This window comes from Mytilus trossulus, chromosome 2 (genome assembly GCF_036588685.1).
Source record: "Mytilus trossulus isolate FHL-02 chromosome 2, PNRI_Mtr1.1.1.hap1, whole genome shotgun sequence".
Taxonomy (NCBI): Eukaryota; Metazoa; Mollusca; class Bivalvia; order Mytilida; family Mytilidae; genus Mytilus; species Mytilus trossulus.
Window position 1 is genome coordinate 36,491,211 of NC_086374.1, and position 121,896 is coordinate 36,613,106.

Consider the following 121,896-nt stretch of genomic DNA (forward strand, 5'->3'; position numbering starts at 1 on the left):
CGGTGGCTAAAATTTTATGTTTGTTACAGATTTCGTTTTCTGAAAATGGAGTCAGTTGGAATGTTGGTGAATTGGTGATTTCCTTTTTCAGAACCTCAATGTAAAATTTACGTCAAACAATAATAATATTATTAGCAGCTTTATCGGACGGGACAAAAACAAATTCCTTGGCTAGTTCTTTTAGTTTATGTTTGATACGAGAAATAGGTTTATTTTGGTTATTGTTAATAGTAAAATGTTCATTCAAATGTTGAATACGTATATCAACTATCTTCATTACTGAATTAAAAAAAGAGTCCAAAGATTTTTTGTCAGCTTTTTCCCGTTTTATCCATTTCATACAGTAAGTTATACACTTCTGTTATTCTAATTCAATTGTTAAACAGTTTATGTAATTACCCTTTTGGCATATACGTCAAATATTTCTAGAAAACTAAAGAAGGCCATAGTGGAAATAAAAAGGAAATTAATTTCTCTTAAATTTGACGATAAATCTTATAATATGTACATTTTCTTTCTTTTCATTTATTTCTGGTTGGTACAAACTTATCTAAATACTTATACAATCCATCAAAATGACATGTGATTGATTGATAATTATTAGACTAATGAATAAGTCACCGTTTTTGCAATAAACTATTGTATTTATTATGTCAAAGTAGATAATCTATAGTATCATAGCATAGTACTTCAATGTATTTAATTATCAGGGTCTACCTTTTTGTACCAATTTTAATCAGTTCGTTTCTTTTGTTCTGAATAAGGTCAACGACCGTGTTTGTCCAATAGTAATAGTAATTGAATGACATTTAACGTTACATACTTCACACCTTCAGATGCACATTTTGACAAATAATATCTGTTTATTGCATTTTTAATATATGAAAAATAAAATGATTGATAATGAATACGTTGTAGCAAATATATAACCGCCCAAGTCCGAAAGTTAAGATATTCCAAGACAAGGAATCATATCTTACTAAACGGAGATGCATTCCTTATTTGAAACGATTTCCCATATTCATCACAAGGAATTTCAAAAATAGATACGTATTAACATGCAGAAACGATTTACTGAGATATCATCTGGAACGTACAGCTGTCATCTAGTAGAGACAAGTGTTTATATCAATACAATAGACGGTATAATTGTTACGCCATCAGATGCACATACAAACAAATATCGTATATTCAGTGAAGTCCATTTCCAGTTTATGTCCAAACCTGATAATAAAATCAAAAAAGATTTAAATAGTTATCAAAGGTAGCAGGATTATAATACGTCAAACTCGCATTTCGTTTACATAAGACTCATCAGTGACGCTCAGATTGAAATAGTTTTAAAACCAAACAAGTATAAAGTTGAAGAGCATTCAAGACCCAAAATTCCAAACAGTTATGCCAAATACACTAAGGTAATCTATTCCCGGGATAAGAAAATCTTTAGTTTTTCGAAAATTCATAGTTTTGTAAGCAGGTAAATTCTATAAGTTGTTTTCCTCTTATAGCTGATGTGTTTCTCTGGGTTGAAGTTTGCAACCCGGACTTGTTTTCTCTCAATCGAATAAATTCCTTATTTTGAAAGATTTGTAATGTTTTATCACTGCAAATTTCATTAAAACAAACTACGTTCGTTGTTGCATTTATCAAAGTAATGGACTGCAATGCTGATGATATCATCGAAGACTTACTGGGCATAATACTTTATAAATAACGGGCGTCCAAATTGTTTTCTTGTTTTTCCTAAACCAGGTACATGTAAGCTCAAACATCAATATTTAAACACGAGTGATGTATGAATACGAAGAAACGTTATGATCGGGTTATATGACAAAATAATACTTGGCTTAGTAAATTAAGGTAAACTTTTGTCAGTGAGTTATAATTTTAGTTTCTAAATCACTTCTTAATTAATCAGAGAGTACTAAAAATAGTTGTAATCATTCATTAGTGTCAAAGAAATGACTGCTCAGCTGATAACAACCGTAATGAGTGCTCTCAATCAAGTGTTAATAAATGAAAATAAAACCGTATAATTTTGGTTCGTCCGAAGCCCTTTCATTAACCTTCACCAGGAAATTTCAAACCTAAACTGTCCACAAGCAGCGATATCAACGAATGGTATTTATTTCATTTAAGGACTTCAGTTTTCTACTTCAGATGCTAATTTAGATAAATCTCTTCAATGGTGAGTGAGGAAATTTATATGAAAACAGCTGATTTAACCGAAAAGGAACAAGGTTTAGCCAAACCAGATATGAAACCAAAGACAACATGAAAGAGACAATACTTTGAAATTATTTTAGTTTCTGCATCCTCTGCTCTGTTTCACCAACAAACCACCAGTTTTCCGATGACGATTCATGTATTGATTAGAAATAATAATTTACAATGAAACAATAATAATTTCTAAAATGAAATTCGCAATTCTACACTGGATCAACTCAATTATCAGAGACAGAGTATAATCTCATGAAACAAATGTACAATATAGAATCTTGCAATAACAAAGATAAAAACAGTTTGTGAATAAGTAGGGTTGCAAGAATAAACATTCTGAAAAATACACCAAAGAAAATAAATATGGAAAAATACAATTACGAAAATATGGATAAAATATTAATTTCCCATAAGAAGAAGCCATGCAACAAACCATATGACCATAGCAATATAAGATGAATATATATGAGAAGACTGCAAACATTGGCGATAAAACAACTAAAGCTATAACATAAAAAAGACACATTAATTATGTTGGTCTAATCAGAGTTGTACAGAACTACACATTGTTTGTTATTTTGTAGTGTTAAAAGGGTTAACACTCCACTAGAATAAACTTATGTTGGACATCTATCGTAGTTGTATAGTTGGTAAGAAAATGCCTAAACAGGCATGCAAAGCCAAAAATCTTATTTAAAGAAGAATGACAAGGGAAAATCCAACACATGTTAGATTAAATGATTGTTTAAGTATTTGTAAAAAATATTCATAGACCAATACAGTACGAACTAAAGAAAAAAAGGCAAGACAAATAAAGGCAACAGCAGTATACCGCTGTTCAAAACTCATATATCCATGGACAAAAAACCAAAAACGGGGTAACAAACTTAAACCGAGGGAAACGCATTAGATATAAGAGGAGAACAATGACACAACACTGAAATGTAACACACACAGAAACGGACCAAGCATCAGACAAAATCCCACGAGGATAACAAATATAACATCAAAACCAAATACATGAATTTGGGATAGACAAGTACCGTGACACGTCTTATTGCAATGTGCATTTACACTCAAAATAAGAGAAAACATACGACGCAACTTTAAAATGTAATACACACAGAAACAAAAATTGGTAAAACGTGCACAGTGTTCAAAGGGGAATAATTCATATAATATTACTATTTTTATGGACACTATCTTTAAAATAATTCACACATTGATAGAAAAAAAGAATGGCTATTATAAAGCTTTTTATAACTGTAAACACTAATTGTAATCGTAAACGTATTCTGACAGAAGTCTAATGATTACTAGCCTTTTGTAAGACTATATACATGGCTTTTCTTGCTTGCTGTACAAGGTGTGCTTTAGCTGAATTAGCGTCATTAAAATTACCGTTACATGAAAATATAATACGAATTTAAAATTTGTAAAAATATTTAGGCTTTCACCACTATATTTAAAGTTCATATTATCTGTGTTTAGTCTAATTATGAAAATTTTACAATTTTTGTATAAAATATATTTACTTGCATTTTCCAGGTTTGACTATACAAGTACATGGCATTTAATGGGGCTTGTAACTCTGCTGCAGAATCGGCTAAAACTATCCTCTGCATACAATAACAAATTTAAACGCAAATATACAGCGACTTCATCAGTATAAAGAAGACGTGCTGCAATACTCAAATAAACTAAACCATTATATGAATGTGACAGATTTTCTCCTTGGCGTATACCAACATTGGATTTTAAAAAATTTGAACAAGAGTTACCTTGTCTCACACAAGACTTTGCATTGTTATACATACTGTTTATAATCTTAAACATTTGCCATCAATGGTACATTTTAACAGTTTTTGCCATAAATATACTCTTCTGACAGAGTCAAAAGTTTTTCAATAGTCAACAAATACATCATACAATTTTCGACCTCTATGTAAGACCCCCCATGTAAGTATAAATCAATCAAGCATTTCAAATTAAAAATATGATCTGTCGTTCTATATCCTTTACTGAACCCTGATTGTTCTTCATACAATAAACCAGAATTTTCTGAACATGTATGAAGCCTATTATTCGAAATGCAAGTAAATAGTTTACCATAACTACTTAAAATAGTAATACCACGATCATTTGGATTACCTTCATTTCTAAATATTGGACATATATAACCTTCTGACCAACTATCAGATAGAATACCACTGTGAAATACAATATTAAATATTCTTACAAAAACAGGCATTAACCTTACTGTAGCATATTTCAAAAATTCATTCAGTATAGGATCACCGCCACATACTTTATTATTTTTCAATGATTTGACAGTATACAATACTTCGACTTAATGTAAATTGTTTATCCTCTAATGTAATTTGAATTGTCCCCCTTCATTCATAGATCCAATATTACAAAATAGAACATTTATGATTATAGTTGCATGGCCTTTGGTTGAATGTAATATAAGTTCATAGAATCAAAACATAAAACACCAAGCACGATAATACATGCTCCTCTACAATAAATCGATTAACCAGCTTTAGAAAATAATGACTGAAAGCAGATAAAGTAAAAGTAATTTCAATATGCACGACATCGGTACTCGACGTGTCTTCCTAGAGTGTCTGTAATATGAGTAATAATTATTGAGCCAGTTTTTTTGTTCACAGAACGTCTCGTCCTTTTTCTACAAAAGATCAACAGAAACTACCGAGACGTAATAGATAGATAGTCAGTGTCTACTACACAAATAATTTAAAATGGTAATGAGTTATAGATTCCGGGTGCTGTGCATTTATGTTATGTTAAGTTATGCGCATTTTTATTTGCTTTATATTTTCATTTACATATGACTTAATGCTATTGTTTTTCGTTTGGGTTTATGATATCTTACTTGCTATTTTGGCATGCCCTATCAGGTTTTTTTTTTTATTTTGACATCCTTATTCTGGTTGGTCATGAGGAGAAATTCAAATGTCTGAGGTTGTTTTTTTCAACAATGTAGTTCTTATTTTGTTTACTCTTTTATTTGTATTTTACTGAGTTTGTACGTTATCAAAGTTGTGTGCTATCATAGATGTATATATATGGTGCTATCAACTACTAAAACTTTTTGTAAGTGTCTTTGTAAAATTTATTATCAACTCCATTGTCTGTTCTTGGTGTCTTTGTTGGATTTATTTGGTGTTTTGTTTTATTTGGTTTAGTCAATTATATTGATTTTTTACACAACTCCGTCTACTGGATCCAAATCATTGTCAAATTTGCGTAATTTAGGTAAAGTAAGTCTTTAATGAATTATTTAAGGTACATTATGGTCATAAAGCTCTTCAACTGATTAGGTTCTTATTTATTCTTGGCTGAATACTCAGAGTAAATCCAGAACTGTGACACAAAATTTATAAAGAGTTGTTTTAAATTTTCAACATGGCAGCTTTATTTATATTTCTTCCTAACGTATCTTGTGCATTTTTTAAACACTGACAGCATGGAATATGAAGATGAAGACACATCTATAGTATAGTCCACAGTAGATGATAAACTATTGAAGTTAAAATAAAAAGACCCCGAAAATAAAGAAGGGGAAAGACCTATTGCTGACTTTACTAACGTCCTGAAGTTGATCTATCAATGTTCATCAGATCTAACATTGCCTTGTAATCAAATAAAGATTCAAATCTATCAAGCACAGCTGACCTTAGACATTTTTGCCTTTTCTATTTATGCACTTATGTTCTTCAATGTTTTGTGTGTCTGGCTTTACAACTTTTTTTGTCTCAAGTGTATATAATAAAGGGATATCAAATGAACCAACTTTATTCTTTTATATAATTTTTAATTAAAATGTTTACGACTTACGTTGTTTTAATGTTATAAAAGTCACGTTTTGGGAAGCTTTTATGTGAAAATTCAAATGTGTGGTGACAATGCAGTTGTCTAAAACTAAATGTATACTGACTCATAGTGTGCTTTTTTACTTGTTTATGAGGGAGTTAGAATTAAAAAAGCTCCAGTAAAATTGTGTATTTTTCATTATACTATTTTGGAATAGGGTTTTTTCACATCAGATGATCTTTGAATCTTCATTTTTTGTATGTTGGCGGGTGTTTTTGTTCTAGTTCGGTGTTTCCGTTTGATCCGTTGCTTTTCTTTTAAAATTGAGGGGATTCCCAAGTTTCAGTCTGTAACCAGGATTTGTTTTCGCCTAGTAATGCATTTATAGCTATTTAACAGAGGTTTACTACTAGCTGTTGCCTTTATTTAGTTGTTGTTAGGGATTGTGGCATTTGTTTGTATAAAGGATGATAAACTCATCATATATACCAGGGTCTAAATTATGTACGTCACACACTCGTTTTGTCCACAAAATACTCATCAATGACGATCGAATAAAAACAGTTAAAAAGGCCAAATAAAGTACGATATGTTGAAGAATCGGAAAGCATGTTGTGTTGAAATCAGAAAATTTTTACAACGTCCGTTTTTGAAGACGCTTTATAACCTGTAAAATTAATGTAATTGTTTTATAATGGGATTTATTGAACATATTCTCGATAACAATAACAGAAATAAGAAGATTTGCAAACAGTTGAAATGATTTGAGGTTTTTAAGTTTCTTTAAATTCGCAGTACAAAAAACTGCTCGTTGATTATCGTTTACGAACCCACTACTTCTAACCATTCTCTAAATATTTATTATTATGATTTTGATTTCTTTAAATTTTGCTTTAATTAATATTATGATTTTAATTTACAGAATATTTTTGCGTTTGTTATTATTATGATTTTGTTTCAATGAATGTTTTTGCGTTAGTTATATGTGGTAAATGGAAAGGTGAAGTAAACCCTATAACGTTTATGGTGTTTACTTATATGCCTCATTTACAATGAAAATACACGACATTTTGACAAGCTTGACGTGAAATAAACAGTTGATTGACTTTTGCTACAGATGTCTTATAACTGTTTATTTTAGATCAAAGGTTTACTTATCTTATTATTGAAACACACTTCTGTGTTCGTTGTCATTAAATCACTATTTCCTTAAAAAATAACGGAATAAAACATTATTACAAATGCACGTTTGAACGTTAAATCAATAAAGTTGTAATGATGTTGGTATTTTTTCAGTGCATGAACTCTACCATATATTAATTTTTTTTCATTGTTAGTTTGCATTTCAGTTACAACTAATTAACTTGCTAGCCCAAGATAAAATTAATGTAGGGTGGGGAGTAAGCACACTGAACACTTATGAATCAATGCAACCACTTTTCTTAAATATGCAAACTTTCAGTTACGACTCTTGTGCAGTGTTGTCTTAGAGGCAATCATACCACATCTTCTTTTTGTATATACTACATATCTCATTGTTTTTCATATTCAGAGAAAACTGGCTACTTTTGGCTGCCAACACGCATATTAAAGTCGATTACCGGTCATGAGGAACTGTAAACATAAACTATAACAACAAATTAACTAAATAACTAATCATTCTTACATATTAAGGCATTAGTGGTAAAACAAATTTCCAATCGTCATATCGATCGGTATAGACAATGTATATCTTATATGTAAAAGAAGGTAGCAAGTCTGTCAAATAATATACGTAAGCATCTTTGTGTCATATAATGACATATTTGTAATCAAAATGTGCATTTACAAACAAAACAGCTATATACAAAACAAATAACAGTTGACGTTAACTGACAGTTGACAGTTGTTAGTTGGGATCGTGTTGCTTATTCTTAAGATTTCTATGTTGTGTCTTCTGTATTATTATTTGTCTGTTTGTCTTTTATTTTAGGCCATGGCGTTGTCAATTTATTTTCAATCAAGTTTGACTGTTCCTCTGGTATCTTTTGTCACTCTTTTACTGCATTTATGAGCGTCACTGATGAGTCTTATGTAGACGAAACGCGCGTCTGGCGTACTATATTATAATCCTGGTACCTTTGATAACTATTTACACCACTGGGACGATGCCACTGCTGGTGGACGTTTCGTCCCCGAGGGTATCACCGGCCCATTAGTCAACACTTCGGTGTTGACATGAATATCAATAATGTGGTCATTTTTATAAATTTCCTGTTTACAAAACTTTGATTTTTTCGAAAAACTGAGAATTTTCTTATCCCAGGCACAGATTACCTTAGCCGTATTTGGCACAACTTTTAGGAATTTCGGATCCTCATTGCTCTTCAACTTTGTACTTGTTTGGCTTTATAAATATCTTGGTATTGTTATGATATTGTAATTATTATGTTTATTTATGTTGGCCTAATTTGTGTTGTATGGCCTGATAGTTGTTTACCAAATAATCTTATAACTGTGCAGTTTAGAAATCACTGGAACAATCACAGATACTTATGGAATGATTGGAACTTTCTATTTGACGATTCTAGAATGATCCTTATAAAAGATGCGTAATTTAAACTTCTACGTTATTCCAGAAACTTCCGTTGTAACTTTCCAGGATTTTCCACAATGTTCCGTTCTAGCGTGTTCTAGAATAATCCGTCACAACTATATATATACAGACACTAAAGTTAAACTCTCATAATTAAACTTGGACATAGACAGTGATAGACATTAGTATTCACAGCACTTGGATTGACACTTTTATTCTACAAACAACATCATACTAGATTGTGACCTTAGTAGTGAACATAATATTCAGATTGGATTCCGAAATATTTCCGGATACAGATAAAAGATTGGACTCATATATTGACAGTTAAGTTAACAGTAATATTTGTATAATACCTTTTGTAAACTTTTGTATAATAAATATTGAATTTTACTATTGATTTGTGTCTTTTGTTGGCTACAATTTAAAGGCGATTTCTGGCCGTAACAGAAATTGGGGGCTCGTCAGGGATATCTTAAAAATATTTTAATCAAAATTTGTTTAATATTTTTATTATAACTAGCCAACAAAATTCTACAAAATGGCATTTGATGCCGGTAAATTTTTGAAGACGCCAGACCTGGAGAGTTTTGATAATTTAAAGAAAGAGGAACTAGTGTTGCTTGCTAAACAATTGAAATTAGTTTTTAAAGTATCTATGAGAAAACAAATTATAAAAAATTTGGTTATGGACAAATTAGTTGACGAAGAAATTTTAGGTGAAGAGGCTCTTGATCTTAAGGTTGAAAATGTTGACGCCTTTAAGTTAAAACAGCTTGAATTAGAACATGAACTTAAATTAAAAGAAATGGAAATGAAGGAGATGGAGAAAAGAAAAGAAGATGAATTTAAATTAAAACAGGCAGAACTGGAAATGAAGGAAAGGTTAGAAATGGAAAGAAAAGAAAAAGAAGATGAATTTAAATTAAAAGAACTTGAAATGAGAAAAAGGCTAGAGATGGAAAAACTGAAAATTGAAATGGTCAAAGAAGAAAGCAACACTAAAGTCCAGTCAAAATCAGATTATTTTGATGCAGCAAAAAACATACGTTTGGTTCCGAAATTTTGTGAAAAACAGTTGATAAATATTTTCCACAGTTTGAGAAAATTGCTAACAATTTGAAATGGCCAATGCCGTATTGGACTACGATGCTGCAAATTTTTTTTTAGGGGAAGGCCGCTGAAATATACTCTGCACTTCCATCAGAAAAAAAGTTCCGATTATGACACGGTAAAACAGGAAGTTTTGAAAGCTTATGAGCTAGTACCAGAAGCATATAGATAGAAATTTAGATCATATAGAAAGTTTGATTCACAAACCTATGTGGAATTTGCTCGGAAAAAAGAAGATCTATTTGATAAATGGCTTACTTCAAAGAAAACAGATAACAATTTTGATAACCTAAGACAATTGATGTTATTAGAAGAGTTCAAACAATGTGTTCATTTAGAATTAAAAACACATTTAGACGACAAAACTGTTGAGTCAATACATGATGCAGCTGTTATTTCAGATAATTATACTCTTTCACATAAAAGAAGTTTCAAGGGTCAAAATGTTAATACTTCCAGTGGAAATTACAAAAATCAAAGCACTGATCATACTGATAGTAAGCCTTATCCACAGAATAAGAGTCAGTCCAGTTATAATATGTCTAGTCCAAAATTTGATACTTTTGAGAAGAAGTCACTGACTTGTGCTTATTGTAAGAAGACTGGTCACCTGATGGCTGACTGTTTTAAACTCCAGAAGAAGAATGAACGAGATAATAAGCCAAAAACCAGTGCTTGTACGACACCTTATATTACCAGTACATTGGAATGTCCTGCGCGTCAGGCTTTTAAGTCCAGTTTTTGTGATTATATGGAGGAATATAAACCCTTCATGTCTGATGGGTTTGTTGCTATTGTTGATGATACCACTCTTCAGCCTATTAAGATTTTACGGGACACTGGAGCTTCTCTGTCTTTATTGTTAGAAGGTGTGTTGCCTTTGTCTGAGAAGACTTCTGTTGGTGCCTCCGTTTTGTTACAAGGTGTAGAGTTGGGTTGTATAGATGTTCCTCTTCATCGTATTTATCTGAAGTCAGATTTGATAACTGGACCAGTTGTTGTAGGTGTTCGTCCTAATCTCCCTGTTGAGGGTGTTACATTATTGCTAGGAAATGATCTAGCTAGGAACAAAGTGGTTGCTGAACCAATTGTTACCAGTGAACCGGTGGTGGATGTTAAATCACCTGAAGATGATGCTGAATTGTATCCAGCTTGTGTTGTTATTAGGGCGATGGCTAGAAAACAACAATATGAGAATTTGCAAGAAGACAAATTTGATTACATGGACCTTTCTGACACTTTTATAGCTGACATTGAAGGTCCTGGTAGCTCAGAAAAGGCCAGTACAAAACCACCTAGTGTTAACAAGAATGTTATTATGCCATGGCCAGACGTTAACAGCCATTCATTAGACCGAGAAAATTTATCCGAAGAACAACATAAAGACCCTGAGGTTCTTCAGCTCAGCCAGAGAGCTCAACCACAGGAGGAAGCAGACAAAGTGGCCGAATGCTATTACCATCAGGACGGCATTTTAATGAGAAAGTGGAGGCCTCCTGATGCTACCCCAGAGGAGGAATGGAGAGTGGTGTACCAAGTGGTGGTGCCGAAAGTTTATAGGCAAGAAATTATTGGTTTTGCCCATGACACCCCCTTGGCTGGACACTTAGGTATAAGGAAGACTTGCCTAAAAATATTGCAACATTTCTACTGGCCCAGACTTAGAAACGATGTTGCAGAATACTGCAAATCATGCCATATATGCCAGGTTGTTGGTAAGCCTAACCAGAAAATACCACCAGCACCTCTTCTACCTATTCCAGCCGTTGACGAACCTTTCAGCAGAGTTCTAATTGACTGCGTTGGACCTTTACCAAAGACCAAGACTGGAAATGCGTATTTATTGACAATCATGTGTACATCTACTCGCTTTCCTGAGGCTATTCCGCTCAGAAATATCAAGACACCTACTATCGTCAAAGCTTTGATCAAATTTTTCACATTAGTAGGACTTCCTAAATCTATACAGTCCGACCAGGGATTAAATTTCATGTCAGGTTTATTTCAGCAAGTCGTATACCAGTTAGGGATTGCTCAGTACAGATCAAGTGCTTATCATCCAGAATCTCAAGGTGCCTTAGAACGTTTTCATCAAACATTGAAGAACATGATTAGAACTTTTTGTCTTCAATTTGACAGAGACTGGGATGATGGAGTTCACTTTCTACTTTTTGCAGCCCGAGAGGCTGTTCAAGAATCCCTTGGATTTAGTCCATTTGAGTTGGTATTTGGTCATACTGTAAGGGGACCGTTAAAATTGATTAAGGAAAAGTGGCTTACTGAAAATACTGACTTGAATCTTTTAGACTATGTATCAAGATTTAAAGAAAAATTGTATACTGCTTGTCAAATTGCTCAGAAAAACTTAAAAAATGTACAGAACAAGATGAAAATATGGTATGATAAAGATGCCAGGGACAGAGTTTTTGAGCCTGGTGATAAGGTACTTGTATTTCTGCCAGTCCCTGGACATCCTTTACAGGCTAAATATTGTGGTCCTTATACAATAGAGAGTAAAATTAATGATTTGAATTATATTGTAAAAACTCCAGGTCGGCGCAAACAAAATAGAGTGTGTCATATTAATATGTTAAAACCATATTTTGAGCGTACTAATGTACTATGTGATAGTAAACCAGTTGCCACTTTAGGCATGGTTAAATTTGAGAACAATCATGACAAACCAGATGTAATTGAACCAACTTTTAGTTGTAAAACTATGGAAGAGACAGTTAGATTGAAAAATTTAGAAATTTTGTCAAATTTAGATTCAAAACTTGCACATCTGTCTTTTGATCATAGGAAGAAATAAAAACTTTTCAAAATCTTTTTCCAGATGTGCCAAACAAAACCACTGCTGTTTGTCATGATGCTGATGTCGGAGATGCTTCTCCAATTAAGCAACATCCTTACAGGCTCAATCCACTCAAACTTGAAGTTATGAGAAAAGAAATTAAATATATGCTTGACAATGATATTATTGAGCCGAGTAACAGTGAATGGAGCTCTCCTTGTCTCCTTGTGCCAAAACCAGATAAAACTTTTCGTTTCGTGACTGATTTCAGAAAAGTAAATTCAGTCTCAAAATCTGATTCCTATCCGATTCCAAGAATAGACGATTGTATTGACAATATTGGTCAAGCAAAATTTGTGAGCAAATTTGATTAATTGAAAGGTTATTGGCAAGTTCCATTGACACAGAGAGCTCGTGAAATATCAGCTTTTGTTACACCAGATGGCTTATTTCAATATACTGTAAGGCCATTTGGCATGAAAAGTGCTCCAGCTACATTTCAAAGAATGATCAATAATGTTATAAAAGATTTAGACTGTTGTTATGCTTATATTGATGATCTTATTGTATGTAGTGATAGCTGGGAACAGCATTTAAAACATTTGTATGATACTTTTGATAGATTGTCAAAATCAAATTTGACTGTTAATCTTGGTAAAAGTGAATTTTGTCAGGCCACTGTTGATTATTTAGGGCATACAGTTGGTCAAGGTCAAGTAAAACCTATTATGGCTAAAGTGGAAGCTATTTCCAAATTTCCACCTCCTACAAATAGAAAACAACTTATGAGATATTGAGGCATGATTGGATTTTACAGAAAATTTTGTTCAAATTTTGCTACTGTTGTTCAACCATTGACTCATCTTTTACGGAAAGATTCTAAATTTATCTGGAGCGAAAATTGTCAAAAAGCTTTTGAAAATAGCAAATCACTTTTAATTAATAGTCCAGTTCTGATTACTCCAGACTTTGAAAAACAATTTAAACTTGCCGTTGATGCAAGCGATGTAGGAATAGGAGCTGTTTTATATCAAGAGACAGATGATAATGTTGAAAAACCTATATCATATTTTTCTAAGAAATTAGATAAACATCAGAAAAATTATTCAACTATTGAAAAAGAGTGTTTTGCAATGTTGTCAGCACTTCAACATTTTGATGTATATTTGAATCCCACTGTATATCCTATTCTTGTTTATACTGATCATAATCCTCTCACCTTCATGCATAAAATGAGAAACAAGAATCAGAGGTTGACTAGGTGGAGTTTATTGTTACAGGAATATGATGTAATTGTAAAACATATTAAGGGTAAAGATAATGTAATAGCTGATGCTTTATCTAGAGCTTATTAAATCACTTTGTATATATTATGTATTTTTGTTCATATTATTCATGATAAGTTTTTGTTACACTAAAACTTCTTTTAAGGGGGGAGGTGTTATGATATTGTAATTATTATGTTTATTTATGTTGGCCTAATTTGTGTTGTATGGCCTGATAGTTGTTTACCAAATAATCTTATAACTGTGCAGTTTAGAAATCACTGGAACAATCACAGATACTTATGGAATGATTGGAACTTTCTATTTGACGATTCTAGAATGATCCTTATAAAAGATGCGTAATTTAAACTTCTACGTTATTCCAGAAACTTCCGTTGTAACTTTCCAGGATTTTCCACAATGTTCCGTTCTAGCGTGTTCTAGAATAATCCGTCACAACTATATATATACAGACACTAAAGTTAAACTCTCATAATTAAACTTGGACATAGACAGTGATAGACATTAGTATTCACAGCACTTGGATTGACACTTTTATTCTACAAACAACATCATACTAGATTGTGACCTTAGTAGTGAACATAATATTCAGATTGGATTCCGAAAGATTTCCGGATACAGATAAAAGATTGGACTCATATATTGACAGTTAAGTTAACAGTAATATTTGTATAATACCTTTTGTAAACTTTTGTATAATAAATATTGTTAAATTTTACTATTGATTTGTGTCTTTTGTTGGCTACAATTTAAAGGCGATTTCTGGCCGTAACAGTATGAGCGTCACTGATGAGTCTTATTTAGACGAAACGCGCGTCTGGCGTACTAAATTATAATCCTGGTACCATTGATAACCAATAAAAGCCAGTATGGAGCGATGTGTGCTAAATATGAATTGTTCCAGCTAGGCGAAGTTTGTCTTTACAAATCTTGTACAAGTAGAAGTATGCTATATGCAAAGCTAGTACACGCAAGGTTCATAACCACATTTAAAATAAACGGTAATGCTTACATTTTGTACTATATGACCAACAACACAAAACAATGACAAAAATCACGTAACATTCCTCTGTATGACAACGTTTCTATCAGTTACGAATAAAACAACTATTCTTTTTACACATAGGTGAAAGAAGCGTAAATTAAATGCAAAATTCATAATAAAATGCTTGATTGGTTTTTCAAAATATGTGTTCATAACAACTGCACATTGTTGTTGAATTAAGTATTTATTCAATATTCAAAACATAATTATTGTAAAAGATTTCAATGACAATCGGGATAAAAATGAAAAAGACAATTTATAGGAGGGGAAACAGTTTCATTGTTTGAAATAATAATGGACACCAATGTATTCACTTTGTCGTGATTTCTTCCGAATTGTCTATTGTGTCATTAATTTGCAACTGATCAGGAATGTTAACCTCTTATTAAACGATCACATATGCAACTACAAAGTATTGCTTTGGTCGTTGTCGAAGGCCGTAGAATTACCTGTAGTTGTTTACATCGTCTGTTTGGTCTCATTTAGGAATTATATCACATCTTTTATTTTATTTGGATATTGACTTCTTTCTTGTTAGATGTCCTGATACTGTCTCAATTACGATTTTGCATATTTTAAATTCATTTTCGATAGAGCTTTTTTTTCTTTTTCTTTTTTTTTTGCTTCAGGATACTTTTTAACCTAATAATTGAAGCATCAAAAGATAATATTCGTTGTACGTAATAACAATTGACACACACTCTTTTATATAACGCCATAGCTGTGAGTTATTTCAATTGTTATAAATATTTATGAAAATGTTAAGGTCGAAGTATGGAATGAATTATAATTTACTTCAAAGGCTTTTGTTTTGACATATACAATATAAGTTAGTTGAATATATCGAGCACCATGCACGTGTAAGAATCATGTTAATATATATACATAACGGTTTTGTTCATGTGTAGACAGATCCTGAGACAAACATTGTAATTGGGTTTTGCATTTACCTATTTGAGAATTCCGAACATACCGACTTTGCTATTACATTCTGTTGTCCTATCGCTGCTTTCATCAGACAAAATTACAAATCTTAGATTAAAACAAAAGTGATATTTAAATAGCATCACATTAGCCACGCTCTTGTTATCAGATTTTTTTCGCACAAAAAACCTCTCAGCAGGATGTTCATAGTTATCAAAGGTTAAATTACACACATATACAACAAGTAAAAAAAATACTTTGAGCAAAAGTCAAATTTTTCTTTGGAAAAAAGATGAAAGAAAAAGTAATTCTTCCTATAATAGTCATTGCTAAATCATTTTTGTAAGTAAATACATAAATATGTACAAAGAGACCTTGAAAGTGAGAAGAAACAATGTCATATTGATTAAGATAGTCTTTGAGTACAGATTATCATACTTGATAAGATCAAAAACAATTCACGTACGTATTTTCGTTTTCGTATTCTCATTTTATTTACATTGTCTTATCTCTTGAATACATAAAAAAAACCTTGGAAATCTTAATTTAGAATCAATGGTCGAGATATTGGTAAATGCCTTAAATAACTACTATGCAAACAAAAAGCAAACTTTAAAAGCATTTTAGGACGATAGAGCTTGCTGAGGTGAAATAAATATTACCTTGCTTTGAACTAGAACAACACACAGAGTCGGATTATAACCCCAAGTTAAAATTACTGAACTCCGAGAAAAGTTCAAAAAGGAAAGTCCGTAATCAAATTGCAAAATCAAAAGCCCAAACACTTCAATAGAATGGATAACAACTGTCATATTCCTGACTTGATATAAGCATTTTCTTATGCCGTAAAGGTACTCTGCTATGCTATTGCACCTAAATTCATTTGTAAAAGTTTCCTTAACCTATAGCTTGTTATTGATTCTTTGGACAAACCATAAAGTTCAGTATATTTTATATTCTCTTATCACAAAATTACTAGTAGAAGCAATACAAAATAACCCAAAATAAAGAAGATTGAAAAATGAAACATTTTCAAGTTGAAATAATTATCTTTTTGTTTTTTGTTTTGGTTTTATCAAGCTTGATTGATAAACGTTTATCCGACTAACTTCTCTGAAAGCTCAACAAAAATCACAAATTCAGTTGAATTCTTCCAAAAAAAACATGCCCTTCAGCTTCCTACCATATGTCAATATTTATTGACACTGCACCTTTATGGTAGATGTCAGGATAACCCCTGACAAGTAATATGAAACGCTCACATGATCCATATTATATGCAAACAGACCATTAGGGGAAGAGATGAGGAAAGGCTACTAAAATAGTTTAATCTATGCATGTATGGGAAATCTTTTAAAATACCATGGATGTTTTGAAAAAGTATAGTATAGTCATAAATAAAAAAATACAAATAATGGAATAGTATCATAGCAAAACAAAAGGCATATAAAAATGCTCTGGTAGAAAAATTGACATTTTATGAAATATGTTTTGAACATCTTGACACAATACTTCGTCGTCATAGAACTTAAAGTCCACCATGATCATTGTCATAAGCGGTAGACACGACCCTCTGTTTCATTGAGAAAAGTGTACATTTATTAGTTGTTATTGGCGTTGAACTAGCTGTCAGTTAACTGCGAGAACTATCAGATCTGTTCCTAGTGTCTTTTTGTTGTTTGAATGTACCAAGTCACGTCAACTGGTATTTTTGTCCATCTGATGAGTTAAGCTTTTTCCGACTGATTTTTATAGTTCGTTCTTATTTTATACTGTAATACCACTGTCCAAGGATAGGGGAGGGTTGGGATCCCGCTAACATGTTTAACCCCGCAATATTATGTATGTGTGTGCCTGTCCCAAGTCAGGAGCCTATAATTCAGTGGTTTTCGTATGTTTATATGTTTCATATTTGTTTTTCGTTCATTTTTTTATATCAATAAGGCCGTTTGTTTTCTCGTTTAAATTGTTTTACATTGTCATTTCTGGGCCTTTCGTAGCTGACAATGCGGTAATGGCTTTGCTCATTGGTGAAGGCCATACAATGACCTATAGTTGTTATGTCATTTTGGTCCCTTTTGGAGAGTTGTCTTATTTGGCAATCATACCACATCTTCGTTGTTTATATTTAAGAAACGAGCTGCTCATTTTTCAAAGAAAGAAAGATAAAATAGGAAACTACATTGCTAAAACAACATAAATGTTAGATTACAGGGAATACATGACTGATTTGTTGGATAAAAAAGGTGTTATTCGTATCTGCCACTTGCGAACTTTTTACTTTCCCGACTGTTTATTTTTATTCGAAACTAACATGGTTTTTACATTTCAGATAAAAATGTCTTTCTTCCTTTCAGTTGATTGTGATTCTTTTTAATTGATAAAAATACGATAACTATTGGAGACAGAATATCAATATAAAGCTTTCATTTTGCCCTAACGTTTAATTTATTTATTTTTAATTTTGATTTGTCTTCATTGTATTTTTTATCTGTTATATATTTTACCAGAATGAAAACAGTTATCTAATTTTTAATACATTCTTCAAAAGAATTGGGCCAATTGAGACAATCTTGGCCTGAATCATTTTTTAAGGTTTATGACAAACTTCAGTAGGGGTTTTTTTTTCCTTGTCTAACCATTGTGACTGTTATTTTTAAAACTAGAAATACAACAAAGACCACATAAACCAAAATAAGTCAAATAAATCCCATATCATTTCATATTTCATATTTCAACACGGTTGCAAATTAATACATGAAACATCCTGTAAAGGTAAATCAGACTTAATCAGAGTAATGCATTTATTACCCCTGAAAAATGACAGTCATTAAAAACTATCATGCAGGAAATACAATTTCTTAAAAATAATCTAGAAAAAAAAATGAAAATGAATAAGAAGCCAGTTCGATTCATAGCAGCTAGCCCCGTTAATCAAGAGGTGTTATTAAGCAATCAATGCAAGATGGGTGTACCTGATTCTTTGAAACATAATAATGAATTGTGTTTTATTATTTTATTACACAAACACCAAACTGATTTATCAAACAGGGTAGGAATTCATTGTCTGAGATTGACTGGTACCAACGATCGTTGTGATTGCCCCCATCGTTGTCTCCATGGTTGTAAGCTACCAGTTCTTTGATTCGATAAGGGCCGTCGTCGTCTTAAATTTGGATTTTGTCTCCTTCTTTTCCCTCGTGTTTCACCGATTGGAATCGTCCGTGATCTACTAACTAGTAATGGAACCATCCCTGGTGATCTTTGTGCAGCCCTTATTGGTGCTGCAAGCAAAGCTCTTACTAATGGTTTAAATCGTTGTGTGAAGTTAAACTGTTTGCGAGATTTTGTTTCTGTCACTGTATCTACTAGTTGGCCATGCATATTCAAAAACGATGCTGTTTCCTTAATATTTTTTTCTGTTAGCTTATTAAGAGATAATGAAGGAAGCAGTATATTACTCACCCAGGGAAGTAGAGCGTTTGATTGAACTGAGTTTGGTCGATTTATTCTAGGAATTGAAATAGCAGGTAACTGTACCCTAGAATTCTTTGAATTTTTTGCTTTAACTATTGCAACCGGCAAATAATGTGCCGTTAGCTCCAGAGTTGGAAGACTACTTATGTCAATCGGAAACTTATCTTGTAAAAGTGGGCCTTGTGTAACTGTGTTTTTACTTGAAATGACCCCAGGATAATCCCTACCATCAAAATATGTTTGACGAATTGGTTTAGGTAATTGAATTGGAGGTGAAATAAAATCACTAGAAACAGTTTCTTTTGGTTTACTTTCAAATGATATTAAGCCATGATTGTTATTTCCAATTTCTGAACCAGTGAAGTAGTCCAGAATGTTATGATGGTTGTTTATGCCATGCCGAAGTCCAAATTTATCAGACGATTTTGAAGGGAAAGTAAGTGATGTTTGGGGGGACGCAATATTATCTGTAGAAAACATGTGGAATATTGGTTCCTTTATTTTAGTCGGTAAGTAGTCCGTTGCTGGAAGTTTGTTTACAAACTGTTTGTAATCCTGTAGTAATCCATATTCGTTTTTACTTTGAGAGCCATAATTATTTGATGAACCATAATCACTATGTATGGTTTGCACTCCTGCGCTCGGTCTCAAGTCATTCATTGTTTTAAGGAAATTGCTAGCAGAAGAAGAGAGATAATGTGAACCAACAGGTCTTTTCAAATCAGTGTTAAAAAGACTAAAATCCAACGACTCAGGTTTAGAATATGCTTGAAGAGAATGTAAACCCCGTACTTCACTTATTGATTCTTCACCTGTTGCCTTTTGTGTTCTTTGTTTTGTTTCGTCCATTATCATTTCCTGCAATGGGTGTAACCCTTGTGTGATCATATCTATAATTTGTTTTTCTTGCGCGGCTCTGTCAATTTTCTTAGTCTCCATAAAAGGCTTCTTATTAATTTGTTGAACAAGCTCTTGTGAAGGTGAAAGTCCAAATGGAGTTTTCGTCTGTTTCTCCTGAAATTCTATTTGTTTTTTTCTCGCCTCTTGTAATTCTTGAATCCATTTTCGTTTTTCAAAGCTTTCTCTCCAGTTGTTTTTTCTATTAGGATTTAAATCGCTATTATATAATGTGTTATCCAATGGTTGCATCAATTCGTTATTTCTCTCGGACTGAATTGCTGGAAAGTTGTGCTTTGTGTTATCGGCTAGGTTGAAAAGATTATCAATCATACTAACTTCCGGTAATCCAAACTTTTTCACATTTTGAGGATCAATTCTTGGCTTAGATCGTGTATTAGTGGAAAATTCCTCCGAATGAACTACTTTAGATTCAACTTGTCCTATTGTTGATTTTAATTCTGTTGTATGAGTTGTTATTGTATTCTTCTCATGTGCAATTAACCTGGCTGGTCGTATAAAGGCTGCAACACCAGGGGCATATATAACCTGGTCATCACTGTCCTCGTCATTGCCAAACAAATCATATATAGTATGGGCGTAGTCATCACTTACTTTGTTACTTTGATGCTGTTTTGGAGGTTGGAAAACGTCGGGAAGTTCAAATAATACATGTTGTCCATTTGAGTCTCCGAATAAATTATGTTCTATCTGTCCATTTGCATTGAAGATTAACAATAGAATGACATGTGCAAATATTAACTTCATTTCTTCCTATTCTGAAATAATTATAACATATATAAGAAATCATCTTAACGATCATTTGAAAATAATTCTGCTGCTAAGCGATCGGAAATGTATTTTAAAAGATAATTTAATAATTAACAAATTTAAATGTAAAATATTTCACGAACACAATTATATATTGTATGTATAATGTAATGGTTAGAGCTTTCAGTAGCGGATTAAAGAAATGAATTAAAAACATATGTTCAAATCTAAATGCGTTTAAATCAACGTAAATAAACTCATCATAGATACCATGACTAAATTTTGTACATACGCCAGACGCGCGTTTCGTCTACAAAAGACTCATCAGTGACGCTCGAATAGAAAAAAGTTAAAAGGCCAAATAAAGTACGAAGTTGAAGAGCATTGAGGCCAAAATTCCTAAAAGTTATGCCAAATACAGCTAATGTAATCTATGCCTGAGGTAGAAAAGCCTTAGTATTTCAAAAATTAAATTATACTGCTGTAATTTCTTCAACTAAAGTTTAAACCAAATAAAAATTAAAAATAAAGATCAAAAGTGCACTTGTGTGTTGAATGATTGTTTAGTCAGGAAACACACTGCTTAATTACTAGTAAATTGGGTTTTGAACTAGCTTTTAGCAAATGCAGACACTCTTAGGTCAGTAGATTGAGTCTTATTTGGCTGTAACTTTATACAAATGTAAAGAGACCATACCTTTCCAGTTTTTTTTAATACACTTTTGTGTAAGATCACTGCCCCAGGTTAGCCCTTACAAACGTGTTTGATCCTTCAACATTCTGTGTGTGCCTGTAACAAACAAATAATTAGAAAGAAACAAAAAAAAACAGCAGATTAGATAACACCGGGAATTTAAGATTTAGAACCATGAATATTAAACAAAGGTTACAGGTGAGTCCTTTATAATGTTAGAATGAATATTAAAAAAATGTCAGAACTTAAAAGCAGAGATACATATTTAACTAACACATATGGCAGGAAAAAAATGTGTGGTGCATACTACCATTGGAAACCCATGTCTTATGCTATAATTTGCAGTTAAAAAAAAAATTATAATTGTGTTCTAAAATTGTATACAGCGTAATTTCATATAAAAACATGTACAACAAAACGACTATTTACTTTAGGAACAATAGCCTTGGTAAACAAACAAAAAATATAAAAAGAGGAAGATGCAGTATAATTGTTAATAAGACCACTCTCCACGAGAAACCAAATGACACATAAATTAACAAATACGTGTCACCGTACGACCTTCAACGATGAGCAAACACTTTGCCGCAAAGTGAGCTATAAAAGGCTCCGAAATGACAAATATAACACAATTCAATCTAGAAAAATAACGACCTAATTTATGAACAAAAACATATTTTACGAAAAACAAATACAGCAACAAACGACAATAACTGAGTGCACAACAACTGAATGACATGATTCCGGCTAGGGACAGTCACATACAGAATGTGACTGCATGCTCCTGGCTTGGGACAGGCAAAAACAGAATGTGACTGCATGCTCCTGGCTTGGGACAGGTACATACAGAATGGGTTACATTCATTTGAATGCGCCTCCTTAAGCTAAGACAGTGGTGTAACAGTACGATATAAGAATAATAAACTATAAAAAGGCTTAAATCGTCAGAACAAATGCATTTTTCAGCTTGCTATTTTAGTTCTGTATGACTTTATTTTATTTATATTTTGTCAAATAATACAGAGAGAATGCAAAACGAAAATTCTTTATAATTAAAATGCAAGGATATTCGTCTATTGTATAAAAAAATGAGATTCACTTAATATGTAAAAACTTTAAAACTGTAGAATACTATCAAAGAAAAAACAATATGTTTGATAGATAACTAACGCCATAAACAATCGAACCAATACAAATAAAAATAAATATTGACTTACTTTCCTAAATATAAGTGTTTTTAAAAACCACAACCATATAACTATTTTGAACATTACTTTTATTTTTTTTCAACAGTGTCAGAACTTTACGAGTATAGAAACGGTTATGTAATGTGGGTGTCACTGAATAAACGTCAGTGTTTGTGTATATAACTGTTTTACTACCAGTTAAAGTCAATACATACTACGAAAACACGTCCAAACGTGTATGTTATTACAAATACTGCTTTAAATAAATTAATTTGTTTGTATAACTGTCACGCCAGTTGCATGAACTGCTTTTCAAAAATGTCTGGATCAAAAGGGCGATAATCGGTGGTCTAAAAGCTCAAAAACATATCATTAAAACATCAACCATATTTAAATGAATGTATGTTCAATACGTCATTAAGACCTTACAAGAAAAAAACACCATTAATTATAGGTAGTGCTATAATCGGACTAAAATAAATATCCGATTAATTGATGAAATTGTTCTTAGTTAATATTTAAAGAAAATGACAAAAACTGTAACTGTGGGCGTTTCTTTTCTGATATTAAAACACGGAAGTGCAAAACCGTAATTGTCTTACCTGTTTAGTGTAAAAGACCAAAACCTGCTTGCAGCCTTCATGACAGTGAGCTAGGTGACATTGCTGTCATGTGTTACTAACAATTTTTACATTTAACATTTAGTGTTTATTTGATCGATCGTTTCAAATGAAATATCATAATTATGATTATTATTTACAATGTTAACAAATTTATTACTCACTCGTATGATTTTTGTGTATTGAAATTAGAAATACCTTTCTGTTGTTTTTTTTTTTTTATCTAAATAGTTCGCTTTGTTCAGCTTGAAATGATTTTCGTTTGTTTGGAGGGAGATGATGTGCTCGGTTAATATGAACAACTTCAAAATTATAATCACTTGATGAACTGTACGTATTTACTACGATTGTTTGGTGCAACCGGGCACCCAATGGATAGACGCATATCACATCCGTATCCCTGTTTAAATATTATGATTCGTCATTTTATTTCCATTTATACAGCTTTAAAATCTTAGATAAACAGTTAAGGGAATACATATTTTTTTTAAATCTAAAGATAGAATTACACAAGTTTTTTTTTAATTTGATATCCTCTATGATTTATGAAATTGGGGAATAAGTTTGTGTTTTATATTTCTTGATGTGTTTAATTGTTTATGTAATTAAAATGTGGATTTGGCGTTTCATTATGTCAATAAAATCTGGCTTACCTCTTTGATTATAGTTATAATGGTGGAACTAAATAAACTCATCTTAGATACCAGGACTAAGAGGCACACAAAATAAGAAAACATGTTTACTACCCAAAAATAATGTATAAGTTACTTGTTTTGATAAATAATTTTAACAAACACATTGTTACAACATCCAATAAAACTTACAATAAGAACCGGAAGTGGTAGATATTTCAAAAATATGTATAAATAATGTGTTTTCCTGGAACGTGGTTGATATAAAATTTTAAATATCACAATGGTTTGTGAAGAGAATTTGAATTCAAATAATGATGAGTTTTCGGATTTTGTCAAGAAAACCTAGGTGTAGGTATCGGGCGTTGTAAAAAATCATAAGTTTATTGTTCATAAATCAGACAATTACATTCGACGAACTGTATTTGTAATAATTAAACTATAATGATAGACATGACAGCAATGTAAATGAATTATGCTAATAATTCGTTTAATGTTTGATTTGCTAATGAATATGATTAATATTTTATAAGTTAAGTAGTGCATCTGTAGATACTATAAGGAAAACATGCGTATTTGTAAATACTTTGTGAAGGATCAAATATATAATTTATTGAATTTAAGCTGATAATTATGGTCGGTAATTTTATTCATTCATTTGGGATTTATTTTGGTACAGTATTTCGTTTTTCACAATTCATTCCTTGTTTTTTTATAATTTTTCTTATTTAATTTGTAACATCTGCAATGGTAAAAGTCATATTAGTCGTTGTCTTAAATAAAGGATTGATTGATTGCTCTTATATATTTTTTTCTTTTTAGTGAATTTTAGGTCTTTAATTTTCATATTTATGCAACCGAAAAAATTAAGGCAATAAATTAGAAAAACGTTTCAGGGCAAAACCGATCAAATGTAAAAGAAAAACTTGAATATGATCAGAATTCTCAAGAATGATACCGATGATTACATGAATTACGCATATACTTATATGTTAAGTAATAAATTATACACTGACAAAAAATTTAAGTTAAGATTTTGCTACTCTGCAATAAAGTTATGGTCTTGTAACCTGTCAATACGCATAATTTTGCATTGCATAAACTATGCTTTTTCATGAATGATTATAAAGTATTTGCAATAATGCTATATGAAGTTTACTAACTGTCATTTTTGTCGTAAAACACATTTAAAATTATGCATTGAACTAGCTTTCAGTAACTGCTAGCCATCGTTGATCGTTGGTACGTGTCTTTTGTCATTTTGTTATGTGTTTTTGTGCTTAATGGAGATCGTATAAGAGGTATGTCTAGCTCTTTTGATCTAATTTTAAAGTATGTGTTGATGTTATACGGTTAAACCAATGTCACAGGTTAAGGGAGGGTAAAGCGATTGTAAGCATATTCAACTCGCCACATATTTTATGTATCTGTCACAGCTTTATTTCTTAAGTCTTGTGGTTGACTGCTTTCTGTAAGCCATACCTGTCTTTTGTTAATATATATTTTCCACTGTATACACAGCTGTATAATAATCTACAGTGGTTGATTTGACACTGAAGGATGGTATATTTTTATGTTAGCAGGTTACAGCATTTGAGTTTGCTATTGATAACTGCAAGTATTCTTCTGGAACGATGATATTGATATTGTTGTACTTCTTTTTTTATGTCTATTGTCCCGGTATATAGATTTCAATTTATTTATTGTTAATGATTTTTGTATCTTATTCGTGTATGTGCATTGGGATACCCCACTGATAGACTAAAATATGAATATCAAAACCTGCCTTAGTTTTTTGGTTTTTTGCAATAGCATAGTAATCAAACGGCAGAAATAATCTAGGCATTGCAAAAGATCAAATATTTTTTTTATAAAGGTGTGTGACACCTGCTCAGATGTAAAGCCTTCAATATTTCATTGTTGTTCGACATGACTTCAAATAAAATATGTAATATACTTTGAGCTTGCTTTAGTAACGTTTCAGTATTCTTTGATACAGCCTGGATTTCATTACTGTTGATGCATGCATAGCAGATGACGCTTCTTTTCGAGGACATCAATAAACTACTACTGTAGCTTTGTATATGCTAGATTCTCCACTGAGAAAGTTAAAAGGGGAGAGTTGTGTTTCCAAAAACATTTTCACCACTCCACATGTGCATATAAATAAAGGAGATTTTGTATAGTGTACATGTTGCCTTGGGAAGATCATTTATATGTTTCCGATCGGATATGGTTATTTTTAAATGTTCAATTTGCTTATTTCCTATATTCTTGGTGATTTAAAGCTTGTCTTATCGTATAAATACTTATATATTTTTAAAGAACCTCAAGTTGTCTTTCACTTCTTTTTTTTGTCGTTTGGTTGCTATATTAAGGCAACAGTATCATACCGCTGTTCGAGAGTCATAAATCGATTGAGAGAAAACATACCTGGGTTACAACCTAAAACCGAGGGAAACAAATCATCTATAGGAGGAAAACAACGAAACAACAGGAACACTGAAGAACTATATCTTTTTTTAAACGGGTTAAGTAGACATATGTTAATAAATTATATTTTATTTCTATTACAACCACATTTAGCAAATTCAAATACTAGCGATTCTATAAATTACTTGACGAATCCTTTTATATACTTAGTAATAAAAGATGAAAAGGACTACCTGGTATTATATCTTAATGTGGACATTTCAATATGAACAGATATGGCTACTTTACAAAGGCAGTGAGAGGGTTGAATCTATGGTATGACGGAAATCTCTTTTGCTTCCTATAATACATCCACAAAGGACTTCTGTAAAAACCAGACCTTGGTGGTAGTGTTCTCTTTTTTGACTGGGTTTGTCCATAAATGTTTAAATGTTTTGTCTTCTGCTGTCTTGGACGAAACATCGGTGTATCAATTTTCCGTTTTTTCAAGTTTAGCATTTTTCTGAGTGCTGAAGGTACCGAATCTGACGTTGATCGTTTCATAAATCTTTGTTTATTTCCTGTGTATTTTTGTTTGTTTATAGAATCTTGTACGTAGACACTATTTGTATTAAACATTTTCGATTTACGCTTATCTTCTTCCTTTAATTTATGATCTGAAGTAAGGATGATTACTTCTCCTAACTTTCCATCAATGTTTGACTGTCCATTATATCTTATTCTTCTTAAAACAGTTGATAAACTATTGACCTCTGATAACAGAAGACCAGACTTTAGATCCAAATACGGTTTAGATTTGAACCTTATAGGCCACGAAGATTCCATTAATAGTTTGTTCAATGCATTGTCATCAAGGGCCTCTAATAAATGTTGTTGGCTCTTATATATAATACTATAAAAAATAATGCAGATGTACAGTACCATGGCTCCGACCTGAAAAAATAAATATTATTCAAACTTTAACTATTCGATAATAATACACATTCCCCTTATATATGACCTTAAATACTTATAGCTAGTCAAATGAAAATTATATCACCTGTAAGGTTGTAATAAGAAAGATTATAGGAAATATAAACTAGAGGCTCTAAAGAGCCTGTGTCGCTCACCTAGGTCTATGTGAATATTAAACAATGGACACAGATAGATTCATGACAAAATTGTGTTTTGGTGATGGTGATGTGTTTGTAGATCTTACTTTATTCTTGCTGCTAACAATTACCCTATCTATAACAGTAGTTTCTGTGGAAAATATTAGTGAAAATCTACAAATTTTATGAAAATTGTTAAAAATTGACTATGAAGGGCAATAACTCCTTAGGGGGTCAATTGACCATTTTGATCATGTTGACTTATTTTTAGGTCTTACTTTGCTGTACATTATTGCTGTGTACAGTTTATCTCTATCTATAATAATATTCAAGATAATGACCAAAAAAAAGCAAAATTTCCTTAAAATTACCAATTCAGGTGCAGCAACCCAACAACGAAATGTCTGATTCATCTGAAAATTCCAGGGCAGATAGATCTTGACCTGATCAACAATTTTACCTCCTGTAAAACTTGCACTTTATGCTTTGGTTTTTGAGTTATAAGCCAAAAACTGCATTTTACCCCTATGTTCTATTTTTAGCCGTGGCGGCCATCTTGGTTTGTAAGCCAAGTTACCGAACACATTTTTTAAACTAGATACCCTTATGATGATTATGGTCAAGTTTGGTTTAATTTGGCCCAGTAGTTTCAGAGAAGAAGATTTTTCTAAAAGATTACTAAGATTTACGAAAAATGGTTAAAAATTGACTATAAAGGGCAATTACTCCTAAAGAGGTCATCTGACCATTTTGGTCATGTATACTTATTTGTAGATCTTACTTTGCTGAACATTATTGATGCTTACAGTTTATCTCTATCTATAATAATATTCAAGATAATGACCAAAAACAGCAAAATTTCCTTAAAATTACCAATTCAGGTGCAGCAACCTAACAACGAAATGTCTGATTCATCTGAAAATTTCAGGGCAGATAGATCTTGACCTGATAAACAATTGTACTCCTGTCAGATTTGCTCTAAATGCTTTTGTTTTTGAGTTATAAGCCAAAAACCGCATTTTACCCCTATGTTCTATTTTTAGCCGTGGCGGCCATCTTGGTTGGTTAGCCGGGTCACCGCACACACTTTTTAAACTAGATACCCCAATGATTATTGTGACTAAGTTTGGTGAAATTTGGCCCAGTAGTTTCAGAGGAGAAGATTTTTGTAAAAGTTAACGCAGGACGACGACGGACGCCGACGGACGACGCCGGATGCCGGACGCCAAGTGATGGGAAAAGCTCACTTGGCCCTTCGGGCCAGGTGAGCTAAAAAAGGGGATATGTTGTATCGATTCAAGTTTTACAATCCCATAATGAACTTGACACAATGCAAAGTGTTGTTTTAATTAGTGTTCTTTAATACAAAGCCTTCAGCATGGATTACTATTTGGATTGTTTAGTGGGGTGTTTACGTGCAAATGTCCTATCGGTGAAAATTTGAAACGAATTTGCCATATAAATTTTATGCACTGATGTAAGATTCTGTTTATCATGTAAAACATAATTGGTGCCTGAGACAAAAATAATAAGCCAGGTTTATGTCAAAAGAACGCCTCGTCCCTTTTTCTACACAAAATTATCATCAAGACAGTACCAAAACCTGTTTCAATATATCAAGTTCAGTATCAACTGAATTAAAGATTCGATGTTCTGATGTTATGTTTCATTCTATTTACTTAGCACATTTCACTTTTCATTACATGTCCACGGGTGTCATTCGGTTTAACTAGAAAAATGATCGTGAAAGAATATCTAACGGGGTCAAGTATTGCGAGACGATCGTGAAAGCTCTGGTAACGGATCGTGAAAGATTTTAGTTCCGAATCTGTGAAAAAATAGCTTAATTTTTAAAACGCGGAACAAATCCGAACAAACAAATATATGTCAAAATGGTTCAACTTCCCTAACCTTACTGTGCAATAAGATAAAGAAAATATGCAGTACTTTATGAAAAAATGAACGAATGACACCCGTGATTTCAATGTTCTGTTCTACGTCTTTGTTTCATTTAATAATTTTTCAGTGGGTAGGGTATGTTATCAAATTTTGGCTAATAGATCATAATTATTGTCACATTAACCATTTATGTCTGTTTGGTTGGCACTAACCTTGTCAATATATTGGAACTATAAACATATGGTATACAAGTTAGATGCTAAATAAGTTATTTAACCAGTTTAAATACAGTATTTGTTTCTTAAATGCCTAAACTTAGTAAGGAATAAGGCAGATGTTTGCAAGTCGTTCCGATGAATGATATAGTGAAGCGCTCGTCTTTTTTGATTTGTTTTATGAAATTAGTTCCTTTTAGTTTTCACCTTGGAGTTATATATTTTTGTAACATACACTATTAATAGCATCAAAATTACAAACGGCTAAAACAGGACAGTCTCAATCATCTTATATTAAAACTTTGACAGGGATAAGAATACAACGAAGTGATTTTATTTTTTTTCAATCACAGGGTCAAAATTTAAAGGTTGTCAAATTTTACTAAAATTTAAATATTAATTGTCGATATGATATACATAAAACCTTGTCTACTGTAGCAGTTTATATATCTCATTAAAATAAAAAAAAATGTCGGCCCTTCCGTTCAGGAAAATCACTAATTTGTCGAATGAAGTGTCAAGCTGTGTGAAGAAATATCCTACAACCTCAGAACAAACCTACTGCGTGTCCATGGACATTTACTGATAGTTCATTGTTATCGAGACAATATTATTCAATCCCTTATACTGAATGTTATTGATCGACAAATGGTAATGGTACATTAGGACAATGCCGAGTCAATACAGCTAGAGTAAATATAGTTATCCTTACTCAGAACAACATTGTTAATCGCCGTGACCTTAAAAGTCTGGATTAGAACCAGATAGAACATTTTTGAAGAACTTGATAACTCAAATCCAGCACCAGCTCAATCAAACCCTGCATCATTAATGGCAAAATATATTAAATCACAGGTTCGAAGACAAATTAGATTCGATCCTTGTAAAGGATATTTAGAATAGTGCGTAGACGCTCGTCATATTCACAAAAGAAACTAACTTTGACCCCACCGGAAATTGGATGCCCAAATTTATTCAAGTATAAAACATGACAAATAATGTAAATAAAACATATGGAAAAATATTTCTTAAATAGAGTTGCGGAAATATGAGTGCGAATACAACTATTTAATATATAAGTCATAGTGATACACAACGAAATTAAATATAATTCATATTACTTACAAATTCGACAAAATATGTAAAACCATTGATTTGAAACAATGATTCATATATATTTTGACAAATCATCTTCTACGTGCTAATGTATTGACAGTGGTTGTAACTTGTAAACTTCCCTAAATAACGTAATATTAAATATTTTCTTAATTAACAAATAACAAGTGATCATAGACTGTAAAACTTCTGTAAAACTTAAATCGTGTATGATATAGTATAGATATGTTGGTTTAAAGTTAAGGAAATTTATTAAGAATGCCCGACTTAAGTGATCCTAACGTAATATATGACCAAAAAAAAGTAGTAATAGTATAAAACAAAAGTCACGTGTAGGTATGACTTTTTTCATGGTGTTGGCATCACTGACAACATGTGTGAGAGTTATTTTTATACAAACTTCACCATAATCAAATAAAACCTAATATAGGAGGAACGGTAATACTTTGTGAACCGTGGTGACAATTACACAATTGTTCGACTCTTTAAACAAAAACTTTAAACCTAACTTCACACACTTTTGTATTCATAAATATGTATACATATATATGATTATGCATGACGACCGTTATTGGATACTATATAGTGTTTTACTGTCTCTTTCAATGCAGTTAATACATCTTTCTCAAAATATCTCTTAACATTTTCACCTATTTATAAAAATATTATATACATTTTATTTAACTATACCATATTCATCCTTTAACCTTTATATATCTGTTCAGTAAATGTTATATACCACCCTCCTCATCATAGTGTTTATATTGGCTCGGGTAAGGTAGATGGGCAACTTAATTTCTGAAAGTGAATAGTTAGTATCTGGTCCTTTTATGACCAGTTAACTAGCTTAATCATATATGCATATGTGCATTTTTTACTCTTAGTCACAATTGCTTACTTTTTAAATCCTTGCTTAGTTTTTAAATCCATAAATCTCCTTTCAAGAAAAGAGTTCGTATCTACAATATTTTTATATACACTTTATGTTTTCATAATATGTTATATAAGCTCAAAACTTATGTCCATGTTTTCTTCAAGCAACACAACTAGATACAATGAGGTTCGATATACACGTCTTTTGATTAATTTGATTTGTCATATCATGATCCTTTTACTTTCTCTGCGATATTTAACTCATGCTGTTTAAAATTTAGGAAATCCTGCCTAAAATGACCACTCTGATAACAATAAAAAAAAAATTAAATAAACAACAATGTAAACAACTTACCTTTCGAATATTTTAGTTTAAAAGGTAAATGTGCATTGCTTAATTAACCAGAACTGTTCAATTAATCTTCATCTGTTAATAACGTGAGGTAAAACGTACATTTATGTCACGGTTTTTGGGGGGTTGGTTTCTTTTCAATTGTTTTCTGACGTAGTTAAACAGCGTAAGCATCTGTCCGCATCAAGAACTTGTGATAAACGTTTGCATACGAGCAATGCATGTTTTCTTTGTAATTGCTTTTCAGTAAATATGTTCAATTAGGTGATTGAAATAACCCTGTTTTTGACAACAATGGTATAATTCTCTTTCCATATAAAAATACCGAGATGTGGTTTGACTGCAAATGAGCCACTTAACCCGAAACATCCAAAGTACGAGGGTGTTAACACTGTTGTTCACAGAAATTACTTCAATAATGAGTAAAACTCAAACAATTTTTTTAAGTCAAAAAAGGCTCAGAAACACTAATTGTGAACCAATTCAAAAGGGAAGACCTACCTCAGATGTGATTTGCAAAACCTTCGGAATGGTTGCTTTAACCTACTCTTAATCTTCGTACTTTATCTAGCCTTTCAACTTTTGTTATTCGGCTCTACTGATGAGTCTTTTTTAAAAGAAACAAAAGAAACGCGCGTCTTGCGAACTTAATTTTGAGACTAATATCTCTGCTAAGTTTATTTACAACCTTTTGATCCATGTCACTGCTAGTAAAGGTTTCATCCTCTAGAGTATCATAACCCTATCAATTGGCACGTCTGTTTATCATTTCTATGGTCATTATTAGAAAGTAACATTTTACAACACAGGTTTTCTACTCAAGGAAAAAATTATTTGTCCAATAATATTGGCATTTTGGCTTCTCCGTGATCTTCAACTTCGCAACTTTTTACCTTATTAGCTTTATCTATTCGACTTTACGGATGAGTCTTTTGTAGGCCAAATGTGTGTCTTGCACACCAAATTTTTCGCCTTGTATCTAACGACATTATATACAACAACTCTCTATCCCACTGCTGGTGGTGGCTTCCTTTGATTATCGAGAATAACACCACCATAGTAGTCATCACTTCTGTGTTGACATAGATTATCATCGGTATTGTCATAATTATATATTATCTGTTTACAAAATTTTAGTTTTTCGAAAAAATAAACATCTATGACTTAAGGAAAAGATATAATCTTAGCTGTATTTGACAGAACCTTTTGGAAATAAAGGCAACAGTAGTATAATGCTGTTCAAACTCATGAATCCATGGACAAAAAATAAAATAGGGGTAACAAACTAAAACCGAGGAAAACGCATTAAATATATGAGGAGAACAGCGACACTACACTAAAATATAACACACAGAGAAATGGATCAAACATCACCCAAAATCTCACGGGAATAACAAATATAACATCAAAACCAAATACATGAATTTGGGATAGACAAGTACCGTGACACGTCTTATCGCAATGTGAATTTACACTAAAGAATAAGAGATTACAAACGACGCAACGTTAAAATGTAACACACAGAGAAACGAAGTTTGCTCTCTCAATGCGGATTGACAATTCTCGTCACTAAATGAGTAGTCTGTAGATGAAACGCACGTTTGGTGTATAGAATTGTAAGCCTAGTATCTTTGATGAGTGCATTTATAATAACTTGGTTCATGTCATTGCAATTAAAGGTTTCCTCGTTGAAGGTATTACCATTCCGGTAGTTAAAACATCTGTGTTCACATTATTTACCAGTGCTATGAACAGGATTATAAACTTACTGCCTACAAAACTTGGATTATTTTTTCGAAATGCGATTTTTTTTTACCACTGGAATAGTTTACCTTACCTGTAATAGGCAACACTTTTCGGATTTTTTGTTCAAAAATGCTATTCAACTTCCTACTTTATTTAAGTTGGCCTGTTAAATATTTATTTGAACGTCACTGATGAGACTTTTGTATACGACACACGCGTTATGTGTACTCGATTTTAAACCTGGTATCAATGAAGACTGACGAAATCTATGCTCGATATGATCCCTTTTTGGTAGGGTTCGCGTTACTCAGTCATAAGGTGGGGTTTTTTTGTGTTCTTTTTTTTTCCCCTAATTGTTTTGCTTTGTCAGTGTCAGTTTGTTTTCGGCAAGTCTGAATATCCCTTTGGTTTATCTTGACTTGATTTTGCAACATCTATTCTAGGCTTCTGTGTGTGATCTGTTGGAGGGCTACATGTATGACACTATCCATTGTACCCTTACATTTGCCAGTGCCATTCCAAATTTCCCACCCTTCTGTTTGTTCGAACCCCTATCACAAGACGTACTCATTGTATGATATTTTTTTTTCTCGTAAGGAAATGCATGAAATAGTTGCCACTTGACTTTGAGCAAACAACAACCATTCCATTTATGAATTAATCAAAGGCTGGAAACTTGTACCAAAATACAAGACCCTGATTTCTAGATTGACAACGTATTTGTTACGTTCGGAGGACGTGTTTGTAAATAGACTGTCGGCATTCCAATGGGAAGCAATTTTGACCCTCTTCTTGTCCGACGTCTTGTTTCTTTATTATTATGAGGCTGACTTCATATAGAAACTTCTGAGGAAGAAAGATGAGAAGTTAGCAATATCCTTTTACTTTACTTTCCGCTATATAGATGATGTTCTCTCACTAAATAATTCAAAATTTGATGACTATGTTGAATGCATCTATCCAATCGAACTAGAGATAAAGGATACAACAGATACAGTTAAGTCGTCCTCATATCTTTACTTACAACTAGAAATTGACAATGAGGATCGGTTGAAAACAAAACTTTACTACAAAAGAGATGATTTCAGCTTTCCAATTGTGAACTTTCCATTTCTAAGTAGCAACATTCAAGCAGCACCTGCATACGGTGTATATATCTCCCAATTGATACGATATTCCCGTGCTTGTATTTCCTATCATGCTTTTCTTGATAGAGGGTTGCTGCTCACAAGGAAGCTATTAAACCAAGAGTTCCAAATGGTGAAGTTGAAATCATCCCTTCGTAAATTGTACGGACGCTATCACGAGTTGGTTAACCGTTATGGAATATTCGTTTCACAGAAGATATCAGATGTGTTCCTTATGTCGTAACTACAACCCTTTTCCTTTCATGAATGTGACCTACCGAATTAGACAATTTACTAGATTTGTTTTAACATGAGCAACACGACGGGTGCCACATGTGAAACAAAGATCACCCCCAGTTTTTGGTTGGTTTCGTGTTGCTTATTCTTTAGTTTTCTATGCTGTGTTATGTGTACTATTGTTTTTTGTTTATCTTTATCATTTTTAGCCATGGCGTTGTCAGTTTGTTTTAGATTTATGAGTTCGACTGTCCCTCTGGTATCTTTCGTGCCTCTTTTATGTTGTTATGTACTAGTAGTCATATATAGTTATAATGATTTAATGCATTTAGCTTGGCGTTGTTTAATAAAATGCTCTATAATACTTATAGCAAACATAAGCATAAGCAACACATTTATTTAGATATAGGAAGATGTGGTGTGAGTGCCAATGAGACAACTCTCCATCCAAAAAACAATTTATAAAAGTAAACCATTATAGGTCAATATACGGCCTTCCACACTGAGTCTTGGCTCACACCGAACAACAAGCTTTAAAGGGCCCCAAATCAAGGAAGATTAAATTTGATTAAAGGAATTGGTAAAATTTAGCTACAGACTAAATGTTTTCAGTTGAAAGTATAGCCGTAACTCTATCTTTTTGCGGATTATATATTATAAAAGAGGGACAAACTCATAATTGAAAATAAACTGAAAATGCCATGGCTGAAAAGGAAACAGACTAACAGACAAATGATAGTACACAAAACACTACAATAAAAAAAATAGACTAAGCAACATGAACCACTTCAGAAACTGGCAGTGGTCTCATGTGCTCAGGAAGAGTACGCAGATCTTGCTTCACATGTGGCACCCTTCGTGTTGCTCATGCCAGTACCAATCCGGTAATAAGTCTAATTCGGTAGGTCACATTCGTAAAACAGGAGCGGGATTGTAGTTACGACAAAAAGAACATATCCACTATCTGTGAAACGGATATTTCATAACGGTTAACCAACATGTGATGACGCCAATACAATTTACGAAGGGTTGATTTCAATATTATATAGTATACAAGAGTGCTCTCTCTACAAGTGTTTTCTATAAAGTGTATTATATATCAACAATACAATTGTAACTGTAATTTCTAAAATGGATTCTTTTGTATTTCCACAAATTTTATCTTTTTTGTTGTAATATGTTCCGACCATGTAAAGCTTTCTTTATAAATGATTTTTAAATAATGAGATGTAACATGGTCATCATTATGTTAAATATTCATCATATAGAAAACGACGAGGTTGTAAACATTTATTGGAAACTGTAAGACCTTCAACAATGAGCAAAATGAACAAAACCATTATCATGTAGAAAGCTATAAAAGGACATGTCATAACACAACGTGAAACAAATTAAAGGGAGACCCATAGGCTTGATTTAAGCTTAAAACAACGAACGAAAAAAAAAGTCAGACAGTAATCAACAATTATCACACAATGAAATTAAAGACAATGTATGTGAAACCATGACTTCAATTGAAAGTACTAGTACTCGTCCTTATTATTTTTTAAACCAAACAAACAAAAACATGATTATATGTTAAAATATACGAAACAGATAAAGATTATCATACTAAGCAGCAAGATGTTACTAGTCAAAAGTAGCGTATTTACTATCTGATTAGACAACACAAAATAATTTTATTAAGAAATACATACATTCGATACGAAATAACCGATCATTTTTAATCAACTGGCGATTGAGGAATTCGAAATATTCGGGAAACATGTTTATTCTACGTAATTTTCCTTTCATAATTTTAGTAGTAGTAAAGTAATAAACCATTACTCATATAAAAGGAAACATGTCAAATTAATTTCAAAACAAAAATACATTTTTGTTAACAATTTCCCCCTACTAATCTAAAAGGAGAACTTAGTGTTTATTAAACTGCATTTACCAACAAATATTTCCCTCGAAGCAGAATTGTATTTGGATTTCACAAACGAATTATAAATCGGTATCAGTTCTTCTCTTAGAATTTACCTTTAATATCATACTTGTAGCAAAAAGACATCCTGTATTGGTATAACAATATCCAAGTATTTTGATTACTTGCACATTGTAAAATCCAGCTGTCTGTTGATTATTTGCACACCATAATATCCATATGGCTTTTGATGTACTATAACGAAACTTTCCTAGAGAAAGAACGGCGGTCCTCCAAATCGGTTAAAAGGACCCGGTGGTCCTCTTTGGTGAAGAAACGGAAAATTTGGCCTAGGAAAATTCATTTGTCTTCTTAACCATGGTGGAAATTGATCAGGACCTCCTTGAAAAGGTGGAGGCCTGGTTGGAACTGACGTACTGTCGCGAATAAACTGAGCAAACTGTCTTTGCATACCTGGTCTCTCGGATGCCATTCTTTCGGCTATCAGTCGTCTTTGAAGATTCAATCTGTTTGCGACAACTTGCTGATGTGTAAGTCCGGGTGTATCTGCTGTGTTGCGTGTATTTGTGACTAACAGTCGGTTTGCAATGATTCTATTTAAGTTTTGTCTTTGAGACTCTGGAACAATTCTGTTGTTATTCATATTGTTAGGATTGTTCGACGTTGTTCGTTGTTGCTGTCTTTGGTTTGCCAAAAATACTGGATTTGCCATGTTCCGTCCTGCGTGAGTTGACGGAACATTATTTGCTGCACTTGGAGGCTGATTATTATTTCGTGCTTGTGATGGCAACACATTTTGTCTTTGCCTTTGATTATTTACGGACAGTGTTCGTGCTGGACCTACAATGGTTTGACTTGGTTGTTGTGTTGCTGCTTGTCTTGGTTGTAATGCCTGTCTTGCGCCATTTTGGAAATTGTTTCTTGAAGTTATCGATCGAGTAGAATTTCTGGTCGAAAATCGCAAATCAGATCTATTTATTTGGTTGTTATTATTAAATCGGTTTATTCTTAATGTTCTGGTAGTAAAAAGTCCTGTATTTGGCCCCCGCCTTACATTATTAGTGTCTAATCTAGTATTGTTTAGAAGTACAAGTAATGTGTGTCTTGGTCTTTGTTCATTTCTCACCATATTCCGAGTATGGCTACCCCCTTCAAAGTTTTGGTTCATTGGTCGTGGTTGACGAGGCAAAGCCAAAACACGTTGGTTACCTTGACTATTAAATGGTGATGCAATCCTGATAGGTTGTCGCATATTTGACGCAGTTGGCTGTTGTCCTTGCATTTGTCTAACTCGCATCCTTATTTGTTCAGCAAGATCTGTTTGTCCAGCTGGTATGTTTACAATCGACGAAGTTTGGCTTCTTACTCCTGTTCCAGAAAGATCCTTTAACAAACCTCCGAAAAGTAGTTCATGTTCTAACTTTGCATTTTGAGCAATATCATTAAAATTTATAGTTCCGTCATTTGTATTGAGTTGAATATCACCTGAGCCGCTCCTTATTCTTACAGAATTAGGTTGAACATTCACCGATTGAGATTCATCTGAGTCCAGATCATTATCCTCAAATAATCCTTCTAAAAATTCATCTAATCCGGCACTGGGATCATCAAACGCTATAATATCAGAGTCAAGTTCATTGTTTTCAGCTTGTTGGTTTCCAACGTTAGCTTCCACATTGATCGGCCATGGATTTCTCTGTAAAGCCTGCCTAGCAGCATTCTGTGGAAATACTGGATGACCATTCCTGAATCTCTGCCATTGAGAAACTCCTTGACGAAAAGGGAACTGGCAAACAACGAAACTTGCCATTAATGTCAATACTGACCATGTCAGAATGTTAACCATTTCCTCTGTTTAAGGATCTCAAGCTATGTCTGAAAATAAACCAGCGAAATAACCAGATTTATTTTGATGAAAAGCTACAGTTTGTGGTGATCAATCTTACAGTTTATTATTTAACGACATGAAAAGAATTAATTTCATTATGTATTTCAAACCGCAGCAAATAATTACAATTTTAAGTGAAAAAGTTAAAATTTGATACATCATGTACAATTTGTTATTTTCAATAACGATTTGACAGTTGACTTGTCAGATGTAGGTCATTTTTAGAATATGATTGTCTTCTCTGTAACTAATGTTAACTCAGTTGCATAGATTTGGTATACTGTTCAAAATTACGGTTAAATTACATGTAAATGAAACAGCAACACAACAGAATGATATGAATCTGATAATTTAGTAAAATTATAATGAGTTTGGAAAGTTTTGTTCTTTTTTTTTTTGCAGCAAAAAATTTGCATACAATTTCAGAACTATTTCCTGGTTTGCAAATTTATCGTTTGTCTTATGTGTATAGAATAGACAACTAAAGTTTCCTGTATACTTGCTTCTATATAAAATAATAAAAGATGCGGTGCGATTGCCAATGAGACAAATACCCACTTAAGAATAAAGAATATGAATGAAATAACTAGAGATAAGTCACGATAAGACTTTCAGCAATGAGCTTAACACATATTATATACATGTAGTATAGAAAATATGAATATCGAAACGATTTTTTGGGATTTTCTTTCATGAGGAACGCTCGAAACCGAATATTTGAAAGTCAATGATGTTTAAGGACCGAAACTGTTTAATTGCTATAAAGTGCTCTAACTTGGCCAAACGTGAACATATTCAAAACAAGAAATAATCGACCTGAAGTAACACTGATTTACTTGCAACAGGCGCATGATAACTGTGGCGGGGTTAAACATGTTTGAAAGAGCTCAATTACCCCCTAAACAGCGGACAGTGGTGTAACAGCGCAACAAATCAAAAATCAGATCGGCACGAGAAGTAGAAAAAAGATATAACAAAAGACATAAACAAAAAATACCGATCTAAGATAATAATGCAGCTACTGAAAAAGTAAAATCACAAAAAAATCAATCGGAAAGTCCCTAATCAAATGGCAAAATCAAATAACAAAACATATCAAACGAATGGATAACAACTGTAATATTCCTGACTTGGTACAGGCATTTTCAAAAGATAGATTCTAAGACAAATCTAACTCCGAGCCTAAAATGTCATACAGTGCACATCAAACATATTTTTTTTTTTTAATTCTTTGAATACGCCATATTTCTTTTTACTGTTAGTGTTCACGCCAAGTTATTTCATATAAATGAAGTTAATGTCAAAAGTTAGGAATAAAAAAACACACTAACGGTCACATTGCAGAAGATTATACCATGTATGATCACGGCTTGTAAATATAAAAAGTATTTCGCTAAAATTCAGTCGAAAATCTCGACAATGCTTGCTTTTCGTCCGGGTTTTAAAGCCCATACTAATAAACTGGATATTTTCTTACAATGAATATATATATTATATATACTCTTCTTGCCCAGAATGAATAACCAAATAAAAAAGTAAAACTTTATCCATTCGTCGTATTGTCATCAAGTGATCTGGGATTTTCTATTCTCTCTCCATTTTCTCCAACAACCCTTGTCAAAGACCTTTTTGCTTGAAGTGTAGGTTAGACATTTATTATTCTTCAATCTTTTTCGATTTGTGTATTGTGTTTTTTTGTGTTGTGTTTTTCTTTTTTCTTTATATTTCGTTGTTTTACCAAAGATCAGGTAGTAGTATTTGTTCTTGTATGATTCAGTGTCATTTAAATCTTATATGATCATAGTTCAAAATACCTATAAGAAACAACTTTAATTCTCCTTTCAAATATATTACACTTAAGCTAGTCAAGAAAAATAAGTGTAACTGCACATTGGTTCTATAAAATTTCTCAACAAGTACAGCAATGTAATTAAAGTTGTGATACAATGTAGGATTGCCAATAAGACCATTTTCCAATGGAGACAAAATAACGTAGAAGGGTGTCGTATGCCCTTTTATAGCGAAAAAAAGCATACCGCATTGCATTCTTTAAATATTCACGAAAAGACAAATGTAACACAATTTTGAGGAATAAACTAAAGGCCTGGTGTATAAACAAAACAATTAACGAAAAACAATTATGGTAAACGACAAAAAACGACAATCACTGGCTTCTGACTCGGGACAGGCACATAAAAAATGTTTCCGGTCATCCATGTCCATTTATTATTACCAACTGTTTTACACAACAGACTACATAGATTCATTATATAACTTGCTGATTCGTAGTGCTCCATATACGAACACATTTATTTCGGTTCGCATCTATGTCCTTCTGATCTTTGTCCCTTAAAACAAGCTTGCTTTATATATAGTGTCCGATTGAAAGCGATTTATGTTTTAATGAGATTTGGTTCTTTAAAGAAATTCAAACCCCCATGAATTTGTTTTTCCCTTCTAATATGATAAGCAGAAAAGACAATAACATAAGTCACATTTCATTATATTTTCTTATTCTCAAAAGTAATTGATAAACAAGAAATACTTTTTACAAAAAAATGTATAGACTGTAGCCCGGATGCCAGTACACGTCAAATTCAAATGCCGAACACAAAGAAACTGCAGGACCTAACATACCGGATTTATCTATATTTACGATCACCAAACGGGTGGAATTAGTGGAACTGAAATTGATTTCCTTTCTAGAGCACATATGCTTACCCTCACGATGAAGTTCGTGGTGCTCAGTGTTTTAATATGTTTTTCGAATGTAAACTAAATTGTTCCCACTCCCTTTTTGGTCGGCGTGACGTCCAATCATGCATGCCTTTCCCCGTAAACAAACCGATGTATCCTCCCTCCCTTTCTGCGAGTAAAACCATTGCTTAATAGGTGCAACCCTTTGACTGTGGTGTTAGTATAAGTAAAAAGCCATGTCTTCTCAAATCAGACGCCTCGTATAAGGAGAGTGTCATGTTCTGTGCACTTAAATTTTAAGGGTTATTTCAGCAACGTCCTCGTTTTCGCGTGGCAGGGAAAGTTCATTGCCTTTATCCCATCGACCAATTTTTCAGAACCTATCAATTTACTGTTGATTTGTTCTCGTTCTGACACATTATTATTTGCCTCTACAGTTCGTGTACCATACATATCTCAGAAGAGGGGAAACGGAGGAGATACATTAATTAGTGTATTTGAATAATAATTAAATTTTATATAATATTCTACAACATTACAATGTATTCGTTTTCCTAGCACGATTCATTTAGTTCCAATATAAATTAATGTAATAAAGATTGAATGGTTTAATACATGCTTACAAATATGATTAATTATACGAAATTTTAAGTTTTAAAAATCAAATTCTTCAAATATTACAAGAAAAGTGATCATGAGGTGACTGCTAAATTCGAATTTAGAACTATAAGCGTGAATTTTAACATTTTCAAAGGGTTTTAATCAAAATGCTATAAGATGTAGAAGTATAGAAATAACACTTCCACATGAGTTATATAACGACTTCATACGCATTATGGTTTGTTTCTAAATACATTTTGATATGAACGTCACTGATGAGTCTTATGTAAACGAAACGCGTATCAAATTATAAGTCTGGCGTATCAAATTATATTAAGCCTAGTACCTTTGCTAACTATCATGTCACATTTTTTTTCTTTTTCAGACTTGTTTAGAATAAGCATCAATGCTATGTTGCGTTCATAAAATATCGATAGGCTTATTGTACTCAGTCTCAGAATTCAACCAATCAATGTACTGGATTTATTGTTTCAAGCACATATTTTGTGCTCAAGTACTGAGTAAAGTTGTATGGCCGAGAGCCCAGTAGAACGCAACGCAAAATAAAATATAGCAAATAAATGCTGAAGTTTAAATTTTACGTAGTAAACAGATTAACGCAATGTCTGAAGGCAAATGCTTACCTAACCAACTTCTTCAGAGCGACTTCATCATTTGGACAGATTTGGTGCAGATGGCTCTCGCTATTAAATTGTACCAACTAGTAAACGCCTTGACAGAAGCAATTTATCAATAACAAAATTTGCAATTAATTTTCTAAAGATGACAAATCATATTTCCGGCCAAAATAGTGAGTTGGCTTACAAAATACATCTTTAGTGTTGCAAGGTTAGTGGTTGTTTAATCATAAATTACATCAATTAAACAAAAACAAGATCGATATTTGAGGAAAGCAATGAAAATATCTTTAAATTACCATAAATTAATATTAAATTGTTTTTAAAAAAATAATTTAATCAAAATGAAATTATTTGTTTAGATTTCCAATTTATCAGGCAGTTTTTGGAGCATGTTGATCTTATTTAGAAAAATGTTTTAATCCTGTTATACTGTTCTATACTATAAGCAATTGATCATACCTTATGACACTTATTCCGGAAAGTAACACGTGCACTCATAAATCGGTTTGATTCTAATTTTTATTATTCTATGAGTGTTATCATTATTAATCATGGTTACATGAAAAATCGAGGTTATTCAAAAAGGTAAAAAGAGCCAACACAGTGTTTATATTTGACTGAAAAATGAGTCTAGAGACTGGGTATGCTAAGATTTTTTTTAACTTGTTTTGCTGTTCATTTGAAATACATATAATATTTCTATCTATCTATTATAGGTTTTTTTTAAATAAAGGCAATAAAGCAAAAATAGGAAAAAGAATCGTCATTAAGGTAGCACAATACAAAGATTTTTTAACTCCCAATCAGACAACTTTAAAGTGATGTAATTCATTTGATGCTATGAATAACAAAGAAGCTAAATTCATTCAAGTATGGACATCAAAATATGGCAACTAACTACATAGTAATTTATTTTGTAATAATAATGTCATAATGAAATTATCACAATTTGAAAGATTATTCTTCTTCTATCTTTTGGTACCTCCTTTATAAAATTTAAAGAAAGATGAGTGGAATAACATCAGTTTAAAGATGTCTGATTGGGGATGAAAAATCTTTGTATTGTGCTACCTTAAAGAGCAATAACTTCAATAAGTAGTAAACTTAGGCTGAATTTTTGAGTCATGTTTTTTTTTATAGATCTTGACTTGTTGATCATTTTAGCTTTCTTAGTATTTTCATTCTCTTTTTGTTAAGATATAAGACAAAAACGCAAAACATATTTTTTTTAGAAATTAGACAAAACTTGCATTTTACCCAAACGGTCTATGGTCGGGTTGTTGTCTCTTTGACACATTCCCCATTTCCATTCTCAATTTTATGTTTAGCCATGTCGGTAATGTAGAAGTAGATACCCTATAATGATTGTGGCTAGTAAGTTTAGTTGAATTGTGCACAGTACAGATGAGATGTTTGTACAAGTTAAAGAACGACGACGAACGCAAAGCGATGAGAAAAGATTACTATTGGCCTTTCGGTCAGGGAAGTAAAGAAAAGAAATAAGAAAATGACACCACACCCGTAATGGATTTTTATTTGATTTCATAAATGTAAGTTTGCATCCCTTAACGAGCTACACATAGGCGAAGTTAACTTAGTGTAGCCATCGTTGAGCAGCGGAATTTTACGTCAGGTTATACCGCTTTAGGTTAATTGCAAAAATGTTACTTAAAGCTTTATTCTATCACGTGACATGCATGTAACATTAAAAGATGCTTCCTTAAACTTAAATTTTCTACGTGTTTTTGAAAGGATTCCAAAAATAACAAATCTTATTTCGGGGAATTTTCGTTTTCTATAGAAATAAAAATCAACGAACATCAAAATATGTATATCATTCATAATTACCGTTAACTGTTTCTGTGTCTTCACTGTGGAAATCCATATGATAAATTGAACTATAAATTATATACAAATTATTACTAATACATAAGTATTTAAGTGATTTATATCCTTTCAATAATCAATGGTCCAATTTTGGGAATCCCATATTCATTTGATGACATTTAGATACAGCTTTCTTATATGATGTCAAAGCGTCAATTTTCTGTTTCATTTCCTTAACTTAACCTTTGGTATCAGCTAAACTACATATATGGGGGTTTTGACAATTATTAGATTTTAGTGTGAAAATACCGCTTTATTACTAAATAAATAAGTTAAAGATTATTTGGAGCAAAAAATCCCCTAACTGAATTAATAAAATATAAAATTAGTGAAATTTGTTAAAATTTGAATCTTTGTACTTCTATAAAACATTGTAAATAAACTTATCATAGATTCATCATAGATATCAGGATAAAAAAACATCTTAATTAAGTCACACGCGCGTTTCGTCTACAGACAAAAGATTCATCAGTGACGCTTGAATCTAAAAATGTTTGAAAGGCCAAAAAAGTACGAAGTTGAAGAGCATTGAGGACCAAAAATTCCTAAACGTTTTGCTTAATAATACAGCTATGGATAGACCGTTTATTCATTAAAGTTTCGAACTTTCAGAAGAGATAATTTGATGCACGACTTTCCCCAGAAAAATATAGATTCGTGTTTATCTACTATTAGAAGCGACAAAACTGCTTTTTGGTAGACGCTTGTCCTTAGAAATATTCCAACTGAAGGCAGTTTTGAAAAAAACTACACTCTGGAAGAGTTGATGAGCAACATCACGAAGGGTTGAAATTATTATGAAGAAAGGAATGGCGAAATATCTAATGGAATGGAAACCAATAAATAGAAGGCTGATTATGGCAAGACTAAAAGGAAACCAAGTTAACATGACTATACTGCAATGTAACGCGCCAACAAATGATTCCAGCGAGGAGAACAAAGACGCATTTTATGAATAACTTCAACATGAAACAGACAAAATCCCAAAAATGACATAAAAATAAACATGGGGAATATGAATGTCAAAGTTGGATCAAGTAACACCCACATTGAGAGATCTATCTGAAATCATGTATGGGTGAATATGAATGAGAATGGTGAACGACTAGCAGAACTATGTACCACTAACAAATATTTAATAGGAGGGGGAATATTTCTTCATCGAAACATTCATAAATTGACATAGTGCTTTCCTAATGAACGAGACAAGAACCAATTAGATCACATAATGATAAATGGAATGTGGAAACGATCCCGGATGGATGTTATAGTCAAAAGAGGAGTTAATGTTGGAAGTGATAGCAACGTAAGAAAAGAATATACAACCTTGATAAAATAAAATAAATTGATACAGACTTTTAGAAAACTTCTGATGTAGAAGACACAGAAACAGTTGGTGCTAATGGGGGGAAATCTCTCAGATATATACTAAAGGTGTAGAAGTATCTATTGGATTTAAACAAAAATAGAAACATAAAGATTGGAACACACCTTGAACATGGAACAATAATATTATAAGAAGAAATACAAAGAAGAAATTGAACGAGGCAAAATCACAACGTATTGAGGAAAGATACCAACACGGGTATAGCCAAATACACAGAAATGGGGAATGTGTCAAAGAGACAACAACCCGACCAAATGAAAAAACAACAGCAGAAGGTCACCAACAGGTCTTCAATGTAGCGAGAAATTCCCGCACCCGGAGGCGTCCTTCATCTGGCCCCTAAACAAATATATACTAGTTCAGTGATAATGAACGCCATACTAATTTCCAATTTGTACACAAGAAACTAAAATAAAATAATACAAGACTAACAAAGGTCAGAGGCTCCTGACTTGGGACAGGCGCAAAAATGCTGCGGGGTTAAACATGTTTGTGAGATATCAACCCTCCCCCTATACCTCTAACCAATGTAGAAAAGTAAACGCATAACAATACGCACATTAAAATTCAGTTCAAGAGAAGTCCAAGTCTGATGTCAGAAGATGTAACCAAAGAAAATGACAATAATACATAAATAACAACAGACTACTAGCAGTTAACTGACATGCCAGCTCCAGACTTCAATTAAACTGACTGAAAGATTATGATTTCATCATATGAACATCAGGCACAATCCTTCCTGTTAGGGGTTTAGTATCATACCATCATAACATATATGAGAAGAACATAACCCGTGTAATGCCAACAACTGTTTTTAGAATAAATGTGTTTAGTTCCGATGCAAAGAACATTCATGGGTAGTCTAGCTGAAAAGGCAGAAGAAGCAACTAACAATGGCAAACAAGGCAACCTATATCAAATCACCAAAATCATGTGTGGCAAAAACACAGCGTCGTCTAATATTCCTATAAAAGACAAGCTAGAGAATTTGTCAACATCTGAAAATGAACAAGAACAAAGATGGACAGAACATTTCAGTGATCTATTAAATAGACCAACTGCAGCATAATTCCCTTTTATAGCAGAAAATAACAACGAACTTGATATCAGCATAGAACCATCTGAAATACAGATGATAATATCTGCAATCAAAAGCCTCCAAAGTGGAAAATCACCTTGAAACGACAATCTGAATGCTGAACTGTTTAAAATAGACCAACGCTTATATGCCACCCTGCTTTACAACATCTTTAAAGACACCTGGAATACAGCACTGTCACAGATACCATACATCTGGAATAAAGACAAGTTATAATCAAAATACTAAAAAAGGGAGCACTTAATGATTGTAACAATTGTGGTGGCATTACACTACTTTCCAACCCAAGTAAGATCATGACAAAAACATAATAAGACGAATTGCAGGCTCCATTGATGATCTACTGCGAAACGAAGTTAACATTAAAAAATATCATAAAACAATTCATAGAATGGCAACGGCAGTTATATATAACTTGTGTCGACTTCAAGAAAGCGTTTGACAGCATCAACAGGGAAAGTCTTTGGAAAATACTGCGATCATATGGCATATTCCACAACATCGTATTAACCTCATAAAAGCATTCTATAGCAGATTCCGGTGCAGTAGTAAATACATTGATGTATACTTCCAGGTAAAAACAGGAGTAAGACAATGGTGTGTCATGACATCGACACTCTTTATCATAGTCATAGACTGGATAATAAGACAAACAACTGCTGATACACCAAGAGGCATAATATGGGGCACTTTCACCACTTTGGAAGACCTACATTTTGCTGATGACTTAGCATTATTGTCTCACACACACCAACATATTCAAGATAAGACCCTAGAACTACAAAAATATTCAGGACAGATGGGGCTGACAATCAACATAAAGAAAACTGAAGTCATGACACTCAACGTAAACAACCCAGGGACAGTATTGCTGGATGGAAAAACATTACCACATGTTGATACCTTCACATACCTTGGCAGCACTGTTAAGTCGAATGGTGGTGCAGAATCTGATATCAAAAGACGACTATCAAAGGCAAGGTCAGTTCTTTACAACCTGCAGGCTGTATAGAGATCTGATCAGTATACCATACGGATCAAAGTCAAACTTTACAGCAGCTGTGTCTTACCTGTATATTTGTATGGTTAAGAATGTTAGTTAATGACAATCACGATCAAAAGAAGCTGTCTGTATTCCATACCAAAGGTCTGAGAAGGTTTCTGCGAATCTTTTGACCGAGAACCTTCTTATCATATGCCAACAACAAGATATAGCCACAACTGTAATGAGTATACGCTGTAGATGGATTGGACATATACCTATATGGAATGATTGATAATAAGAGATACGACGGGAAAACTCTGCAATTCAAAATTTTTATTTACCAATTACAACCATATTATTGTAATATAGTAATGTATATCTCAACATCTTTTAATAGATCAATATATATAGTTTATGTATGCATGTTACTGGTACGACCAGTATACACACCGAACAGCATTTCAAAATTATTGAATCAGCGTTCTGTATGAAATATGACCACGCCAATATTTACGTTCACACAATATTAAGTTTAGGTGAAAAACTAAATTGTCAACTTTGATCAGCTTGCAAAAGAGGGACGAAAGATACCAAAGGGACAGTCAAACTCATAAATCTAAAACAAACTGACAACGCCATGGCTTAAAATGAAAAAGACAAACAGACAAACAATAGTAAACATGACACAACATAGAAAACTAAAGAATAAACAACACGAACCCCACCAACATATGTTATACATGTACAAATGCTCAATGGTTATCTATTTGACACCTTGTAAATTATGTTTACTTTACTTTAGTTGTTGCCACATTAAGATTGACACTATGTCTTTGTGTTATTTGAATATATAAAAAAAGTGATGTTTTCATTGTTAATCAAGAAATCAATATATTATACAATTGTGTTCATTTAATACACTCATGATCAATATAAAAATTAACATTGTTATATATGATTTCAATACACATTTATATCAAATTGATATATACATTGAAAAGGGTCTGATTAATCTATTACGTGTTTAATATTTGATCATGTCTCTGACCAATTAAAAATGAAAAAAAATAAATACATATATATGGAGCTTGATTGTTTATTTGTTTACAGTTAAATTATTTAACAACATCAACAATTTTAGGTCTATTGAACGAATTCAACTGAATGTCTTATTGTGACATCATGGAAAAGGATATATCATAAAAGATTATCTACATCTACAACAAACAGTTCTCATTACTAAAACTGGTTAAAGTCAAGTGTACTTTAAAAGTTACACAATTTTCCCTCCAAACCTTCCAATAAAAAATAAAGATTATCAAGGTGTTGTTCGACTAAAAAAATAAGATTCTTAGTTAATTATATTTACAGTTAAGTGATAAGTTTATCAGTGTTCAACATGTTCAAGGCTTACATATTTTTTTGTATTATTTAATAAAAATTGTTGTTAAACTAGAAAATATTATAGGCAAAATTAACAATAAAGCACTATTCCAAAAACTATTCAAAATCTTATATTTTAATATATAGTTTTATGTTTGTATGAATGTCATGTTTGCAAGGGCAAAATATGCAAACCAATACTTAATCTTTCTGTCATTTGTCTATTTTACAGTGCTTACTAAATTGTCTGTGTGAAAAGCTTAGGATGACACTATATTTTAAAGAGAAAACAAAATTCACCACAAAAAACAACGTTTACCATTATTACGATCAGACACCAAAAATGATATCAATAACTTTTTCTCAATATATGCCGTCGCACTTTAAGAAGAAGTCACTAAGGTCACTATGACATTAGTCAAACTTAATTCTGTAATTCCTTACATCATGTACATGTAACAGAACTGTCACATATCTGTTTGACATAATGGAAGTTTAAGAATTGAAATTTTACCTTTAAGTATAATAACACCAATTAGCACATCACATCAGGTTTCATACGAAAAAGGGTCGAACAAATGTGCCTTTGAATTTGACAGTTGAAGGTTTTTATCCTACATTTCAATGAAGTAAAATGTTTCTGGGCCACAAACAATATTTTGTTTGTTTCAAAGCACCATTTTTTTTAACTTGGTGTTTCGGTAGAACATTGTGGAAATCATGAGGTTACATGGTTACTAAAGCTTGTACACCATTAAAAAAGACGTGAAAATATGATTGGTAAACTTCCAGTGATGGTTATTATCTTATTTACAATGAAATGTTATTTAAAATTTTGTCTAAAGTTTTGGACAGGATAACACTTTACTATGCCAAGTATATGTTCATTTGAAACAAAGATATATCCTGCAAATTTTTTTGAAAAGTGCAAATTTAACAAACACAATAGGGGAAAATCAATGGTGGTATTACACCAGTATATTAGATATAGAAAGATGTGGTGTGAGTGCCAATGAGACAACTCTCCATCCCAATAACAAATTTAAAAAAAAGTAAAACATTATAGGTCAATGTACGGCCTTCAACACGGAGCCTTGGCTCACAACAAAAAACAAGCCACAAAGTGCTCTAAAATGATTAGTGTAAAACCATTCAAACGGGAAAACAACGGTCTAATCCATATATAAAAAAAAAACGAGAAACGAGTAACACGTATACATTACATTAACAAACGACAACTATTGTACATCAGATTCCTGACTTAGGACAGGTGCAAACATTTGCAGCGGGATTAAACGTTTTAATGGTACCAAACCTTCTCCCTTATCTGAAACAATAGCATAACATCACAACATAGAAAAACACACGATAACACATCAATAGGCAGGCTTAACTCAATCAAAAAACCTAAATTAATACACTATGAACGAATAAATTTGATCTGCGATAATGAATGTAAATTCACAGTTAATAAAATATTAGGGACAAACATTCAATGCCAAAAAGCAAACAAACAAGTCCAAACAAAGCCATGGCAAGACATCACTGCGAAATATTTAACCCTTCGAAAATTATCACTTTTGAAAAAAACAGTTTTAATAATACAGGTAAATCTTGAAGTTTATACACATGTAGTAAGTGAAAATTAGAAGATTTCCAAATAATCAAGGCTGGTATATAGACAAGTTCCATATCAATATAAAATAACAAAAAAGCATTAGAAACAGTCTTAGTCTAGTTCTTACATACTCCACCAAAACAACTACACTTTAGTCATAGTGTTTACATGTCAGAAATATGTAAGTAGCAGGTCATTTTTTTTTCTATCAAATTTCTTTGTTTTTATGAAGGATGAGTAATTAAATGCATATTGAAAACTTCCTAATAGACAAATTATTAAGTTAATCATTGTTAATCATAAAGGATTCTGGGTACAACCTTCGAACTGCATACTGATGTACATTAATTATTAGTTCATACTTCAAATGTATGATCTATTATAACAGGATCCAACCAGACTTACCACCACATCAATTAAACTAATGATTTAAATTGCTTGTTTTAAATCTTAATTATTTGTATTATTTGGAAATTAGTATGGCGTTCATTATCACTGAACTAGTATATATTTGTTTAGGGGCCAGCTGAAGGACGCCTCCGGGTGCGGGAATTTTCTCGCTACATTGAAGACCTATTGGTGACCTTCTGCTGTTGTTATTGTTTTTTTTGTGGTTTTTTTTGGTTTTTTTTTATATATTTGGTCGGGTTGTTGTCTCTTTCACACATTCCCCATTTCCATTCTCAATTTTAACATGATCATTCAAAAGTTCATCATTCAAAATTAGTTGATCATTCCATAGTTTATAACAACTAACCTTGCTAATTCTAATGTGGGCATTCCTTCGTCAGCGCCTCTCTTGAATCCTAAGAAAAAAAACAATGAAACAAATTGTATAAATACAGTTCCACGTACCATGGTTATTTAACTATAGGTTAACCAATGACAAAATGTATGCAAAAATATAAATCTAACTTGTCGAAAAATACATAAGTTATGTACATATAAACATTTGATAAAAAGAAATTTAAACCTCTTTCTGTTAAGATATCACCATGGTCATGGATATGAAAAAACTCAGACAAGTCAGAGATTAACTCTTTCCTTTGATACATTCCACATGTATATAATCATGGAATATGTCTGAAATCACGTGACAAGTCAGAGATTATCTCTTTCCTTTGATACATTCCACATGTATATAATCATGGAATATGTCTGAAATCACGTGACAAGTCAGAGATTATCTCTTCCTTTGATACATTCCACATGTATATAATCATGGGAAATGTCTGAAATCACGTGACAAGTCAGAGATTATCTCTTTCCTTTGATACATTCCACATGTATATAATCATGGGATATGTCTGAAATTATGTGACAAGTCAGAGATTATCTCTTTCCTTTGATAAATTCCACATGTATATAATCACGGGAGATGTCTGAAATCACGGATAGAAAAACATAGGATAAGGGGTATCTTTCCATGACACACAAACAGTATACATCCACATCAAAAGATAATTTTAAAAAAAGGACACTACATTTAAAACACTGTACATAATAAGTCATTCAATACAAGAGGGTATGGATTTTTTTCCCACAATTCGTTAGGTCATTTTTTCTATTCAGACTAATTTTTTTTTATTTTTAGAACATTATGTGATGATTTTATATTGTTTATTAAAGTTTTTGATTGTTCTGTAGTGTTAAGAAGTTAACTTTCATTACTTTCTATTCTCTAAATTCCCTCTAGGTGTTCTTGCATATCAGCAAAAGTTCAAATGCTTACGTGTAAACTTGAATAGTATGCTTATATACCTACAATCAGATCAATAACCATGATTACAATATCTGCATAAATCATTGTAAATAAAGAGAAATGATGATATATTTCAACAGTTAAGGAGGAAATACTTGAGAAATAATATATACACGTATGAGCTCTCAGTATGATTGCAGCCTAACCAGTTTCTTCTGGATGTTTCAAATGATAAAACTTTAAAAGACTCATAAGTTGATATATGTCATGTTATTTGAATCCATTTGAACATTTAAATAGAAACCAATGCAGAAAAATTATCCTCCTGATTTTTATTTCGGATCGTAATGCCCAACATCATTGACATGCCATACTTCGTATATTTTTCTACTATATACCACTTTTCCTTGGCCTATTTTTAAATACATCTTGAACGAGTCTCGATATAAACTTCTGTCTTTTGTCTTTTCGAATGCGCAAAGGAGAGCCTTTTGCCAATATATCTTCAAATGCCTTTGTTACGGAAGAGCCTTATTTTACTTTCGTAATCATAAATATTTGGAGAAAGTGTCTAAAACTACTAAAATGTATGAAAATCCATGGTTTTATTTGGAAACATACCATATCACTAAGGTCGGCAGACCATAGGTCATCAATTCCTGCAACTATCATATTAGATTTGATGGGCCCTCCTTGCCTGTCTTTGAATACTGTATGATCGATTCCTGACCGTGTAACAATTTCCGTATTTTGTATTTTCTTAAAATATATTTTCCATCCTTTTTGACAAAACCAAATATTTTCAGGCCTAGAAAAGCTTGCAGAGTTAGATGAATTGAAATAAATGTTCCTGAGGAAGTCTTTCTAAGACATGCTTGTTGTTCTGCGTTATAACATAAAATATTGTTTTTGTTCATAACATTTTCATGCATTTTTCCATATTTTAATATCATGATGTATTAAATTACCTGCAAATATATAACAGTCTTTATTTGTTTAACTTTTTTTTTTTTTGAGAGTCCATTTTTTCAAGTATTGCGTTGTCTTTGACTCTCCTGTTATTTATGTAGCATCTAGATAATTTGCCTAACTTTCGGAAAATTTTATTTTCCTAATTGTTGTCATCTAAAACAAACTCGTAATCTGATTAGTTGTCAAGTCTTGCCCTTTTTGGTGAATTATTTTCTTCTTTATCTTCAGACGATTTTCTTTTTGATTCTTTATTTTCCGAACATCATTTTTTACTGTGTATCTTTAGATCATGAATAGTTTCAAACAAAACGTCAAATGAAATATTTTTGAGAGAACTCTATTACACGTCTGTTGACTTTTAATCTCTTATGTATAATACTGTAAGTCTTCTCTGACTGCTGTATTTGTATTAATTTGCATCTTTGTGACGTCATTTACGTTTTCTTCTAAAATATTGGCTCTTAAACGTAAAATTTATAGAATTGTCGGTTTCAAATCCTCAAATAAATAACCAAACGGTTGCGTTGTAGCATCCTGAAACTTATTCATAACATATCTAACTTTCCCTTGATACATTTGTTTACCTAATGTCATCACTTGTTGCTTATCTTTATGACAATTAAACATAACTAAATAATAACAGTTTCCATTCTGAGTATGATCCTTGCTGTTATACACATTTTGGTGAAGTATTACTACGGATACATTCCTGTTGTTTCTCCTCAAGTACACAGATCGGTTATTCCCGGGTTTAAGACTGCAGTAGACATCAGATCGTCCAAAATACTCAAGGTTTGTTCTGACGGGTCAAGAAAGTATCATTTTCCAAATTGACTGAATTGTTCTCCTGGAAGAACTCGGGGGGTTATTTATTTCCTAATACAAAGGTTGCCATCTACGATACAACCATATAATTCTATTTGGTTTTGTTGAAACATGGTCTAAATTTTACTTACTTTTATTTTTAAATATTTCTCCCCACAAGACTTTGCGCCAGTCACCGTCATTGTAAATGGATGTTGGAAAGTAATCCGGGCCTGATCTTTTTGTTCACTGCATGGCCTTGATTGTGACGATCCCTCTTGTGGTATGTGCGACGGCGGCGGTGGCTGTGGTGATGGGATAACTTTCTTCTGCAATAGTGTCGGCGGTGGATATGCTTCAGTGGTCTGCGAATGTACATTACTGATTTTCTTTGTCAACACATCTTTTTCATTTCACAAATAGGACAATAGTTTTTATCCATCTTTGCACATGTAAGATTGTTGTGAAATGAACAAAATTTTCGAGATTTTGTATGGTCTTTGAAATGCATTCTGGGAAATGGAATAAAGAAAGAAATGTTCTAAATGAATCTAGTGTACTCTGATATCGGTTTTTTTTAAGTTGCATTATGAGTAATATGAGCATATGTAAAACTATAAAATGTTTTCTTTTTTATAGATACTCATTCACTTGCGACCAACAACATGGGAAGATGGAAAGTAAAGTACATGTTTCAAAACATCATCGACATTCCAAACATCATGGGATGTATAAGTGTGACATTCGTGGGGAACGTTTTGGACGAAAATACAATTTTGAACGTCACCTTTTTAGACATAAAGACGATGCTCTCTTTCAGTGGTGCTATAAATTGTGTGTCCTTTTTCAAGAAATAAAAGCTTACAACGTCACTTAGAACAAGATCATAACCAAGCAATAGGAGGTTTAAAGGGAAAAGTTACTAGCGAAAATATGACCAAAAGTGATAAACCGAATAGTTTTCCGAAACAACTTTCTATCGAGTTACACGATAAGGCAAATATTCATCTTAAAGCTTGCAATCTTAAAGATATCAAAACATTCAAAAGAGCGACGAATGACTGTCAAATTTATGTTGTACCACGGCAACATTTTGATGGGATAGATTTTTGCAAGAACCATGCAGAAGCCGAGAAGAAAATATACTACCACACAACGAACATTATGATGTCAAAACAAGTGTGTCCACTATTTTTAAACCGGAGCTATTATTGTAAGTTTGTAAAATTTGCCAAAATGGATATCAAAACAAAGAATACATCTTGTCACAAAATACACGTGATTGAAAATAAAGAATGGATCTATTTTAAGGATTGCAATCTTTATTTTTTTAATGGAGACATGTGCTTTTAACTTCATGAAAAGAAAACTTGGCAAGGAAGTTCAACATTTACTTCATATTACAGGTGTAAAGAATGCAGACAATCGATCAACAGAAAAATGCACATGAAAGAACACATATGTGGAGAAGTTTAATTGGGTTCGTGTTGCTTATTCTTTAGTGGTCTATGTTGTCTCATGTGTACTATTGTTTGTCTGTTTGTCTTTTTTAATCTAAAGCCATGGCGTTGTCAGTTTATTTTCGATTTTTGAGGGTGACTATCCCTCTGGTTTCTTGCGTCCCACTTTTTTAATGCAAAACATGCACATATTATTAACAGACTAGACATATCTCTGTTTATGATGCCTATACAAGACGTAAAAAAAACTTTCTTCGGTTGCAGATGATGACACCAAATACAAACGGAATAAACGAGACGAAGACGGGAACCAAGTCTATTCTTGATATATGTTTCAAATAAAAACGGAAGAAACGAGACGAAGACGGGAACCAGTTCTATTCTTGATATATAGGTTTGGTTTCGAATGCACATGGGATGATTTAGTTCAATGTGAACAAGGATATGAACGATCTGATGGATGATAGCCTTCAATGTTTAAACTGTAAAAACATCGCGGGGTGGAGTGTATGAACACAGGCCAAATTTGGAGCAACAGTCCTCTGTCAAAACTTCAAAGGGATTCTTATCAGGTATTCTCAGTCTTTTAGCCCAGTCTTTTAATTTCACCTTTCGGTATATTGATGATGTACCGTCTCTGAATAATAATAGATTCAGTGATCACTTACATTTATTAAGTGAACTTGAAATTAAAGATACTTCCGACACAGATAAATCTGCTTCATATTTAGACTTTTTCTCGAAATAACTACTGATGGTAGGTTGAATACCAACATATATGACAAACGCGATGATTTTAATTTTCCTATAGTCAACTTTCCATTTCTGTGTAGCAACTTCCCAGCGAGACCAGCATATGGAGTATATGTGCTTCAATTGATACGTTACTCTAGAGCTAGCTCAAAGGACGTTGATTGTGTTGAACGAGGAATACTACTTTCTCAAAAGTTGATAAGAGAGTGCTATGAATCAATCAAATTAAGGTCATCACTCAAGAAATTTTGCGGTCGCCATCATGAGCTGATTGGCCATTATGACATTATAAAAAAACAATCGTATATGACATTCTTCCTCAGTCAGAATTACCTTCCATCATTACCGAACTGAACAAAGAAATAACACGACGGGTGCCGTATACGGTGCAGGAAATTCTTACACTTCCGGAGCACCTGATTTCTCTCCCGGTATTTAGTGGAGTTCGTGATGTTTCTTAACTATTATTTATAAATTTTGATGTAAATGTCCTGTGGTTTTGTGAGTCTTTGTTTATTCCTTGGTTTTGATTGTTATCGTCTTTCATATCTTTATAGGAATATTCATTGTGGTGCAAAGAGCACGTCAGTTGAAGTCCCTGCTTGTAATATAAAAATGATTGATTCGATCAATTTCCTTTCAACCGCCTTGTAAAACCTACTAAAGATGTTTGAGCTTGGCGAATTACAGAAAGGATATTTTCCTTATATTTTCAACAGATAATAAAACGAGGCTGTTGAACTGGAACATCTAACTGACATTGAGTATTATAACCCAAACGGAATAAAAGTTGATGATAGAAAACATTTCCCTAAATGGTACGCCACAAATGCTCACAACAAATTTGATTTTAAGCTGCAGCTTTTGAAATACTGCCAATCAGATGTTGACATTCTAAGACGATGCTGTTTTAAATTTCGGTGGTTATATATGGCTCTGGCAACTATAGACTCTAACAAAGATGGCTTGATCCCTTTGAAAGATGCATAACTATAGCTTCTGTGTGTCATTTAGTGTTTCGCACAAAAATCGTGCGCCCAGAAACAATTGGAATGTTTCCAGCGTAAGGCTTCACTCCAGATGAAAAACACTTCATTAAGGACTTAAGTTGGTTGAGATACATGTATGTATTCAAATCAAAGGGAATATATAAACCACATGCACGCATTGGTTGAGAAAAGAACGTTGGGGTTTACAGAGTTGATGACTTTCACAAGAATGATGGAGAAGAAATTGTTTTTGAATATCATGGATGTTTCTGGCATTGGTGTTCAAAGTGCTACAATAAACAAACAGAAGACAGAGTTAATAAAATGAGAATGGCTGATTTCCATCAACGTACGCTTGAAAACAAAAATGTATATATATATATATATATATAGAAAACTAAGGTCATAAGTACATATCTAGTTTGCGAGTTTGACAAGAAAATAATTGAAAATATTGATATGAAAACATTTGAAGACAATTGGAACTATGTCATTCTTCTTGAAAGTCCTTTTAAAAATTTAGACTATCACCAAATAGAAAGAAATCCGAGTGTCCGTTCCTTTGCTACATTATGTTGAATAGCTTCTCGGGTAAATTTGGGCAACGGACAAATTTACCTCAAGTGGACTATGAGTCAGACCCATTCCTTTATTTTCATATGTTGACCAGTGAACAACAAGAATCAATTTGTGTCACTTTTTTACGGATGAAATCATGGTTGAAATGTTGTTGAAAAACAAGGAAGAATTATTGGAAACTTCTGGAAGAACCAATATAGTATTAGTTGCATATACTACAGCTCAAGCTAGACTTTTAAGATGTACAGCTATTTAGACAAGTTGTGTCAAAGAAGAGGGACGAAAGATACTAGAGGGACAGTCAAACTCAACGTGTCATGTACGCATATACCGATTCAATTATATTCACTGTAAAAAGATGATGAATGGAAACAACCACTGGGAGACTATATATGACAAAGTAACATCTACTATCATTTCCCATTTTTTTTAACCATTGGTAAAAAAAAAATACTTACAAATTAGAAAAGCCACATTCTGCAGGGATCAAACTGTATGTAAAGTACACTCAATTATAAAAATGCACTCAGCATAAATGTTGATGCTGTCAAGAATAGTTTCCACTTCTGAGAAGACAACAATAAATGTAGTGGATGAACATAAAATATATTACTAACCAACAGAGCAAAGATTATAGAATTGTGTTTGAAAAAAGCCTGCAAATCAGTGGTTGTCTGGAGTTGCTTTTTGTGATATTTGTTTTTCGTTTATTTATGCTTTTTACATAAATCAGGCCCTTTGATAATCTTACATTTGTCATATCAGAGCATGTAAAGCTAGCCATGCTGTTTGGTTTTGTTCATTGTTGAAGGTCGTCGGTGGGTGGCCTATAGTTTTAACATGTAAGTAAACCATCGGCATATGTTCTTTCATGGAAAGTTGTCTCATTGGAACGCCAATCATACCACATCTTATAATACTCTTTGTATCACGCAGTAAAACCCTTAATGTATCTGCGTTTAGCATCTTTTCCTAGATATCGCAATCAAAATATAACTTTATCAATTATCGACATAGATTCTCCTTAATTAACAACATTGCAATTTTTGTTAATCGTTATCCCAGGAAATTATGCAACATTATGTGGTTCAATAACACAGGCACTTGTTTCAGAAAAAAAATATTCCTTAATACCTTAATATAAAGTATAGAATGGGGATCAGAGACAAGTGCCTGTGTTCAATAATTAGTCCAGCATATTTTATTTCAACATGAATGGCAACTTTTTTCTCTCAATTGTGTTCTTAACGAATTTTAAAGTATGAAATTAAGAAAATACGAAAGATGACCATCTTCTTAAAATGAGGCTAGCATTTATATAAGAGTTCATTCACAATATTTGTGTTTTACTTCATTCTATTTCTGTCACAATTTTCGTTCGTTTAGTTAATTCTATATCCGTTATAAATTTTCTGTTTATCCATTTTATCGAGAGAAAAAAATATCACCCAAATCCAATACACAATTAAAGTTAGATTCACTCAGCAATGAAGTCATCATTATGTTTAAACGTACCATTTTACACTTAATTATCACCAGAATCGAAACTGCTAAGTTTCTCGTGCTGAACTCCATCCTTAATATGTTCAGAAGCAGATGTTCTATTCGAATGGTTGAGTCTATAAAGCTGTTTCAAACAAGGTATGATTTTAAAAAATAATGGTAAATTTATACTTTTGATATGCAATTAATTTTAGATATACTTCTTCTTAATTAAAAATGATCTCAACTTAATCCCATAATTGTAAAATACTTTTTTAAGATAACACATATCTATTTGGTAATGTTAATAGACAATGGAACGTTGAAAAGGTAATAAATAATGTTTATATTTTTTCTAGGTATCATAGTCTTGAAAGGGGGTAATAAGGGGGAATTAAGTGTAAAATGGTATATTCGTTTAGTCAGTACCCTTTCGAAGAATCTTAATGTGTGATTGATTTGCAATTAAAATTTAGATTTGATAAAAAAAAAAATCATGCATACTTACATTATCTTTACAAATTTAGGGTACATCGCTATTCTTCGTCTTTCCGTTCGTTACATCTTGCCTATAGTCTTATATCATAGATGCGTCATATAGTTTGTTTATTATTGTGTTTCTTTTGTTTTAGATGACAGTTGCTGTCGAAAAAATTATAGCATATATGTTTGGTACTACAATAATTCTATTTAACCTACTGTTCTCAGCCATTGGTATAAAGACATTCTCCAAGAAGATCCACAGCCTTTTGGTTTTGTTATTAGGCGTAAGTGAAGGGATTCATGGTATTGCCGTTATATGCATTACTTACAACTCCATTGACGAGGACATTCCAAAAACGGAAATATTCCATATCAACTATCCTGTTTGTACCCTACAATTAATAGCCTATTTTGTTTCCATTGGATTTTCATTGACATTATTACTTCTGATTTCAATAGAGAGGTATGTCACGGTGAAAAATTTTAATTTCGTTTCTACACGGTTAAGTTTAAAGAAAAAGTATGTAGCCATTGGCATCTTGATGGGACTGGTGTGGATATACATCTGTGTTTTTGTCACGACAGCACCGGTCAAGAGAATTGAAGAATGTAGTGTCGGCACTATCTACCACAATGATAACATTGACCTTAACGGATGGGCTATCATTGGCTTGTATGTATCATTGATTATAGCAAATTTAATTCTTTATGGGAAAACGACAAGAAATTTGTGGAATATTTTCTACAAGGCTTCAGTTCTGACCCAAAAGAAGGCCAAGAAATCCGTTCCTGACTCATCAGTTCCGGTACCTAGACAGGACCAGGCATTGTCGGATACCGATATCCCATCGACATCTAAGGATCCTATACACAACCCCTCATTTGCAGCTACTCGAAGAACTTCTCTTTGGAATGTTGCCAAAAATAAGGTAATGCAAAGTAGATCGTCCTTTCGGTCAACAGGTATTCAGGGGAAACCTTACACCTCTCGGAAGACAATTCAGTTTGAGGACGGACACGCAATTAACTTGGAAAATTCTATGGTGTCAGACAAAAGAAGGAGACAGCGGAAAGTATCTACAGTCATACTTAATCCATGGGAAAGACGGGCGATGTTCACAAACTTCTATTTGATAGTCGCCCAGATTGTCTTCTTTCTTCCATTCATCTCCCTTCTAGTAGCTGAACTGTTTGACGCAGACGTTCCATTAGAAGCTTTGTCATTTGGCACTCTCTGGCTCATGGTGCACTTTCTGATAAACCCGTTTATATTTGCCTGGAGGATCAAAGAAGTTCATTCTGAGATGAGGAAGTTTTTCAGATGCAGTACCCAGGTTGAACCAAGTATTGCAAGATTTTCTCTTCAAAAGCGGAAGTCACTGAAATAAGTCTGAAAAGTGATAACATTGAAATATATGTATCATCATGCATGTCAAGTAAAAGATTTTATAAATTTTTGGACCATACTTGGTTTATGAAGAAATTATAGGACAGTGAATAAAGAATTATTCAGACAGTCATCAAGGAAATTTCATCATATATACTAGTCAACAAAAGAAACGATACACGACTTTGAAATAAGATTTATCAAAAAGTATTAAATATAAAACAAAATGAGATACACTATTTTAAAAAGCTTTCATTTGCAATGTATGCACATGTGATAATGAAAATCAAAACTTGTCGGAAAGTATCTTAATTCCGTGTAAACTACTGCAAATTAGTTTTGCGGAAAGTTCAATAAAAAATCGACACATAATTTTCCAAGTACTAAATAAAATTTCAAATTTGTTTAAAAATATTCAATATGCTAATCAAGTTATGTTCATGTTGTAACTAATGGGTTGAAATATTGTTTTTTTCAAATTTTTGAGAAAAAAGTGTATTTTGAAATCTCAAAAAATACCAAAATTTATTTTTTCTATTTTCGTCTCAAATCAATCCTTTAGATATGAAAACAACACACAGTAAATTTGGAACCTTTCGGATTAGTTTTAGGATTGTTACCGCTTTTTGAATATCACTTTACACATACTGTCTATGGTAAATCAGTTGATAATGTATACATTTTAACGATTTCTCGTGGGGTCGAACTTTGCTTAACAAATAAACGAAGAAACTGTATGATTTTTAAAAACAAATTGATGGCAAACACTGTCTTTACCATCAAATAAGAGGTTGGCATCATTAGTTGGAACTTCTGTTTTCAAAATTGTAGTTTTATGTAAATTTTGTTAAAAAAAGAAAAATCGCGAAAAAACGTCACGAAAGCAAAAATATATATTTTTTTAAACGGATTTATATTTCCATAATGATTAAGTATTACTACCTTCAATATTGGTCCAATGAACGGAATACCTTATCTTTAATTTGAAAAAAAAATATTGTATCGTTTCTTTTGTTGACTTGTATGTATGCGAAGTCTTCGAAACTTTAAATTAGAAACTGTGTGCATATGTTCTAGTTGCAGCGATTATGTCATAACTTGTGTGGTTATTTTTACCCTTTATTTCATTTTCAACATGTAAAATTTGTAAATATCGTTATGAATGAAATTGCGTGTTGATTCCAGACAACCGGATTTAAAGTTCAATTTGTCTATTATCTGTGTAAAATCACCCGAGTTGACTTCACATATTTGAAGTTGGTGAAAACAGTCTGCTTTGTTGTATGGGTTGTAATGGTGTGCTAAAACATGTTCTTCTCTTACCGTGTCAAGACTGAAGTAAAGGAGAATATTATTATTGAAACCCACAGAATGTTTCCGAAAAAGATGTACACACCTTTGTAACAGCACTAATTAAAGAAGGATAATAGTCCAGTCAAACTAAGATTTAACCTCAAACTAATTGCAACAGAAAATGTTTTAGTTCTTATCTATAGCAGTATGCCCTTTTTATACACAGAAAAAAGTCCCATAAAATCTAACTTGAGGAAAACTCAAAATCAGCATTTTAAAATTCTTATGGAAATTAACATTTGAAGGGGAGATAACTCTTGCAAAATGAGTCTATTTTGGTCAGTTTTGGGTTGTTTTTCTTGAAATTTACTTAAAGTATGATTTAGATGGGGTTATAAGTTTGCATTTGATTAAATTATATAATATCCTGCTCATTAAATGTACAAAATCGAAGTGTTATGGGTAGTTTTATTTATTTCGTGCATTTTTTGTTAAAGAAATTGCAAATTGGAAGCTTTGTAACCATTTTGAAAGAAAAAAAAAACATTCTTCACAAAAAGAAGAATACATGCTTAATAATTGTTATAAAATTTGAGATTCTTTAACTTGACATGTTGAAAATTTCAATAAATGGTCAACTAATGAATTACAAAATCTAGATTATAGCTTGATAAAATATATGTAAACACCTTTAGAGTTGATTGTTATACTCTAAAGACCGCTAACAAATCAAGAATCGATACATTCTCATGAATAGAAGCGGTAAAGTTATAATTTTGTGTCAATTTTTATTGATATTTCTGCCTTTTTGCAAGTTATCCTCCTTTTTAATTCAAATCTCCATAGGAATTTTAAATGGTGATTTTTTTAGTCTTCCTCAAGTTGGATTTTTGGTGACTTTTTTCTGTGTATATTTGGGGTATAATACGGGGCGCCGAATGGGACTCTTATGGTTTTGTACAAAATTCAATTTTGTCATAACAAAATCATTTTTGTCTTACAAAACTATGTGCTACAGACTTGTTTTGTGAGAACTTCAATTTTGTGATGACAAAATTCATTTGTGTAGACAAAATTCATTTTTGTCATTACAAAATTCATTTTTGTAGACAAAATTCATATTTGTCATGACAAAAGTCAATTTTGTCTAAATGGTATGCAAATATATTAAACATATTTGCATACAAAATTGACTTTTGTTACCTGATATGGAAATTAAATCACAAAAGTCAATTGTGTGAGGTAAGATTCAATTTTGTTAGACAAAATTAACTTTTGTGAGACAAAATTCAATTTTGTCAATTTTTTTTGAGACAAAAGTCAATTTTGTTAATTTTGATGAGACAAAAGTGAATTTTGTCAATTTTGTTGAGACAAAATTCAATTTTGTCAATTTTGTTGAGACAAAAGTCAATTTTGTTAATTTTGTTGAGACAAAAGTCAATTTTGTCAATTTTGTTGAGACAAAAATCAATTTTGTCAATTTTGTTGAGACAAAAGTCAATTTTGTTAATTTTGTTGAGACAAAAGTCAATTTTGTCAATTTTGTTGAGACAAAAGTCAATTTTGTGACGACAAAATTCATTTTTGTGACGACAAAATTCATTTTTGTGACGACAAAATTCATTTTTGTGACGACAAAATTGACTTTCGTGAGACAAAATTGACTTTCGTGAGACAAAATTGACTTTCGTGAGACAAAAATCAATTTTGTTGAGACAAAATTCAATTTTGTCAATTTTGTTGAGACAAAATTCAGTTTTGTCAATTTTTTGGAGACAAAATTCAATTTTGTTGAGACAAAATTCAATTTTGTTGAGACAAAAGTCAATTTTGTCGCACATTGGTCAATTTTGTCTCACATTGGTCAATTTTGTCACACAAAAGTCAATTTTGTCAATTTTGTTGAGACAAAAGTCAATTTTGTCAATTTTGTTGAGACAAAAGTCAATTTTGTGTAACAAAAGTCAATTTTGTGTAACAAAAGTCAATTTTGTGTAACAAAAGTCAATTTTGTGTAACAAAAGTCAATTTTGTGTAACAAAAGTCAATTTTGTGTAACAAAAGTCAATTTTGTGTAACAAAAGTCGATTTTGTATGCAAATTAGTTCACAGAAACCAAACTTAACTAATTTGAATACAAAATTCACTTTTGTCGCCCAATTTTCAAATTAGGTAACAAAATTCAATTCTGTGTAACAAAAATGAATTTTGTCATGACAAAAGTGACTTTTGTCCGCTGATAGATAATTTTGTATGACAAAATTTTAAATTAGTAGTATGATACAAATTTTGTTAAACTGAACTCATTTTTGTTGAACAAAAGTCACTTTTGTCCGTACAAAATTGAATTTTGAGTACAAAACCACAAGAGTCCCATTCGGCGCCCCGTATATAATGCTAAAGATTAAAACTTTAAAATCTTCTGTTGCAATTACTTTCGGGTTAGGGTCAATTTTATGCTAGATTGACTGGACTATAACTCAAACCAAGCGTTTAGCTGAAGAAAAACTTCTGAAGACGAACACTTTTTTTTAAAGAAAATTTTTATATATTCTGGTTCCTATATAGGAATAGAAATACAGATGACTCATACACTTGTATTCTTTTAAGCATTATGTTAACATTTTTTCATGACTGAGACAGCAGATTAAAATTGTATACTCAGTATATATTATTAAATTTTGTTTTATTATTATTATTATTACATGTATAATATTGTATGTACTTTATTTATATGTTATAATTGTATCAAGTTGAGAAAGGAAGATTTTCTAGTTTTAACAATTGTATTTTCCTAATGAAATCAGGTAGGGGCGTAATGGACGTACGCCCCCCCCCCCTTTTTTTTTAAATATTTAAAAAATATATCGCCATCTGCTAGTAAATATGGAAATTTATCATATTCAGTAAATAAACACATAATCTTATTTCTTTTTATATTAATTGGGAATGTATATTTGGTATAGATTTTTACTTCCTAATCTGGATAGCCTTTGGTAGTATCATATTGTTTCAATTCATATGTTTCAATATCCATTAGTGAGTAAGTAAAATGATGTAGATGACATCATCGGACCTACATTTTGCCATCAAGTTCAATCCCCATATTTATTCATGTACCATATACCATTTATCGGAACTATAGACAGTGACATGATTGCTTTAATTTAGTAATGACTGTTGTACAAAGCTCTGATTCCTTTCACGAATTTGGATATACTTTTTTGACCTTTTGGATTATAGCCCTTCATCTTTTATATAAGCTTTGGATTTCAAATATTTTGGCCACGAGCATCACTGAAGAGACATGTATTGTCGAAATGCGCATCTGGTGCAACAAAATTGGTACCGTTGTTTTTATTTTTATTGTACATTAGTTGCACAATAAATAGCGTAATTTTTTCATATTCAATCATGTAGTCCACATTAAACCCTATCATATTTAGAATGTACGAACTTTATACTTCAGTGTTTGTTTTACTTTTATCATATGTGTCATTCAAAGAAACCAAAACTTAATCTAAAATAGAGAGAATCCGATAGTCATTAGTTTGGCTTCTTCGTAATGTGATGCTAAATTGTTGAAACCCAGGTGCTTCTGAGCTTTCCCATGGACCCTCTACCAGTACACCCGTAGTTACGCCTGCCGTTCATAAAATCCTGGCCTAGGGCTATTGAAATGTTTAGTAACACCTTATATCGTAGGATTTGGAATATCTGTTATTGGTCTTCTGCTGTTAAGATCCATCCAATCATTTAAATATACCATAGACAATTAATGGAGATAATTCGGTATGAAAAAATGTCAAAACCTGACACTTTAACTATAAAATATACATGCTCCAAGTCAGGAACCGTGACATTAGTGCATTTCATATTTATTTTATGTTTTTCGACAAAAATAAGCCTTAGGTCCAAAAATATTTTAGCCGAGGGAGCTCGGCGAAAGATTTCATTCTCCACCCCCACCCTTTCAAATATAAAAAAAAACGACCATGCTTCTTCAGTAAACATTTAAAATTCAGTTATGCCATGTCAAGTCTTTTGTTTCGTTTTATCAGGAAGAGATAATCCATTCTCTTCTTCGTCGTCTTAATTTTTTCTGCAGACATTTCACCTACTAAAATTTTACTTAACATATGATATGGGTAAATATATACATGTGTATCAACAACAAAAAATCTATTTGAAAAATCTATATCTTTGCAATTATAGTTAAGTAGATATAAGAAGATGTGCCAATGATCAAACTCTCCATCCAAGTTACGATTTGTAAATGTAGTCCATTATAGGCCAAAGCTTGGTCTTCATTTAACCATGTTAATTTTCCATTATCAATACTGTTAACTCTTGCTAATTTCACATGCGAATCCAGTCTTTTATTCAACAGTACTTAATTATTTTATTTTATTTTTGCCAAACAAATATTTGAAGAAATTTTGTTTAATTTCTGAAATCTAAAAAAAAAAGAAATTCATGCCCTAAGGATAAGGTCATACTCTTAATTCAAATTTCAAATGGAGTTTGCAACTATAGTAACCCATTTAAATACATCATAAAAGTCTAAAATAGATCATTTAAAAGCAGTGTAAGGGAGGTAATTCAACATTGAATAACATTGTCTTAATAATTAGATATAGGTAGATGTGGTGTGAGTGCCAATGAGACAACTCTCCGTCTAAATAACAATTTAAAAAGTAAACCATTATAGGTTAAAGTACGGCCTTCAACACGGAGCCTTGGCACACACCGAAGAACAAGCTATAAAGGGCCCCAAAATTACTAGTGTAAAACCGTTCAAACGGGAAAACCAACGGTCTAATCTATATAAACAAAAGAACCCCTGGGTTTTCTCCCTTTTATGCCCCTAATTTCCAAACGGTTTAAGCCATATATATAACCATTGAAGCCAGTCCTAATCATCCCTTTTGTGTAGCGGAATCTTGTGGTATAATTTCAGAGAGACCCACAAGCAATTGTCTGAAAACTAGAAAAATGCCTTTTTGGGCCTCTTTTGGGCCCCAAATTCCTAAACTTTTAGTACTACAACCCCCAAAATCAATCCCCACCTTCCCACAACGTGATACCAATATATCACGTAACAAAATGTTAAAAAATCAGTTGAAAAAGGCTTCAACTCATCAGATGGATACAAATAGAAATACTAAACAAAGCGGACATAGACGGATGATACAACATTTCATTATAACAAAACCATTGTTAGGGGGGTAAATCTTTCTGCCAAAAAAAAATGATATTGATCACTAATAAACAAATTCATTATCAATGAACCCTTTGATATACACTATTATTATATCATATTTACTTCAATCACAGGATGTTTCTAGAAACAGCTAAAAAATAATTCATACTAGAACTAGCAGACAACTACTTAAGTTAAAAGCAATGTGAGGGAGGTAAATAAAATATTACCTGGAAACACTTGTTCCACCCTTTTTTGCCCCGAATTCCTAAATGGTTTGAACCATAACCCCCAAAAGATAATCATAACCATCCCTTTCTGTTATGGAAACTTTTGCAACAATTTTAGAGAGATCAATACACCGTTCCACCATTTATTGTCTGGAAACTAAAAAATGCTTACTTGGGCCCCTTTTTGACCCCTTTTTCCTAAACTGTTGGAACCAAAACCCATAAAACAATCCCAACCTTCCTTTTGTGGTTTCAAACCTTGTGATTCAATTTCATAGATTTCGATTTACTTATACTGAAATTATTGTCTGGAAACCAAATGTCTTTTCATGATGGTGACCACGACGATGACAAGAAGATGTGATACCAATGAACTACTACAACTTGTTTTGCAGTTGAAAACTGATTATTTAAGTGAATTTTCTGAAACCAAGGACCATAACTCTGCACAAAATCATCAGACTGGAACAAAACTCCAACTTGATCTGTACAGGAACATATATTAGATATACAGTTCCACAATCTGTAACTTGTCAGGATAAAACTTTACACCAATTTTAAAATCAATATCTTCAATAATGACCCCAAAAAAATGCGGAAAACTTATTACTTTGATGAATTTTCTAAGTCAAAGGACCATTACTCTGCATAAGATCATCAGACTGGTACAATTCGAACTTGATCTGTAACGTGTCATGATAAAACAATACACAGGATATCAAATCAATGTTTTCAAGCATGAAGAAAACTATAGACCGAAAGAGCTTGTGTCGCTCACCTTGGTCTATGTGCAGATTAAACAAAGGACACAGATGGATTCATGACAAAATTGTGTTTTGGTGTAGTGATGTGTTTGTAGATCTTACTTTACTGAACATTCTTAATGCTTGCAGTTATCTCTATTTATAATGAACTTGGCCCAGTAGTTACAGGAAAATATTTTGTAAAAAAAATTAAATTTAAAATTTTTACAAAATTTGATAACTATTAAAAATTGCCTATAAAGAGCAATAACTCCTTTAGGAATCAATTGATCATTTTGGTCATGTAGACTTATAAGAAGGTCTTACTTTGCTGTTGACAGTTCATCTCTATCAATAATGATATTGAAGATAATAACCAAAATATGCAAATTTTCCTAAAATTACCAATTCAGTGGTAGCAACCCAACACCTGGTTGTCCGATTGGTCTTAAAATTTCAGGGCAGATATATTTTGACCTTATGAACAATTTTATCCTGTCAGAATTGCTCTAAATGCTTTCTTTTCATAGATAAGAGCCAAAAACAGGATTTTACTATATGTACTATTTTTAGCCTTCTTAGTTTAGGGGCGTGGTCATCAGACACATTCTTTAAACAAGATACCCTAATAATGATTGTGGAAAAGTTTGGTTAATTTTGTCTCAGTTGTTTTAAAGAAGAATTTCACCCATGTCAAAGTTGCTCTAAATGCTTTGCCTTCAGAGATATAAGGCAATTTCTACATTTTACCCCTATGTTCTATTTGTAGCCATACCAGCCATCTTGGTTAATAGGCTTGGTCACCAGACAATTTTTTTTAACTAGATATCACATTGATTGTGGCCAAGTTTGATTAAATTAAGCCCAGTAGTTTTTAGGAGAAGATTTTTAGTAAAAGTTAACGACAACAGAGGAAGGACGACGGATGCCAAGTGATGAGAAAAGCTGCTGTTACTTAACCCTTTGGGCTAAGTGATCTAAAAGGTGTGGAAAACTGATTTGCCAGACTGACAGATGGACTGACAGACAGCCAGAGTGCAAACCTAAAGTCCTCTTCAACTTCATTGGTAGGGGACAAAAAACAGACCGAAACATAAAAACTTATCATTGACCAAGTAACCATGAAATTGAGATCAGGTGCTGACAGATGGAGCCTAACAAACTGACATGTTATCCTTACAACCGCATATACACTACATATAGTTAAACTTCTGCATATAGTATCTGAGAAACGGACCTAATCCTGTTAATCTAACCCTGAACATAGATATAATAGCCATTAGCTTTACTTTTTCCAGGGTCATATCTTCAAAGGACAAGCAAACCAATATGAAAAACTTACACACATACACAATACATAAAAGTAAATAAAACATTTTCTAAGAAATTTATTTATCATAATCTATTCTCCATTATGAAGGGCTGTGAACTAAACATAAATAAATGATATATCAATTATTGAAACACTTAAAAAAAATGCACCATCAATACTATCTAGTTATTGTAACCATGTTTCTCAAATAAATTGCTTTACATCTGTGCTTTGATTTATTGAAACAGTAACTTCAATGTACTTTCTAAACAGTGTCTTAAATGATAGTGTGAAAATGTTGAGCAATGATTTAAATTTCAAGAAGAGGTATTCCATACTTTATGATTAAACAATACCTCTTGAAAATATTTTCATTTATTTACCGCAGAAAAAAAAAGTTTGCTGTCTTCATACAGTATTTTGTAAATGGCAGCTGTTTCAAATGAAGGTCAATTTGAAGTGTTCTTTTTCTTGACTGACTGTCTGGAATTATCTGTGCAGCTGCAAATATCATGAAAATGAGTATCAAAATACATGAAAAAAATTAACCCTGTCAATTAGAACTGAAACACCACCATTGTATCTCAAGATTTGCAGGCCACAATTTGTTATTTGATGGTTGCAAATATACCTTTACTGGATCAAGTAACATGTCTCTAATAAAATAAATTTGTAACTATCAAATTGCAAATTGATGTCCCCAGAATCTTTACATACAATACTGGTATCTCATTATAGAACAATGTTTCAATTACACTATGAATATAAAGACAATCTTAGTCAGCTGAAAATGATAAACTTATATATGCCACATTTTCAGAGGTGAATATATACAAAGTTCATTATAATTTCTTAGTTGAAGGAGTGCAGAACAAATACATTTAGCCAAGACATAATATATACATAACAAATCATGCATATACTTATAAACACTATAAAACAACTGCTTCAATCTTTACAATATTAAATAAAACTTAAATAAGAAAGATGAAAATAAAATATTAAAGCCATTCAAAACAAGTTACCCGTTGTCTTTGAACAATTCTTTGGTATAACCCTACCTGTCTTAAGGTTTGCTTAGCTCTGTACATATTGTCCAAAAAATTGCAGTATAGTAATATTTGTTATGTAAAATAAGTTTAAAAAAACTGCTGACTAGGTATATATTGAAAAGTATGTGGACAGGAAGGATTTCTTAAAATGTTATGTAGTGATATATAAATAAACACATAGCTGAGAGGGTACTAGAGTTGAGTGTTACACCTAGAAAACATTGTCAACTTAGGCTCAGCCATTAGATAAAGTAAATTATCTCCCTTATATTAGTCAATCTGGTATTTTAACTTGAAGTATAATAAAAGACAATGTAAAATGTATGATCTAACAATTGATTGTCAAAATAAAACACAATGTTATCAATAAGCAACAATGTTATTAATAGTAACAATGTTATCAATATGTAACAATGTTATTAATATGTAACAATGTTATCAATATGTAACAATTCTATTTTACTATCACATGTAGAATATTTCTGTTCACCTCTGGTGTTTGATAATAATATAAGTTGATACAAATATAGTCCCCTTTCAAAATCTTTTAATTTTTATTTTAAAGCTAGTGTAAACTGTAAGACATATATTTTATCTCTCAAAATAACTAATAGATATAAACTGAAGAAAAACGTAGATATAACATATATACTTAATATTGTTGGATCATATATGACCATATAAAACACAAAACACATGAACACTCATAAATAATTAAACAAAATTACAACAAACAGACAATAAAATGTTGAGTATTATTATTCTTTAAAAAAAATCCCTGATTTGAATGATAACAGTGAAAATAATGTCATGTTAGGTGTTAAAATAACTTCTGTGGATAAAAATTTAGTAATATTTGACTTATATAAAAACAAATACTCAGACTAACATATGTATGCAATTATGATTTTTAAAAAAATCTATAATTGACCAAAAGTCTTTTTAACAGTCAAATTATCTCCCTTTAACAAACACTGTTAAACAGTCTGATTATCTCCCTTTAGAAAACACTGTAAACTGTGATAAGTGTATTATTTGACCATAATGAATAATCATTATTAAATTATATTTGTATTCCAGATATTTCAGTTCATCTTCACTGAATATAAATAAAGCACTATAGTTTGACATTATAAAACTTATATCCTAATGTAGAACAAATAGTATGAATAGGTAAGATTGATTTAGATAACCTGAACAATGAACAATTACTGAAAGTTTGATGAAAGTCTTACCAGGATCTAACCCTTACCTATAATTTTGGGATTGTGTCCATATCTTTCCATTCATACACTTTGTATATATTGTCAGTTTCTATGATATAGATTTTCTGAATCATATTTGGCCTTATTGGTGTTTTTAATAAAAAATTGTTATATACTTATTTAAGATCAATTTTGATGGTCTCGCAAATAACAAATAATTTACATGTCAATGTGTAAGAGACAATTAATCAGTTGTTTTTATTATTATTTACATAACAAATGTATTCTATTCTTGTTGTAATCATCTTATTTTTATGATTGCCAAGACAAATATAATATGTAATTTTTATAAAACTTTTTATATAAGAATGTTATTATCAATTTTATGAATGCCAAGACAAATTTGACATGTATTTTTTATAAAACTTTTTATATAAGAATGCTATTATCAATTTTATGAATGCCAAGACAAATTTGAATTGTATTTTTTATAAAACTTTTTATATAAGAATGTATTATCAATTTTATGAATGCCAAGACAAATTTGACATGTATTTTTTATAAAACTTTTTATATAAGAGTGCTATTATCAATTTTATGAATGTCAAGACAAATTTGACATGTATTTTTTATAAAACCAAGCAATTAAATAGACATGAAACACTGTATTCCTTCCAGTGTTATAAATCTACATATTTATATATACCAGGACCATATCGACCTGCTTCAATGCAATACATTGGATCATACAATGTTATAACTAGCAACAAATACAAATCACTATTATATGTATTTATCCTCTTTGTATTGCCTTTAAACATCCCAGTTACTATTCCATAACACACATATCAGTTATTGATAATAGTCATGTGTGTATTGTCCAATTGGTCTGCACCGTTTGTTAGGAAGTCTTATAAAGTTTACACATTCATATAAATAAATACTTAAAGAAAAGTATACTTCTTGCACATGTAGTGTCTTCAAAGTTTTAAACAAACATATAGAAAAATATTCTTCTTGCACATCAAGTGTCTTTCAGTATACTCAAGAAACATTTATTGCACTTTGGTCATTTCTTAAATTCAATATCTCCGTCCATTTTGATATTTTTGTTATATCTTTGAACTATCAATAACAACAATGCTATAAATGTATTTTAAAGTCTACATAATTATGTTTAATAATCCTTAGGTCTTCAATTTCCATGGCAAAATTTCCTTGAAGTATTCCTCATTAAATGTTTGTTACCATGGAAATCTCTCCTATAGTCAAACATTTGTGTGTTTATAACCATCCTCCTCATATCGATTACAACATAATGCCACTACAATAGCCACAACTCCAATTAACAGCACCCCTCCTGCCACCGAGCCGACAATTATATATATAGTCCACACATCTATATCTTTTTCGGCAGACTTTTTCTGATTTGCATTTTCACCCTGTGTTTTGCCAGTAAAATCCACATCACTGTAATCGATTGTTTCGTCCTTTGTGTTTTCTCCGTAGGGAATCATCTGATCGTTTTCTGATGTTGGATTAAAGGGTTCTGGTACAGTTTCTTGATCGTATGGATCATTAGGATCGATACGGCCTGTCCTATCAAACCAATTGTCTGGGCTTGGTGTATTGGTGTCCACATAGTTTTTATCTGAAATAATAAGAAATATTTATCTTTACATTTGATGTCTAAACAAGTGACATCCTTACAACCTTGTTGTCTCAATGTCTCAATAGCACAAATAATAATCCTGGCAAAGAAAACATAAATAAATTAGGAAGCAAATTTGCAGATTTAACATTGTTGCACTGATATTTTTTTGTAATTGTGTATGTTTACATTTGTATACAATTCTGATAGTATGTCCTCAAAATCATTTATTACAATCGTTTATTGCACATTGTTGCTTCTATTGAAAAATACAAAATTGTGGTGATTTATGTTTGTTTTGAGGTCTTTCTTTCTATTTAACAACTTTTAATCCAAATATGTTAATAAATAAATAATACAATTTGTTTTTTTATAGTTTAGCAATAGAGGTAAAAGGGAGACAACTCATATTCATTTTCCCCCCAAACACAATATCTTTCAGGCATTGATATCTTAAAAAAAAAATGTGAACAAGGATGCATTTTCGACTCTTTCACACCCATTATTCCAATATTTCATCAAAAGTAACTTTTCTTTCAACATTTAATTTGGTGACTTAAAGTCCAACCTAAAGTTGCTGTCCATTCCTTCTTGCAGTAATAATATCTTTAACCACAATTCAGTATTTTAAAGAGCTTGAGAAATTGTACAGAAACTCGACTATTATTAAAGACCAAAAGTTGACCTCTAGATGTGGATTGGTATTTATTGACATGTATACACCATCTCTTTTTATTCAAACATATACTTATATTATTGTATTCTTCTATTGAAGATGGTTACTGGTATAAACACAAATTTTAAATTAGGTTTTTATTCCAGAGATGGAAGAAGAATTTACTGGTTTTATTTTTACATCATTCAATTACCATAAATCTCAGGTTGCATATATGATGTGTCTTCTCTATTTTTCTTTTTATTCTTTTTCTTCTTCTTTCTATCTTTCTTATTTTTCTTCTTCTTATCTTTCTTTTTCTTTTTCTTCTTATCCTTTTTGCGTTGTTTATCATCCTGATTATCAAACTCATCGACATTATCCCAGTCCGGTGTTGGTTCTGGCCAGAATGGTGCTTTCATTGTTGTCGTTGCTGCTGTTGTAGTGGTTGTAGTTGGATTTGTTGTAGTAGTTGGTTCGGTTGTTGTTGTAGTTGTTGTTGTGGTAGTTGGTGTAGTCGTAGTAGTTGGTGGAGGAGTCGTTGCAGTAGAAGTAGTTGTAGTAGTAGTCGTAGGTGTAGGTATGACTGTCAACCATACATCCACTTGTTTCAAACCAAAATAATTACCAACAAAACAAACATAATGTCCAGCATCTTTCATGGTAACAGTTCGTATAACTAACATCTCTTTATTTTCTAAAATCTGCAATTGAAGGTGTCAGTTTTATTTTATAAATCTTCCATATGTAACCATTAGTATATTTATGTGGTAATATATTTGAGTAATTAGCATTTATTTTTTTCCTTTAATTTTATAAATGAATTGACAGGCCTTTTGTGAAAATAAGCCTTTATTAAACAAAATTTATTGATAAATTTCCATCAAACCAAATATGATATAAACATAATGATGCACAACAATCGTTATGAATTATGTAATAATGTTATCAGTATCTCACAGATGTGGCAGAAATTGACAAAACTTCAGTACACCTATATGTTACATTTAGCCATTATAATTAAATCTACAACTGTAACATTGTAAGATAACTTACATCTGATGTTTTACCAATACTTGTCTGTAATCCAGTTTGATTCCTTTTCACCCATTTAATTGTGGCCTCAGGATCATTCAGAGGTCGGCAAGTAAATATAGCATCATCGCCTTCATTAACAGTCTGATTTTGAGGTTCTTCTACTTCTAAAGGCCATGTCAGTTCTTAAAATAGAAACAATTTAACTTTAGCTTATGATAAAAGACTATATAGTTACATTATAGTTAGAAAGCTAAAGAAGGACTTGTCACCTGTTAAATATTTTCTTTTATACCAATATTGCTGACGAAGATTGGTAGATTGCAGTAGCACTTAATGCCTTCAGTTTTTCAAAATCCTGTAAAGACAGGTGTTAATGGAATTCAATACCTCTAAACAATATAATTTTACATCTTTTTAAGATTTTTTATTTGCTGGTACAATTCACTATTTTTTTTCAGTTTTTGAAATCTTTACATGTATCTGGATGTATCTCTTTTCCCTGGGATTTACAAAAGAAAAGACTACACATTGTACTTTCTTTATAATGTATTCAATCATACTTTCAAAATTTTCTAGCATTTCAATTTCCTGTTTAGATCTTGGATGTGTTTTTTCTTGTTTTTTTTTGTGTTTTCCTAAATTAGTTTTTTAATGCAATCAACATTGATCAAGTATACTTATATTTTAATTTCTCACCTACTTCTGGGTCCATAAAACATTGATAGCATGTATGTAATGTTAAAGGTTTACATTAAAAAAGAACAAGAATGTGCTCATTGACATAGTACACAGATGCCCAGCTCGGAACTTTCATTTTCTATGTTCAGTGGACCGTGAAATTGGGGTCAAAACTGTTATTTGGCATTCAAATTAGAAAGATCATATCTAAAGGAACATGTGTACTAAAGTTATTTTTTCTTGTTTTCACTAAAAATGGTAAAAAAAGAAACAAAAGGTTGGTATGTGACTACATATAATAAATACTTTTCAACAGAATAATTCTAAAAGGCAGTTGATAAATTGACAAGGAATACAGAACCATTTACTGTACAAGTACTTACTTATGACTGTAACATAAAATGTAAAATTTAGACTGCCGTGGAAATTCCTCACTATACATTGGTAATCTCCCTTATCATCAACCTGGGCATCTCTTATTATCAGTGAGTAGCGGTGAATCTTTGTCTGAAAGAAAGAATTGAATCCTGTGAAGTCATAACACGACAAAACAGATGTCTTTTATATAGAACATGTTGGAAAAATAACGTTTGGAAAAATAGCATTATATACAAATGAATGGGGAAAGTTTCCAGTGGCGGATCCAGAACTTTTCCTAAGGGTTTTTCCCAAGAAAGGGGGGGCCCAGGCCCCCCCCCCCCTGGATCCGCCTAGGGTTTCCATGGAACACAGTTGATGTCCCACTTACATATCATATAAAGTTATAAAGGGGTATAACTGAAGAAATGTTAGAGTGAAGCTATCCAAAATTGTACTTAATTTTAGTTTTGTGGTAATAAGTATTGGGTATAAGTTTTATAACATTTGGTTGAGGCTAACTTTAGTACATTTTTGTACAAGAACAGAAAACAAAATTCAGCAATTTTTCCATTTTTAAACACATAAATCTAGAACTGTAAAAGTGACATCACCAAAATTCAACCTTGATCTGTATTTTGTGATGATAAGCATTATATATTTTGTACAAGTTTCACAAAATTTGGTTGAAATAGAGAATGGAAACTAAAAATTCAGCATTTTTTCCATTTGAAAAGGGTCATAAGCCTATAATAATTCAGTGATTGTTGTTTGTTTATGTGTAACATATTTGTTTTTCGTTTTTTTTTTGTACATACATAAGGCCCTTAGTTTTCTCGTTTGAAATGTTTTACATTCTCATTTGAAGGCCTTTATAGGAGACTATGTGGTATGGGTTTGGCTCATTGTTGAAGGCCGTACAGTGACCTTTAGTTGTTAATTGCTGTCATTTTGGTCTCTTGTGGAAAGTTGTCTCATTGGCAATCATACCACATACCACAACTGTTAAACAGTTATTACAACGCCACCAAAATCTAAACTTGATTTGTGTTTTGTGGTAATAAGCATTGTGTATAACATTTGGTTGGGGCAAAATAAAGTTAGAGAACAGAAACAACTTTGGGGTGCACCACAGGATGGACGAATGTTCTGACGTAAAGTAACAAACGAACAAGGGTAAAGCTTAATGGCTGCTTGTCATATATAGGTCAAAGTGAATTTTTGCTATATTTCAATGTATAATTTCTTATTTCAAATGAATATTCTATACCAGTACTTAGTTTATATAGCTGAGGAGTACTCAGTAAGATACCCCATGTAGTAGGTTTTTTTTTTTTAAATCTGTATAAAAGACCTAGATCTTTAACATGCGAAACCAAAGTATGTGTAGGTTGTATGTGTGGTCTGTCCATTACATTGATATAAAGAGTTGACATATTTCATATAGCACATTTAGACCCTGTACTTTGTCTAAAACTGTGGTATCTTCTTTTTTAGCTTTTCCTAATTTAATTGTATTACATAAATTGAATCAATATAAAATTATATAAAAGCTTTTATATAAATGTAACCTAATCTGTAGATACCGCCTCATGTTGATGGTATATGATGACACTAATTGAATAAATTATTCCTGACAGTTCATGATAGCAATTCTCTCAGAACAGCAGAGTATCACACCAAAAACACGATTACATACTAAAATCATCTCAACACACCTACCACTCCTGTACTTTAAATTCCTAAATGTTATAACTAAATGTTAAATGCACTGTACGTGTGAATGTATAGTTTATGTATTAAAAAACACTTCACTGTTTTACAAATTTAGAACCATAACCCATTATTCTTAAACTATTCACACTGAGGTAAGAGAAATCTTCCTCATTCTTCAGTTTAAGAGTTTAATTAACCTTCAAATTATGATCTGATATCTTCTATTAGCTTACTAAACGTTCTCAAAAAGCTACAGCCAACCCATATCTCAACCACCCATTTTGCATTGTCCCAAAACAAGCCAAAGGGAACATTCATGTAAAATATGACACTGCTTCAAAAACCCATTCAAAATGGGGGCAGAAGGATTTTTGCCAATTATACATTTTCATCTGTAGTTATGCATGCTGATATTGTAATTTGGCTTTAGATTACCACATTAGCTCAGTGTAGGACAGTCGGGCCAGCCGAAGGCTGGCCCGAAAAAATTTTTTTGGGCCAGTAAAAAAATTACTTCACAGGCCCAAACTGCAAATTGGTAGCCCAATTATTTTACTCAAATTTTTTTCCGTGTTGAGCCATAAAAAATGAAAAAAAACAATATTAATTGATGTTCTTAATTCTACATCAAACCTTGCTGACACATAACCCTAAACAACACATTCCCAGTCTTCATTGTCACTGAGTTAATGAAACCTCATTGTCCAGTGCCTATATAATATAGATCAATATAGGGTTTTGAAGTGGAAAAAGTGACCTCTCATTCCATGAGAGTAGCGAGAAGTGGAGTTCCATTCGATTGCATGGGGATTTCGTGCCCATCACTAAAGATTTTGTTCTTGCGTTTAAATTTAAACAGTTTTCTGCGAATTGATCTATTAAAATTAGAAATGGGAATTTCCGCGATAATCTATTCGGTCAGTCATTTCAAAAGTTTGTATTTCAGTCCAAAATGTCAGTGCAAAACAAAATCAAATGACCTTTTATAAACGTAATATTTTCTTATCACTTGTTTCTGTCTTTGGTGGTGTACCATCCACAATCGTATGAAAAATATTCCACGGCCCCAACTTGTCTGGCAAAACAGCCGTTAGACGTCAGAGTAATCTCGGACTACGTACGGATAGAAACACTGATTGAGTGCCTGTGGTTGTATCCGTGTTTGGAGTTCCCTTGTCCTTGTTTGGTTTAGTGGGTCAGACGAGCTTTTACTGTAAATGGCTGTCGTTATTTTTTATAAAACACAATTTGTTTAGCGATTGCCAGTTAAGCGTTATTTGACCCACTTAACAAGCAATATCACGCACATGTTTGTCAACGCCATGTTAACTGGTTAATATTCTAATCAATGCACTTATTTTTCTTCTACATGTGTATCCTTCCAATTATGGAACACCTCCTCAACTTGTACGTTTTAAAGATGTAACCAGAGGATTTCCGAAAATGATTGTTCCGAAGTTGGGATGTGTTATTTATAGGAGTAATTACGATTTTGAGAATAATAATGCACTCGCCCAATGATTTATTTTTGGGTCAGTAACTATCTATCTTTTTACACTTTCTAATCGCCCAATCAAGGTTTTGGTCGCATTTGGCGACCAGGCGACCGGCTGTGTCCTACACTGTTAGCTTCTTTCTTTTTAATGTTGTGAATATCTAGACTTGTACTATAAGTACATCATGTATTCTTCTGAAACATTATTTATCCTTTAAATAGTACCTTTGGTCTTTTTGTATCATCAAATTCTTTTCCATCTTTATACCATAAAATGTCTGGTTTAGGACTGCCATTCACACCACAAGTTAATTTCACATCATTTCCTTCATTCTTGGTTACTATGGAATCACGCTGTGCTGGTCTGGATTTGGGTTTCCAACTTGGTGATGAGTCTGAAAAATAAAATCATTATTTCTTCACAGAGTTTAAATTTTTGGTTTGTGGTTTTAAAGAAAAATGTGCCAACAGCCAATAGCAGATTTCTTGTAATTAAATAATTGGAAACAAATTAGGGCATTGTAAGATTTAGTCCTAGTAATAATAAAAACAAGGGATGCAAGGTTGACACAACAGATTGTATGTTGTTTGTGTATCCAGGTCCGAGCAAGTGCTGTTTATCTATAGTGTCCTGTGAAAGGTTGACATGGAGTTTGTGTATAATGTTTTGGTCTGAGCAAGTATTGTTTGTGTTTGTACAGTTGTTTTTTGTCCCTTATCTGGTTTGAGTAAGTGTTGTTTGTTTACTGTTTTGTTTGTATTTGTTCTTTTTGTGTATTCTGTTCTTGTCAGAGCAAGTGTTGTCTGCTTACTGAAGGTTATATATTTTTTTTGTCATTCTTTTTCTGAGCAGTTATTAATGGGCAAGGATGGTTGTTTAATATTTTTGTTTTCCTGTTTTGGTATCATATAAGAAAGTGGTGTGTGAATGCTTTTTTTTTAAGTTTTTGTTTTATTCTGTTCTGCTCAAGTGTTTTGGATAATAGATTTTTTTTCTTGATCTGTTCTGACCTGAGAAAGTGTTGTTTACACTGTCGTTTTTTATGAGTTTGTGTGTTCTGTTCTCAGCAAGTGTTGTTTTGCTGTTTTCAATTTCTGTTATTCTATCTATAGTTGTATGTGGTAAGTTGTGTCAGAGAGGTATTGTTATCTATCATAGAGTGTATAAACATCTAAATACAATTATCTTATAAAACATGTAATTATCTTAAAGGATAAAGCAGCATTCAAAATCAATACTTCATCTTTTTTTCCCTATATTCAAAGAGTAAATGTTTTACTAAGATATTGTGTAATTAAATATTTCTTTTACTTCCAACAAAGATCTCCAGCAAAATTCAATAAAATAATCTGTATTTCTGCGCAGTTATCTGTGCTTTCCGTATTTAAACATTTCTATTTCCAGGATATGCAAAGGGTAAAAACATCAAAAGAAAACAAAGGTAAAAGAAATCTTAAATCAATATACTAACATGACTGATGAAAATGAAAGAAGCGAATTAAAGAAAAATGTCAACTGAAGTGCTTAAAGCGATATAATGACACTCTTTTCCAGCTGCAAATATAGAACTTTTAGTAAAATTAACAATAAGCACACCATAGCAATATTTCAAACTGCAGCCCCCATGTCCAAATCTTGCATATACAATAGCCAAACTTATTCAACAATTAGATAAATCTTTTCACAAATACCTCAGTGATGGAAATGATACAAACAGCATGTGATTTTTATTTGAAATGTATTTATACGCATATTAGTGCATGCTTATTCTTTTATACAAAGGTTCAAAGACATTTAAATGCTTATTTTTTAGTGCCAAAAGACTAACTTACACTCTAACTTTAGCAGCATTTAAAGGCAAATTAGCTATATCCATGTATACACAAAAATAGTAACATTCAGTTTTCACTCACAGAAATCATTTCTTTAGAATATTTAAATTGACATGATTATATACGTAGTTATATTCAATTATGTTAGACTTTGCTGCCTTATCCAAAAGCATATTGGCAACAAAAAATGAAGTATTGATGAAGTATTTTTATCAAGTAGTAAATCTTTTGTTGAAGTTTCATTTTGATTACCATTTTACACATGTTATAATAATTGTTGTTATAATCCCTATTCCTAATAGTCCTGTGCTCATTTTTCTCAATAAAAAAGATTAAAATTTTAAATGAAAACAAACGCAAAAATATGGCAAAAGCTTTTGGCTCAGTAAGCTAAAAAAAAATAAGATACATAGAGCAGCTGCATCTCAATCTGAGCAGACAGATCACACAATTACCTTCTTCTTCATGCTTATCATCTGTAAATGTTAATAAAATCTGATTCATTTCTATGACAATTCATACAAAAACACACAATAAGTTCAAATTGGTCAACTATACATATGTTATAGCTCAACCAGATGCTCCGCAGAGGTAGCTTTATACGACCGCAGAGGTTTAACCCTGAACGGTTGGGGCAAATATGGACACAACATTCAAGCTGGATTCAGCTCTAAATTTGGATTGTGATTAAATAGTTGACACAGCATAGGTTTCTGACACAGAATGAATGTGGTATAATGAACTTAAAATTTTTGTTTTCCCTTTGAGCAATTCACTATGCTGTTGAATATTAATCCTCTCAAAAAAATGTTTGAAGAAATTTTCTTTTTATTTATGAAATTTCAAATGAGAATGAACCCAATTTTTCTAATTACATCCCCCTTTCCCTTATTCCAAAACTAATCTCAATTAAAATTTCTAATGGAGTTTGCAACAATAACTACTCATTTAAATACATCATAAAATATTAAGATGTAAAAAAAACTGCTTGTTATCACTGGATGGTAAAGATTATTTTAATTTATCAGTTGGTAGTAAAGAGTGAATATACATTGCATATTGTATATAACAAAGATTTAAGTTGATTCTGGACAAAGAAAGATAACTCCAATTAAAAAAAATCTTGCAAATAGATATTTCTTGCTTACTATTCTGGACAAAGAAAGATAACTCTAATTAAAAAAAAAATTGCTATTTCACAATATTGTGCAATTAGATATTTCTTGTCATTGCGCAATACTGTGCAATTGAAAAGACTTGCTATTGCACAATACTTAATATGATAATTTTAGATCCTGATTTGGACCAACTTGAAAACTGGGCCCATTATCAAAAATATAAGTACATGTTTGGATTCAGCATATCAAAGAACCCCAAGATTTCAATTTTTATTAAAATCAAACTAAGTTTAATTTCGGACCCTTTGGACTTTAATGTAGACCAATTTGAAAACAGGACCAAAAATGAAGAATCTACATACACAGTTAGATTTGGCATATCAAAGAACCCCATTTATTCAATTTTTGATGAAATCAAACAAAGTTTAATTTTGGACCCCGATTTGGACCAACTTGAAAACTGGGCCAATAATCAAGAATCTAAGTACATTTTTAGATTCAGTATATCAAAGAACCCAACCGATTCATTTTTTGTCAAAATCAAACTAAGTTTAATTTTGGACCCTTTGGACCTTAATGAAGACCAATTTGAAAACAGGATCAAAAGTTAAGAATCTACAAACACAGTTAGATTCGGCATATCAAAGAACCCCAAATATTCAATTTTGATGAAATCAAACAAAGTTTAATTATTCCTAAACTGTTGGGACCAAAACTCCCAAAATCAATACCAACCTTCCTTTTATGGTCATAAACCTTGTGTCTAAATTTCATAGATTTCTATTTACTTATACTAAAGCTATTGTGCGAAAACCAAGAATAATGCTTATTTGGGCCCTTTTTTGGCCCCTAATTCCTAAACTGTTGAAACCAAAACTCCCAAAATCAATCCTAACCTTTCTTTTGTGGTCATAAACCTTGTGTCAAAATTTCATAGATTTCTATTAACTTAAACTAAAGTTATAGTGCGAAAACCAAGAAAATGCTTATTTGGGCCCTTTTTGGCCCCTTATTCCTAAAATGTTGAGACCAAAACTCCCAAAATCAATACCAACCTTCCTTTTGTGGTCATAAACATTGTGTTAAAATTTCATAGATTTCTATTCACTTTTACTAAAGTAAGAGTGCGAAAACTAAAAGTATTGGGACGACGACGACGACGACGACGACGCAGACGACGACGCCAACGTGATAGCAATATACGACGAAAAAATTTTCAAATTTTGCGGCCATATAAAAATTGAGTCTACCTTAAAAATCACAAAAACAAGTATTTGTAAGTTTTGTACTTTAGAAAACAAACAAATCTAATATAATGAAGATTGCTTAGTAATAGAAACTGTATAGTGTTCTCTTACATGCAATATCCAACCTAAGTTTTCCAATAAAAACTATCAATTTTGACTTATCTTTTTAGAACAGGCTTTTATAAATCAATTTTTGTTATTTAGCAATTTTCTAAAACATTGATAGTCTATAAACTGCAGAAAAAAGCTGGCATTTCAAAGATCATTATCACCCTATATCAAACTGTTTGAAGCATTTAATAACAGGTATTATATAGTCTAATTATATTCTAAGCCAAACATAACGAGGAATTACAGTGTTCCCTATTTAGAAAATAAAATGTCATAAATTTGGTTTCCATGGGAATTCAATTTGCTTCCAAATTAGAATGGATATTTGGAGAAATATTTTTTAATTCAAAAGATTTTTTCATACAAAATTTAATTAAGTTGTATAATCAGATTTTATAAATGAGTTTTCCAAGTTCAGTCGTTTAGAAAATTAAGTTATATGAAGACTGTTCATTGAATATCCATCTCCAATCCCACACAGATCCAAAATACCTACTAAAACAATTTAATACAGAATTGACTAACTAAGGATTTAACGAAAAATAAAAATTATGTTTATTAACCAAAAACAAACTTGTTTTAGGTGACACTCTCATGATTGATCAGTTAAACTAAGATTCTGAACAACTTGAAGGATTCATGATTATTTGTATGTTGTCTGAAGGATCAATCAGATTAATGAGATCTTTTCTCTTCAAAATCAATAAGACAGCAACCCAAAAACTCAAACTCATGTTTCCTGTATAATAACATTTCTCTTATTTGACATAGGTCACACAAAATAAACAACTGTATGCTGCCACCTCTAACAATATATAAACAAACAAAAACAAAGCAAACAAATAAACCTGCAACATCTTATTATATAAACATTAAATCAACACATCGAAGGTACCAAAAAGGGATTTCTTAGGCAAAAATTTCAACTTCAATGTGTGTTTTTCATTAAAATTCTACAATAAAATTGTTTTCATAACATAGTATGCATGTGCATGCAACTGTTGCATAAAATCAAACACATATGTTAAACTAGTGAAGAAATGTGCTGTTAAGAAATGCAATGTATGATAGTAGCTTTTCTTATCATGAAACAGATAAGTTGTAGAACCCAACTGTGACTAATTTAACAGAAGACATTTATCAAGGCTTTTACATGTACATCTGGCAACATTTAATGTGAGTTATATCAGTAATGCAGTGTTGATCTGCTCAGCAGGGCACTTTATACAACAGACTTTTTAAAGCTTTTAATGAATATTGCACAATGAAATTTTAATCTAAAAAACATGGTATGTTCACTTGTTTTGTCCTATTTAATGCTTAAATCTTGCGAGTAAAACCATGTGTATTCTTAGTTTTTAACAAGTTTTAGATACAAAGAAAAACTCTTAAATTTAGCTGTTATCCTTGACCCTTCTTCATACTTGAAATGATGTTTTTACCACTCATATTGAAGGTATGACATTTTCAAACATTGGGTGAGGAATGCATGTATGACATACAAGAGGGCAACACAAAGGAACAAAACTATTATATCAAATAAGGCAAAAAGGGGAAAGCTATCTACAAAACACAGAGTGGTTATATTCAAGGAGGCAATTACGACAAACTATCTATTAACTCCCAAAAAGAAGTTTTAGACTTAAAGAAGGCATGAATACATAAACCCAAACAACAAAACAAGACCATGTTATAACCCAAAAGAACAGAACTGTTAGATTTAATGAAGGCAAGCAACTGTGAGATTTAATGAAGGCAAGCTATCTGTAGTCACAAAGAACAGAACTGTGAGATTTAATAAAGGCAAGCTACCGTAAGACCCAAAGAAAAGAACTGTGAGATTTAATGGAGGCAAGCTATCTTAAGACCCAAATAAAAGAACTGTGACTTTAATGAAGGCAAGCTACATTTAGTCACAAAGAACAGAACTGAAAGTTTGCTACCTTTAGTCACAATGGACAGAACTATTTACCCCAAGGAAGGCTGTCTATGGTCGGGTTGTTGTCGCTTTGACACATTCCCCATTTACATTCTCAATTTTAAAGTATTCATAAACCCAAAGAACATATAACTATTTCTTCTTTATAAGACCCAAGGAAGACAAAATATTTATACACTCAAAGAATGGAACTATCTGACTCATGGAAGGTAAGGTATTTATAAACCCAAAGAACAAAACTAATCGATTAATATAAGAACAAACTATCAGATTCAAGGAATGATAGATTGATTGTGCCTTTGGTTATATAGTGGCAGCCAATTTATATTTAGGGAAAATGCTGGAGATGCATGAAAACAATAAATCTTCAGCATGAAAACTGGCAATCAAACACACTTGCCAGGTTGTGGTTCCAACTTGAAACCTTTTAAGTGTTGACAGGTAATCGTGATGCAGTAAAAGAACTACTAAGACCATTCCCCCACCTAGACCCATTAATTCATAGAGAGCAAGCTAATATATAAACCTAAAGAACAGAACTTTCAGAATCACACTGAAAAACAGATGGAAATCTAGATACACTTCTGGACTTTTCTAGATCAACACTAAAATAATCTAAATGAATGCAGACAAACTTCAATTCAACGATATATAAAAAAAAATATTGTTTACTCTTTTTATCCAAGATTTTTGGAACTATATGTCCTTGTTGTATTTGGTATTTACATAAGAACATGTTATTTCTTAATTTATAACAATTTTAAACCCTTGACTTTTGTGGGATGAAAGACATTTTATAAGGAAAAAATCTTGACGCATTTTCCCTCAGATTGATTCTATCTACTAAATATAATTTATTGTTAATCAACAGAGTCTGGCAACAGCTCTACTTATAACATTTCATAAAAAAAAAACTTTCAGTGCTTTTAAAACTAATAAAAGAGGATTCCCAGAGGGTGAATACATTAATGGGCAGGAAATAAAATACCAAAGAACACAGGAAAACTAATTTTGAATTTAGAAAGTCTGTTTCTCTCGAGTAATAATCAAATTTCCTAATTGATAAAATGCGTTTTACCCATTAGAATGAAAGGAATCTAATTCATTGAAGTATTTTTCAAACAAAATGTACAAGTTCATAAATCAGATCTCAACAATAGACTGTTCAAATGATAGAAAACCATGTTATTCTTACATATATAAGTGTCATTATAATCATATTTAGTAATTAGAAATAACATATAAATTTCAAAATGACTGGATCCACCATTCTCAAATTATCGCATAAAATCAACAAAAAATGTCATTTTCAAATCAATCAAGGGCCATAACCTTGTATTGGCAAAGCTAAAATCATCATTTTCATACTTGACCAATGCATTCAAATGGCATACAGTACCAGTTCCCTATCAATCAAAGATAACTTATTTAAGATAAAAACATAAATTTTCAATATATTGAACTTGACCCACATTTTATCATAAGGAATAACATTTTCAATTTTAAAGCCTTGATTGAAGTCAGATCTAAAGTTATTGCATGGAAATTACATAGACTTTTAAGTGTGTCTTTTTCCCATTTCAACTGTCAAAATAAGATTTTTATTTGAGAACCTACTAAATCTTGTAGACCTTCTTACATATCTTGCAAATAGGTTAGTTTTGCCAAGTTTATGAGTACTTTATGAGTTCTATTCAATCTTTGATCATCTTTACACATGCCAATAGGCAAACTGAACAGAAATCCTATTGCCCCCTTATCTTTCCTCACTAATATTATATCTACCTTAGAGTTACCTCAGAACAGATGCTGAGTTTCTTGTCTTTAGGAAGATAGATATTTCTACAACATTAACACTTGATCCATACTCAGTCATAATTTACATAAGTAATAAACAAACAACAGGGCTTGTACATTCCAATCATAAACAAGGAGGCAGACCTTGCAGATGTAGTACATTAATGGGTATAACATTCTGAAGGGCAGAGACCCTCTCATTGAAAAGCCTTGCAGATGTGAAACATTATTGGTTATAAAATTCCTGAGGGCATGGACCCTCTCAATGAAAACTCAATCAACAGCTGCACCCAAAACACGGGGGGGTCTCTTCCTATATAAAGGTATATACATATGTGCCGCTGGAATGGGTCCCTTTTTTGATCCGTCAAATATATCAATGGGGTGCAATTTTACCGAGGAAATATATCAATAGATAGTAATTGACCGATTGTGATATATGAATGGGTGATAAATATATGAATGGGTTATGATTTCGCTGTGAAATATATGTATAGGTAGGGATTTCACAATTATTCAATATATGAATGGGGGTGTTTTTAAAATCCCAGCTGCACACCTGTACCCAAAATCCCATGTTGAGACCCCCCGTGACCCAAAAAGCAGAAAAATTGAAGCAGTTTTTGATCACATTTGTTTCAATTTGTCTTTATCAAAAATTTATTGTTGAACTTGAGAACAAAGTACATGTATACCTCTTCAAGGCCATGGCACTACAAAAAGGGGCCATATTTAATTTGAAAGCACTTAAATACTACAAACACATACTGGTTTTTGTTGAAAAGATAACCCTTGGAACCACTTCCCTTTCAATAAAACTTAACAAACATGACAAAATTCTTTTAGTTTCTGTTAATCATTTGATTTTGAATAATTTATTAAAAATTGGTGTTTAATTTTTAACTAATACTTCTTATTTCTGTAACACTAAAATGTAATAAAAGCAATAACCTAATCCCAACATTTATATGATGAAGCACCTGAAAATAATATCATTGAAATGCCAAATCTTAATTTAGAACCTAGATAGTCATATGTTACAACACAAATCATATTCTGGCACCGAACCAATCATTAGGTTTTTTTTTACTTTGTCAGTTGCCATTAAAATTGGATATATATCTCACCTCATAAAAACAAAAAAGTTATAGGATTCACAGAAAGTATGTCTCACTTACGTTTTTGTGATAAAATTCCTGTCCAGCTAATTACTATCATCAAAGAAAACAAATATAGATCAGATAATTTCAGATCCATGTTGGAATGCCTGTATACTGGTATCCTGTTGATGTTAGAGCCGCCTATAGGACAACCATTTGTGTTCTATGGATTTATTGTACCTGAAAACATAAGTGAAAACAAGATATTTACAAATAGTTTGTTCCCTCTGAAAATAGCTTTTTTCTGTTGAAAATAATAGTGCTATAAATTCAAGTGTTTTTGTCCTAATTCCCTTTTTCTTATCATCATTTAGTTATTTATTCTGTAAGCTCTATCCATATTTTAACCTAATAAGAGTATAGTAAACTTTTTATATGCTAAATATATATCTTGGGGTTTTTTCCTGTTTTTTTCTGATAACTTTTAACAATATTGTTCTGAAGGTAGCCTGAGTGCCTGGATCCAACTACCAACCTTTGGTGGGAAAACAGACAATCCTAGTCATTTAAGATTGGAGTCAAGTTCACATGTACCATGCAGGACTAGAACTCATAACCTCAGTGTTTATTGGCTAGTGATTTATGATTGGAGTCAAGTACACCTGTCCCATGCAGGACTAGAACTTACACTCTCAGTGTTGATTGGCTAGTGATACAGTAGTTGGACTACTTAGACCACTAGTCCAACAAGGCTCCCCATGTCTTTTTGTGGGTTTTTTTTCTTTGTATGTACTGATTTTGTGTCATGAATGGATATCCCATGTCCTTTGTTTTTCTGTTACTTCTTGACCACAACAAAGCATGTTTTCGTTTCCATGGCGGTTAGATTTGGATATAAACTGTACATGTTGAAATTATTTTTTTAATAGCTGTTACTCGGTACCTTTTTTACAAACTTCATCGGTAATGTACAAAATTTACATGATAAGCATTGGACAATCCCACATCATTAAACATTTATTAGGTTCAATACCTGGCTAATTTCCAGGGTACAAAGTTATCTTTTTATGTACAGCCAAGCACAGACTTTATGGTATTTCAATATTTTCCCCAAGTCAGTAGTAATCAGATTGGCACTTCAAACTAGGAAGATAGCAATTAGAACACAGTTTTAGATTTCTAGGAAATGTGCCAGTACTATTTATGATATACATTTTCAGTGAAAAAAAATCTCCACAGCACAGCTTCCAACTCCCAACCATAGGTAGTTATTACTGTATATGGTGTCTGAGTTGTTCTAACTTATTGATCGTATTATTTGTTTAATTTCTTCGTGTAAAAGAAACTGTATTAGGTTTAACGATTTAAATCTCAAATTTATTTTGTATTATTATGGAATACGATGGCTAAAATTTATATATCCTCAAATAACACTGAAAAACTGTGTTAATATAAACTGTATACATGCATTTTCAAATTAAAAGTTCTGAAAATATAAACTTAATGAATAGATGCATGTAACCTTAAAATATTGTGTTAATCCTTTGAACATTTCATGAAACATTTATCCAACCCACACATATTTAGTTTCTGTACGTACAATTTATTGATAATTGCTTATCTTCAAGAGGAAAATATCAAATGGCCAATCCAATTAACAAGTTAGCAGCCAAGCAGATAAGGCAAATAGCCTCCTCAACAAATAAAAAAAAAAGCCTTTCAATTTTTCAGATTACCACTTTCCAGTAAATTAAATGGACCAAATCACAGACAGAATTATTTCAAAATTGTACAAATTTAAATCATCCTTAACTTAAATTTACCTCTTATCACATGATTTTTTAAATTTCCAAATGATCAAGAGTCGATTTTACAAAAAACAATTATAACTAAGATTGATCGTAACTATACTGAATTGTTCATGAAATTTTTATGTGAAATTGACTTAAAATGCTCAAATAATACTTGTAACATAATATATTATAATATTACAGGATAATTCACAGTTAAACACCATCTTTAATAAATTTAGGAAAAAAGCCATAAAAAAGTATCTGGATGCAGGCCTTGGATAGATAGGGTGTTTGGCAAAATAATAAGTGTGACAATTAATGCAATGTCAATGCTGGGAGTACAGTGGTGGATCCAGGGGAATGGTTTCAGGTGTTGATTCTGTTGACCCCCCTCTTTTTTGGGGCAATCAATGCATTTGAATGGGAACATATGGTTGGAACCCTCTCTTAATCCTGGGTTGGGTCTGCCCCCCCCCCTCCCCTTTCCCCCTTTTGAAAATGGCTCACTGGATCTGCCCCTGGAGTATTTTGCACAATGCAAATCATTTTTAACAAAGCTTGTTATTGTAAACTTCCAAATTTTCAATGTTTATTTCCTAAAAGTAGTATAGTGGTCAGTGCTCAGATCTGATTTGAAATTTACACTTACATGACTTAACATGCTAATGTGTCTGCAGTTAAATAAAAGAATTTGAATCTTGAATCTGAAATTTTAATGGATTAAACCCGACTAATTAAGCAAGTTAGAAATCCCTTAAGCTTTCAAAGTTACATAAAGTAAACAATAAAAGTATCCATGATTTGATTTTCATATTGAAGACAAAGACTGGCAGATGTACATTTCAGCTGCCAGGGGGTAATCTGTTCATGTCATCTTCTTATCATATACATGATCCACTGGACATAGGCCAAATAATGTGGTGTTTATGTATCTTTAATTAATTGTAACAAAAAGGTAAAACCATCAAAGAAAAAATAACTTGTCTTTCTTTCAATTATATTCTACTTAAGGGGGCTCGCGGGTCTAAATAAAAAAAAATATTTTAAATATAAGATTTTGCTATATTTTTCTATAAATGAACTTTATCTTATACTTAATAGAAAAATGAAATAAAAAAATGGGGTCACCGTTCATTTACACTCACAATCTGCCTTCAAAAGAAACATACATTTTTGTTAATGTCCTTTTTTTCTGTTGAACTAATAGGAGAAAAAGCGGTAGTATCGAAATAAAAAAAGGAACTAAATTACAGAAATCGTGTAAATTTTACACTTATTTAGTTTATGTACAGCTTCTTCAAAAACAACATTAAAAAATATAGGTCATCGATAAGTTAATAAAGATATAACGTAACAACTACTAATGTAATTCATAAAATTTGTAATGAAAAATAATTGTTTATTTTTTTCTGAAAATCTTTTACCCGAGAGCCTCCTTAACTTAGTTTCAGAGGCAGATCAAGCCATTTTCCAACAGGGGGTTCCAACATGTCCCAATTCAAATGCAATTATCGTCCAACCCCTGGAACACATATCCATTTTTTTTTTAATATCTTATTGTTTATTGAACCATGACAAACCAAGTTTATGTTAATATTCAAAAATTCAAAATTCTGCAAATTTATAGGAAAAAAACACGATGTCCTTGAGTTCGTCTATGAGTAAAATGGACATATTTACTCCCTGACCTTGGGTATTAGATAGTAATAAGTTTACATATCAATAAACACTGATAAAAATATGTTTTTTGAATTTATATCTTAACCAACCATGCTCTGTTATGAAAGATACATGTTTATATATCATGGTCTAATATGAGTTGCCATAGTGTTTATTTTGGCTTTAAAAATTGTACAGGAAAAATATGTCTATCTAAGAAGAACCCTGAAGATCTGATCAACAGGAAGTGCTTGTAGCTAATCATAGAAAAATATTCCTAATTTTGTTTATCAAATAATAATCAAACAAAAGTGCATTCACATGGTTAATGGTAGCCCATAAAACAAAATGTTTACTTAAAACTTGAAAAAAATAAAAAATTCAATCACACAGATATAAATGACGGAGAGGTCTCATATTACATCATAATCAGAAATATATTTTTTGTCTCCATTTTTCAATTTGTTAACTTTTGTCATTATACTGTTTTTTGTTAAATGTTATAACCTTAAAAAAGCCCTATAGGTTGCTTATTTTCTCTTCTGACCATTTGTTTAACATTTCATTATATTGACCTTCTATGAGTTTTGCTCATTGTTGAGTGTTGTAGTGACCTTCAGTTGCTTACATCCTTATTCCTGTTGTATTGGCATTCATACCACATCTCCTTACTTTTATAATTATCTTTAATCATTTGTTTATGGATAATTGTCTTCTAGACATTTATACCACATTTCCTATTTTTGTAATATCAAATAATCTTTGCTTGTTGGTAGATAGTTGTCTTATTAATATTTGTCTACCACATCTCCTTATTTTTGTAATAACCTTTGATGATCGAGTAGTTGTCTTGTATTGACATTCATACCACATTTCCTAATTTTTGTAATTATTGTTCATGGCTAGTTGTCTTTAATATTAACATTCATACCACATTTCCTAATTTTTGTATAAATGGGAGATAACTCTAGTTTAAAATTACAAACAGGTGACAAATTATCATAGATACTCACACAATTAAGATGAAATATTATCTTCCTGTGCAGCCATCTTCAAACGATTCTGTAAAGATAAATTTACAAATAAATAACAGATTAAGTGTCCAAAGTAAGGAAGTGTAATAAACTTTAATTTACAGACACACTTAAAGTCATTCTAAATTAGTCCCACTAGACATCAAAAGTAATCCTAACATTCATTCACAAATCTACTGCTCAGCTTACACACTTTCTTGATATCTTTCTCAAAAGCAGAGATAATATCAAAGCTAGTGTAGTACTAGTATAACTACTTCATACACACCATATATCATAATACATTCAACAGATAAGATGAAATATATATATATAATATATCTATAATACAGAATAAAGAATCAAAATGATACATATACAACAATGTATGTCATCGTCAAACCCTAGTGTTTCAACTTTATTTCATTTATATGACCACACTGTAAAACCAATTTTAACCTATGGATGTGAAGTCTGGGGTATGTTTTCTTTAAACTCAGCTGCATGTAAGAAAAATGATCAATATATATTAGAAAAAGTGTTTTCGAATGATACATCTGAAAAATCACATATCAAATTTATGAAATATGTTCTAGGTGTAAATAAGAAATCCAGTAATCTTGCTGTGACTTCTGAACTAGGGAGATACCCAATGTATTTTTATATTATATTAGCAATGTTGAAATATTATCATCGACTTAATTAAACTTTTACACCCTACACAATCTGGTTTCAGGCCACAGCACTCTTGTCAAACTGCACTTATCAATATCATTGACAAATGGTTGCAAGAAATGAATGATGGTAATTTAAATCTAGCAATTTTATTAGACTTTAAAAAAGCTTTTGATTTGGTAGATCATGATATTCTTTGTTTAAAGCTTGAAATTTATGGATTTAGTGAGGCTACTGTTAGTTTTTTTAAGTCATACCTCAATAACAGAAAACAGCAGGTAAACATTTGTAATGTTTATTCTGAACAACAAAATATAAAATTTGGTGTCCCCCAAGGTTCTATACTTGGTCCCCTATTGTTTGTACTATTTATAAACGACCTTCCCTTATGTATTGAAAATTGTGAAACAGACCTATATGCTGATGACACCACTCTTCATAAATCTGGGAAAAACATAGAAAACATACATGATGATGTTCAAGAAGATTTATACAGGGTTGAAGAGTGGTGTAAAATGAACAACATGTTCATTAATGCAAATAAAACAAAATGTTTGGTTACTGGAACAAAACAGAAACTATCAATTCAGACTTATCAACCAAACTTGATAATAAATTCAAAAGTTTTACAAAATTCTTCATGTGAAAAATTATTAGGTGTTAAAATTGACAACACACTTAACTGGAAAAATCAAATTGACCAAGTTTGTGCTAATATATCATCCAGAATATACCTTCTTTCTAAAATAAAGAAGTTTTTAGATATAAATGCAAGGAAAACATATTACAATGGGTATATTCTTCCCTTAATTGACTACTGCTGTATTATTTGGGGTGAATGTAAAAATGACGGGAAAACAAGAATTTTAAAACTCCAAAAAAGAGCAGCAAGATTAATTCTAGATGCAGATCCTTTATCCCCCTCAGTCCCCTTATTTAAAAAACTTGGGTGGATGACAGTTGACAATAGAATAAATTACCACAAATATTTACTTCTATATAAATGTATGCGTATGGAAGCACCAATGTACCTGGTTCAAAAGTTTAAACTGAAATCAGATAATAATCCTTACTCCTTAAGAGGTGTCACTCAAGGTAATCTGATAGTTCCTAAGCCAAAAGCTGAACTATTTAAGAAATCCTTTGCTTATTCTGGATCAGTATTATGGAATGGACTACCACACAAAATGCGTAAGGCTCAAAACACTTTTACTTTTAAGCAAAGTATCAAGAAGTACCTAACACAATCCTGATAAGAAATGTTTGCTACAATCATGACAATGCATTTGTAATGTATATTTTTATTTTCATTTGATTTTTTTTGACTACATGTATACTTCTTAAACAGCATTATATCTTATGTTAATAACAATACATTGAACTACATGACTGTAAATTAACTATGTGTAAATATCTGTTTTGATTGTATTGTAATTTGTATGTGAGGGCCTCAGGGAAGATTAGTTTATTGTAACTAACTGAGTATACCCTCTTTAAATAAAGAATTTATTATTATTATTATTATAATACTAAGAACATTTTATTATATGATGCATATGTATGTAGTAAAGAACTTCACAATAATAAAGTGAATACATGGTTTTCAAGTATAGACTGTATTTTAAAAAAGCTAGGCATACAAACATGTAATTTAAAAACCAGTATCTACTCTTTCACAAAATTTATCAAAGATAAGCTATATAAAAACTATCTCCATTTCTGGAAGGAAAATAGAAATAAAGTTTTACAATCAGATCAAGGTAAACTTACTACCTATTTTTCCTTTAAAACTCTATTTTGTTTTGAAAAATATTTGGATCTTAAAGATTTTAGATTAAGACAATCAATCTGTAAAATTAGAATAAGCGCTCATCCATTAAGGATTGAGACTGATAGATACGCCAAACTTTATGTGAATAGGACACTCAGAAAATGTTTACACTGTACTTTAAATAAAGTTGAAGATGAGATACACTTTGTAACTGAATGTCCACTATATATTGATAACAGAAATGATTTTTTTACTGAAATATCTCTAAATTGTAATAATTTTCAATCGTTAGACAATTTTTCAAAGTTTTTATGGCTATTTACACAAGAAAATTTAAATGTGTATAAATGTTTAGGAAAGTATTTATCTAAAAATCTAGAGATAAGGAGAAGTTCAAAAAAAATGAATACAAATTAGCCACAAATATACATATTTTGAGTGGTATATGATTTTAAATGGTATATTTTAAAGATCTAAAATGTATTGTCTGGTTCTGTCCTGGCCTTTTATAGCATTTTTTTAATAGTACTAAACAATGTTGTTTTCTTATATTATATGTCTCTAATTTATGTCTAATCGTATGTACTTGTATGTAATGTCATGAAAGCTCTTTATAGGGCCCTTTATTTGGAAATAAAATAGTCTTATTCTTATTCTTCTTCTTATACAGCTTTTACATGTAGGACATTTTCATTAAGTTGCTTGATTAACTAAATCAGATTAATCCACTCAACTATCCACAAATTTATAGTCACATAATCCAGATTTGGATTTTATAACAATCAGATCTTTGACTTTTACGTAATACTCCCAGGATGAGATGAAACAGATGACTAAAACAAGGGTGACATTAAACAAGATAAACAGTTCACTCCAAAAAATTGTGGAAGAAAATAAATTTCAGTAACACCATGATTTCATTAAACATAATTTGATATTCTGTGTGTATTATGCTTTATTCTAAATTAAGTTAAATTCCTGAAAGACCTTCCTCTCATTTACACTAAGTAAAACATGATATCTAGCTTCCCATTCAGATTGAAGTTTGATTATTTAATAGGAAAACAAAAGATATTGGGTATCTATCAATGACACAAAATCACTACATGCACAACAAAAAACTAGAGGCTCTAAAGAGCCTGTGTCGCTCACCTTGGTCTATGTGAATATTAAACAAAGGACACAGATGGATTCATGACAAAATTATGTTTTGGTGATGGTGATGTTTGTACATCTTACTTTACTGAACATTCTTGCTGCTTACAATTATCTCTATCTATAATGAACTTGGCCCAGAAGTTTCAGTGGAAAATGTTTGTAAAAATTTACAAATTTTATGAAAATTGTTAAAAATTTACTATAAAGGACAATAACTCCTAATCAGATCTATTGACCATTTCGGTCAAGTTGACTTTTTTGTAAATCTTACTTTGCTGAACATTAATGCTGTTTACAGTTTATCTCTATCTATAATAATATTCAAGATAATAACCAAAAACAGCAAAATTTCCTTAAAACTAATAATTCAGGGTCAGCAACCCAACAACGGGTTATCTGATTCATCTGGAAATTTCAGAGCAGATTAATCTTGACCTGATAAACAATTTTACACCATGTCAGATTTGCTCTAAATGATTTGGTTTTTGAGTTATAAGCCAAAAACTGCATTTTACCCCTATGTTCTATTTTTAGCCATGGCGGCCATCTTGGATGATTGCCCGGGTCAAAAAACACAAACTTTAAACTAGATACATCAATGATAATTGTGGCCAAGTTTGGATTAATTTGGCCTGGTAGTTTCAGAGGAGAAGATTTTTGTAAAAGATCATGGATATTTACGAAAAATGGTTAAAAATTGACTATAAAGGGCAATAACTCCTAAAGGGTTCATCTGACCATTTTGGTCTTGTTGACTTATTTGTAAATCTTACTTTGCTGAACATTATTGCTGTTTACAGTTTATCTCCATCTATAATAATATTCAAGATAATAACCAAAAACAGTAAAATTTCCTTAAAATTACCTATTTAGGGGCAGCAACCCAACAATGGGTTGTCTGATTCATCTGAAAATTTCAGGCCAGATAGATCTTGACCTGAGAAACAATTTTACCTCTTGTCAGATTTGCTCTAAATGCTTTGGTTTTTGAGTTATAAGCCAAAAACTGCATTTTACCCCTATGTTCTATTTTTAGCCATGGCGGCCATCTTGGATGGTTGGCTGGGTAAAAGAACACAAACTTTAAACTAGATACATCAATGATGATTGTGGCCAATTTTGGAATAATTTGGCCCGGTAGTCTCAGAGGAGAAGATTTTTGTAAAAGTTAACGCCGGACGACTGACGACGGACGACGACAGACGACGGAGGCCAAGTGATGGGAAAAGATAACTTGGCCCTTCGGGCCCAGTGAGCTAAAAACCAAAGTAACAGCACTTTTATTGCTGTTCTTCATCTCAAAGTCCCAGTAAGTCTACATGGCCCCTAAATAATTCATTTGAGAAAATCTGGCTACAGGCCTGAGCTACATTACCCTCAGGTGATATATTTTCCAACCTAACTACAGATCTGAGCTATAAACCTCAGGTGATATTTATTCCAACCTTAAATCAAACTAACTATAACAAATTATTTCATATCATACTGAATCATATGCACTCCAAGGAATTCCTTTATCATTCTAAACCTTCAAGCAATGATAAATAAAAACTTAGTCATGTAAACATTATTATGGGTAAAGGTTCTTCCATCAAAAACATGATGGTTTCTGTTATTTACTTCAATGTTAACATAAGAGATCAAACAGATAAGTTTCCATGGTAACGTATTGATGGTTAGGTTAAAGGTGTCGATTGAGTAACTAAAATAATATATATCTCCCCTCCAGACAGGCCAATCACAAAAAAAAAAAAGCTTTAAATCATTGTTTATTTCTGTTACACTGAACTATATTAAAATATTTTCATACCGACAGTAACCTAACATAATTGGCATATACACTTATGAAGTCCTGTCTCCCTGTGTTTTCTTATTACAAATACTGTGGATTCATTATTTTTCATTGGGTACATATTTTTCAGTCTTCAATATAAGCCCAAGAATTTGCATCAAAATGATGTTGAATAAAAAGTGAACTTATCTCCTGCACCACTTAGAAAACACAATATTTTTAAATTAAACTGTCACATCAATTATATTATGTTAGTTCACAGATGCCACATGCTTTCTTTCTCAATTTATAGGTGACAATTGCAAGAAGAGATTAAAATAAATACACAATACCAATCAAGAAATGTATCTTTTTCTTTCTTATAAATATGTGATTTTGATTTTTTTACAAAATTAAACTTTTTCAATAAATTGCAAGATTAAAATATTAAAAAAAAACATCATTAAAATTAATTGGGTTTTCAAATTAATCTTAAAAGTCAGGATAAACAACATCAAGAACATTTCCAAAAAAAAAAAAAAATAAACACCAAAAATTAAGAAAAAAGGGGGAGGGTCAACCCCACAAGTGCCTGTGCATTTTCCCTAAACTTTTAAAGTTTAACAATTTTGTGTTTTAAACATCTGTTTGTTGTAATAATATCAGTCGCCTTATCAGTATGAAATGACAGATTTATAGCACTACTTAACCATTTTATAATTGAGAGAAGATTTGAAATTTTCACTTTCTTGTGCATGGATGTTGGACTGTTTTAGAGAATTTTGTGGGTACATGTAAACCACAAAATTAAATATTCAACGAATAAGAAATTTTCCATAGAATTGTATGCAAACTTTGTCATAACCACGAAATTAACTATCCACGAACATGTAAGTTTTCACGATAATTGATACCAACCAAAATAAATGCATCCACAGATATCAATTATTGATGTTTTTACAACTTAAATGAAGCCAACAAGCCTCTCTGATTCCAGGATATACATTTGCTTGACTAAAATGCTATTTTTTTCCATTGAACTATCTTGAAGAGAAAAAAATCCGAAACATAATTTAGTGTTTTGCCTTTCTTTTGTATTATTTGATAAACAGTTGGTTGAGCACTAAAATTTCATATATCAATCAAGAATTTCTTAGAAAGGTATTAAAAAAAAGTTCACACAACTCAAATAACTTATGAACATATATATATAAGGATGAGTAGTTTCAAGGAAATCCCTTAAAAGAATATATGTGCAAATAATCAAAATAAGAGTGGAAATATTAATGGTTAAGCTAAGGAGGCAGCTAAGGCAGTCAGAACTTCACAACAGTAATATAACATATATGTGTTAGGCAGTGGACAAAAGCATCTGAATGTCAAAGAGCAGAATCAAGTCAACCAAACCTTGACATGAGTGGAACAAATAACCTGTATTTCAAAGGACAGAACAAAGTCAAACAAACCTTCACATGATCGAAACAGATAATCTGTGTATATCATATTTTACCTGTATGACAGAGGAGTGGACCAGGATACATTAATCTTTTATCATGTTTATATGGCAAACATTGCAAATTTAACTGTTTTGAATGTATGGCAAAGGAATGAACTAAGAAAAACAAACCTTTAGAGCAAGCATTGAAAATCTACCTGTATGGCAAAGGAATGAACCAAAATATCAAAACCTTCAAAGCAAACAGGAGTGGCAAAATTACTTGTAAGTTAAAGGACAGAACAACAGAGTTAACAGTATGTGAAAGGAAAGAACTAAGTCAACCAACCCTTCTCTCAAATGGAAAATTTAACTAGGGATCAATGAAATCTTCTCTTAAATGGAAGATTTACCTGTATGGCAGAGGAATGAATCGAAGGTATCCAAACCTTTCTGGCAAACATTGCAAAACTGTGTGGCAAAAAGTGAAACAATCTTGCATAGCAATCTTTGCAAGGTTACCTGTTTGGCAAAGTAGTGAACCACACTGGTAAATATCCAACTCATGACAAATGTACAATCAATCCAATCATGTACTAGATGTCCACAGAATAAAGGCCTATACTTCATTTATATTTATGCAACCGACTTCAGTGCATAGATTTTTGTATATCAATTCTCAACTTATTTTTTTTTTTTTTCAATTATCCCTTATTTTTATTTGCACTATCATACCAAGAAACTGCCATCTAAACATATATAAGATAAATCTGGAATTGACATGTAGTTTGCAGTATGCAAGTGTAGCTGTCAGGTTATATAATTCTATGTTAGAATTCATTATCTACATATATAATCTTTGTAACTTTTGTATTCATACTGACTTATGCATTTACTGACTTTTTTGTATTTTACTTAAACATGCTAAACAGTGAATATTTACTTCCAAAATATTTAACAACTGTCCTGCTTCAAAGATTTATTCCCCCTAAATAATTTGGATTTCTTGCTTATCTTAAACATGTGATCCCCTTTGCTCTTATTATTTATTTCAAGGTGTTTATCAATTCTCGACTGACAAAATAATGATTTATCAAGCATCCTCTTCATGGCTGATTTAACTTAAGTATTTGGTTACACTTGGAGTTAATGAGATTTACATTTAAATTACAATACTTTCACTAAACCTGCTAAAAGGGTTATTTCAGTAACAAAAATATTGAAAGTATTGTAATTTAATTGTAAATCTCATTAACTCCAAGTTTTCTAGAAAAGAATGCCTTTCCTAAAAATGGGTTCTCATTAAACCATTCCAGGCCCGTAGCCAGGAATTTCCAAAGAGGGGTTCGTTTGACTCACAAACTCGACTTTAACAGTCACAATTTGAACAGAACATCGACTTTATCAGTGCTTATTTGTTTTCAAGGGGGGTTCGTCCGAACCCCCTGAACTCCCCCTGGCTACAGGTATGCATTTTCTCTGAATCAAATGTTATAGAATCTGTGCAACAATACGTTAGTAATATTACTGACCATACATCTATGGCATGCCAAAAAAATCCATCTAGTGGTGGTCAACTTGTTATACATTTAGGGCATAGACCTATAACAATGTATGAAAGATCAAAGCAGATCCAGAAAAAACTATAAGGCTCAGAAAGTTAGCATTACATGATCTTTTAAAATAAATATCCTTCACTAGAAAAGAGACTAACTACACTTACCATGAAATTTTCTAAAATCAGTACTTCTGTTTAATCTAGAATGAACACTTTATCTTCAACTTTATATCAGACACAGGCAGCTTCAATATATTCAGCCATTGCAAAAAAGTGTTGACAACTGAAGTTTTTCAGAAAAAAATGTATATACTACGTGTGCTTGTCTTGTCAGAAAAAATCACTCAACCAGATGGTATATCTCTAGAATCCTTAGTCAATACGGCACCACATATCATAAATATACATACAAAATCTCAAAATTATTGCAGAGTCAGGTTTTGATACATACTGAGGAGGAAGATAACTTTGAATAACTTACATAATTTGACTCAAATGAAAGGATTACGGTACCCTGGATGAAGCATTATATACACCTGGCATGTAACCCTGCCACATCAGTACAATGCTGTTTGTGCCTGTCACAAGTCACAAGCAGGGGCGGATCCAGGATTTGAAGTTAGGGGGGGCGCAATTGTTTTTATGTTCGCCAGGCGGAGTGAGGTGAAAAAATTTTGAGGTTTTTTTAGGTAAAATTATTGAAATAATCTTCTAAAGGGGGTGAAATGAAGATATTAAGTGATAGCAAGTGAGAATTAAATATAGACACAGAGATACAAATTGTTAAACTAACCTTTTGCTTGAAACAGTATTTCTATCTTTTATTACGGATAAGTTATAACAGAATCTCATGCACCTGCCGACTGTTTTCTTGACCGTGTCATGATGAAATAGTGAAAGTGAGTAAGAGATGTTTTGGAACTTCAATTATCAAACAAATTGATTATAAAAACCGCAAATACAATGTAACATTTTTTTTTACTTTAATTGCTAAAAACCTTATATATTTGTCATCAAACCATCTCCACTTTTGACACCTTCCTTTGAAATTATTTATAGAACTTTAATAAAGCGTAGGTCAGTTGATTAGTAATAAACTTGATTCTGTTAAACTGACTGTTTTATATACTTTGAATGTTAAAAAACATTGAATTGTCTCTTCTGATACTTAAATATGTTGAAGTCAACCCATGCTTTGCAAATTTTAGGGGGGGGGGGTGCACGCTCGCCACGCCCCCGCCTAAATCCGCCCCTGACAAGTCTGTAGTGGTTGTTCTTTTTGTTGTGTATACTTATAATTGTTTTTCATTCATTATTTTGTACATAAATTAAGTTTTCTCATTTGCATTGTTTTACATTTGTCAGTCGGAGCCTTTTATAGCCTTTTATAGCTAACTATGCAGTTTGGATTTTGCTCATTGTTGAAGGCCATACAGTGACCTATAGCTTTTAGTTTCTGAATCATTTGGTCTCTTGTTGAGAGTTGTCTCATTTGCAATCATATTACATCATATCTTCTTTTTTATATGTTAAACATATTTATATGTTACTTCCCTATCTTTGAGGAGTTACAGCAAATCTGTTGAAAAATATATTGCAGGATTTTTTTGTTTTGTTGAATTACATGCACAAATAAACAAGAAAATAGATAAATGAAAAGTCAACAAGGGCTCCACATAAGAATATAACGCTCAATTTGATGTATCTTTAGCATGTATAGAAGCAACTCAAATGAACCTTTTTTAAGGACAAAGGATGCCTACAGATAGACAGACAAACAGATTGATAGACTAAATGACAAGGTTACAATTAGGTAACTGGAACTTCCATACAGGGCTCTAAGACATAAATGCCGAGAAAAAGGAACCTCTGCCCTCCCCTTTATGGAGCAAAATATATGGTTAATGCAGACTTTTTACTCATCCCACTCCTAATGGTGACTAGTTTGGTGGCACCCCCTTTTCTAAATTCTGGATCACATAGCATTTTAACAGATAATGATCCCCTTAAAACGTGACAGTGTGTATTCATATAATATACTTTAGCTACATATGTGTCATGTATTCACCATAAACAGAAATTACTAGGAAACAGACAACAGTGAGATTTCATGGAGTCAGCTGCCATGGATGGCTACAATGTATAAACAGTGTCATTATTTGACACACTAAATCATTCTTAAACTGATAATTCTGACACTTATCAAATTTTATGTGACAAAATTCTACCTATTGTCCAACTAAAAAAAGACTGTTGTTAAGCCATTCACTTGTTTCTGAATGACCAATTCTACAATAGAGAGAAGTTTAAATGCCTTTAACCAGACCTGAGACTAACAGGGTAAATTTGTACAGTCATTATTATAGATTACCCTGACATGTGTTGATTATAAACAGACTTTAGGAAAGGACACTACAATCTAATTATCTAAAACATCATTAAAATCAACTAGCTAACGTTAACCAATAAGTCTTGTGTTACCATTTATAAACACATGCATTTATTTCAATTATCTAATTGTTATGTCATGACACGGAATAGATTACAGAGTCTTTTACTCTTTGTCCATGTTTTATAAACTTAAATAATTTCTGCCTTAATGTCTGCTGACCAGAAGTTAAAGTACAACATGTACAAAGTTTCAATCTGAACCACTAGATTCAGTATGCTAGTATTCTCAATAATGCCACTTAGAAACATACCTTAAATGGACATGCTAAAATTAATCTTGTGAATGTTCACATACTGACATAAGTTTTGATATTGTTTGAAAAATGAAAAATTTGTGTTTCTAAACTGAAATTAAATAAGCATTCCTTTATCCTACTGCTATTTGTTAAACTAAAACAATTCTTGTATAATCAGATAAAATTCTATTATTCTTAATAATATTAATACTTACTTAAGATCATGTAACTAGATTTCTTTTCTTCTTCTGTACCAAGAAAATGTTAATCCATTAACTGTTTATATCATCCTAGAAAATGAAGATTAATCCAGATGTTAAAATTCACACTTGAACCAATCAATCTCTTTCTCTTCTTTGTTAGAACATTGGTAGAATTAACTAATATAATATTTCCTGTAGTGAAAAAAAATCTTTTTCTACTCTTTGACAAAATAATGTGTAGTAACAGTTTTCCTTTACTATAAAGGGTGTATAAATATTTGTGTAAAAAATCAGCAAACAAATAATTGACCCTGGAAGAAACCAAACTAACTTGATTAATGAACTGTTTACCTAACTGTGGAAAAATACCCACAAATCTTTGTGTGTGTGCATCATTCCAAAATCTTTAGAGTGCAGTTGCCATGGAAACTGATTACCAAGGTACTCTACACACAATGATTGATGCTAACCTGCTGTGATTTTTGAAGTTTTATCAATTGTGATAATTTGCCTAATCCACTTGACCTGGCTTGACCTCTATTGATTATTATAGTAGATTTTTTTATCTCTTAATTTCTTAAAAATAATGAATTCATAAAACAAGAAAACCAATATCAATTCCAAATCAATATGATTTTCATTCATTTCAGTGACAAAAGATTCTTTTAAATTCACCCTTTTTTAATTTACATTATAGCTGCTTTTATTCATACTAAATGAAATGTATTTTCTTGCATGTATATGCCTTATTAATCAAATAAAACATTTATGAATAATGATGTCACACATAAATGGGTATGACCTTAGTTATCATTAAAAAAGAAAACCAACAAACCACAGGTTGGCCTTTTTCTTTTATTTCTCAGAAAAGATATATAGTGATTACATTTTGTGAAGTTTAGATACTTTTTTCTTGATTGATTACTTACTGTACAACAAATAACTGATTTCTAAAATTGAGGCATAAAATCAAAATATAATTTAATTTCTTGTAAAAAGATTTTTGTTTTTGATGTAAGCAGGTCTAACAGTGTGTAATATCATGGGTTCAACTCTTCCCTTTTTTTTTTAATTTGAACAGCTTTCTTTTATCTGACACACAACAATCCAGTTGTAACCATTGTCTCAGTGGAAAATTGAGATTTTTTGGGGAAATGTATTGTTTATTTGCTATAACTTTACACATATGACCACAAATGGTAATTATGGTCTGACCCTTTTTATCTATAAACATCTTTTCAGAATAAAAACAAGAGTGTGTCCATAGTATATACAGATGCCCCAATTTCACTATCATTTTCTATGTTCAGTGGACCATGAAATAGGAGCGGCAAAAATCTAATTTGGCATTAAAATTAGAAAGATCACATCATAAGGAACATGTGTACTAAGTTTCAAGTTGATAGGACTTCAACTTCATCAAAAACTACCTTGACCAAAAACTTTAACTTGAAGAGGGACAGACAGCTAGCCCATAGTCAGGAATTTCCAAGGGGGTAATTGGACTCACAAACTTGACTTTAACAGTCACAATTCTTTCAGAATGTTGACTTTAACAGTGCTTATTTGTTTTCAAGGGTTGTTCGTCCGAACCCACTGAAACCCTGGCTACAGGTATGCACGGACGGATGCACAGACCAGAAAACAAAAATATAGGAATTGGTCAGTGATTATAGACAATTACCAAAATATGGTCAAAAGTTTATATGTATACAAAAACATGCATAAAAAGATAGATTGTCAAAGATATGACCATGAAAAAAGAAGTAATTAATATTTCAGCAAGTTACTTGACCAAGATACCTAGTCTACCAACAAAGCCATTATTTGACACTGCAAATTATTTCTAAATTATTAATGACCCTTTTCAATTTGTTTTGAAAAAGTTTAACATGAATGTCTCTTTTGTGCTTCTTCGTTACATTTGTTGTTTTTATGGTGATATTAAGATGATAACACAATATTGACTGCTGTACCCCTATTTTTGACATTTTTACTCTTTGAGTATGCTTGTTTTGTTCATGCATCGTTGACAATGTAATGGAGTTAGAAGCGACTGTCATACAAGTGAGAGGTTTAGCTAGCTATAAAACCAGGTTCAATCCACCATTTTCTACATTAGAAAATGCCTGTACCAATTCAGGAATATGACAGTTGTTATCCATTCGTTTGATGTGTTTGGACTTTTGATTTTGCCTTTTGATTTTGGACTTTCCATTTTGAATTTTCCTCGAAGTTCAGTATTTTTGTGTTTTTACTTTTCTCTAATATCTTTCCCCCCTCTTCTCCAACTTTTGATTTCTTGACATTTACCTTACAGCTTATAAGTACATTTAGTTATAAGTAATAACATTCAGTGATATGCCCTAATAAGTAGTAGAAACCTAATAATAAAGTCTAGGAAACAGGCAATTACTGAACATATATACGTCAGTAAAAACATAGAAACCAAAGTATTTGCTATGTAAACCTAGAATTATTACTTCTAACAGACGGTATCCGGTTAATTTTTGTAGACTAGACATTAAATTACAAATTACAACACAACAATTTTTCATTTACAGCAATTTTTGGGTAAAAATTGGTTATTTTTGTTACTTGTCCTGTAACGTAATTGCCACAATTTTTTCTTGAAGCATCTTCCAAGAAATAAATTGGATATTTTCCTTACTTGTCTAACATAATCACTGAATGATATGTAAAGAAACAGACTAGAAATGTTCTTTCCAGTTTTATAACTCAATCAGTGATCCAGTGAAGCCAACAAAATGTCTTTCACCAGAATGGATCAAGTATTACTATTTCACAGGCAAATAACAAGTGTTTTGGGAAACTCATTGAAAATAAATCGAACTTGATGAAGCAGAAAAATGCTGACTGCCTTTATCCTCTTATAAATGCAAAATGTCATTTTATTTTAGTAAAATATAACTACAGCATTTAAAAAGCCTTAAAATTCAAAAAAATGTTAATGTAGAAGCTATAAAAATGTATTTGTGAGGAGTTTCAAAATTATCATTCACAATATAAAGAATACTGGTTAATACAAGCATGGGTATCTTTTGGTTGATACCTTATTGTATAATGCTTGAACGTTTCTAGATGGGTATTAGAATTTTGATGTAAAATAAGAGTCAATATAATAATTCGATGCTCAGAGTCATTCTTTTTATTATTTTCTACACTGAATTAATAATGTTTGATAAAATATTTTCTAGTATACTAATGTTACGTTTCATGCAATTTTAGGTCCTGAATATGAACACTCCATGAACATACAATTACTCCTTAAATTCAATTGCATAATTCTAATTTCTATGGTCTAGAACTAATAAATGGTCTTAATTTGCCTTGGCAAACTTCAAACACTCCATACATGTATAAATTATATATCTACTGGTATATGATCATATGATACCTAAAGACAATATGTTTTGCTATTAACTGTGGTGTTGAAATTACTTAAACTATTTATAGTCACTTTCTTCCTGGTAACAGTGGTGTCTAAAACTTGTAAACTTGTATAAAACCTTAAATATGGTACTTGATTATTTATTTGAAACTGAACACACCACTTTGACTTAAAAGGAATTTGTTGATATTGCAAACAAACACCACACAGTATTGTATAACATTTTCATATGAAGCTTGATACCAAATTTCAGGAAGTTCGGATTCAAAATGAGGTAAAAGTTCATACAGGCCATTAAAACATGTATCGGAGGGGGATTTAGGGGGTGGCCCAGGCCCCCACCTTTTCTGAGTGGAAAATTTGGTTGATTATATAGAGAATCGCTGAAGAATGACCCGAGTGGGCCCCCTCTTAGGCATTCAGTGGGTCCCCACTTATGAAAATTTCTGGATCAACCACTGTGTATGTGCAAAAAAAAATGGTATTTGATTTTGATGAGTGATGAAAATGAAATGCAATCCTATGATATAGCAGGGTCATGTAAAGCTTGTTACCAACCAAAGGAATCTCTGACTTGTAGGTCCTAACATGGCAAATTTTGATGGACTGGTAAGCAGTACGACAGACCGTGGAAGTATTATATATAATATGGACAGACAAAGGAAAACCAGTATACCTCTCCTTGAATACCCTCTCCTTTTGTGTGGGGAATTATTACAATCCCTCATAAATTGAGATTAAATTTACCGGTAGTGTATGAAATCATTTGCACAATTTCTATAAGGAGGAAATGTATTATTTCGGGTCAAATAGTTTACATCAAGCCATAAATTAGAGTCAGGGTGGATTCAAATATCTTTAAATTATGCAGATGTTAAAAATATTTTCTCTTCAATGAAATAATCATGCATGTTGCAAGGAATTTGTACTGGTACCATTGTCTCATCAATTATGCATTATCATTACCTCTACTTTGCCAATATTCTGACAGAATCTGCAATTTATAAGGAAAACATTATCTCCTTAACTGACCAAAGGAAAGATGACCATCCTATCTTGTTTATAAATGACATAGCTCTGTATATAATAAGATAAATCAGTATAAGAGATTAAAGATTTCCTTAATCATTACTTGTCCCAATTTCCCACTTATTTTGACACTTTTAAAGCTTGTTAACCCTCCCAGCTGGATACATTACCTGACAGGGGTCCTAGGTCAATTATCTTACACAGGTGAATAGAAATGAACAGGTAAAAAGTCAAATTTGAGTGAAGTGATTGGCAGTGTATTACAAAAATCACACTCAATATGTCAAGAAATTTCACCTGTTTTGACAAACACTATACATTATAACAATTGCCAAGTTAAAGTGTTAGGTTATCTTGAATTTCAGATTTCAGCTGTCAAATTTTACTACAACTTTGAATAAGCAAGATTTTTTTCCATATTAATTTAAACAAAATTATCAATTGTATAATACTTAAGAATCACGTTTCCTCGGTTTTGCAATTTGTATTACCTGCCACTATATATTACTACTTTTAAATCAGATAATTAATTTGGTTTTTTTAAAGTTCCTTTAATTATAATTCACAACTTTTTTAATAGAAAGACATATATATATGTACTTAAAAACAGTAGTGAACATGTGACGAAATAGCCATTTAAATTTTCCAGGAATATTGTCATGTAATCTTTTTAAAGAAAGTTATTAATCCCCTTTAAAACAAGAGTCAATTTGTATTTCTATTAATCTATTGGTTAAAGTTTGTCTTTATCTTTTCCACTGACCTTAGTATCTTCCCTTACATTAAAATCCACAAAACAAAAGGATATATTCAGTTAGCACACACTCCATTGAGGTACAAATGACCACTTTGGGGTCTACTAACCCTCTGCAGCATTCAAAACATTCATGTTATCATTTAGTTAGCTACGATAATATATCACCATCATTAGATTAATTAGAACAATATGTCTTGCCATTGTCACTGACACCCTGACCAAAAGGCTTGTTTAATATATCATTTGTAAATAGTACATGTACTTTCTATAAAACATGACAAACATTTTCTTTCTTTGGTCAGATATTCCAATCCTATAAAAGGATTATTATAATAAAATAAAGTTAACAAAAGTGAAAAGGCTGGTATCCCTCCAACCCATCCTCAGCCCAGGTTATTACCAGGAGGGAGGGTTTTCCTCTCCTGAATATGTATATAAGTTATATCAAGGATTTGCTTATAGCTCAATGCATCTCTTTATTATAAATAAAACCTCATAGTAAACAACTAATTTATATGTTAAAATGATATTTATGATAATAAAAATATTAAATTTTGCAATGCAAAAAAACCCGAATTACCTTTTCTAAGTATAAAGCTGTCTTCCAAACTTTAACACATGCTATCAGTCCAATGTGATCTCAGAATCCTGATCCTAAAAATAAATACAAGTATTTCCTGAGTCCATATTTTAGCGTATTCCCTAGGGGCAGATTAACCTCACAAAGATAATTAGCTATTAATTCATAACTCTTGGGTTAACAGTGTGATAACATTCCTTTGATATATCTTGTTAAACAACTTTATAACATATTAATTACCAGTTTTATCTTACACTTAATTGTTTATTTGAAACTGATAAGACATGACCTAAGAAATGACTAAATAAGGTTTATTTAAAAAAAATAAAAAATATTAAAAATCTTATTCGATCCAGCCCATTTGGTCTAGAATATGATAAAATTATTAATAGGAAATTATTTAACAAATTTATACTATCAAAGCATATACTCCATTTAATTACTCAATACTGAAAACATTTCAAAGACGAAAATGAATTGAAATATCCTTCAAATTTGTTAAAATCATAAATTTTAAACTTTGATCAAAAGTATTTTAAAAAAGAAAGTTTCATTAAAAGATCACTTTAAAAAAAAAATAGAAATCAACATCAATTTTCCACCTTTAAAGCAAATTAAGAATGTCCAATGTTTCATAATTTACAACAGACACTCTTCAAAGGGTAAGGAGAGATTTTATTGCACCAACTTTCAATTTAAAGTTTAAGTACAATGTATCCATAAATATGTAATTTATAAAATACAACTACTTTTGCCTCATATTGTGAGAATAACGCTATAAAAATGCTGAAACTTTTCAATATTTATTATACCTCTCTAACTGTTTTCTATTTCCAAAATTGCAACAGAAGTTTACCAGTAAAGTATCCTTTGTTCTCAAATTACCAAAGTTTTAGAAATTCAATAAATTCACAAGTTCAAATATTTTCAGGTTAACATATTTTGGTCATTTTTAAAATCAAACATGCATCAATACTTCAAATTCTTTAAATTGTATTTTAAATCATAAATTCTTTTTACCTTAAAAGTAATCTACATCTAAAATCACCTTATACAATACACCATGTGTGGTCCTATTAATCCAATACCCACATAAGTTTCTTATCACAACACCACCCCTTTATCTCATATCGATTATTAATCAGGGAAAAGCTTAATGTTAGAGTTTCCTATGTCTTAACATAGATCAATAGCCAACAGTTTCTACAAACCCATCTCGGCTGTCAGTCTTAATTCTACGGGATCAAAAATCTATCTGACAGTGAAATTGACGTCCATTATTGGACAGTAAATTTCCGTTGATGTTAGTTATTAAAAGTTATAATTATCCTGTCTAATTATCTTTTACTGTCGTAGTTTATTGGGAGAAAAACAAACCCTGGTGGAACAAAAACTGTTAGCGAGCAATGTCAATATAAAGATTGGCAATTCATGCAAGATTGTCTTAATATGGCTAATGTGATTTCTTAATAAGAAAACAGATAATAATATTAAATATGTCGTCTCCCCATCAAAACAAACTTTTCAAAAAAATAAAACACTTAAAAAAACAAGTACAAGATAGTGTTGTTTAATGTGAATTTTAATCTAAAATTGTGTAAATATAAGAATGTTTGTATTATTTTAAAATATGTGTTTTTAACAATTACTTTTTTTTCTTTTGTCACATATGAGACTTGTTCTTTGTCTGAATTGTTTTTAATTTTGTTCCTCTTGTTTCCCATTCAAAATTAAAAGTTGTAAAAAGGAATTTAAACCATGCCCTATGTATATTTTTGTTTCTGTCCATGTATAGGAACTTTTACTGTGATTGACTTAAGTTGTATCATGATTTTTGTAAACAAAGAATTGGTGTTGAAGGCAGATCTTGGATAATCTCTGTTTAATTTTATGCAACTTGCTTTGACACATTGTATTTATACACCTCACTATTGTTGATTACAGTTGACATTAGACTTGACACATTGTAGACACCTGTGTATGGTTAATGACAGTTGACATTAGAATTGACACATTGTTTAGAATCCTGCCTTTTTTTTTTTATTATGGTTGACATTAGACTTGACACATTATAGACACCTGTCTATTGTTGATTATGGTTGACATTATACTTGACACATTGTAGACACCTGTCTATTGTTGATTACAATTGACATTAGACTTGACAGATTGTATAGACACCTGTCTATTGTTGATAACAGTTGACATCAGACTTGACACATTGTGTAGACACCTGTATATTCTTGATTACGATCGATTATAGACTTGACACATTATAGACACCTGTCTTTTGTTGATGACAGTTGATATTAGACTTGACACATTAAAGACACCTGTCTATTGTTGATGACGGTTAACATAAGACTTGACACAATTCATAGACACCTGTCTATTGTTGATGACGATTAACATAAGACTTGACACATTTCATTGACACCTGTCTATTATTGATGACGGTTGACATAAGAGTTGACACATTGAATAAACACCTGTCTATTGTTGATGAAGATTGACATTAAACTTGACATATTTAATAGACACCTACATGTATCTATTGTTGATAATGGTTGACATTAGACTTTGACACATTTAATAGACACCTACATGTATCTATTGTTGATAATGGTTGACATTAGACTTGACACATTTAATAGACACCTACATATATATATTGTTGATGACGGTTGACATTAGACTTGACACATTTAATAGACACCTACATGTATCTATTATTGATGACCATTGACATAAGACTTGACACATTTAATATACACCTACATGTATCTATTGTTGATGACGGTTGACATTAGACTTGACACATTTAATATACACCTACATGTATCTATTATTGATGACCATTGACATTAGACTTGACACATTAAATAGACACCTACATGTATCTATTGTTGATGACAGTTGTCATTAGACTTGACACATTTCATTGACACCTGTCTATTGTTGATGATGGTTGACATTAGACTTGACACATATAATAGACACCTACATGTATCTTTTATTAATGACTATATTCACCTCTAGTTGTCTTTTTGATGTTTTAAGCTGGGTGTCTGTTTCGTTGATTTATTCCCCTACATCTACTGAAATTCTTCTTTTTTTTGGCCAGAAAAAAATAGTTTTTTATAATATCCTATGATGAAGTTTTAGTGAATAATTTCAAACCTAAAAAGGTCTTTACATATGCTTTATTACATTGTATTGATAGGAAAATAAAGTACATTTCCATTAAAAAAAATATCCTCCCAAATTATCCATAAATAGATTTAACACATTTCTTTGTATCCCAAGGGTAAAAATAGAAATTTGCAGGGAAGGTAATATACCATGTAATATATTAGTTTGAGAAGCTTTAAGAGAAAATTGAATGTAATCATATAAGGTAACAGTTGTTAACAAAATTGCTGATGTTATTTTGTTAAGTTGTTGGGAAATATTGATTGTAGGCCTACTGTAATGAAGGCAAATTACAATATTAATTGTGTGTCCCTGCAGATGACAATACATTCCCATTTACTGTAAGTCGTCTTATAAAATCGCTGTTAGGTGAACTCAGAAAACACTATATGTTTACCATTACAAGATGTAGGAAATAACGTGGGATAAAACTGGCAATCACCTGCTACTTACTCTAAGTTTAGAATTAGGAATCAATATTCTTAATAAATTTTATAGTGCTAACCTAAGAGTACCAATTAAGCCTTTCACTTTCACACTGTTATATTTATCTGTCTTGCCAATGATGGAAGTCTAGAATGTAGATAGTTAGATACCTTTTTTAAATACTAATGTCTTCTTGAAATACAACAAATTGCTAATTTTCAACTTCATCAAAGGGGAATAACTCTGTTAAGGTAAACAATATACATCAGAAAAATTCAAGCTAGATCAGTGTTAAAAGAAGTGTCACAACACTTACAAATTTCTTATCATTAAACCAATTTAGGGATGTATAAAGATATATGCCCTTGTTTCTTTTCAGCAGAGGCTTATAAAATCATAATACCACTTTAGTAAAACAGGGGGGGGAAGGGGGGGAGACTTTTCTTCCCACTTATTCATGAAACCAGGTCTATTGGAATAATATGATGAAATAAACAAGAACTTCAGCTCATTGAAAAATATATCACCCATGTATTTTTCTTTTTTAAAGCATTTGTATATTATCAGCTTGTTATTAAATTTGAAGTATCTTTTTCCTTGCATTCTCTTAAATGAAAGGAGAAAGTGCATGTCCATGGAACACAGATGATGCCCTAGCTGGCATATAAAATATAAGAATCATAACTTGAGAACATAGTATTTAGTAGAGGCAAACAGACCTAAACTTTCAGGTTGCAGAGATATTAGATATTCCTTGAGGGTGAAGCTCCTTATGTCTACTTTTTCCCATTTAAAGTCCCAGTTAAATTATTTCATTTGTATGAATTCTTTCAGAAAATAATTTGAAGCATTATGTATTTGTTGTATCTCTTATTGCTGGCAAAACTGACCATTAGAACCACTTTTAACTGATAAAAAAAATCTCCTAGTTTGAACTTGGAGATTTGTAAGCCCCTTAAAATATTCAGATAGTGAAGGATAATCTACCCAGTTTTTGTTTGGGTTCATGTTGCTTAGTCTTTAGTTTACTATGGTGTGTCTAGTGTATTTTTATTTGTCTGTTTGTCTGTTTCATTTTTAGCCAGAGCAATGTCAGTTTATTTTCAATATATGAATTTGAATTTCCTCTTGGTATCTTTTGCCCCTCTTCTAAAAATATTTGTTGATGAGATTCTGATATCTTGACTCGGTTTCAAGCATGCCAAGGTTTTACTTAATATATTAGATTGAGATAGATTCCTTATATTTTGCTTCATGTATCACTAATTATCTATTAGCAGATTCAGATTATAAATAGATCGGCTCAGGTATTTAATATACTAAACTTGTAAGGTTAGAATAGCTAGTTCCTTTAATACTTTAATTAACCAATTAACTTGATCCATCTTAAGTTAATGGATGTAGATGCTGTATATTTTATTGAATATTTACACTTTGTAATCAAATACTGTGTATTTGCTTATGAAAAAGAGTAAGGTATTTTGATATACATTTTAAGTAAGTTTAATTACATAAAACTTTATTTTGATCTATCAAATTGATGAAAGACTGAACATTTAGCAACGATAGTTATACATTGTATATATAATATCTACACACTTACATGCTACTGTAAATTCAGAAATTATTGCAAGCATTAATTATTGCGATTTTGTCATTTGAGACTCAATAATAATGGGATTTTATTTTTTTGCGACATTGAGAAAATCCTGTTGAATTTGAATAATTCAAAATTCAAAATGCAAGTTAAATTTTTACAATTATAACCCTGTCACATTTTTCGCTATAATGAAAATATTGCAATAATTTCTGAATTTACAGTATTATATGAATGTATAATACTTACTTTACAATGGTTTCATCTAGATCCAGCAGTGTGTCAAAACACCCCGTTTGACAATAACCTTTGTTATATACACCTCACAGACCTTTACACCTAAAATTCATTCACGATATCAATTACTATTATTATAACAGTAGCTACATTCTTTGTGTGTATAAGTCACAGAAACTTCATTCAGTTTGACAGGGTCACGGTAAATTTCATTTCAATGTTCAATTTTCTACAACTGTGTTTTTTAAAGTTGCTATTGTACTTGCGTATTTCTGTTATTTCTGTTAGGTCCTGATGTGTCTTTGTTGTTTATGACTTTATCATCAATATTTCTTATAGATCAAAACACAATGGCATATGGTCACTAGTGGAGAATTGTCTCGACATTGGCAGGAATCATACCTAACCTTCTTTTTATATACTGTGAATTTATTTATTTTCTTGAGTATCAATATTTGAGGATTGAGCAGAACTTGCATTTTTGTGGTTACTGGGGGTATTTGATTTCTTGGTTTTGCCAATCTCTGCATACAAAGCCTTTAGAAAATTTGTAATTCGTTGGTTCATCTGTACCCACAAAACCCACGAAAATTGGTATCTAAAGAATAATGAAACCACAGTATACTGAATACTGTGGAGACAGACAACAGACAGTACATACACACTCAGTTAGGGTTACCAATTTTAAACTTTACAACTATTAATGCATAAAACATCCATGTGTTACGTAAACAGAAAGAAAATAAATGACCCATCTTAATATGTGATGCAAGTTAAAGAAAAAGCCTTGGTGCCAATTATCAAAAAGATATCTTTTGAGTCTGCTGAGGAAAATATAAAATAGACACTTTTATTTATACATGCATCATAGTTTCATATATATGTATCAGTGTTGCACATTACAGAAGGCTATACATTGACCTATAGTTGTTGACTTCAATGTCATTTGGTCTCTGGTAGAGAATTGTCTTATTGGCGGTACCACGATTTCCCGAGAACTACGAGAACAACATAATATCCCGAAAACAAGATTATGTATCCCGAGAACAAGATTTTTAATTGTGTTATAGGTGTTTTTATTGTGTTTTTACTACTTTTTACAATAATAAAGAATACTAATAAGAGATAATACTCGTTTTTATTCAATAAAAATGCAATTTTAGGTCAAAAATTCGATTTCTATGTCTTGTATGCAAAATCCTTGTTGAACACAATATGGCGGACATTCTTAAGGTAGACAACTTAAGAAAATCAAAGTATTAGAAGATCTTAGAAGAACTGACAGAAAAGAAAAGTATCAAATGTACTGAAAGAATAGATTTTATTAAAAAAAATGTTAAAAATTCATATAAAAACTGACAAAATATAACGTCCGCCATATTGTTTTAAGGAATAAGGAATTTGCCTCATACAAATCTATTTTCTGAAGATTGCGTGTACTTTTATTAATTATGAACGCCATAAACCTTAATCATTGTATGCTGTTACACTTATTTAAGCAAAAAACACATATAACACCATAAAAAATCGTGTTCTCGGGATATATAATCTTGTTTTCGGGATATTATGTTGTTCTCGTAGTTCTCGGGAAATCGTGGTACCCTCTTATTGGCAATCATACCACATCTTCTTATTATTATACATGTATGCTGCAAACAAGAAGGCAGGTCTGGAAATGTGTTCCATGTGATATGGCTAATTAAAATAAAGTATGGTAAAAATATCAAGAAGCTCTTATATATAGTCCATGAGGAAATGGAGTAGAACTGTGTTAAAGATTGAAGGATGGACAGAGTATGCAAGTTCCCAACATTATTGATTTTTTTCAAACCCAAAATGATTTTTGATTATACAAAGCTTTTAAAAATGAATAACATATTTTTCCTAAAAAAAAAAATTGTGAAAAAGGTTCACAAATAGTGTTTTCTGAAAATTTGTTGAAATGGGAGATAACTCCAAAATATTTCATAAAATATTTACATGCTTTTAAATTACTCTCGTCTTTATAAAAATTATAAAAAAAAGAGTCAATGATCTGAATAACAAGATAATGTGGGATGTTCAGTGTAGATTAGTGGTAGATAAACCTGCCACTTTTAATAAGAAAGTATTAATAGTTATTTTACAATCAATTGCATATCAAAAAACACTCTTTTTTATATATCATTTTCAATCAACTCTTAATTAGTCTGGTATAACTAAAAAAACATAATACAAATTCAAGAAGCTAATTTATCTGTATCCTGCATGCAGTTTATTTGACAGAATATTAATATGTTCATATCATGTATGTGATCAATAACAACCTGTTGGACTTCAAATAATGATTTTTTTGGGATATTTTTGACAGAAGCCAGTTCCACCTGAAGTAAGTTCCCAATTTGTTTAAATATTTTCAGTAATATATTACAGAGCATAAAACTAACAGAAAGGGAGATAATTCAACAGTAAACTAAGTATAAAGGTTGCAGTCTTGTAATTGACTGCTACATAGGCTTACATGCGCTGATCTGATCAAAATGCTACATAGAAAAAAAAAGTCATGTTTAATCATGTACTAATGTGATATTGTGATTTAATCGAAAAAAAATTGGGGTCAAGCCACGAAGAGTAAAAAGTTATGTAACTCTGAAGTCAAAACAATTTTTTCTACTTTCTGTTTGCTGTTTTTACTAGGAAAAAAATCAGAAAAAATGGACTATTTTGTTTCCCTCCATGTTTTGACATGCACTGGAACCTGGAGTTGTAATACAAGACTGGTACCTATAACAGACTGCAGGTATACTTTAGTTACATATATAATCAGGAACAATATATTCTTAGTGCTGGACAATATTTTATTCTTAGCATACATACATAGGAACAATATATAAATCATAGCGCCAGACACCATTAAAAGAAAAATTGGATGTTTATTTGAAAAGGAGAACTTTTCATTTAATTCTTTCAAGAAACCATGCAATGCTCTTTGATTATGTTATATAATTATGTTTATAGACTTTATATTTTGTTAATATCTTTGCACTGATCACAAGTACATTGGAAACACACCTGTTCGTCTGTATCTTTGAAGGACTTATTAATTTTGACTTCTCATTAGTACGTTTTGTAAGTGTTAAATTCACATTTACCCAAGAAAGTCCATGCAAGACTTGTGGTCTTGTGGTCATTGGACAAAAATCACAGGAAATAGTCTTCTTCTTTCAGTTGCTAGAGATCCTTCAATTATAAAAAATTCTGTAATTTACAAGATTATCAGAAAAAAGGAAACAAAATCACAAATTAAAATCATATACATCCCTTTACCACCCTCTGTCAAGCAGGCTGCTCTTCTCTGAACTATTTCAATTTGTGAAATTTGCTGTTTTTGATGTAGATCCCAAATGGTTGTCAGAGTAGTAATCTAATTTTTACCAAACAGGAGAATTAAATACATGAACTTTTAAACTTAATAGGTGAAGCTATTTTAAGGCCAAGACTGGCAAGAGACTGATTTGCTTTTGATGTCATCTTATGATCAATATGTTTGTTCCATTTTAAGTAACACGTGTGATTGAAAAGTTAGGCAGGCTATTGTCTAGACATCTTTTTTAGAGAGTGATTGTGTAATTAAAGTGTAAGTGAAGGCTAAAGGATTTCGGATTTGTGTTACACTGAAAATGTTGCATTTATCCAGAGACATATAATACGTATTATATGTCTCTGATTTATCAGAGGGACAATGCACAAGTTAGTCCTGTTCCCCTCTGCCAGACTATAAATTATAAGTGTCATCTGGTTTTTTTTGTTTTGGTATAAATAATGACGTCATCTGCAAACAGTCGTATTCTGCCAAATTATTTATAGATATCAAGAATGATAATGGATCATAATGGACCAAGACAAAAGTCACACACATTAATTGTTTAACTGTTAATTCGAGAGAAGCTCTACTGAACTTTGGTATATTTTTAAATTACCCCTTATTGATAGGATTTCAAACTCCTGTGCTTGTATACCCAGAAACCTTGCCATATAAACCATAAATCATCATGTCACGATGTGCATGTGGATCTTCGGGTCTCACCTAAAACAATTACCCGCCTTTTCCGGCGTAATTGTTGAATATTTAACACGAGTTACTGCCCTTACAGTGCTTTTCTGATTTTGGAAGTTGAACAGAGACTTTGGCTACAACGTTCAATATAAGTTAACCTTTCCGATCCTGGATTCACCAATTTTCAATTATTATTTTCACACAACTATCTTAATAATTATTTCTTTAGTTAAGTAAAATGGCCATATTAAAGTTTTTTAAGTCTAGTTAAACCAAGGATTTGTATAGTTAGTCTACTATACAAATCCTTGGTTAAACATATACTTATCATGGCTTACTACTTAAACGAGACGGGAATTCTCATAGTTATAGTGGGTGTAGTAGTCTCAGGTTCGATGTTTTTAAACGGGTTTAAATAGTGGCATGTGGGTTACGTCCACTATTTGTCTGTATTATGGGGAACGTCTTAGTTATTATGCCAGTCTCTGTTATTTTACATACATGTAGTTATCCGATTTAACTAAAATATATATATCACGAATACCAGCTATAATTTGAATGAATCCTTTGAAATAACCGTTCTGTTTTGTAAAATGGCAAACGTTTTAGTTCAGAGGTTTTTTTTTTCAGTGAAAAAGAAAAACAAACACATACACACATCATGTACAACTGGGAAACAAACATATGTTTTTTTTAGTTTTGATCGAAGAGTATTTGGAAACTAAAAAAAAATATCATTTTCAGTTTAAGTCATTTATATATAATTCAACTATAATATGTCTCTGACAACGGTCATAACAAAATGTAAAACAATTTAATTTAGAAAACAACGGTCTGGTCATATTTAGCGTACTGAAATGGCCTTGCAAATTGTTCAACATTTTACATAGCATGAAATATCGTTCTCATATGAAAGAAGGTCTTGAAAGCTAAATACTAAGAACACTTCAGGGGCAAAACTATTGAATTGAACGATCATCAGAACAGCCAAATCCTCATGAGGTCAACCCTTAAAGTAGCTTGTACTTGAGTCATATAAAAGGTTAATAAAAGGTTTTTATCTTGTGAAAAAATCTTACATTAAGGGGATTTCTGAATTTTAAGGTACGTCTCAATCATTAAAGGTTGCTACATTAACGTTTCAGTACAATGACATTTCACCTGTTGTTACAGTCCATACCCCCGGAGGAAAGGTAGTCCGAAACACCTTATGGAATGATAAAATCAAACACTTAACGACA

General features: G+C 31.6%; 4 protein-coding genes across 15 annotated transcripts; 1 reads left to right on the forward strand and 3 right to left on the reverse strand.

Annotated features, from left to right (window-relative positions):
* Positions 1-18,814: 18,814 nt before the first annotated feature.
* Positions 18,815-23,497, reverse strand: LOC134705090 (uncharacterized). Of its 2 annotated transcripts, none has more exons than XM_063563857.1 (3): positions 23,426-23,497; positions 21,640-21,732; positions 18,815-20,950 (listed from the first exon to the last, which is right to left on the reverse strand). In XM_063563857.1, exon 3 carries the CDS (start codon positions 20,937-20,939, stop codon positions 18,858-18,860), a length of 2,082 nt encoding a protein of 693 aa, XP_063419927.1. In that variant the 5' UTR covers positions 20,940-20,950; positions 21,640-21,732; positions 23,426-23,497; the 3' UTR covers positions 18,815-18,857. The 2 variants fall into 2 exon arrangements, with proteins under 2 accessions (XP_063419927.1, XP_063419928.1); XM_063563858.1 differs by lacking the exon at positions 23,426-23,497 and adding an exon at positions 22,854-22,946.
* A 13,669-nt stretch (positions 23,498-37,166) lies between these two features.
* Positions 37,167-43,039, reverse strand: LOC134705091 (putative uncharacterized protein DDB_G0286901). The gene is made up of 2 exons (XM_063563859.1): positions 42,924-43,039; positions 37,167-38,969 (listed from the first exon to the last, which is right to left on the reverse strand). The coding sequence occupies exon 2, from the start codon at positions 38,938-38,940 to the stop codon at positions 37,345-37,347; it is 1,596 nt and encodes a 531-aa protein (XP_063419929.1). The 5' UTR covers positions 38,941-38,969; positions 42,924-43,039; the 3' UTR covers positions 37,167-37,344.
* Positions 43,040-60,107: 17,068 nt separating this feature from the next.
* On the forward strand, positions 60,108-63,691 carry LOC134705092 (uncharacterized). The gene is made up of 2 exons (XM_063563860.1): positions 60,108-60,179; positions 60,653-63,691. Exon 2 carries the CDS (start codon positions 60,653-60,655, stop codon positions 61,889-61,891), a length of 1,239 nt encoding a protein of 412 aa, XP_063419930.1. The 5' UTR covers positions 60,108-60,179; the 3' UTR covers positions 61,892-63,691.
* Positions 63,692-70,734: 7,043 nt separating this feature from the next.
* On the reverse strand, positions 70,735-120,707 carry LOC134707111 (fibroblast growth factor receptor-like 1). 11 transcript variants are annotated; one of them, XM_063566635.1, is made up of 14 exons: positions 120,579-120,707; positions 119,751-119,838; positions 116,632-116,721; positions 111,980-112,042; positions 111,168-111,241; positions 105,402-105,476; positions 94,132-94,180; positions 89,745-89,906; positions 82,810-82,830; positions 80,747-80,916; positions 77,337-77,460; positions 76,294-76,457; positions 75,452-75,941; positions 70,735-74,582 (listed from the first exon to the last, which is right to left on the reverse strand). In XM_063566635.1, exons 8-14 carry the CDS (start codon positions 89,821-89,823, stop codon positions 74,200-74,202), a joined length of 1,431 nt encoding a protein of 476 aa, XP_063422705.1. In that variant the 5' UTR covers positions 89,824-89,906; positions 94,132-94,180; positions 105,402-105,476; positions 111,168-111,241; positions 111,980-112,042; positions 116,632-116,721; positions 119,751-119,838; positions 120,579-120,707; the 3' UTR covers positions 70,735-74,199. The 11 variants fall into 11 exon arrangements, with proteins under 11 accessions (XP_063422705.1, XP_063422700.1, XP_063422701.1 ...); XM_063566630.1 differs by having other exon boundaries at positions 105,402-105,581; XM_063566631.1 differs by lacking the exon at positions 111,980-112,042.
* Between the last annotated feature and the right edge of the window lie 1,189 nt (positions 120,708-121,896).

What these genes read in the sequence shown, in the direction of transcription:
- LOC134705091 (XM_063563859.1), bottom strand. Translation starts at nt 38,940, where the DNA reads ATGGTTAACATTCTGACATGGTCAGTATTGACATTAATGGCAAGTTTC.
- LOC134705090 (XM_063563857.1), bottom strand. Translation starts at nt 20,939, where the DNA reads ATGAAGTTAATATTTGCACATGTCATTCTATTGTTAATCTTCAATGCA.
- LOC134707111 (XM_063566631.1), bottom strand. Translation starts at nt 89,823, where the DNA reads ATGGATCTGAAATTATCTGATCTATATTTGTTTTCTTTGATGATAGTA. An exon ending in AGGAATTTTATCACAAAAAC is followed by an intron (nt 82,831 to 89,744) that starts GTAAGTGAGACA and finishes TAACATTTACAG; the next exon opens with ATGATAAGCATGAAGAAGAA. An exon ending in TATGCAACCTGAGATTTATG is followed by an intron (nt 74,583 to 75,451) that starts GTAATTGAATGA and finishes TTATTATTTCAG; the next exon opens with ATAAAAACTATGTGGACACC.
- LOC134705092 (XM_063563860.1), top strand. Translation starts at nt 60,653, where the DNA reads ATGACAGTTGCTGTCGAAAAAATTATAGCATATATGTTTGGTACTACA.